The sequence below is a fragment of the Anomaloglossus baeobatrachus genome, chromosome 10, assembly GCF_048569485.1.
Source record: "Anomaloglossus baeobatrachus isolate aAnoBae1 chromosome 10, aAnoBae1.hap1, whole genome shotgun sequence".
Lineage (NCBI taxonomy): Eukaryota > Metazoa > Chordata > Amphibia > Anura > Aromobatidae > Anomaloglossus > Anomaloglossus baeobatrachus.
The window spans coordinates 41,968,747-42,105,354 of NC_134362.1; the positions used below are offsets into that span (position 1 = coordinate 41,968,747).

The 136,608-nt window shown below is 50.6% G+C and overlaps 1 protein-coding gene across 1 annotated transcript; it reads left to right on the forward strand.

The window, feature by feature from the left end:
* Positions 1-5,256: 5,256 nt before the first annotated feature.
* Positions 5,257-76,659, forward strand: KMT5B (lysine methyltransferase 5B). The gene is made up of 9 exons (XM_075326382.1): positions 5,257-5,316; positions 5,425-5,571; positions 19,360-19,525; positions 20,533-20,642; positions 48,727-48,893; positions 49,142-49,161; positions 49,245-49,381; positions 51,986-52,176; positions 74,763-76,659. Exons 2-9 carry the CDS (start codon positions 5,477-5,479, stop codon positions 76,211-76,213), a joined length of 2,337 nt encoding a protein of 778 aa, XP_075182497.1. The 5' UTR covers positions 5,257-5,316; positions 5,425-5,476; the 3' UTR covers positions 76,214-76,659.
* The last annotated feature ends 59,949 nt before the right edge of the window (positions 76,660-136,608 follow it).

Below are 136,608 nucleotides of genomic sequence, written 5' to 3' on the forward strand. Positions count from 1 at the left end.
ACCAGCAACCTCCTAGCAACTTACCAGCGATCCCTATCGTTGTTGGGATCGCTGGTAAGTTGCTTAGTGTGACTGGACCTTTACCTCAGCACCCCTGGTATTATATCAGAATATCCACTAGAATCACATCTTCCTACTGCACATGCTCAATGGCACAGTTTGTCTGTGTAACAAGACGGCGAACATTTTAACACTATAGTGATTACCTCTTTAGAAAAAAAGTGAAAACGATTTAAGTAAAAGTATTTGGTTATTCATTTTATTCTATACCTAGAGAAATAATTTAAAGAAGCAGTCCAGCATTTTTTTTCTCCATCCCGTCACCTTCCCCTCATAATGTCTGTCATACTCTGCACTTATACTGTACATGATATGCTTAAAGTCATTCAGTTTATCCTCCTCCTCTGTTCTATTCATCCTCTAGCTTGATCCACAGATTTCACCATACACTTTATTCCTCCATGCTTTGCGCCATCTCACGATGCATCAGTACAGCATCACCCGGGCAGTAGAGCTGGGACTGTCTATGTCTGATGTAAAGACAGTGTCCTTATCCTCTACTCTCTATATTTTGCAAAAATAAGCTAATATAGGTATACAGTCAGGGAGGCTGAACTGTGATCATCATTGCAGGAACTGTCCAATCATCATTAGTAAATGTGATAGCAGTTTCTTCTTTTCCACACCCCACTCCACCCAATGGAGAACTTCAGTAGGCGCTGTCCAGGAAATTCTATGGTTACACTGGCGGATTTCGTAACTGAAATGGTTCAGAGAACAGAAAACCATTTAATGGGTGTCACTATGAGATCACACAACCTTATCAAGTAGTATACCAAGAGCTGTCCGATAAGAACAAGGGAATATTGCCACAAATATATATAATTTTTTTTTTATTTTATACTCCAAGGTAGAGGGAGGTGTGTGTGTGTGTGTTTGTGCGTGTATATATAGGTATGTGTATGTATATATATATATATATATATATATATATATATATATATATATATATATATATATATATATATATATATATATATATATATATATATATATATATATATATATATATATATATATATATATATATATATATATGTGTATATATATATATGTGTATATATATATATATATATATATATATATATATATGTGTATATATATATATATATATATATATATATATATATATATATATATATATATATATAATATATATATATATACACACCATGTTTTTTCCAAAAATAAGACCCTGTCTCATATTTTTTTTTTGCCCCCCAAAAAAGCACTGGGGCTTATTTTTGGAGGAGGTCTTATTCTTGGAGAAACACAGTTGGGGGTAAGTTTAAAGTTTACCCCCCTGAAAAAGCAGAACCCCCACTTCCCAGGAGACTCATACTCACCAGACCAGGACTTCTGCGTGGCTCCCAGGTCCTCCCTGTGATCTCCGGTCGGTGCTGCACGCCGTCCTACCCTGCTGCTAGCTGACATACTGACACACACACACACACACACACACACACAGCAGATCGCACGCACACACAGCCGATCTCACACACACACACAGCAGATCGCAGGCACACACAGCCGATCACAGATACACACATCAGAACGCAGACTTACACAGCCGATCGCAGAACACACAGCCGATCGCAGACACACACATAGCCGATGCAGACACACACAGCAGATCACACACACACACACACACAGAGCCGATCGCCGCGCACACATCACATCCAGCGCTTACAGCCGCAGGGAATTAAGCAAGTCACGTGTCCCGAGGGAGTGTTTATGGGAACACTAAAAAATATTGGTATTGTTGTTGTGGTTTTACATGAGTACCAGTATACGAGGGGCTGCTGATAAGTCTTTGGCTTTACCTAGAAAGAAACGAGATAGGATGATGAAACTTTACATTTATTCCACTTACATCAACACACTTCTTACATCAATATTCCAAATTCTGTAAGCCTAGCAAAAAGAAGGATTTTGGTTGTGCCTCAAACCAGGCATCCGTAACATGAGGTGTTTCTTGAGGTTTGGAAACAGTCGGCAAGAGCTAGATCTAGTGAATAAAGTGGGTGGTCAACCAGCTTTAAGCCCAGCTTTGCCAGTTTTGCCTGGGTCGCTTGTGCAGTGTGAGCGGAGGCGTTGTCTTGCAGGAACATGATTCCTTTGGACAGCTTGCCGCACCTTTTGGTCTTCAGAGCTGCCTTCAATTGGTCCAAAAGTTCAATGTAATACCTTGCATTGATGGTGGAACCCTTTTGAAGGTAGTCCACTAGCAGCACACCCTCCTTATCCAGAACACAGACGCCATCACCTTAGTGGCTGATTTTTGCACCCTGAACCTCTTTGGACGAGGAGGACCACTGTGCCTCCACTCTTCTGACTGCTCTTTGTTTTCAGGGTCATACAAATAAATCCATAGAAACAAAAAAAGATCACAAAGCCAAAGACTTCAGCAGCCCCTCGTATAATCACCTCCGACAAAGGGACAGTTTAATTATTGCAGTTCTCTGGTTTCAATGGTCATTGTCCTCTCTCTATACACAGAAACTCCTCTCATGGTCATTGCCTTCACGAACAAAATTGCTGAGTGTTTAATGTATCCAAAATGTTATACTCTGTTTTCTTCCTTCAGTCTAACATACTGACCACTTCCTGATGTCACCCGTGACCCAAGGCCGATTTACAAGAAATGGAAACCGGCCTTTACAGTAACTGGAACACCCGCTCTCCTGTCTGTTAAAGGGGACCTGTCACCAGATTTGGCCCTTATAAGCTGCGGCCACCACCAGTGAGCCCTTATATAAAGCATTCTAGAATACTGTCTATTAGAGCCCAGGCCGCTGTTTATATCAGAAAAACACCTTTATAATACTCACCTAGGGGGCGGTTGGGTCTGATGGGCGTCACTACTCGCGATCCTGCGCCTCCTCTATTTTGTGCAGTCGCTGTCCTCCTCCTCAGCTCAGTGTGGATGGCACGTCCTACGTCAGCCACACAGAGGCCGCTATTGCTCTCCTTCGCATGCGCGGTTTGATTTGACCTGCTGATGTCAGAGCACAGTACTGTAATGCGCAGGCGCGAGGAAAGATCAAAGACCGCATGCACAGTACAATACTGTGATCTGCCCTCAGCCGGGCAGATCAAAGTGTGCAGAAATGCAATTGGGGCCTCTGTGTGGATGATGCAGGGCGCGTCATCCACACAGGACTGGGATGGAGTACCGCGATTGCACAAGGGGGAGGCGGCGCTGGACCAGAGAGCAGTGACTCCCATTGGACCTGACCGCCCCCTAGGTGAGTATAATAAAGGTCTTTTTTTTATGTTCTACGTTATCTGTATATAAGGGCTCACTGGTGGTGGTCGCAGCTTATATTAAAAATCTTGGTGACAGGTTCCCATTTAATCGGTACACCGGCATGACCGAGGCGGGCTTTCAGTCCAGGGCAGGCAAGCCATTGGACACTGTCAGGTGCAGTGAATGCTATGAAGTCAGGGGAAAGGTAGTTCCAGTACCTAAAGCGCAGGAAGAATGTTATTAAAAAGTAGCCACTCATGGGATAAAAATAGCAAGTTACAGAGCCTATAGACATAAACTGGTACATGTATTAAAAAAAAAGCAGTTTTAGCAACTTACTGGGGATGAAGGCAGAAGTTCATGCATCTCGTCTGCTCTTGGGTGAAATGGTTCAAGACCACAGTTTGATCTGCTTCCCCAAAGTTTGCAACACTTTTACTTAAAGGGGTGTTCCATTTCTGCTCGCTTCAGCACCAGGAGGAGAACGAATTATTGTATTCTGTGTAGTGTTCACTTTCTTTAAAGTCTATAATTTTCCTTTATAACAGTGTTCTCTTTTTAATTTCAGGCGTCCATATTTGACACCGTTCAAGGCCCGATAAGAGAGGGACTAAATGCAACTAGGCCAGGTTCAATGTTGGCATGAAGTGGTTGGGAGAATCCAAGAACATGGTAGTGAATGGCAGGAGACATGGAAGCAGGCTGTCCAGTGAGCACCATCGGAGCCGGAGCAGGACACGCAGCTCAGTGAGGGAAAACTTGAGAGCCAGCAAAAATGTCCCTGAGCAAAGACCTAGCAGATGTAAGTCACTTGTGTCCGTATATTTCCAACAGTTTTTTTTTTGTTTTTTTGTTTTTTTTAAATCTGTCTTCTGCCGTCATTGTGCAAAAAAAGATGGTTACTAGGGATGATCGAATACCACAAATATTCGGCTTTGCGAATATCCAACGAATAGGTCGCTCTATGCGAATATTCGATGCGCAATATAAGTCAATGGGAAGCCCGAATGGTTGCTATTCGGGTTTCCCATAGACTTACATTGCGTATCGAATATTCGCGAATAGTTGAATAGCTTCGACCTATTCGGTGAATATTTGTGGTATTCGATCATCCCTAATGGTTACGGCTACAGATGAGTGAACCTCAGGCTCAGGGTTCGGGCTCGGAAAAAAACTTAAAAATCCCCATGGTGCATGTCGCTCTGTGCTTGTGTCTGAGTGATTACCTGCATTGTCCGCACTGCTGGATGTGTTTGTTCATCGCAAATTAGGCTTTAATTCAGCGTACTGGGCTGTTTTGTTCACAGAGAATTAAAACAAAAAAAACACACCGCACACTTTGCTCTGGAAATGTTTTGCTATGAGCCTAAAGCAAAACATTTATGTGTTTTGGGTTTTTTTTGTTGTATTTTTTTCTAAATTATACATAAAACAGCTCAGTACGCTGAAGAAAAGCCTAATTTGCTACGACCAATCACTTCCAGCAACGTGGACAATTCAGCGTACTGAGCTGTTTTGTTCACGGAGAATTAAAAAAAAAAAACAAACACAAAACACACTGCACACTTTGCTCTGGAAATGTTTTGCTATGGGTCTACAGCAAAACATTTCCATGGTTGTTTTTTTTTTGGTTTTTTCTAAATTCTCCATAAACAAAACAGCTCAGTACGCTGAAGAAAAGCCTAATTTGCGACGAACAATCATTTCCAGCAACGTGGACTATGAAGGTAATCATTCAGACACAAGCACAACGCAATACCACATGGATTCTTACGTCATTTTCCAAATCTCGAGCCTGAGTTTCGCTCATCTCTAGTTACGGCTGCGAAAAGCTTTGCCGACGGAGATCTCTAGATGTTCAACAATAACATAGATGGGGCCCATCGCCTTATGGTAATAGTCCTTCATGATCTGGTATCTTCAAAAATGTGTTTGTTTCGCAGTCATGCGCTCCTCTAGTGTCCATGCACGCCAGGATCATCTTCGAGGGGATGACTTGTCAGGTGAGCACAGCAGTAAATTGTCATCACTTTCGTATAACCCTCAATGTTATATGCCAGAACATTTTATGGAAGTAATTCTACCTTTTATTTGTGTCTATTTCATTGCAGGGAGCAGTGGATCCACGTTTGAAACTCAGAGTCGCTATGTACCATCATCGGAATGTCTGCAAAAGAGCTGTGTGAGAACGATGACCTTGCAACCAGCCTGGTCCTGGATCCTTACTTGGGGTTTCAGACACATAAAATGAATACCAGGTAAAAAAAATGCAAGTCAGTCACTCAATTACGTGTTTATTTCTAGGGATGATTAGCATGCCTCACACAACATGTTCTTACAATAGAACCCTACAGTTTAATATTGCACAGAAATTAATAAACGTGAATTTGTTTAACGGAGCTTTGCACAACTTTGATATTGATTGAATGTTCTAAAGATGGGTGATGAATCAGATTGCTGGCAGTTTGACATCAATTAATCGTAGGGCTGCAGCAAAACCTTTTGTGGTTTACCAGATGTGGTTTAGTAGGGTTATTGCTTTCAGGAGGCGGCGACTACATCTTGTGTTATTTCTTGGTCACTTGATTGGGGGACACAGGAACCATGGCTTAATTTGCTGCCATCTGGAGGCTGACATTAATGCTAGGGCTAAACGAGGGTATGGCATCCAATGCGAGATGCTAATGACCCTTGGCTCACGCTCTGCTGTGAGTGTGAGCTGAGTGTCATGCAACTGTGATCTGATCCTGCGATCGGATCACAACTGCGGAACAGACGGAGAGATTGATCCCTCCATCTCCTCCGTTGTCAGCTGATGCGTATATCACACTGCACTCGGATTTTTCACTCGCACCCATAGATTTGTATGGGTGCGAGTGAATACGGCTCTTGCATACACCCGGAGCATGCTGCGATTGCTTGCTTCCTGATGTCATTCTGCCTGAGAAAAAAATTGCAGATGGGAACTGCCTGATAGAGTTAAGGGGGCTTTACACGCTGCGACATCGCTAACGATATATCGTCTGCGTCACGTCTTTAGTGACACACATCCGGCGCCGGTAGCGACTTTGCATCATGTGACACCGAGGAGCGACTATCAACGATCGCAAAAAACGGCAAAAATTGTTGACACGTCGCTCCTAATCATAATGTCGTTGGAGGTGCATGCCGCTGGTTGTTCGTCGTTCCTGCAGCATCACACATCGCTGTGTGTGACACCGCAGGAACAACGAACATGTCCTTACCTGCGTCCACCGGCAATGAGGAGGAAGGAAGTGGGCGGCCTGTTCCAGCCGCTCATCTCCGCCCCTCCTCTGCTATTGGACGGCTGCCGTGTGACGTCGCTGTGACGCCCAACTCACCTTTCCCTTGAAGGAGGGATTGTTCGGCGGTCACAGTGATTTCGCTAAACAGGTATGTGCGTGTGACGCTGCCGTAGCGATAATGTTCTCTATGGCAGCGATCAACACATATCGCACGAACGACAGGGGCTGGTGCTATCGCGCACGACATCGCTAGCGATGTCGCAGCGTGTAAAGCACCCTTTACATTGGTCCAAGCGGAATGCGATTTTTATTTTATTACACTCGATTTTACTCGCCGTGTGTCCTAGACCTAAGAATACATTTGGGTGTCGCCGCTCTGCAGTCCAGCACCTCCTCTGCTGCGATTTCGTCGCAGAGAAGAGGCGCCGGATCAGCAAGCAGCTCCACCCATCGGACCGACAGCCCCCTAGGTGAGTATTTTAATTTGTTTTTCTTTGTCGCTCCATTGGGAGACCCAGACAATTGGGTGTATAGCTTCTGCCTCCGGAGGCCACACAAAGTATTACACTTAAAAGTGTAAAGCCCCTCCCCTTCTGCCTATACACCCCCCGTGCCTCACGGGCTCCTCAGTTTTCATGCTTTGTGCGAAGGAGGCTGACATCCACGCATAGCTCCACATCTTGGTCAGCAGCAGCTGCTGACTAAGTCGGATGGAAGAAAAGAGGGCCCATAACAGGGCCCCCAGCATGCTCCCTTCTCACCCCACTCTGGTCGGCGGTGCTGTTAAGGTTGAGGTACCCATTGCGGGTACACAGGCAGGAGCCACATGCTGTTTTCCTTCCCCATCCCTTAATGGGCTCTGGGTGAAGTGGGATCCTAATCTGTCTCCAGGCACATGGGACCGTGCTCCCTCCGCAGCCCCTGGGGAATCTGCTGGACAGGAGCCGGGTATCGTCAGGGACAAGGCCCTGCTACTGTGAGGTACTCTGTGTCCCCCTGGGGGACCGCGCATGGAGCGCTTGTGCCATACACACTGCAGCACTGCTGGGTGTGTTAGTGCGCCGGGGACTACCGCGCCGGCCGCGCTTATTTGCCGGCAGCGCTTATAACTTTAGTCCCCGGCTTTTGCGGCCTAGTATCGCATATTCCCGCCCCCGGGCCTGCCAGTCGGGGGAAGGGCGGGACGCTGCACAGGACGTCAGCGCTGAGGGCTGGAGCATACTCTGTATCCTCCTCCCCCCTCACTCAGCTCAGTGGGGCATCAGATTCCCGCACTTTCTAGGGCACGCCCACGGCCCCCTCCTCCCCACAGAACGCCGGCAGCCATTCCTGTCAGCACTTCTGACGCTGGAGAGGAGAGACAAACGGCTCTGGGAGGCCCAGGCAAGGGAATCTGGTGATCACACAACCGCTTTAAGCGGTCGGTAAGCAGCACCTGGGTGCTGGCCCCACTGAGTGCCGAAGTGTACATATATATATATGCTTATATGCTGTACATTTACACTGTACGGTCGCACTGTTGATTTTTGGCTATATACCCTCCTGGATTGTACTCAGAGGAGACAACAGCATGTCGTCCGCAAAAAGCAAGGGTGCCAAAGCACAGGCTTATTTTGCAACCTGTACCTCATGTGTGGCTATACTACCGGCAGGTTCCACCGATCCTCATTGTGTGCAATGCTCGGCCCCTGTGGCACTTACTCAGCCGGAGCCTCTGCTACTGGTGGCCCAGGTGGAACCACCTGCTACCACTGTCCAGGTGACAGGGACGGAGTTTGCAGTATTTGCTGACAAACTGTCTGAGAGTATGGATAAATGGTCTGCTAAGATACTAGAAGCCTTACAGTCCAGACCGGTGACTCAGGCCACGGGCACTGTTCAATCTTTGACCCCAGGCCCCCCTCAGTTGGAGCAGCAAAGTGCTCATGGGGTGACACATAGGTCCCAGGGTGAGGTCTCTGACACGGACCGCAGTCCCAGACCGGCTAAGCGGGCTCGCTGGGAAATTCCCTCGACCTCATCACACTGTTCGGAGTCTCAGCAGGAGGACTCTCTGGATGATGAAGCGGAGGTAGCAGATCAGGATTCTGATCCTGATGCCGCTCTCAACCTAGATACACCTGAAGGTGACGCCATAGTGAATGACCTTATAGCGACCATCAATCAGGTGTTGGATATTTCTCCACCAGCTCCTCCAATTGAGGAGTCAGCTTCTCAGCATGAGAAATTCCGTTTCAGGTTTCCCAAGCGTACATTGAGTACGTTTCTGGATCACTCTGACTTCAGAGAGGCAGTCCAGAAACACCGAGCTTGTCCACATAAGCGTTTTTCCAAGCGCCTTAAGGATACACGTTATCCCTTCCCCCCTGACGTTGTCAAGGGCTGGGCTCAGTGTCCCAAGGTGGATCCTCCAGTCTCCAGACTGGCGGCTAGATCCATAGTGGCAGTGGAAGATGGGGCTTCACTCAAAGATGCCACTGACAGACAGATGGAGCTCTGGTTGAAATCCATCTATGAAGCTATCGGCGCGTCTTTTGCTCCAGCATTCGCAGCCGTATGGGCACTCCAAGCTATCTCAACTTGTCATGCGCAGATTAATGCAGTCACACGTACGGCTGCTCCGCAAGCGGTGTCCTTAACCTCTCAGGCGTCGGCGTTTGCGTCCTACGCCATTAATGCTGTCCTGGACTCTGCGAGCCGTACGGCGGTAGCATCCGCCAATTCGGTGGCAGTCCGCAGAGCCATGTGGCTACGTGAATGGAAGGCAGACTCTGCTTCCAAAAAGTTCTTAACCGGTTTGCCATTTTCTGGCGACCGTCTGTTTGGTGAGCGATTGGATGAAATCATTAAACAATCCAAGGGAAAGGACTCATCCTTACCCCAGTCCAAACCAAACAGACCTCAACCACGGAAGGTACAATCGAGGTTTCGGTCCTTTCGGTCCGCGGGCAGGTCTCAATTCTCCTCGTCCAAAAGGCCTCAGAAGGATCAGAGGAACTCCGATTCATGGCGGTCTAAGTCACGTCCTAAAAAGACCGCCGGGGGAACCGCTCCCAAAGCGGCCTCCTCATGACTTTCGGCCTCCCCAAACCGCATCCTCGGTCGGTGGCAGGCTTTCCCGCTTTTACGACGCCTGGCTGCCACAGGTAAAAGACCGTTGGGTGAGAGACATTCTGTCTCACGGTTACAGGATAGAGTTCAACTCTCGTCCTCCGACTCGATTCTTCAGAACATCGCCGCCCCCCGAGCGAGCCGATGCTCTTCTTCAGGCGGTGTGCACTCTGAAGGCAGAAGGAGTGGTGATCCCTGTTCCTTTTCAGCAACAGGGTCACGGTTTTTACTCCAACTTGTTCGTGGTGCCGAAAAAGGACGGATCCTTCCGTCCTGTTCTGGACCTAAAACTGCTCAACAAACATGTAAAAACCAGGCGGTTCCGGATGGAATCGCTCCGCTCCGTCATCGCCTCAATGTCCCAAGGAGATTTTCTAGCATCAATCGACATCAAAGATGCTTATCTCCACGTACCGATAGCTCCAGAGCATCAGCGCTTCCTGCGTTTCGCCATAGGGGACGAACACCTTCAGTTCGTGGCACTGCCTTTCGGCTTGGCGACAGCCCCACGGGTCTTCACCAAGGTCATGGCAACAGTAGTAGCAGTTCTGCACTCTCAGGGACACTCGGTGATCCCTTACTTAGACGATCTGCTTGTCAAGGCACCCTCTCAAGTGGCATGCCAACACAGCCTGAGCATTGCTCTAGAGACTCTCCAGAGTTTCGGATGGATCATCAATTTTCAAAAGTCAAATCTGACACCGGCCCAATCACTGACATATCTTGCGGCACCATACTCTCTCAGCGATAGTGAAGCTTCCGCTGGACAAACAGCGTTCACTACAGACAGGGGTGCAATCTCTCCTTCAAGGCCAGTCACACCCCTTGCGGCGCCTCATGCACTTCCTAGGGAAGATGGTAGCAGCAATGGAGGCAGTTCCTTTTGCGCAGTTTCATCTGCGTCCACTTCAATGGGACATTCTCCGCAAATGGGACAGGAATTCGACGTCCCTCGACAGGAACGTCTCCCTGTCTCGGGCAGCCAAGGCTTCCCTTCAGTGGTGGCTTCTTCCCACTTCTCTGTCGAAGGGGAAATCCTTCCTGCCCCCATCCTGGGCTGTGGTCACGACGGATACAAGCCTGTCAGGGTGGGGAGCGGTCTTTCTCCACCACAGGGCTCAGGGTATTTGGACTCAGCCAGAGTCCTCCCTTCAGATCAATGTTCTGGAGATAAGGGCAGTGTATCTTGCCCTAAAGGCGTTCCAGCCGTGGCTGGAAGGCAAGCAGATCCGAATTTAGTCGGACAACTCCACAGCGGTGGCTTACATCAACCACCAAGGCGGAACACGCAGTCGGCAAGCCTTCCAGGAAGTCCGGCGGATTCTGCTATGGGTGGAAGCCACAGCATCTCACCATATCCGCAGTTCACATCCCGGGCGTAGAAAACTGGGAAGCAGACTTTCTCAGTCGCCAGGGCATGGACGCAGGGGAATGGTCCCTTCACCCCGGACGTGTTTCAGGAGATCTGTTGCCGCTGGGGGATGCCGGACGTCGACCTAATGGCGTCCCGGCACAACAACAAGGTCCCGACATTCATGGCACGGTCTCAAGATCACAGAGCTCTGGCGGCAGAGGCTTTAGTTCAGGATTGGTCGCAGTTTCAACTCCCTTATGTGTTTCCTCCTCTGGCACTGTTGCCCAGAGTGTTACGCAAGATCAGGTCCGACTGCCGCCGCGCCATCCTCGTCGCTCCAGACTGGCCGAGGAGGTCGTGGTACCCGGATCTGTGGCATCTCACGTGGGCCAACCGTGGGCACTACCAGACCGACCAGACTTGCTGTGTCAAGGACCGTTTTTTCCATCTGAATTCTGCGGCCCTCAACCTGACTGTGTGGCCATTGAGTCCTGGATCCTAGCGTCTTCAGGGTTTTCTCAAGAGGTCATTGCCACTATGAGACAGGCTAGGAAACCAACGTCCGCCAAGATCTACCACAGGACGTGGAGGATATTCTTATCTTGGTGCTCTGATCAGGGTTTTTCTCCCTGGCCATTTGCCTTGCCCACTTTTCTTTCCTTCCTGCAATCCGGATTGGAAAAAGGTTTGTCGCTCGGCTCCCTTAAGGGACAAGTCTCAGCGCTCTCTGTGTTCTTTCAGAAGCGCCTAGCCAGACTTCCACAGGTACGCACGTTCCTGCAGGGGGTTTGTCACATAGTCCCTCCTTACAAGCGGCCGTTAGAACCCTGGGATCTGAACAGGGTGCTGATGGCTCTTCAGAAACCACCTTTCGAGCCAATGAGGGATATTCCTCTCTCACGCCTTTCGCAGAAAGTGGCCTTCCTAGTAGCAGTCACATCACTCCGGAGAGTGTCTGAGCTAGCAGCGCTGTCATGCAAAGCCCCTTTCCTGGTGTTTCACCAGGACAAGGTGGTTCTGCGTCCGGTTCCGGAATTTCTCCCTAAGGTGGTATCCCCCTTTCATCTCAATCAGGATATCTCCTTACCCTCTTTTTGTCCTCATCCAGTTCACCAATGTGAAAGGGATTTGCACTTGTTAGATCTGGTGAGAGCACTCAGACTCTACATTTCTCGTACGGCGCCCCTGCGCCGCTCGGATGCACTCTTTGTCCTTGTCGCTGGCCAGCGTAAAGGGTCACAGGCTTCCAAATCAACCCTGGCTCGGTGGATCAAGGAACCTATTCTCGAAGCCTACCGATCTTCTGGGCTTCCGGTTCCCTCAGGGCTAAGGGCCCATTCTACCAGAGCCGTGGGTGCATCCTGGGCCTTGCGGCACCAGGCTACGGCGCAGCAGGTGTGTCAGGCAGCTACCTGGTCGAGCCTGCACACTTTCACGAAACACTATCAGGTGCATACCTATGCTTCGGCAGATGCCAGCCTAGGTAGGCAGGTCCTTCAGGCGGCGGTTGCCCACCTGTAGGAAGGGGCCGTTTTACGGCTCTATTTCGAGGTTTTACTTTACCACCCAGGGACTGCTTTTGGACGTCCCAATTGTCTGGGTCTCCCAATGGAGCGACAAAGAAGAAGGGAATTTTGTTTACTTACCGTAAATTCCTTTTCTTCTAGCTCCTATTGGGAGACCCAGCACCCGCCCCTGTTCCCTTCGGGCTGTTGTTCTTTGTGTACACATGTTGTTCATGTTCAATGGTTTCAGTTCTCCGAAATTTCTTCGGATTGAATTTACTTTAAACCAATTTATAACTTTTCCTCCTTCTTGCTTTTGCACCAAAACTGAGGAGCCCGTGAGGCACGGGGGGTGTATAGGCAGAAGGGGAGGGGCTTTACACTTTTAAGTGTAATACTTTGTGTGGCCTCCGGAGGCAGAAGCTATACACCCAATTGTCTGGGTCTCCCAATTGGAGCTAGAAGAAAAGGAATTTACGGTAAGTAAACAAAATTCCCTTCTTTACGTTGTACACAGCGGCCTGGGTTCTTATATACAGTATTGTGAAATGCACTGGTGGTGGCCGCAGCTTATAGGGGGCCAAATCTGGTGACAGGTTCCCTTTAAATCTTAGCAAAAGGGTCCTACAAGCAGCAGTTATTCAGGTAGTAGTCGGAGCGATTACTATTCTTTCCTTCTGCACTATGGGTATTAGTTTTCGTAGACAGCTTTAGGATGTCCCATGGTTCTTGTTTCCCCCAATGAAGCGACCGAGAAATGAAGATTTCTTTATCGTTCCTATGGGAGACCCAGACATTGGGTGTATAGCTTCTGCCTCCGGAGGACACACAAAGTACTACACTAAAAAGTGTAGCTCCTCCCTCTGAGCATATACACCCCCTGGATAACCAAATATAGCCAGTTCAATGCTTTGTGTTCAGGAGGCATGCATCCACACATGCATTCTCATCTGATTTTTGATTTTTGGGAAGAGTTTGAAGAAAAGCGGGTCCAAGCCTGGACTCCCGGCATGTCCCTTCTCACCCCACTGTGTCGGCGGTGTTGTTAAGGTTGATTTCAGGGCTGGAGCCTTACATGCCGCGCTCCTTCACCATCCCTCGGGCTCTGGCTTGAAGTGGGAGCCAGCACGGTTCTCCCTGCCTTGCAGGAGACCGGTCTCCATCCGCAGCCCTTCAGGATCCTGCCGGACGGAGCACTCATCCCCAGGGACTTGAAACCCTGCGCCTCACAAGATAAGTATCTGAGACGTTATTTTCGGGGGGTCCCTTGTACTTTATTGTTGGGGAGAGTGGGCTGTGTATCTGTTCTGACATTTCCGGCCGGTTCTCTGGTTTTCACCTGAGAACCGCGCCGATGGTGCCTGCGCGCCGGCCGCATCGCTTAAATTTAGGCCCCGGTTTCGTCTGAGGCCTAGTTTCGATTTCACTGCCCCTGCATGTCAATCATGCAGAGGGACAGTGCGGCTCCGCCCAGCGGCCGTTCGGCACAGGGGAGGGACACTCCTCTCTGAGTAAATGTCCCCTCCCCTGTAAATCCCCTTGGCCCTCCAGATCCCGCTCTCAGAGTAGGCCCCGCCCCCTCTCCTCGCTCCGGCGCCATTTTATCAGCGTTCTCACAGCGATCGGCACTGGCTGCAGCATCTCTGCTAATCTGTCTGGGGGTCCGGGCTGTGGGATCTGGAGGGCACACAAACCGCTCCAGCGGTCTGGTAAGCCACAACCTCCGGTTGTGGACCTTCTTATATACTCTCTGGGGGTCATTCTGGCTCAGAGCCCCCACTTCAGCAGCATGTCTCACACGAGGAGCAAGGCTGCAAGGCTGTACGCAATATGCACTGCATGTAAGCTTGTGCTGCCTGAACCGAGCACATATCCACATTGTGATGCCTGCTCTAACCTGGCAATGCCTCAGCCTGGTATCGCACCCACAGTGGTCCCTCCGGCTGCTCAGGCTCCGGTGGCTGAACCCCCGGCTTGGGTAGAATCCTTCTCTAGGTCAATCTCCCAGTCTTTTGCCGACTCCATGGGACAGCTGTCCCGGACTTTGCTGACCATGCATCAGCCCCCTTCTCAGGGCGCCTCTGCTGCTAGGGCTCTCTCAGCGGAGCTCACAGAGGATTCTTCATCTGGTCCCAGACCCCGTCCTCCTAAAAGGAGACGCAGGGCTCCCTCTCCTTCCTCGTCCCGTGGCTCTGATTCACGAGCTGACTCGCAGGACGAGGAGGATGCCTTTACTGGGGGCTCGGACGCTACCTCCATGTGCCCCATTGATCTGTCCGAAAGTGACGCAGATGTTAGTGATTTGATTGCGTCCATTAATTCTGTACTGGACCTCAATCCGCCAGTATCAGAGGAGCAACCCTCTCTGGCAGAAAAGCACCAGTTTACCTTGCCTAAGAGGACAAAGAGTGTGTTCTGAAAACTGGAGTGGTTAAAGGCCACTGTGACCAAGCCTAGGGCCTGTCCTGACAAACGCTTCCCAAAGCGCGGTTCTGATGACCGTTTTCCCTTTCCACCTGAGGTGGTCAAGGAGTGGGCTCATTCACCAAAGGTAGACACTCCGGTGTCTAGACTCTCAGCCCGGACCGTTGTATCAGTGGCTGATGGCACTTCTCTTAAGGATGCCACTGACCGCCAGGTTGACCTTCTGGCCAAATCTGTATATGAGGCGGCTGGGGCCTCGTTCTCCCCATCTTTTGCAGCAGTGTGGGCTCTCAAGGCCATCTCTGCTTCTCTGGAGGAGATGCATTCCCTCTCCAGGGAATTTATGCCCGAAATGGTTGCCTTAACGTCCCAAGCTTCAGCTTTTTCATCCTATGCCATGTCTGCCATGCTGGAGGCTTCTCACCGCACTGCGGTGGCTTCGGCTAATTCCCTCGCTATCCGCAGGATCTTGTGGCTTCGAGAGTGGAAGGCAGATGCTTCTTCAAAGAAGTACCTTGCTGGGCTCCCTTTTGCTGGATCCAGGCTATTCGGCGAACAACTGGATGAAATTATTAAGGAAGCTACTGGCGGGAAGAGTACTTCCATGCCACAAACTAAAACCAGGAAACCTGCCCAGGGTAGGAACCAGTCGAGGTTTCGTTCCTTTCGTTCCTCCAACTGGTCATCCTCTAAGCCCTCGGCCTCGTCCACTAACTCAGCCAAGGACCAAAGGCCCAACTGGCGCACGAAGCCGCGTCCTCAGAAGACCACAGGAGCTGCTGCCACTAAGGCAGCCTCCTCTTGACTATCTGGCCGCGCCAGCAACGTCCTTGGTCGGTGGCAGGCTCTCCCACTTTGGCGACGTGTGGTTTCAACACGTCTCCGATCAGTGGGTGCGGGATATCATCTCCAACGGCTACAGGATCGAATTCTCTTCCAGCCCGCCAAACAGATTTTTTCTGTCAACTCCCCCCTGCTCCAAGGCCGCCGCCTTCTCTCAGGCCGTGGCATCCTTGCAGGCCAACGGAGTAATTGTACCGGTTCCCGCTCGGGAACGGTTCAGAGGTTTCTACTCAAATCTCTTCCTAGTCCCCAAAAAGGACGGTTCCTTCCGGCCCATCCTGGATCTCAAGCTTCTCAACAAGCATGTTCAGGTGCGGCATTTTCGCATGGAGTCTCTGCGATCAGTCATTGCCTCAATGACCCAAGGAGATTTCCTGGCATCCATCGACATCAGAGACGCCTATCTACATGTGCCAATTGCAGTTTCACACCAGCGTTGGCTACGTTTTGCAATCTGAGAGGAACATTTCCAATTCGTGGCTCTCCCCTTCGGGTTAGCCACGGCCCCTCGAGTATTTACCAAGGTCATGGCAGCAGTGGTTGCGGTTCTGCACCTCCAGGGGTTGGCAGTGATTCCTTACCTGAACGACCTTCTAGTCAAGGCTTCATCCAGCGCAGACTGTCAGCGGAGTGTCTCGCTCACTCTCGCCACTCTAGTCCAATTCGGGTGGCTTGTCAATCTGCCCAAATCCACTCTGACTCCGACCCAGAAGCTCACGTACCTAGGGATGCAATTCGAGACTCTGCCGGCACTTGTGAAGCTGCCCTTAGTCAAACAGCAGTCCCTCCATCTGGCGGTGCGCTCTTTGCTGAGGCCCCGCCGTGATTGCATCAGACACCTAATGCAGGTGCTGGGTCAGATGGTGGCGTCAATGGAGGCTGTTCCCTTTGCCCAGTTCCATCTGCGTCCTCTGCAGCTGGACATTCTCCGCTGTTGGGACAGGCGGACTTCCTCCTTGCACAGGTTAGTGGCTTTGTCGCCACAGACCAGGGGCTCCCTTCAGTGGTGGCTTCGGCCTCTCTCTGTCTCAGGGACGCTCCTTCCTGGCCCCGTGCTGGGTGATCCTCACCACGGATGCCAGTCTATCCGGCTGGGGAGCGGTATATCTCCACCACAGAGCGCAGGGCACTTGGACTCCGTCCGAATCAGCCCTCTCGATCAATGTGCTGGAAACCAGAGCTGTGCTTCTAGCACTCTTAGCCTTTCACCACCTGTTGGCGGGCAAGCACATCCGAGTCCAGTCAGACAACGCGACAGCGGTTGCCTACATCAATCACCAGGGCGGGACACGCAGCCGCCTGGCAATGTTGGAGGTTCAACGCATCCTTCAGTGGACGGAGGACTCCAAGTCCACCATATCCGCAGTCCACATCCCAGGCGTGGAAAACTGGAAAGCAGATTATCTCAGCCGTCAAACCGTGGACAACGGCGAGTGGTCCCTGCATCCGGCAGTGTTTCGGTCAATCTGCCGCAAGTGGGGCACTCCGGAAGTGGATCTAATGGCATCCCGGCACAACAACAAGGTTCCGGTTTACGTGGCTCGCTCCCACGATCCTCAGGCCTTGGCAGCGGACGCTCTGGTTCAAGATTGGTCCCAGTTTCGTCTGTCCTACGTGTTTCCCCCTCTAGCTCTCTTGCCCAGAGTCCTGCGCAAGATCAGAATGGAGGGCCGTCGGGTCATCCTCATTGCTCCAGACTGGCCCAGGCGAGCTTGGTATCCAGACCTGCTCCATCTGTCCGTAGAGGTGCCGTGGCATCTCCCGGACCGTCCAGACCTTCTCTCACAAGGTCCGTTTTTCCGCCAGAATTCTGCGGCTCTCAGATTGACGGCGTGGCTCTTGAGTCCTGGATCTTGACGACTTCTGGTATCCCTCCTGAAGTCATCTCCACTATGACTCGGGCTCGGAAGTCTTCCTCGGCCAAAATCTATCACAGGACCTGGAGAATTTTCCTGTCCTGGTGTCGCTCTTCCGGCCATGCTCCTTGGCCTTTTTCCTTGCCGACCCTCCTGTCCTTTCTACAGTCCGGTCTGCAGCTAGGACTATCCCTCAATTCCCTCAAGGGACAGGTCTCGGCTCTGTCAGTGTTGTTCCAGCGGCGTATTGCCAGGCTGGCTCAGGTGCGCACCTTCATGCAGGGCGCATCTCACATCATTCCGCCTTACCGGCGGCCTTTGGATCCCTGGGACCTTAATCTGGTCCTCACGGCTTTGCAGAAACCCCCCTTTGAGCCTCTTAGGGAGGTTTCTTTGTCTCGTCTTTCACAGAAAGTGGTCTTTCTAGTGGCCATAACTTCCCTCAGGAGAGTCTCTGATTTGGCTGCGCTCTCTTCGGAGTCACCTTTTTTGGTTTTTCATCAAGACAAGGTGGTTCTCCGTCCGACTCCGGACTTTCTCCCTAAGGTGGTTTCTCCTTTCCACCTTAACCAGGACATTTCTCTGCCTTCCTTTTGTCCGGCTCCTGTTCATCGCTTTGAAAAAGCATTGCATACTCTGGATCTGGTGCGGGCGCTCCGGATCTATGTGTCTCGCACCGCTGCTCTTAGGCGGTGCACCTCTCTTTTTGTGCTGACTACAGGTCGGCGTAAGGGCCTCTCGGCTTCTAAGCCGACCTTTAGCTCGTTGGATTAGGTCGGCCATTTCCGATGCCTACCAGTGTACTCAGGTGCCTCCCCCGCCGGGGATCAAGGCACACTCGACCAGAGCTGTCGGTGCCTCTTGGGCTTTCAGGCACCAGGCTACGGCTCAGCAGGTCTGTCAGGCTGCCACTTGGACTAGTATGCATACCTTTTCGAAGCACTACCAAGTGCATGCTCATGCTTCGGCAGATGCGAGCTTGGGCAGACGCATCCTTCAGGCGGCTGTCGCCCATTTGTGAAGTTAGGTTTCGCCTACTTCTCAGTTTTCTGTTTATTCCCACCCATGGACTGCTTTGAGACGTCCCAATGTCTGGGTCTCCCATAGGAACGATAAAGAAAAAGAGAATTTTGTTTACTTACCGTAAATTCTTTTTCTTATAGTTCCGTATTGGGAGACCCAGCTCCCTCCCTGTTGCCTGTTGGCAGTTTCTTGTTCCGCGTGTTATCACCGGCTGTTGTTGTAGACAGAGGCTCCGGTTGTTCCGGTTCTTGCTCTATCTCTACTTGTGGGTGGCTATTCTCCTTCAGCTTTTGCACTAAACTGGCTATATTTGGTTATCCAGGGGGTGTATATGCTCAGAGGGAGGAGCTACACTTTTTTAGTGTAGTACTTTGTGTGTCCTCCGGAGGCAGAAGCTATACACCCAATGTCTGGGTCTCCCAATACGGAACTATAAGAAAAAGAATTTACGGTAAGTAAACAAAATTCTCTTTTTTTGGTACTCTCCATAAAATGTCTCTCGTAGCTTTCATTGGGGAATGCAGAATTACGGTATTATGGCATGTAGGATGAAAGTTTAGGGTGCAAGACCATCCACCATTTTTCTTCTGGTAGATGGTTATATGGGTCTGTTCTGGTGACAGTTATTTTCTGAAATAAAGACACATAGCATTTTCTTTCTCAGGTTTCGCCCTATTAAAGGGAGACAGGAAGAGCTGAAAGAAGTCATTGAGCATTTCAAGAAAAGCGAACACTTGGATAAAACCTTCAAAAACCTGGTATCCGGAGACTGGGCACGGCATTATTTTCTTAACAAGAATAAAATGCAAGAGAAGCACTTCAAGGAACACGTAGGTTCTCCTCCCCCTAGAAAATCAAAAAGTTACTCGATTTACTTTTGTATCTGTGGGTTTTTTGGTTTTTTTTCTTGATCTTCTAGCATGTGCATTAATTAATCTAACAGCAAGAGTTGGGCAGATTGATTCACAGGACTCCGGTGTGTCAGCCAAGACCTTAGGGGTACTTTGCACGCTGCAACATCGCTAGCCGATTGTAGCGATGCCGAGCGCGATAGTCCCCGCCCCCGTCGCACATGCAATATCTTGTGATAGCTGCCGTAACGAACATTATGGCTACAGCAGCTTCACACGCACTTACCTGCCCTGCGACGTCGCTCTGGCCGGCGACCCGCCCCCTACCTAAGGGGGCGGGTCGTGCGACGTCACACGGCAGCCGGCCAATAGAAGCGGAGGGGCAGAGATGAGCGGGATGTAAACATCCCGCCCACCTCCTTCCTTCCACATAGCCGGTGGAGGCAGGTAAGGAGAGGTTCCTCGCTCCTGCGGTGTCACACACAGCGATGTGTGCTGCCGCAGGAACGAGGAACAACATCGTATCTCCTATTGGTGCGACATTATGAAAATGTCCGACACTACACAGATCACCGATTTACGACGCTTTTGCGATCGTTTATCGGTGCATCTAGGCTTTACACGTTGCGACATCGTTACCGGCGCCGGATGTGCGTCACTTTCGATTTGACCCCGACGATATCGCAGTAGCGATGTCGCAACTTGCAAAGTACCCCTAAGTCTCTGGACCGCTGGATTTTAGGCTTGTGAATCTCCTGCCTTCCAGGATCCAGAGCGGCTTTTGATTAGCCGGGTCTAATGATGATTGCAGCATGACGCACAAATGAGGTTTCGCCAGCCCTTGCTAATCGAAAGCTGATGCATCGGAGTCCCGCAACTCCATCAGCTCATGTCTACTAAGAGCAGTTACTGTAACATATAATTAAGCTATATTTAGGTATGGGATATATATTATGTAATTTTCTCTGTTTTTCTCAATGCCGCAGGTGTTCATCTACTTGCGAATGTTTGCAACTAGCAGCGGGTTCGAGATCTTGCCTTGCAACAGATATTCTTCTGAGCATAATGGAGCAAAAATCGTTGCAACTAAAGAATGGTATTATTATTATTATTATTATTATTATTATTATTATTATTATTATTATTACGCCATTTATTCCATGGCGCTTTTCATGTGAAAAGGGTTATACATAGTATGGACAAGTACAATAATATGGTATGAGATTTCCCCCTAATTTTTCTTAGATGTATACATTTATTTATAATATGCATTTTAGGTGTGTGTGTGTGTGTGTGTGTGTGTGTGTGTGTGTGTATACCATGTTTCCCCGAAAATAAGACCTCCCCCGAAAATAAGACCTCTCTGGAGTTTTCAGGGAGACTTTAAATATTAGATATCCCCTAAAAATAAGACCTAGCCGCGGTCAATAATGAAGTGTCATGCAGCGGTAAAAAAGTTAGACACTGCAGGACACTTCATTATAGAAAGCTGACACCCGCAGAAGAGAGAAGACCTCCCCCTCCTCCCCCCTTCATACTTTCCAGCTTTCCAGATGCAGACAGAGAGCAGGTGAGCGCATCAAGGTCCTGCGGCGGAACACACACACACACACACACACACACACACACACACACACACACACACACACACACACACACACACACACACACACACACACACAGTGTTGAATTGTAAAGCGCTGCGGAATATGTTAGCGCTATAGAAATAAAGATTATTATTATTATTAGATCAGATCACCAAGTCTAGCGATATCTCTTGCTTCTCGGCGCGTGTAAGAACTTGTGACGCTGTGCAGTGGATCTTCCAGGACCTGCCGGAAGATCACATGGCCGGAAGCACGTGGTATCTCCGGATGTTGTGAGTGTGTGCGCTTGATTGTACCGGTATGTGCGATATCGTGAGTGTGTGTGTGAGTGTATGCAATCGGATGTGTGAGTGTCGGCAGGTAACAGAGGAGGTCGGTGTGCAGCACAGCTGCTGGGAGCGCCCACCGGAGAGCACAGGGAGGAATGATGTGGTGTGTGTGTGTGTGTGTGTGTGTGTGTGTGTGTGTGTGATCTAATGTATGCGAGTGTCAGTAGGATGTAGGGGTGCATACCTGCTGGAAGATCACAGGGAGATCTGGGAGCCACACAGACGCCCGGGGCTGGGTAAGTATGATGGTCCTGGGAAGGGGGGGTTTGCTTTTTGTGGGGGGTAACTTTTCCCCCAACCATGTCTCCTCGAGAATAAGACACCCCCTGAAAATAAGACCTAGTGCTTTTTTCAGGGCAAAAAAAAAAATTCTAAGTCAGTGTCTTATTTTTGGGGAAACAGGGCATATATATATATATATATATATAATATATATAATATATATTTCTTTGTCGCTCCGTTGGGAGACAATTGGGTGTATAGCTTCTGCCTCTGGAGGCCACACAAAGTATTACACTTTAAAAAGTGTAACCCCTCCCCTCTGCCTATACACCCTCCCATGGACCAAGGGCTCCTCAGTTAGTTTTATGCTTTGTGTGGAAGGAGGCACACATCCACTCATAGAAAAAAAAAAAAAAAAAGATTTCTCATACATAGTATGACGGATGGAAGAAAAGAGGTCCCCTATGGGGTCCCCGGCATGCTCCCTTCTCACCCCACTATGTCGGCGGTGTTGTTAAGGTTAAGGTACCCATTGCGGGTACAAAGGCTGGAGCCACATGCTGTCTCCTTCGCCATCCCTTATGCGGCTCTGGGAGAAGTGGGAGCCTCACCGGTCATTCACCTGCTGAGACCGTGCTCCATCCGTAGCCCCTGGTGGAACCTACTGGACCGGAGCGTTTTCATCCCCAGGGACCGGGCCCTGCACCTTGAAGGTACTCTGTGTCCCCATGTGGGGACGGTACGGGGAGAGAGGTCGCCTTTCTCCCCAGTAGCGCCGTCCGTTGTTTTTTCATCGGACTTCCGCGCCGACCGTGCCTGCTTGTCGGGCACGGCCTTAAATTTAGTCCCCGGCTTCATCACGGCCTAGTCGCGAAAAATCCCGCCCCCGGGCCTGCCTGTCAGGGGTAAGGGCGGGATTACCGACAGAGGGCTGGAGCATCTTTGCATGTCTCCCCTCCCCTCTAATGGACCACTATGGGGCCTCCAGATTCCCGCCTTTGGCCGGCGCCGCCCATGGCTCCACTCCCCCCTTGAGAGCTCCGGCGGCCATGTTTGGCATTCTGCCGGTGTATGCTGCAGCTGCACAGCTCTACAGCTCCAGGGGACCCACGACAGGGAATCTGGAGGACACCAGGAACGGCTGTATAACCCTTTCCCATATACCCTCAGTGGTCGCTCTCCTAAGGGACACTTATTGCTTACAGCATGTCGTCCACAAGGAGCAAAGCCCCTAAGGCATAGGTTTTTTTCGCAGCCTGTACCTCTTGTGGGGCTATGTTGCCTGCGGGATCCATGCAGGGACAGAGTCACCGTCATTGGTCTCTTTCGCTGAGAAACTCTCTGTCACTTTCTCAATCCATTGCACAGTCTATGGACAAATGGTCATCTAAGCTCCTTGAGGCATTGCAGTCCAGACCGGGCTCTTCACAGGCACCGGCCCCTGTTAGTTTGTCTCCTCCAGGGCCTTCTCGGTCCGCGCCGCAGCGCGCTCCCAGGATAGCCCCTAGGTCCCAGGCGGAGGACTCCTGCCCGGATCGCAGTCCCAGACCGGCTAAGCGGCCTCGCTGGGACTCTTCCCCGGCCTCCTCACGCTGCTCTGGATCTCAGCTTGAGGACTCTCAGGATGACGAGGCGGACGTGGGAGCTCAGGGCTCTGACCCTGACTTCGCCCTCAACCTTGATACCCCTGAGGGGGACGCCTTAGTAAATGATCTTATTTCGTCCATCAACCAGGTGTTGGATCTCTCTCCCCCGCCTCCCCCTGTGGAGGAGTCGGCTTCTCAGCAGGAGAAACACCAATTTCGATTCCCCAAACGTACGCGCAATATGTTTTTTGATCACTTTAACTTCAGTGGCGCTGTCCAGAAGCCCAGAGCGGTCCCGGACAAGCGTTTTGCTAAAAGGCACTCTGACACGCGTTATCCCTTTCCACCTGAAGTCGTTAAGGGCTGGGCACACTCTCCCAAGGTGGATCCTCCAGTCTCTAGATTGGCTGCTAGGTCCGTTGTGTCTGTTGCCGATGGCTCATCCCTGAAGGATGCCACTGACAGACAGATAGAGCTCTTGGTGAAGTCTATTTATGAGGCCACGGGCGCGTCTTTCGCCCCGGCCTTTGAGGCTGTGTGGGCTCTCCAAGCAATCTCGGCTTGTCTGACTGAGATTAATGCTGTCACACGGAATTCTGCTCCGCATGTTTCTTCCTTGACCTCTCAGGCATCAGCTTTTTCTTCCTACGCCATGAACGCCATCCTGGACTCCACTAGCCTTACGGCTGTAGCATCTGCTAACTCCGTGGCAGTCCGCAGGGCCATGTGGCTGCGCGAATGGAAAGCAGACTCTGCTTCCAAAAGGTTCTTAACTGGTTTGCCTTTTTCTGGCGAACGTTTATTTGGCGAACGATTGGATGAGATTATTAAGGAATCCTCGGGAAAGGACTCCTCCTTACCCCAGTCCAAACCTAAGAGACCTCAGCAGAGAAAAATCCAATCGAGGTTTCGGTCCTTTCGTCCCTCCGGCAAGCCCCAATCGTCTTCGTCCAACCGGCCGGAGAAAGGCCAGAGGAACTCCTATGCGTGGCGGTCCAAGTCACGCCCCCAAAAGGCCGCAGGAGGCACTGCCTCCAAGACGGCCTCCTCATGACTCTCGGCCTCACCTAGCCACATCCTCTGTCGGTGGCAGGCTCTCTCGCTTTGGCGACGCCTGGTGGCCACATGTTCAAGACCGGTGGGTGAGAGACATTCTGTCTCATGGTTACAGGATAGAGTTCAGCTCCCGACCTACGGCTCGTTTCTTCAGAACCTCTCCACCCCCCGCACAGGCCGAAGCACTTTTTCAGGCAGTGGACACTCTAAAGATCGAAGGAGTTGTGATTCCCGTTCCCCTTCAAGAACGTGGTCGCGGATTTTACTCCAACTTGTTCGTGGTGCCAAAAAAGGACGGGTCATTCCGTCCCGTTCTGGACCTCAAGCTACTCAACAGACATGTGAGAACCAGACTGTTTCGAATGGAATCTCTCCGCTCGGTCATCGCCTCGATGTCACAAGGAGACTTCCTAGCATCGATCGACATCAAGGATGCTTATCTCCATGTGCCGATCGCACCCGAACATCAACGTTTCCTGCGTTTCGCCATCGGGGACGAACACCTCCAGTTCGTGGCATTGCCTTTCGGCCTGGCGACAGCCCCACGGGTTTTCACCAAAGTCATGGCATCCGTCGTGGCGGTCCTGCACTCTCAGGGCCACTCGGTGATCCCCTACTTAGACGATCTCCTAGTCAGGGCCCCTTCTCGGGTGGCGTGTCAACAAAGCCTTACCGTCGCTCTGGCGACTCTCCAGCAGTTCGGGTGGATCATCAATTTCCCGAAATCCAAGTTGACACCGACCCAATCACTGACTTACCTCGGGATGGAGTTTCATACCCAGCCAGCGTTAGTCAAGCTACCGTGGGACAAACAGCTTTCTCTGCAGGCGGGGGTGCAATCACTTCTTCGGAGTCAGTCACACCCCTTAAGGCGCCTCATGCACTTCCTGGGGAAGATGGTTGCAGCTATGGAGGCAGTGCCGTTCGCGCAATTCCATCTACGGCCACTCCAATGGGACATTCTTCGCAAATGGGACAAGAGTTCGGCTTCCCTCGACAAGAATATCTCTCTTTCCCTTGCAACCAAAACATCACTTCAGTGGTGGCTCCTACCCACATCTCTGTCTCGGGGAAAATCATTCCTACCCCCAACCTGGGCCGTGGTCACCACGGACGCGAGCCTGTCAGGTTGGGGAGCGGTTTTTCTCCACCACAGGGCTCAAGGAACCTGGACTCCGATAGAATCGTCCCTTCAGATCAATATCCTGGAGATAAGGGCAGTATATCTAGCCCTATTGGCTTTCCATCGGTGGCTGGAGGGCAGACAGATCCGAATCCAGTCGGACAACGCCACTGCCGTCGCCTACATCAACCACCAAGGCGGCACTCGCAGTCGTCAAGCCTTCCAGGAAGTCCGGCGGATTCTGCAGTGGGTGGAAGCCACAGGCTCCACCATCTCCGCAGTTCACATCCCGGGCGTAGAAAACTGGGAAGCAGATTTTCTCAGTCGTCAGGGCATGGACGCGGGGGAATGGTCTCTGCATCCAGACGTGTTTCGAGAGATCTGTCGCTGCTGGGGAACGCCGGACGTCGATCTCATGGCGTCACGACACAACAACAAGGTCCCGGCCTTCATGGCACGGTCTCAGGATCACAGAGCTCTGGCAGCGGACGCTTTAGTCCAGGATTGGTCGCAGTTTCGACTGCCTTATGTGTTTCCCCCTCTGGCGATGCTGCCCAGGGTACTACGCAAGATCAGGTCCAACTGCCGTCGCGCCATTCTCGTCGCTCCAGACTGGCCGAGGCGGTCGTGGTATCCGGATCTGTGGCATCTCACGGTGGGTCAACCGTGGGCACTTCCAGACCGCCCAGACTTGCTGTCACAAGGCCCGTTTTTCCATCTGAATTCTGTGGCCCTCAACCTGACTGTGTGGCCATTGAGTCCTGGCTCCTAGCGTCTTCAGGGTTATCTCAGGATGTCATTGCCACCATGAGACAGGCCAGGAAGCCAACGTCCGCCAAGATCTATTACAGGTCTTGGCAAATCTTCTTATCCTTGTGCTCTGATAACGGCTTTCCGCCATGGCCGTTTGCCTTACCCACATTCCTTTCATTCCTACAATCTGGAATGGACAAGGGTTTGTCCCTCGGCTCTCTCAAGGGCCAAGTATCGGCGCTATCCGTGTTTTTTCAAAAGCGTCTAGCCAGGCTTCCGCAGGTCCGCACGTTCCTGCAGGGGGTCTGCCACATGGTCCCACCTTACAAACGTCCGTTGGAACCTTGGGATCTTAACAGGGTCCTGACGGCTCTTCAAAAGCCGCCTTTTGAGCCGCTGCGGGATGTCTCTCTCTCCTGTCTTTCGCAGAAGGTGGCCTTCCTGGTGGCAGTCACATCACTTCGGAGAGTGTCTGAGCTTGCAGCGCTGTCATGCAAAGCCCCCTTCCTGGTTTTTCACCAGGATAAGGTGGTTCTGCGTCCTGTCCCGGAATTTCTCCCTAAGGTGGTATTCCCTTTTCATCTAAATCAGGATATCTCCTTGCCTTCCTTTTGCCCTAATCCAATTCACCAGTGTGAAAAGGATTTGCACTCTTTGGATCTAGTGAGAGCACTCCGGTTCTACGTGTCTCGCACGGCGCCCTTGCGCCGTTCAGATGCGCTCTTTGTCCTTGTCGCTGGCCAGCGTAAGGGCTCTCAGGCCTCCAAGTCAACCTTGGCTCGGTGGATCAAGGAACCGATTCTCGAGGCCTACCGTTCTTCTGGGCTTCCGCTCCCTTCAGGGCTGAAACCCCATTCTACCAGAGCCGTAGGTGCGTCCTGGGCATTGCGGCGTCGGGCGACGGCTCAGCAGGTGTGTCAGGCAGCTACGTGGTCTAGTCTGCACACTTTCACGAAACACTATCAAGTGCATACCTATGCTTCAGCAGACGCCAGTCTATGTAGGCGAGTCCTCCAGGCGGCGGTTGCCCACCTGTAAGAGGGGGCCGTTTTCGGCTCTTTTGATTGAGGTATTCTTTTACCCACCCAGGGACTGCTCTTGGACGTCCCAATTGTCTGGGTCTCCCAATGGAGCGACAAAGAAAAAGGGAATTTTGTTTACTTACCGTAAATTCCTTTTCTTTGTCGCTCCATTGGGAGACCTAGACAATTGGGTGTATAGCTTCTGCCTCCGGAGGCCACACACAGTATTACACTTTAAAAAGTGTAACCCCTCCCCTCTGCCTATACACCCTCCCGTGCATCACGGGCTCCTCAGTTTTATGCTTTGTGTGGAAGGAGGCACACATCCACTCATGCATTCTCATTTTAGTTATATCGGTTGGAAGAAAAGTGGGCCCCCACGGGGCCCCCGGCATGTTCCCTTCTCACCCCACTAAGTCGGCGGTGCTGTTAAGGTTGAGGTACCCATTGTGGGTACATAGGCCGGAGCCTCATGCCGTCTCCTTCACCATCCCTTAGCGGCTCTGGGAGAAGTGGGATCCTGAGCGGTCATCCATTCACTGGGACCGTGCTCCCTCCGCAGCCCCTGTGGGAATCTGTCGGACAGGAGTTGATTTATCCTCAGGGACCGGGCCCTGCATCACTAAGGTACTCTGTATCCCCATCGGGGATGTGCATGGAGCGCCTTCACCCGGACGCTGCAGCAGCTGCTTATTTGTGACGGCCGGCAGACTTCCGCGCCGACCGCGCCTGTTTGTCGGCCGCGGTCTTAAATTTAGTCCCCGGCTTCAATTGCGGCCTAGTAGCAAAACTCCCGCCCCCGGGCCTGTCTATCAGGGGTAAAGGCAGTACTGCTGACCTGACGTCGGTTGTGAGGGCCGGAGCATCCTGTATGTTTCCTCCCCCCTCACTGATCACTGTGGGGACTCCAGATTCCCGCACTTTTCTAGCGCCGCCCACGGCCCCACTCCTCCCCAGAGAGCTCCGGCAGCCATTTTTTTGGCATTCTGCCTGTGGAGAATTTCCAGGAAAGAGCTCTGCAACGCTGGGAGACCTAAGGCAGGGAATCTTGAGGACACACACTCCGCTTTTTAGCGGTCGGTAAGCCACACCGGTCACCCGGTGCTGGTCCCCTTAGGGTGCCGGAATAGATACTATATATATATTTATATATTTCTGTTTGGTCGGGCTGTATACCCTTTCCCATATACCCTCAGTGATCACTCTCCTAGGAGACAACAGCATGTCGTCCACAAGGAGCAAGGGTGCCAAGGCACAGGGTTATTTTGCGACCTGTACCTCTTGTGCGGCTAAGTTACCTGCGGGTTCCACCTACCCTCACTGTGAGCAATGCTCAACCCCTGTTTTGCTTGCTCAGCCGGAGCCTCGGTCACTAGTGGGCCCCTCGGCTCAGGTAGAACCCCTTGCTCCCCCTGTCCAGGCGGCAGGGACAGAGTTTGCAGTTTTTGTTGAAAAACTCTCTGAGTCACTTTCACAATCCATGGCTCAGTCTATGGACAAATAGTCTGCCAAGCTGCTTGAGGCTTTGCAGTCCAGACCGGTCCTTCCACAGGCCCCGGGCCCTGTTGGATCTTCGCCTCCAGGCCCCCCTCTGTCCGCGCCGCAGCACGTTCCCAGGGGGGGCCCTAGGTCTCATGTGGAGGACTCCGGCCCGGACCACAGTCCCAGACCGGCTAAGCGGGCCCGCTGGGAATCTTCCCCGACTTCTTCACGCTGCTCGGGTTCCCAGCTTGAGGACTCTCTGGAGGACGAGGCGGACGTCGCAGCTCAGGGCTCTGACCCTGACGTTGCTCTCAATCTTGATACACCTGAAGGGGACGCTATAGTAAATGACCTTATCTCGTCCATCAACCAGGTGTTAGATATATCTCCACCGCCGCCACCTGTAGAGGAGTCGACTTCTCAGCAGGAGAAACACCAGTTTCGGTTCCCTAAACGTACACGGAGTGCGTTTTTCGATCACTCTAACTTCAGAGATGCTGTCCAGAAGCCCAGAGCGGTTCCGGACAAGCGCTTTACTAAGCGCCTTACTGACACACGTTACCCCTTCCCCTCTGACGTTGTTAAGGGTTGGGCTCAATGTCCCAAGGTGGATCCCCCAGTCTCTAGATTGGCGGCTAGATCTGTGGTATCGGTTGCAGATGGCTCATCGCTAAAGGATGCCACTGATAGGCAGATAGAGCTCCTGGTGAAATCCATCTATGAAGCCACGGTCGCGTCTTTTTCCCCGGCTTTTGCAGCCGTGTGGGCACTCCAAGCTATCTCAGCTTGTCTGGCTGAGATTACTGCTGTCACACGTAATTCTGCTCCGCAGGTTGCGTCTTTGACTTCTCAGGCGTCAGCTTTTTCTTCCTACGCCATGAACGCAGTTCTAGACTCTGCTAGCCGTACAGCGGTGGCATCCGCTAACTCTGTGGCAGTCCGCAGGGCCATGTGGCTGCGCGAATGGAAGGCAGACTCGGCTTCCAAGAGGTTCTTAACCGGTTTGCCGTTTTCTGGCGACCGCTTGTTTGGCGAACGATTGGATGAGATTATTAAGGAATCCAAGGGAAAGGACTCCTCCTTACCCCAGTCCAAACCGAAGAGACCTCAGCAACGGAAAATACAATCGAGGTTTCGGTCCTTTCGTCCCTCCGCCAAGCCCCAATCCTCTTCGTCCAGCAGGCCGGAGAAAGGCCAGAGGAACTCCTATGCGTGGCGGTCCAAGTCACGCCCCCAAAAGGCCGCAGGAGGCACTGCTTTCAAGGCGGCCTCCTCATGACTCTCGGCATCCCCGAACCGCATCCTCGGTCGGTGGCAGGCTCTCCCGCTTTTGCGACGCCTGGTGGCCACATGTGCAAGACCGATGGGTGAGAGACATTCTGTCTCACGGTTACAGGATAGAGTTCAGCTCTCGTCCTGCTGCTCGTTTCTTCAGAACCTCTCCGCCCCCCGAGCGAGCCGATGCACTTTTTCAGGCGGTGAACGCTCTGAAGACAGAAGGAGTTGTGATCCCTGTTCCCCCCCAGGAACATGGTCGCGGCTTTTACTCCAACTTGTTTGTGGTGCCAAAGAAGGACGGCTCGTTCCGTCCCGTTCTGGACCTCAAACTGCTCAACAGACATGTGAGCACCAGACGGTTTCGGATGGAATCTCTCCGCTCGGTCATCGCTTCGATGTCACAAGGAGACTTCCTAGCATCGATCGACATCAAGGATGCTTATCTCCATGTGCCGATCACACCCGAACATCAACGCTTTTTGCGTTTCGCCATCGGGGACGAACACCTTCAGTTCGTGGCTTTGCCTTTCGGCCTGGCGACAGCCCCAAGGGTGTTCACCAAGGTCATGGCATCTGTTGTGGCGGTCCTACACTCTCAGGGCCACTCGGTGATTCCCTACTTAGACGATCTTCTGGTCAGGGCACCCTCTCAGATGGCGTGTCAAAACAGCCTTTCCGTCGCTCTGGCGACTCTCCAGCAGTTCGGGTGGATCATCAACTTCCCAAAATCCAAGTTGACACCGACCCAATCACTGACGTACCTTGGGATGGAGTTTCATACTCAGTCAGCAGTAGTCATGCTACCGCTGGACAAACAGCTTTCGCTGCAGGCAGGGGTGCAATCTCTTCTTCGGGGTCAGTCACACCCCTTGAGGCGCCTCATGCACTTCCTGGGGAAGATGGTGGCAGCGATGGAGGCAGTGCCCTTCGCGCAATTCCACCTGCGGCCACTCCAGTGGGACATTCTCCGCAAATGGGACAGGAGGTCGACTTCCCTCGACAGGAACGTCTCTCTTTCCCTTGCAACCAAGATGTCACTTCAGTGGTGGCTCCTTCTCAACTCTCTGTCGCAGGGAAAATCCTTCCTACCCCCCACCTGGGCTGTGGTCACCACGGACGCGAGCCTGTCAGGGTGGGGGGCGGTTTTTCTCCATCACAGGGCTCAGGGAACCTGGACTCCGATAGTCATCCCTTCAGATCAATATTCTGGAGATAAGGGCAGTGTATCTAGCCCTATTGGCCTTTCATCGGTGGCTGGAGGGCAGGCAGATCCGGATCCAGTCGGACAACGCCACTGCCGTCGCATACATCAACCACCAAGGCGGCACTCGCAGTCGTCAAGCCTTCCAGGAAGTCCGACGGATTCTGCAGTGGGTGGAAGCCACAGCTTCCACCATCTCCGCAGTTCACATCCCGGGCGTAGAAAACTGGGAAGCAGATTTTCTCAGTCGACAAGGCATGGACGCGGGGGAATGGTCTCTTCACCCAGACGTGTTTCGAAAGATCTGTCGCCGCTGGGGAACGCCGGACGTCGATCTCATGGCGTCACGGCACAACAACAAAGTCCCGGCATTCATGGCCCGGTCTCAAGATCACAGAGCTCTGGCGGCGGACGCATTAGTTCAGGATTGGTCGCAGTTTCGACTGCCCTATGTATTTCCTCCTCTGGCGATGCTGCCCAGAGTGCTGCGCAAAATCAGGTCCGACTGTCGTCGCGCCATTCTCGTCGCACCAGATTGGCCGAGGCGGTCGTGGTACCCGGATCTGTGGCATCTCACGGTGGGTCAACCGTGGGCGCTCCCAGACCGCCCAGACTTGCTGTCACAAGGGCCGTTTTTCCATCTGAATTCTGCGGCCCTCAACCTGACTGTGTGGCCATTGAGTCCTGGCTCCTAGCGTCCTCAGGGTTATCTCAAGATGTCATTGCCACTATGAGACAGGCCAGGAAACCAACGTCCGCCAAGATCTATCACAGGTCTTGGAGGATCTTCTTATCCTGGTGCTCTGATAATGGTTTTACTCCCTGGCCCTTTGCCTTACCCACTTTTCTTTCATTCCTTCAATCCGGAATGGACAAGGGTTTGTCTCTCGGCTCTCTCAAGGGACAAGTATCGGCGCTATCCGTATTTTTTCAAAGGCGTCTAGCCAGGCTTCCGCAGGTCCGCACGTTCCTGCAGGGAGTTTGCCACATAGTCCCACCTTACAAGCGTCCGCTGGAACCCTGGGACCTTAACAGGGTGCTAACGGCTCTTCAGAAACCACCTTTCGAGCCGCTGCGGGATGTCTCTTTATCACGTCTTTCGCAGAAGGTGGCATTTCTAGTGGCAGTTACATCGCTCCGTAGAGTGTCGGAGCTGGCAGCGCTGTCATGCAAAGCCCCCTTCCTGGTTTTTCACCAGGATAAGGTGGTTCTGCGTCCGGTCCCGGAATTTCTCCCTAAGGTGGTATCCCCTTTTCATCTCAATCAGGATATCTCCTTACCTTCATTTTGCCCTCATCCAATTCACCAATGTGAAAAGGATTTGCACTCATTAGATCTGGTGAGAGCACTCCGGCTCTACGTGTCTCGCACGGCGCCCCTGCGCCGTTCAGATGCCCTCTTTGTCCTTGTTGCTGGCCAGCGTAAGGGTTCGCAGGCTTCCAAGTCAACCTTGGCTCGGTGGATCAAGGAACCGATTCTTGAAGCCTACCGTTCTTCTGAGCTTCCGCTTCCTTTGGGGCTAAAAGCCCATTCTACCAGAGCCGTGGGTGCGTCCTGGGCATTGCGGCACCGGGCTACGGCTCAGCAGGTGTGTCAGGCAGCTACCTGGTCTAGTCTGCACACTTTCACGAAACACTATCAGGTGCATACCTATGCTTCGGCAGACGCCAGTCTAGGTAGGCGAGTCCTTCAGGCGGCGGTTGCCCACCTGTAAGAGGGGGTCGTTTTCGGCTCTCTTTTATCGAGGTATTCTTTTACCCACCCAGGGACTGCTTTTGGACGTCCCAATTGTCTGGGTCTCCCAATGGTGCGACAAAGAAGGGAATTTTGTTTACTTACCGTAAATTCCTTTTCTTCTAGCTCCTATTGGGAGACCCAGCACCCGCCCCTGTTCCCTTCGGGCTGTTGTTCTTTTGTGTACACATGTTGTTGAATTGTTCTTTTGGTTCATGGTTTCAGTTCTCCGAACATCCTTCGGATTGAATTTACCTTAGACCAATTTATAAGTTTTCTCCTTCCTGCTTTTGCACCAAAACTGAGGAGCCCGTGATGCACGGGAGGGTGTATAGGCAGAGGGAAGGGGTTACACTTTTTAAAGTGTAATACTTTGTGTGGCCTCCGGAGGCAGAAGCTATACACTCAATTGTCTGGGTCTCCCAATAGGAGCTAGAAGAAAAGGAATTTACGGTAAGTAAACAAAATTCCCTTCTTCTTCTAGCTCCTATTGGGAGACCCAGCACCCACCCCTGTGCCCTTCGGGCTGGTTGTTCTTTTGTGTACACATGTTATTGATGTTGATTTGTTCTTTGGGTTCATGGTCTTCAGTTCTCCGAACATCCTTCGGATTGAATTTACCTTAGACCAATTTATAAGTTTTCTCCTTCCTGCTTTTGCACCAAAACTGAGGAGCCCGTGGTCCATGGGAGGGTGTATAGGCAAAGGGGAGGGGTTACACTTTTTAAAGTGTTAGGCCTTGTGCGCACTAGGCGTTTTTGCCGCGTTTTTTACCGCGTTTTTGTGCTGAAAACACAGTGACATTGCTTCCCCAGCAATGTCTATGGGTTTTCAGAAGTGCTGTCCTCACACAGCGTTTTTTTTTGTAGCTGCGTTTTTGTGGTGACCACAAAAATGCAGCATGTCAATTATTTCTGCGTTTTTCACTGCATTTTTCTTTGTCGCTCCATTGGGAGACCCAGACAATTGGGTGTATAGCTTCTGCCTCCGGAGGCCACACAAAGTATTACACTTAAAAGTGTAAAGCCCCTCCCCTTCTGCCTATACACCCCCCGTGCCTCACGGTCTCCTCAGTTTTTATGCTTTGTGCGAAGGAGGCACACATGCACGCATAGCTCCACATCTTAGTCAGCAGCAGCTGCTGACTAGGTCGGATGGAAGAAAAGAGGGCCCATAACAGGGCCCCCAGCATGCTCCCTTCTCACCCCACTCTGAGTCGGCGGTGCGGTTAAGGTTGAGGTACCCATTGCGGGTACACAGGCAGGAGCCACATGCTGTTTTCCTTCCCCATTCCTGAATGGGCTCTGGGTGAAGTGGGATCCTAGTCGGCCTCCAGGCACTGAGGCCGTGCTCCCTCCGCAGCCCCTGGGGAATCTGCTGGACCGGAGCCGGGTATCGTCAGGGACAAGGCCCTGCGACTGGAAGGTACTCTGTGTCCCCCTTGGGGACCGTGCATGGAGCGCTTGTGCCATACACACCGCAGCGCTGCTGGGTGTGTTAGTGCGCCGGGGACTACCGCGCCGGCCGCGCTTATTTGCCGGCCGCGCTTATAACTTTAGTCCCCGGCTTTTGCGGCCTAGTATCGCATACTCCCGCCCCCAGGCCTGCCAGTCAGGGGAAGGGCGGGACGCTGCACAGGACGTCAGCGCTGAGGGCTGGAGCATACTGTGTATCCTCCTCCCCCCCTCATTCAGCTCAGTGGGGCATCAGATTCCCGCACTTTCTGGGGCACGCCCACGGCCCCCTCCTCCCCACAGAACGCCGACAGCCATTCCTGTCAGCACCTCTGACGCTGGAGAGGAGAGACAAACGGCTCTGGGAGGCCCAGGCAAGGGAATCTGGTGATCACACAACCGCTTTGAGCGGTCGGTAAGCAGCACCTGGGTGCTGGCCCCACTGAGTGCCGAAGTGTACATATATATATATATATGCTTATATGCTGTACATTTACACTGTACGGTCGCACTGTTTATTTTTGGCTATATACCCTCCTGCATTGTACTCAGACGAGACAACAGCATGTCGTCCGCAAAAAGCAAGGGTGCCAAAGCACAGGCTTACTTTGCAACCTGTACTTCATGTGCGGCTATACTGCCGGCAGGTTCCACCGATCCTCATTGTGTGCAATGCTCGGCCCCTGTGGCACTTACTCAGCCGGAGCCTCTGCCACTGGTGGCCCAAGGGGAACCACCTGTTACCACTGTCCAGGTGACAGGGACGGAGTTTGCAGTATTTGCTGACAAACTGTCTGAGAGTATGGATAAATGGTCTGCTAAGATACTAGAAGCCTTGCAGTCCAGGCCGGTAACTCAGGCCCCGGGTACTGTTGTTTCATTGACCCCAGGCCCCCCTCAGTTAGAGCAGCAAAATGCTCCTGGGGTGACTTATAGGTCCCAAAATGAGATCTCTGACATGGACCGCAGTCCCAGACCGCCTAAGCGGGCTCGCTGGGAAATCCCCTCGACTTCCTCACACTGCTCAGGGTCTCAGCAGGAGGACTCTCTAGAGGATGAAGCGGAGGTGGCAGATCAGGATTCTGATCCTGAAGCCGCTCTCAACCTAGATACGCCAGAGGGAGACGCCATAGTGAATGACCTTATAGCGTCCATCAATCAGGTGTTGGAGCTTTCTCCCCCAGCGCCTCCAATTGAGGAGTCAGCTTCTCAGCAGGAGAAATTCCGTTTTAGGGGTCCTAAGCGTACAATGAGTACGTTTCTGGATCACTCCGACTTCAGAGAGTCAGTCCAGAAACACCGAGCTTGTCCAGATAAACGCTTTTCTAAGCGCCTTAAGGACACACGTTATCCCTTTCCCCCTGACGTTGTCAAGGTGTGGGCTCAGTGTCCCAAGGTGGATCCTCCAGTCTCCAGGCTGGCGGCTAGATCCATAGTTGCAGTGGAAGATGGGGCTTCCCTCAAAGATGCCACTGACAGGCAGATGGAGCTCTGGTTGAAATCCATCTATGAGGCTATCGGCGCGTCCTTTGCTCCGGCATTCGCAGCCGTATGGGCCCTCCAAGCTATCTCAGCTTGTCACTCGCAGATTAATGCAGTCACACGTGCCTCTGCTCCGCAGGTGGTGTCATTAACCACTCAGGCGTCGGCGTTTGCGTCCTACGCCATTAATGCTGTCCTGGACTCTACGAGCCGTACGGCGGTAGCATCCGCCAATTCGGTGGCGGTCCGCAGAGCCATGTGGCTACGTGAATGGAAGGCAGACTCTGCTTCCAAAAAGTTCTTAACCGGGTTACCATTTTCTGGTGACCGCCTGTTTGGTGAGCGATTGGATGAAATCATTAAACAATCCAAGGGAAAGGATTCATCCTTACCCCAGCCCAAACCGAAGAGGCCTCAACAACGGAAGGGACAATCGAGGTTTCGGTCCTTTCGGCCCGCGGGCAGGTCTCAATTCCCATCGTCCAACAGGCCACAGAAGAGTCGGTCGAACTCCGATTCATGGCGGTCTAAGTCACGTCCTAAAAAGACCGCCGGAGGAACCGCTTCTAAAGCGGCCTCCTCATGACTTTCGGCCTCTTCACGCCGCATCCTCGGTCGGTGGCAGGCTCTCCCGCTTTTGCGACGCCTGGCTGCCACAGGTACAAGACCGTTGGGTGAGAGACATTCTGTCTCACGGTTACAGGATAGAGTTCAGCTCTCGTCCTCCGACTCGTTTTTTCAAAGCATCCCCGCCCCCCGAGCGAGCCGATGCTCTTCTTCAGGCGGTGGGCACTTTGAAGGCAGAAGGAGTGGTGATCCCGGTTCCTCTTCAGCAACAGGGTCACGGTTTTTACTCCAACCTGTTTGTGGTGCCAAAAAGGACGGATCTTTCCGTCCTGTTCTGGACCTAAAACTGCTCAACAAACACGTGAAAATCAGGCGGTTCCGGATGGAATCGCTCCGCTCCGTCATCGCCTCAATGTCCCAAGGAGACTTCCTGGCATCAATCGACATCAAAGATGCTTATCTCCACGTACCGATTGCACCAGAGCATCAGTGCTTCCTGCGTTTCGCCATAGGGAACGAACACCTTCAGTTCGTGGCACTGCCTTTCGGCCTGGCGACAGCACCACGGGTCTTCACCAAGGTCATGGCTACAGTGGTAGCAGTCCTACACTCTCAGGGACACTCGGTGATCCCTTACTTAGACGATCTGCTTGTCAAGGCACCCTCTCGAGTGGCATGCCAACGCAGCCTGAACATTGCTCTGGAGACTCTCCAGAGATTCGGGTGGATCATCAATTTCCCAAAGTCAAATCTGACACCGGCCCAATCACTGACATATCTCGGCATGGAGTTTCATACGCTCTCAGCAATAGTGAAGCTTCCGCTGGACAAACAGCGTTCACTACAGACAGGGGTGCAATCTCTCCTTCAAGGCCAGTCACACCCCTTGAGGCGCCTCATGCACTTCCTAGGGAAGATGGTGGCAGCAATGGAGGCAGTTCCTTTTGCGCAGTTTCATCTGCGTCCACTTCAATGGGACATTCTCCGCAAGTGGGACAGGAAGTCGACGTCCCTCGACAGGAACGTCTCCCTTTCTCAGGCAGCCAAAGCCTCCCTTCGGTGGTGGCTTCTTCCCACTTCATTGTCGAAGGGAAAATCCTTCCTACCCCCATCCTGGGCGGTGGTCACGACGGACGCGAGTCTGTCAGGATGGGGAGCGGTCTTTCTCCACCACAGAGCTCAGGGTACCTGGACTCAGCCAGAGTCCTCCCTGCAGATCAATGTTCTGGAGATAAGGGCAGTATATCTTGCCCTAAAGGCGTTCCAGCCGAGGCTAAAAGGCAAACAGATCCGAATTCAGTCGGACAACTCCACAGCGGTGGCATACATCAACCACCAAGGCGGAACACGCAGTCGGCAAGCCTTCCAGGAGGTCCGACGGATTCTGCTGTGGGTGGAAGCCACAGCATCCACCATCTCCGCAGTTCACATCCCGGGCGTAGAAAACTGGGAAGCAGACTTTCTCAGTCGCCAGGGCATGGACGCAGGGGAATGGTCCCTTCACCCGGACGTGTTTCAAGAGATCTGTTGCCGCTGGGGGATGCCGGACGTCGACCTAATGGCGTCCCGGCACAACAACAAGGTCCCGGCATTCATGGCACGGTCTCAAGATCACAGAGCTCTGGCGGCAGACGCATTAGTGCAGGATTGGTCGCAGTTTCAACTCCCTTATGTGTTTCCTCCTCTGGCACTGTTGCCCAGAGTGTTACGCAAGATCAGGTCCGACTGCCGCCGCGCCATCCTCATCGCTCCAGACTGGCCGAGGAGGTCGTGGTACCCAGATCTGTGGCACCTCACGGTGGGTCAACCGTGGGCACTACCAGACCGACCAGACTTGCTGTCTCAAGGGCCGTTTTTCCATCTGAATTCTGCGGCCCTCAACCTGACTGTGTGGCCATTGAGTCCTGGGTCCTAGCGTATTCAGGGTTGTCTCAAGAGGTCATTGCCACCATGAGACAGGCCAGGAAACCAACGTCCGCCAAGATATACCACAGGACGTGGAGAATATTCTTATCCTGGTGCTCTGATCAGGGTTGTACTCCCTGGCCATTTGCCTTACCTACTTTTCTTTCCTTCCTTCAATCCGGATTGGAAAAAGGTTTGTCGCTTGGCTCCCTTAAGGAACAAGTCTCAGCGCTCTCTGTGTTTTTTCAGAAGCGCCTAGCCAGACTTCCAAAGGTACGCACGTTCCTGCAGGGGGTTTGTCACATAGTCCCTCCTTACAAGCGTCCGTTAGAGCCCTGGGATCTGAACAGGGTTCTGATGGCTCTTCAGAAACCACCCTTCGAGCCAATGAAGGATATTTCGCTTTCACGCCTTTCGCAGAAAGTTGTCTTCCTAGTAGCAGTCACATCGCTTCGGAGAGTGTCTGAGCTAGCAGCGCTGTCATGCAAAGCTCCTTTCCTGGTGTTTCACCAGGACAAGGTGGTTCTGCGGCCGGTTCCGGAATTTCTTCCTAAGGTGGTGTCACCCTTTCATCTCAATCAGGATATCTCCTTACCTTCTCTTTGTCCACATCCAGTTCACCAATGTGAAAAGGATTTGCACTTGTTGGATCTGGTGAGAGCACTCAGATTCTACATTTCTCGTACGGCGCCCCTGCGCCGCTCGGATGCACTCTTTGTCCTTGTCGCTGGCCAGCGTAAAGGGTCACAGGCTTCCAAATCAACCCTGGCTCGGTGGATTAAGGAACCAATTCTCGAAGCCTACCGTTCTTCTGGGCTTCCGGTTCCATCAGGGCTGAAGGCCCATTCTACCAGAGCCGTGGGTGCGTCCTGGTCTTTGCGGCACCAGGCTACGGCTCAGCAGGTGTGTCAGGCGTCTACCTGGTCGAGCCTGCACACTTTCACGAAACACTATCAGGTGCATACCTATGCTTCGGCGGATGCCAGCCTAGGTAGGCGAGTCCTTCAGGCGGCGGTTGCCCACCTGTAGGGAAGGGCCGTTTTACGGCTCTATTACGAGGTATTATTTTACCCACCCAGGGACTGCTTTTGGACGTCCCAATTGTCTGGGTCTCCCAATGGAGCGACAAAGAAGAAGGGAATTTTGTTTACTTACCGTAAATTCCTTTTCTTCTAGCTCCAATTGGGAGACCCAGCACCCGCCCCTGTTCCCTTCGGGCTGTTGTTCTTTGTGTACACATGTTGTTCATGTTTAATGGTTTGAGTTCTCCGAAATTTCTTCGGACTGAATTTACTTTTAACCAATTTATAACTTTCCTCCTTCTTGCTTTTGCACCAAAACTGAGGAGCCCGTGAGGCACGGGGGGTGTATAGGCAGAAGGGGAGGGGCTTTACACTTTTAAGTGTAATACTTTGTGTGGCCTCCGGAGGCAGAAGCTATACACCCAATTGTCTGGGTCTCCCAATTGGAGCTAGAAGAAAAGGAATTTACGGTAAGTAAACAAAATTCCCTTCTTCACCCATTGAGTTCAATGAGATGTTCAACAACGCAATGAAAAACACATATAGCCGCGTTTCTATTACTAAAAACGCAGCTATAAACGCAATGGGTGGGCAGTAAAGTGACGTGTACAGGAAGAGGATTCCTTCTGTTGGTAAACACAGAAGCATGAATCCTCCCGGTACCGTCACCGCTGCGTCCACCTCCCGTCCTGTGCATGTCAGCTCCGTGCGGCGCCATGTCTGGGCGGGAGGTGGAGGCAGCGGCGAAAACAAAAGTGAACAGTAGAAAAAAAAAAAAATGTCATATATACTCACCTGTCTGCAGGGTCCCGGTGCCATGCCCGCTCCCAGCCCCTGTCCCGGTCCCGCCGCTCTGGCTGTGTGCAGTCTCCCCGGGGCAGGACCTTGCTTGCAGGACCTGGCGGTGGATCACCTGATGCAGTCACCTGACGCATCAGCTGATCGTAGTCTCGCCGGCTTTTTCGCGCCCGGCCGGCTATCAGCTGATCCTGCCGTCAGGGGACTTCATCAGCTGATTACCGGCAGCTCCGGCAGCGATCGGACAGGATCAGACTCCTGTCCAATCGATCGCTCCAGGAGCTGCCGGTAATCAGCACAGCACATAAGTGAGTATTATTTTTTTTTTTCTACTGATGCATCAGCTGATTGTATAATCGGCTTTTATACAATCAGCTGATGTGTGATGGGATTCAGGCACTTGATCCTGACACATCATCTGATCGCTCTGCCTTCCAGCAAACCGATCAGATGATATTGGTTCCGGATTGGACGGCGCGGGACCCTAACCCAGGATTACTGCGGAGGGGGGTTTATTTCAATAAAGATGGAGTCACTAATTGTGTTTGTGTTTTTATTTCTAATAAAAATATTTTTCTGTGCGTTGTGTTTTTTTTTTTTTATCATTACTAGAAATTCATGGTGGCCATGTCTAATATTGGCGTGACACCATGAATTTCGGGCTTAGGGCTAGCTGATAATATACAGCTAGCCCTAACTCCATTATTACCTAGCTAGCCACCCGGCATCAGGGCAGCTAGAAGAGTTGGATACAGCGCCAGAAGATGGCGCTTCTATGAAAGCGCCATTTTCTGGGGTGGCTGCGGGACTGCAATTCGCAGTGGGGGTGCCCAGAAAGCTTGGGCACCCTGCACTGTGGATTCCAATCCCCAGCTGCCTAGTTGTACCCGGCTGGACTCAAAAATTAGGCGAAGCTCACGTCATATTTTTTTTTAATTATTTCATGAAATTCATGAAATAATTAAAAAAAAAGGGCTTCTCTATATTTTTGGTTCCCAGCCGGGTACAAATAGGCAGCTGGGGGTTGGGGGCAGCCCGTACCTGCCTGCTGTACCCGGCTAGCATACAAAAATATGGCGAAGCCCATGTCATTTTTTTTTCTTTTTGGGCAAAAAACTGCATACAGTCCTGGATGGAGGATGCTGAGCCTTGTAGTTCTGCAGCTGCTGTCTGCTCTCCTGCATACACTAGTGAATGGAGGATGCTGAGCCTTGTAGTTCTCCAGCTGCTGTCTGCTCTCCTGCATACACTAGTTCTGCAGCTGTCTGTCTGCTCTCCTGCATACAATGAACATTTTGAAGAAGGAAATGACATTAGACCTTTTTTTTTTCATCAACAATCTTTAATGGCATTGTGCACTGATTAAAAACGCAGTGAGCAAAAACGCAGCAAAAAACGCACCAAATCGCGGCAAAAACGCATGCGTTTTTGCCGCGTTTTTTTAGCCGCGGGTGCGTTTTTTGAGACAAAAACGCACATAAAAACGCAGCGTTAAAAAAAACGCCTAGTGCGCACATACCCTAATACTTTGTGTGGCCTCCAGAGGCAGAAGCTATACACCCAATTGTCTGGGTCTCCCAATAGGAGCTAGAAGAAAAGGAATTTACGGTAAGTAAACAAAATTCCCTTTATCTCTATCTATCTATCTAGCGATCTATATATAATATATATATTTTATTAATAATATTTATTTCTATAGCGCCAACATATTAGCGCTTTACAATTCAGAGGTTCATATACAAACAAGTAACAGTTATAGAAAATACAATATTTAAAGGGAAAAAAAGACAACCCTGCTCGTGAGAGCTTACAATTTACAATGAGATGGGGGGGTCAAGGTACAAGTGCTTATTTACAATGACAATCCAGCCATCTCAAGAAAATGGGAGATAGATAATGGCTTCCTGGACCAGTTGGCCAGAGCCTTGAGGGGTGTGTGTGTGTGTGTGTGTGTGTGTGTGTGTATATAAATAATATATATTTTCTCTGACGCCTCATTGGGGGACACAGGACCATGGGTGTTATGCTGCTTATCCATAGGAGGACACTAAGTAGATGCAAAGATGTTAGCTCCTCCTCTGCAGTATACACCCCCTGGCCCAGCCAGGCTACTCCAGTTTTAGCTTAGTGTCTATAGGAGGCACATCTCTGCAGACTACTGCAGCAAGAATTTTTTGTTTTTAGAGGGCGACAGTTTCCTTCGGGGACCGATTTCCCAAAACCATCAACAGGCGGGAACGCGGAGTGTTGCCTCCCCGTACCCCTCCTGCGACGTTGGATCCTGGGCTGTTACTCACTGGACGACCGGTCTCATGGCACTGATTTTCCAGAGCCCAGAGCAGATGAAAACTTCCTCAGCCCCTCTTGCAGGCTCTGAGTTGATACACGTTCTGCACCAAGTGTGACCAGGCAGCAGACTGCCATCTCCACAGGAGCTGAGGTGAGATCATTCTGATTTTTCCAGAGCCCAGAGCAGATGAAAAACTTCCTCAGCCCCTCTTGCAGGCTCTGAGTTGATAAATGCTTTTCACCAGTGTGACCAGGCAGCAGGCATCAGACTGCCATCCCCACAGGAGCTGAGGTGAGATCCTTCCGATTTTTTTTTCTAGAGAACAGAGCAGATGAAAATTTCCTCAGTCCCTCTGGCAGGCTCTGAGTTGATACAAGTTCTGCCAGCAGGCGTCAGACTGTCCACACTGAATTGGAGCAAAGGTCACACTGACTGGATGCACATGAGCTGTGATTGCAGACTCCTGCATAGCATTCCACCTGTGGTGGGGGGAGGGGGGAGAGCCCCCAGGACTCAGTGCACTCGCAGCTGCGGTACACTTATAGAGTTTTTTTCTGTCCACCATTGTTGTGCAGGGCTGGAGGGGGGAAGGGGAGTCCCTTCCCACCATTTTTTTTTTTGTTTATTATATTTTCTCATGCCTTCTTGTCAGAGCTAAGCCCCGTCCCCTCCAACACTCGATAAGAAAGCGCGCGTAACCCTCCTCACACAGGATCTGCAGAGCATTGCTCCCTCTTGTTGTGATCAGAGCCTGTGGGCGTCTCTCAGAGCTAGCTTCCTCCTTCCCAGAACTGGGACGCAGGAGGAGGGAGGAGGGGTCATCAGGGTTCTGGGTTAGTTATAGCCTCACTTGCATATTAGCTCTGCAGAGCATTGCTCCCTCATTACAATCAGAGTTTGTGGCTCATCAGCCAGGGGCTGCAGTCACATGTTTTATGCCCTGCACAACTACAGCAACAACTATAAGACGCTGAGCTACTAGGGGATGATAGCACCTCTTCCTTCTGTGAGTCCGGTGCCCCTGTAGCTTACCCCCCCGCCACCACCGCAACAACCGCTGCCAGCCCAGAGCCTACGGCTCCCAGTCCCCCGGAATGGGCACAGTTCCCAGAACCTGGTTCTGGCTATGCAACATCGTCCTCACACCCCTCGGGGTCCCTGGACAGAACACAGCCTGATGACACCTCTATAGAGGGTCCTTCTGATAAGAATCAGCCCTCTGCTTCACCGGTTGCAGATCAGAAAAAGGGCATGACCCCCAGGGTTCTCCCTCTGGGGTACCCATATGGGGTTCTCCCACATGTTCCGCGGTCTCTGACGAGTCGGAGGAATGGGAATGATGTTTGTAACGGGATGATTCCTTGGTTTCAACCTCCCCGAGCGATCAAGCTGCGATGGACTCCCTTATTGCAGCAATCAACCAAAACTCTGCATGTGGAAGATCTCCCATCCACTACTACTGACCCTGCGGTGTCCTTTAAAAGGGTGAAGAAACCTCAAAAAAAAAAAAAAAAAGTTTTTTGACGCCGCTTTGGTATCCGTAAACTCATGGAGTCCCGATACCCCTTTGGCTTAGCTGTCTTTAAGGGCTGGGCTGATCCGGCCTCGATGGACCCTCACCCGGCTTCCGCCTGCCTGAAGGATCACTCCTGTCTTACTTGATGGATCCTCCTTCAAGGACCCAACAGACAAGTGGAGCAGCTCGATCGCTCTGCCTCGAGGCCGCGGGTCCCTCTCCCCTTCCGTGTGGGTCGCACAGGCGCCAGGACTACCAGTTTTCCTCAGACCCTCACAGATGTAACTGTTCACATTGCTGCGGCGGCAGAGTACCTCATGCAGGCCTACCTCGGCGCTGCTACCTGCGCAGTTATTGCCGCCTCAAATACCATAGCCATCCGTAAGGCCCTCTGGTTCCGATAATGGAGAGCGGACTCTATCTCTAAGAAGCCTCTCACAGTACTCGTTTCCAGACCGATGGTTTGCCGATCGTCTGGACAGGCTCTCTTTTTTTCTGACACCACGGGAGGAAAAGAGTACCTCCCTCCCCCAACTCTAGCCCAGGATGTTTTTTACTAGACACGCAAGGCCCGACCTTCTCAGCCCTCCCCGAGTCCACCTTGTCCTGGCAGTCTAGACAAAGACCGAGGAGTCTCGTCACCCTCCATCTGGGCCACCGCCTCAGACCACAAAAGGGTGTGATACCTTGTGTCTTCCGGTTACCACATTGAATTCTGGACCCGATCCCCTAGTCAGTCATTTCTCTCAAACACCCCCCTCCCCCCCAAAGGCTCTAAAACACCACGAGGCCTTCTCCTCAGCGATCCACTCCCTCCAAACGGCGGGGGTGATGGTACCTGTTCCGGACGGCGAGAGGTTCAAGGCCTTCTATTCTAAAATTCTCGTGGTCCCCAAAAAAGGACGGGTCAGTTCGTCCCATCCTGGACCTCTAACACCTGAGCAAACATGTGCACGTAAGGAGATTCAGAATGGACTTCCTAGGGTCCATTATTACCTTTATGGTCGAAGGAGAATTCCTTGCCTCCCTAGCTATCAGGGACGCGTACCTGCACATACCCATCGCTCCAGCTCACCAGCTTCGCGGTTCTGGACTTCTTTTTTTTTTTTTTTTCCATTTGTGGCCCTACCCTCGGCTCTGCCACAGCACCAAGGGTCTTAACTAAGGTCATGGCGGCCGCCATGAGTGCCCTTCACGCCAGGGGAGTGGCTGTTCTGCCTTGCTTGGATGGCTTCCTCATCAAGGGCTCAACCAGCGTGCAGATCTCTGTGGGCACCCTATCCCGCTGAGGGCGGCTTCTGACTCCAGTCAAATCATCCCGGTCCGGTCAAAATCCGTCACCTCCCTGGGCATGTCCCTGGACACTCTTCGGGGCTTGATATTTTCCCCTCAAGACAAGGTGACCGCTCTACAACAAGCGGTACACTGCCCTCTACGTACTCCTCTCGCTCCATACGATTCAGTATGAGAGTGCTAGGTAGGATAGCGGCGGCTATAGAGGCAGTGCTGCTCTCTTAGCCACACCACCGCCCACTGCAGCTTGCGCTTCTAGCTGCCTGGGACAAGACCCCCTTTTCCTTGGACGAAATTTTCACCTGACACCTTCAGTAAGGTATGCGCTTTGCTGGTGGCTTCAGTCCTCTTCCATATCGAGGAGTTTTTCTCCCCCAAATGGACTGGCTACTCCTGACCACGGACGCCAGCCTCTTAGTCTGGGGAGCAGCGTACTGGCTCCACACTGCTTCGGGACGTTGGACACCCCAGGAGTCTTCCCTTCCCAGAAATCATCGCGATCTTCTCGCGCTCAGGTCATTCCCCCCCTTCTGCTAGCAGGTCGTTTGATTCGGGTCCAATTGGACAATGCAACAGCTGTGGCCTAGGTCAATCGGCAGGGAGGTACCAGCAGCAAGACAGCTTATCTCGAGGTCCTCAGGATCCTCACCTGGGACTAATCGACGGGGGTCCGTGTTTTTCAGCGTTGCACATACCGGGAGTAGAGAACTGGGTGGCGGACCTTCTAAGTCGCCAAGGCCTGGCCGCCGGAGAGTGGTTTCTCCACCCAGAAGTGTTCCCACACATCTGCACTCACTGGAGTACACCAGACGTGGAATGGCCTCAAGGATGAACGCAAAGGTAACCACGTTCTTAGACAGGCCACGTGATCCACAGTCCATTGGCGCGGATGCTCTAGTCTCCTGAAGTCGTTTCCGTCTTCCTTAAATGTTTTTCGCCTCTGCTCCTGCTGCCGCGAGTAATCAGGAAGATCAAGGCAGAAGGAGTCCCGGTGATACTAATCGCACCGGACTAGCCCAGGTGCGCCTGGTATGCTGAATTAGTACAATTGCTCATGGCGCCTTGTAAGCATCCCAGACCTGCTGACCCAAGGGCCCATTTCCCATCAGAACTCCAGAGCCCTGAAGCTGACGGCCTGGCCATTGAGACCTGGACTTTAACAAGAGCAAGATTCTCTCCTGCGGTCATCTCCACCATGTACAGTGCCCGAAAGCCGGCCTTCATCCCGTATTTACCACCGTACGTGGAAAACTTTCCTTTCCCAGTGCAGGGAATCTAATGTCCAACCTATGCCTCTGGCGATCCCCAGAATTCTTGATTTTTATTTATTTATTTATTTATTTATTTATTTATTTATTTATTTTTGCAGTCAGGTTGCAAAAGGGGTTGGCCCTCAGCTCCCTTAAGGGGCAGGTTTCATCTCTCTCAATATTCTATCAATACCGCCTAGCTTGCAATCCGCAAGTCAAGACTTTCCTCAAGGGTGTTTCCCATCTAGTTTCCCTGTATAAACGGTTGCTGGACCCATGGGACCTCAATCTTGTTTTGGACGGTATCCAGAGGTCCCCTTTTGAACCTCTTAAGGAATCTTCTCTTGCTCTTCTCTCCTGGAAGGTAACATTCTTAGTGGCGATTACGTCCATCAGACAAGTTTCGGAACTGGCAGCACTCTCTTGCCGCGAACCCTTTCTGATCTTTCATTAGGACAAGGTGGTTCTGCGCCCCCTTCCGGATTTTCTTCTGAAGGTTACTTCCCCGTTTCATATGAACGAGGACATTGTTCTGCCTTCCTTTTGTCCACACCCAGTCCTTAGGGTGGAAAGGGTTCTATATTCGCTAGACCTTGTGAGGGCTCTCAGATATTACGTACCCAGGACAGCCCCTTTAGGAACATAGACTCCTTGTTCGTCATTCTTGAAAGGCCTAAGAAAGGAGAGGCAGCTTCATAGGCAACGCTGGCTCGCTGGATTCGCTCTGCGATCCAGGAGGTCTACCGCTTGCAACTCAAGCCCATTCCTAGTGGGCTGCGGACTCATTCCACGCGAGCTGTTGGCACCTCTTGGACCATTAGGCATCAGGCTTCAGTGGAACAGAGGTGTAAGGCTTCCACCTGGTCTTGCCTCCATACTGTTTCAAAGCATTACTGAGTCCATACCCAGGCTTCGGCTGAGGCGAACCTAGGTAGGAAAATTCTGCAAACGATAGTGGAGTACCTATCTCAGTAGGCGCTCCTGGCTATCTGGGACTGGTTCCTAGTCCTTGGGTTGCTTTGTTTATTGTTTACCCACCCATGGATTGCTTTAGGACGTCCCATGGTCCTGTGTCGCCCAATGAGGCATCAAAGAAAAACGGATTTTTGTGTACTCACCGTAAAATCGTTTTCTCTTAGCCATCATTGGGGGACACAGCACCCTCCCTTTTGCCCTGTTGGGCCTTAGCTTTTTTCTGTCTCAGTACTTTTTTGTTATGAGTATTCACTCGCGTTTTTTTGTTACTTCTCCTACTGCTTGTGTACTAAAACTGAAGTAGCCTGGCTGGGCCAGGGGGTGTATACTGCAGAGGAGGAGCTAACATCTTTGCATCTACTTAAGGCCCCGTCACACTAAGCAACATCGCTGGTAACGAACAACTTTTGTGACGTTGCTAGCGATGTTGCTGTGTGTGACATCCAGCAACAACCTGGCCCCTGCTGTGAGGTCGTTGGTTGTTGCTGAATGTCCTGGGCCATTTTTTAGTTGTTGCTGTCCTGCTGTGAAGCACAGATCGCTGTGTGTGACAGCGAGACAGCAACAACTAATGTGCAGTGAGCAGGGAGCCAGCTTCTGCTGAGGCTGGTAACTAATGTAAACATCGGGTAACCAAGAAGCCCTGTCCTTGGTTACCCGATATTTACCTTTGATACCAGCCTCCTCCGCTCTCACTGCCTGTGCTGCCGGCTCCTGCTCTGTGCACATGTAGCTGCAGCACACATCAGGCAATTAACCCGATGTGTGCTGTAACTAGGAGAGCAAGGAGCCAGCGCTCAGTATGCGCTGCTCCCTGCTCTGTGCACATTTAGCTGCAGCACACATCGGGTTAATTAACCTGATGTGTGCTGTAACTAGGAGACTGGGGGCTGGTCACTGGTTGCTGGTGAGCTCACCAGCAACTCGTGTAGCCACGCTCCAGCGATCCCTGCCAGGTCAGGTTGCTGGTGGGATCGCTGGAGCGTCGCAGTGTGACATCTCACCAGCAACCTCCTAGCAACTTACCAGCGATCCCTATCGTTGTTGGGATCGCTGGTAAGTTGCTTAGTGTGACTGGACCTTTAGTGTCCTCCTATGGATAAGCAGCATGACACCCATGGTCCTGTGTCCCCCAATGATGGCTAAGAAAAAACGATTTTACGGTGAGTACACAAAAATCTGTTTTTTTTCTTTAATTTTTTTTTTACATTTTTTTTTACATTTTTGTCTCTTAGGAAACGTAACGACAAAATAGAGCTTCTTGTAGGCTGTATAGCCGAGCTGTCTGAAGCTGAAGAGAATATGCTGTTGCGTCACGGGGAGAATGACTTTAGTGTCATGTACTCTACCAGGAAAAACTGTGCTCAGTTGTGGCTTGGTCCGGCTGCGTTCATTAACCACGGTATGTTTAGGCAAACCATACATGTCCAAACCTCATTCTAGCTACATTTACAAAATTGCAAATGTGTGAGTATGATTTTGGTTTCCAATTCAATCTTGGCGCGGAGAGACGCAGGTAGCATGCTGAGTATTTCAATGTCAGGACGATCGTAAGATTCCTGCATCTCCATAAATAAATATGTTCTATAATAAAAAGGGTTATTTCAGCCTTAATAATACTGTTCATTCTTTCTCCCTCCACTCCGACAGATTGCCGGCCTAACTGTAAGGTAAGTAGTTCAACGTGTAGATAATCGACTTTCCATAACTCCCGGGAAGGGGAAAAACTAACAAATGTCTTTTAATATTGCAGTTCGTATCAACTGGCCGCGACACTGCTTGTGTAAAAGCCCTGCGGGATATTGAGCCTGGGGAAGAGATCTCCTGTTATTATGGGGATGGCTTTTTTGGAGAGAACAATGAATTCTGTGAATGCTACACATGTGAAAGGTGTGTTTTTTAAAGTTTTAAAATTTTGCAACTACAATTTACAATAATTTAGGGGAAATTACATGTTCGGAGCTGTGACAGTCTTCCTGAAATAGATTTTCTAAATGATTACACCGGCCTCATCAGGTCTAAAAGAGCTATTTAATGATTAAAGGGGGTTGCTTAACTAGTCGGACAACCCTTCCTCAATCAGTTTTTGGCTCTGTGAAAATAACACTTCTACTCACTGCTGGAACCATTCCAGAGGTGTCATCTTTAATAATGACCAACCACCAGGATTTTCATATATAAACTAAAGCCAGTGCTATACTGGTGCTATCATGCAGATTCTATACATACCTTTAGTTGTGAGATCGGATGTATACTTTCTAAAATATAGGCAAGTAAAGTGTGTGAAATGCACTGTTATTTGATAGCAGCTACATTATATCTAATAGGTGGTAGGGTTTTGCTAGTTATTCCCGCCCCTGTCTGCTGCCTGTCCTTCCTCCTCCTGTCTGTAATTACATGGGAAGGAAGCACAAGCAGGAATAACTAGCAAAACCCGACCAACCTATTAGATATTCTGCAGCACCTGTCAATCAAGTAACAGTGTATGTCACAAACTTTACTTGCCTGTATTTCAGAAAGTATACATCCGATCTGACCACCTAAAGGCATGTATAGAATCCGCATGATAGCGTCAGTACAGCACTGGCTTTAGTTTATATAGAAAAATCCTGATTGTTGGTCCTCTTCAAGGCAGGACCGTGGGAGGATTACAATGACAGGTCACACCTTTATAGCACACAAAAACCACCAATTACAATAAATGATGCCACGGCTGAACCCGCTCACCCCTCTTTTCAAAATGACTTTTTATTTGCTCATTAGATACATAAATACAAAGGATATGATCGGGGACCGACCATTTTGTCTATGTACATGTGTTGTTTCCGAAAACAGAGTCTAAAAAGGCCCAGTGACTGGTTTGTGAAAACGTCAAGATTTCTTTATTTTCAGTATAGATTGTGATATAAAAAGAAAAATGGCAATTGTCAACAAAATGGTGCGCCCCTGAAAATTAACAGTTCAAACCAGCAGCCTGACTGTGCTGTCTGAACTGTGCACTCTCCTGTGCTGCAAGCAGAGGCCTGAGCCCCATATTGTAATATATAAATAAATATATATATATATATATATATATATATATATATATATATATATATATATATATATATATATATATATATATATATATATATATATATATATATATATATATATATAATTATTATTTTTTTTTTAATATTTTGTTTCTCCCACTACACAAGGCATAGTGGGGGAATCTTCTGCTGCAGTCAGTTGTCTAACAACCACATACAGAACAGTGAGGAGGAAGAGGCGGGCATGTTGTCCCAATAATAAAAATTAATGTCACCCAAACAAATAAAAGCAGTCTTTCATACAATGCAGTATTCTTTCAAATGGATGGAAAATAGAGACCAAAGATCCTAGTGGTGCTATGGGAAACATTGAAATCTATTTGATGAAAGACCGTATTGTCTGAAACAAAGCCGGTACTATGCTACAGTGGAACGTTGGTTTATTATGAGAACAATCCGTCCTGGGACTGTGCTTGTAAACCAAGTTACTCGTCTAGCAAAGCAAGATTTCCAATAGGAAATAATGCAAGATCAGATAATTCGTTCCACAACTTGTTCAATGTCCCATCCTGGTCCCCTATTGTGCCATTACACACACACACACACACACACACACACACACACACACACACACACACACACACACACACACACACACACACACACACATTATGCTCACCTTACCTTCCGTTCCCTCGCCGGCCTCCCGTTTCTTGTAGTTCGCTGCTACAGGATGTGTATCGGGTAACCATGGCGACAATGGAGGAACTTCCGCTGCCAGAGCGCTGACGTCAAAGGCATGAGCCGCTTTCCTCTGATTGGTCAGCGCGCTGCCTTTGAGAAGCGGCTGACAGCGGAAGTTCCTCCCTCGTCGCGATGGTTACCGATACACATCCTGTGCCGGCGAACTACAAGAACCAGGAGGCCGGCGATGGAACGGAAGGTAAAGTGAGCATAATGTGTGTGTGTGTGTGTGTGTGTGTGTGTGTGTGTGTGTGTGTGTGTGCGGACTACAAGAGCGGGTTAGAGCGCGGTTGAAGTACGGAACCGGAAGTGTGTGCGGTGAGTATTTGCTCACACAGCAAAGCTTGCTCAGAAAGGAAGTTACAAATTTACAGCAAGCTTTGCTTGTATAGCGAAATACTCGCACACCGGGTTACTTGTAAACCGAGGTTTCACTGTATTTGTAAATCTCCACAAGTGGGAACAATCTATATTTGTGGTGTTGGTGTAAAATCGATTTGCAGGACTCGATCCATCGGACACATCAGTTAATGAGCCAGACAGAAGCCCTGAGAACATCCATTCTCCCTGTCTGCATCCGCCACTCTTCTTTTGATTAATTACCAGCCAAAAGTCCAGTTATCAGTATTTATTTTTGTCCATGTATGTCTTTCTTAATCACATTATACATATGTGCGGTGAAATCTTACCTTGTAATTATCATTTATTTTACCAGGAGAGCAACAGGTGCTTTTAAATCGCGTGTTGGACTTAATGAGCCGGCCCCTGTAATCAACAGCAAGTATGGACTAAGGGAAACGGACAAACGTTTAAACAGACTCAAAAAGCTCGGCGACAATGGCAAAAACTCAGACAGCCAGTCAGTGAGCTCCAACACGGACGCAGACACATCTCAGGAAAAATCACGTAAGGCTTTCTTATAACTTAGTAATATCATTAAATGCTTTAATGGTTCTGGTGCTTACAAAATGTCCTGATCTTGGTTGCATATAAAGGGAACCTGTCAGTACAGTTTTGTAAAGTAACTACTATGGTGTAATACTGATTGAATTGATACCTTTTGGTGCAGAAATCTGCTTTGTGGTTCTTCTGTAATCGTCATTTGAAATTTTCTTCTGATTAGATTTCTTTGTCGCTCCATTGGGAGACCCAGACAATTGGGTGTATAGCTTCTGCCTCCGGAGGCCACACAAAGTATTACACTTTAAAAAGTGTAACCCCTCCCCTCTGCCTATACACCCTCCCGTGGATCACGGGCTCCTCAGTTTTATGCTTTGTGTGGAAGGAGGCACACATCCACTCATGCATTCTCATATTAGTTATGTCGGTTGGAAGAAAAGAGGGCCCCCACGGGGCCCCCGGCATGTTCCCTTCTCACCCCACTACGTCGGCGGTGTTGTTAAGGTTGAGGTACCCATTGCGGGTACAAAGGCCGGAGCCTCATGCCGTCTCCTTCACCATCCCTTAGCGGCTCTGGGAGAAGTGGGATCCTGAGCGGTCATCCATTTACTGGGACCGTGCTCCCTCCGCAGCCCCTGTGGGAATCTGCCGGACCGGAGTCTATTCAACCTCAGGGACCGGGCCCTGCAACTCAAAGGTACTCTGTGTCCCCATTGGGGACTGTGCAGGGAGCGCACCTTCTTCCCGGACGCTGCGGCAGCTGCTGAATTGAGAAGGCCGGCGGACTACCGCGCCGACCGTGCCTGCTTGTCGGGCGTGGTCTCAAATTTAGTCCCCGGCTTCATCGCGGCCTAGTCGCAAAAATCCCGCCCCCGGGCCTGCCTGTCAGGGGTAAGGGCGGGACTGCCGACCTGACGTCGGATGTGAGGACTGGAGCATCCTGCATGTTTCCTCCCCCCTCACTGATCACTGTGGGGACCCCAGATTCCCGCACTTTCCTGGCGCCGCCCACGGCTCCACTCCTCCCCTGAGAGCTCCGGCAGCCATTTTTTGGCATTCTGCCGGTGGAGGATTCTCAGTGAACAGCTCTGCAGCTCCAGGGGACCTAAGGCAGGGAATCTGGAGGACACACACTCCGCTTGTTAGCGGTCGGTAAGCCACACCGGTCACCCGGTGCTGGTCCCCCTAGGGTGCCGGAATAGATACGTATTCATATATATATATTTCTTCAGCGCTCTATTGGGAGACCCAGACGATTGGGGTATAGCTACTGCCCTCTGGAGGCCACACAAAGCACTACATTAAAAGTGCAAGGCCCCTCCCCCTCTGGCTATACCCCCCCGTGGTATCACGGGTTCTCCAGTTTTAGCTTTGTGTGCGAAGGAGGTCAGACATTCCATGCATAGCTCCACAGATTTTAGTCAGCAGTAGCTGCTGACTGTTTCGGATGGAAGAAAAGAGGACACATATAGTGTCCCCAGCATGCTCCCTTCTCACCCCTGGATGGTGTTGTAAGGTTGAGGTACCTATTGCTGGTACAGGGCTGGAGCCTGACATGCTGTTTTCCTTCCACATCCCCTTGTAGGGCTCTGTGGAAGTGGGATCCTGCCGGCCTCTCAGCTCTGATGCCGGGCTCCATCCACAGACCCATTAGAACCTGATGGATTCGGAGCAGGAGTACGATCAGGGACAGGGCCCTGCATCTTACAGGTACTCTGTGTCCCCGGCAGGCACAGACACACTCCGGGCTGGCTGGGTGTTATAGTGCGCCGGGGACCGCAACGTGGAGTTGGTGTCCCTACAGATTACTGGGGGATTGTTTGTGTTTGGGAACGCAGCGCCGACCCCCTCTGGACCGGGCGGCGCTGCTGTGACTTGTGGTGCGCCGGGAATCCGCCGTCCGCGCTTTTACGGCGGCGGCGGTTATAACTTTAGTCCCCGGCTTTTTGGGCCTAGGACGCCGGCAGCTCCGTTTCGTTCCCGCCCCCACCCTGTCATTCAGGGTAGGGGAGAGACGCTGTTCGCAAGCAGCGACGAGGGCTGGAGCCTGATTTACATGCTCCAGCCCTCACACTATGCACAGAGGGAAGCAGGCTTCCCGCTCTTGGCCAGGAACGCCCAGGGCCCGCCCCCCTTCCTCTCTCGAGACGCCGGCAGCCATTACATGCATGCCTGGCTGGAGGAAGGACGCAAGGCTCTGGGAGACCTGGACTAGGGGCTATCTGGCGACCACACACCCGCTTTTTAAGCGGGCGGTAAGCGATTTTTCTGTGCTGGTCCCTCTAGTGCCTCACTGTGTATCAGTGTACTGGATACAGTTATATAGATATTGTATTTCTTGCACTGTGAGGTGCGCTTCTGGCTGCATATCCCAGATCGCTCTGTGGAAGCAGCAACATGTCATCCTCAAAACGCAAGGCGGCCAAGGCAAAAAGGGCTGTGTATACTGCGTGTGCTGCATGTGGGGCTAATCTACCAGCAGGCTCTGATGACCCCCATTGTGTGCAATGCTCCGACCCGGTGCTGCTTCGCCAGCTGGAGTCAGGAGAGGTGGCGACCCAGGCTGAGACGCTTGTAAGTTCTGCCCCGGTGACAGGGACGGACTTTGCAGTTTTTGCAGATAATATGTCTGTATCTATGGCAAAAATCCTTGAGACCTTGCAATCTATGCATGGGGCTCAGTCTCTGGGCACGGTGAGGCCTCTGTCCTCAGGTCCCCCTTACTTGGAATGTATCCAGCCCACAGGGGGGTCCCCGGCTTCACAGGCCGAGGATTATGACTCAGATGATGGCCCCAGCCACCCTAAGCGAGCTCGCTGGGAAAGACCCTCGACGTCTTCACACTGCTCAGGGTCTCAGCGCAATCAGTCTCCCTGTGATGTGTCTGATGAGAGTGATCAGGAATCCACTCCTGGAACCCCTCTCAACCTGGATACCCCGGATGGGGATGCCATGGTAGACGACCTTATCTCAGCCATCAATAGGCTGTTGGATATTTCTCCCCCAGCCCCTTCAGCAGAAGAGGCGGCTGCGGAGCAGGAAAAGTTTCGTTTCCTTTATCCCAAGCGTAAATTGAGTGCTTTGTTAGATCACTCTGACTTCAGAGAATCAATCCAGAAGCACGACGCTCACCCAGAAAGGCGTTTCTCTAAACGATCTAAAGATACGCGTTTCCCTTTCCCCCCTGAGGTGGTCAAGCGCTGGACACAGTGTCCAAAGGTAGACCCCCCGATTTCCAAACTTGCAGCTAGATCCATAGTTGCAGTGGAGGATGGCGCTTCACTTAAAGATGCCAATGACAGACAGATGGACCTTTGGTTAAAATCTGTCTATGAAGCTATAGGCGCGTCGTTTGCTCCGGCATTCGCAGCCGTATGGGCACTCCAGGCTATTTCAGCTGGCTTAGCAAAAGTGGATGCTATCATGCATCCAGCAGTGCCGCAAGTGGCGCACCTTACCACGCAGATGTCGGCGTTTGCGTCTTACGCTATCAATGCGGTCCTAGAATCTACCAGTCGCACCTCAATGGCGTCCGCCAATTCGGTAGTTTTGCGCAGAGCCTTGTGGTTAAAGGACTGGAAAGCAGATGCTGGTTCCAAAAAATGTTTAACCAGTTTGCCTTTGTCTAGAGAGAGACTGTTTGGCGAGCCATTGGCTGACATCATTAAACAGTCCAAGGGTAAAGACTCCTCTTTACCACAACCCAGAACACCCAAACCTCAGCAGAAAAAGTGGCAGCAGAGGTTTCAGTCCTTTCGAGGTTCGGGCAAGACACCATTTACCTCGTCCAAAGGGACTCAGAGGACGCAAAGAAACTCAGATTCGTGGCGGACTCACACACGCCCCAAGAAAGCAAATGGAGGTACCGCTTCCAAAGCGGCTACCTCATGACTTCCAGCCCCCTCCCTCCGCATCGCCGGTCGGGGGCAGGCTCTCCCGCTTTTCCGGCATTTGGATGTCACAGGTCAAAGACCGGTGGGTGACGGACATTTTGTCTCGCGGGTACAGAATCGAGTTCAATTCTCGTCCTCCAGCTCGGTTCTTCAGAACCTCCCCACGGCCAGACCGAGCAGATGCTCTGCTGCAGGCGGTGGATTCCCTAAAAGCGGAAGGAGTGGTTATCCCAGTCCCTCCTCAGGAACAAGGGCAAGGGTTTTACTCCAATCTCTTTGTGGTTCCAAAAAAGGACGGCTCGTTCCGTCCTGTTCTGGACCTAAAACGGCTCAACAAACATGTGCACACCAGGAGGTTCCGGATGGAAACCCTCCGCTCTGTCATTGCCTCAATGTCCAGAGGAGACTTCCTTGCCTCAATAGACATCAAGGATGCTTATCTCCACGTGCCAATTGCTACAGAACATCAACGTTTTCTACGTTTTGTGATAGGAGACGACCATTTTCAGTTCGTAGCTCTTCCATTTGGTCTGGCGACAGCCCCACGGGTCTTCACCAAGGTCATGGCGGCGGTGGTAGCAGTCTTGCACTCTCAGGGTCACTCGGTGATTCCTTACCTAGACGACTTATTGGTCAAAGCTCCCTCTCAGGAGGCATGCCAACTCAGTCTGAATGCTACGCTGGAGACTCTACAGTCTTTCGGATGGATCATCAACTTTCCAAAGTCGATCCTATCACCGACTCAGTCACTAACGTATCTTGGCATGGAGTTTCATACTCTAGCAGCGATAGTGAAGCTTCCGCTGGACAAGCAGCGGTCACTACAGACAGGGGTGCAATCTCTCCTGCAGGGCCAGTTGCATCCCTTGCGGCGCCTCATGCATTTCCTAGGGAAGATGGTGGCAGCCATGGAAGCAGTTCCCTTTGCGCAGTTTCATCTGCGCCCACTTCAATGGGACATTCTCCGCCAATGGGACGGGAAGTCAACGTCCCTGGACAGGAAAGTCTCGCTTTCCCAGACGGCCAAAGACTCTCTACAATGGTGGCTCCTTCCCACATCATTGTCTCAGGGAAGATCCTTCCTGCCCCCATCCTGGGCAGTAGTCACGACAGATGCGAGTCTGTCAGGGTGGGGAGCAGTATTTCTCCACCACAGGGCTCAGGGGACGTGGACTCCGCAGGAGTCCACCCTTCAGATCAATGTTCTGGAGATCAGAGCAGTGTATCTTGCTCTACTGGCCTTCCAACAGTGGCTGGAAGGAAAGCAGATCCGAATCCAATCGGACAACTCCACAGCGGTGGCATACATCAACCACCAAGGAGGGACGCGCAGTCGGCAAGCCTTCCAAGAAGTCCGGCGCATTCTAATGTGGGTGGAGGACAGAGCATCCACCATATCCGCGGTTCACATCCCAGGCGTAGAAAACTGGGAAGCAGACTTCCTCAGTCGCCAGGGCATGGACGCAGGGGAATGGTCCCTTCACCCGGACGTGTTTCAGGAAATCTGTCGCCGCTGGGGAGTGCCGGACGTCGACCTAATGGCATCCCGGCACAACAACAAGGTCCCGGCATTCATGGCGAGGTCGCGCGATCAAAGAGCTCTGGCGGCAGACGCCTTGGTTCAAGATTGGTCGCAGTTTCAGCTCCCATACGTGTTTCCGCCTCTGGCGCTCTTGCCCAGAGTGCTACGCAAGATCAGATCCGAGTGCAGCCGCGTCATACTCGTCGCTCCAGACTGGCCGAGGAGGTCGTGGTATCCGGATCTGTGGCATCTCACGATCGGTCGACCGTGGTCACTGCCAGACCGACCAGACTTACTGTCCCAAGGGCCGTTTTTCCATCAGAATTCTGCGGCCCTGAACCTGACTGTGTGGCCATTGAGTCCTGGATCCTAGCATCTGCTGGATTATCTCAGGGAGTCATTGCCACAATGAGACAAGCTAGAAAGTCGAATTCGGCTAAGATCTACCACAGAACGTGGAAGATTTTCTTGTCCTGGTGCTCTGCTCAGGGAGTGTCTCCCTGGCCATTTGCATTGCCCAAGTTTCTTTCCTTCCTGCAATCGGGGTTAGAAAAGGGCTTGTCGCTCAGTTCCCTTAAAGGGCAAGTTTCGGCACTATCCGTGTTTTTTCAGAAGCGTCTAGCACGTCTTCCTAAGGTGCGCACGTTCTTGCAGGGGGTCTGTCATATTGTGCCCCCGTACAAGCGACCGTTAGATCCATGGGATCTGAACAGGGTACTAGTTGCTCTCCAGAAGCCGCCCTTCGAGCCTCTGAAGGAAGTTTCCTTTTCTCGGCTGTCGCAGAAAGTGGCGTTTCTTGTTGCAATCACATCGCTTCGGCGAGTGTCTGAGCTGGCAGCTCTGTCATCTAAGGCTCCCTTCCTGGTGTTCCACCAGGACAAGGTTGTGCTGCGCCCCATTCCGGAGTTTCTCCCTAAGGTCGTATCCTCTTTTCATCTTAATCAGGATATTTCCTTGCCTTCTTTTTGCCCTCATCCGGTTCACCGGTATGAGAAGGCCTTACGTTTGCTAGATCTGGTGAGAGCACTCAGAATCTACATTTCCCGCACGGCGCCCATACGCCGTGCCGATGCACTTTTCGTCCTTGTCGCTGGTCCGCGCAAGGGGTTGCAGGCTTCTAAAGCCACCCTGGCTCGATGGATCAAAGAACCAATTCTAGAGGCCTACCGTTCTGCGGGGCTTCCGGTTCCTTCGGGGCTAAAAGCCCACTCCACCAGAGCCGTGGGTGCGTCCTGGGCATTACGTCACCAGGCTTCGGCTCAACAGGTGTGCCAGGCAGCTACCTGGTCCAGTCTGCACACTTTCACCAAGCATTATCAGGTGCATACCTATGCTTCGGCGGATGCCAGCTTAGGTAGAAGAGTCCTGCAGGCGGCAGTGACACCCCCGTAGGGGAGGGCTGTTTTGCAGCTCTAACATGAGGTATTTATTTACCCACCCAGGGACAGCTTTTGGACGTCCCAATCGTCTGGGTCTCCCAATAGAGCGCTGAAGAAGAAGGGAATTTTGTTACTTACCGTAAATTCCTTTTCTTCTAGCTCTTATTGGGAGACCCAGCACCCGCCCTGTTGTCCTTCGGGATGTTTTTTTGTTGTTTGCGGGTACACATGTTGTTCATGTTGAACGGTTTTTCAGTTCTCCGATGTTATTCGGAGTTAATTTGTTTAAACAAGTTATTGGCTTCCTCCTTCTTGCTTTGGCACTAAAACTGGAGAACCCGTGATACCACGGGGGGTATAGCCAGAGGGGGAGGGGCCTTGCACTTTTAATGTAGTGCTTTGTGTGGCCTCCAGAGGGCAGTAGCTATACCCCAATCGTCTGGGTCTCCCAATAAGAGCTAGAAGAAAAGGAATTTACGGTAAGTAACAAAATTCCCTTCTTCTGTTCGGTTGGGCTGTATACCCTTTTTTGCCCATATACCCTCAGTGATCATTCTCCTAGGAGACAACAGCATGTCGTCCACAAGGAGCAAAGCTGTTAAGGCACAGGGGTTTTTTGCGGCCTGTACCTCTTGTGGGGCTATGTTACCTGCGGGTTCCACCTACCCTCACTGTGAGCAATGCTCGACCCCTGTTTAGCTTGCTCAGCCGGAGCCTCGGTCACTAGTGGGTCCCTCGGCTCATGTAGACCCCCCTGCTCCCCCTGTCCAGGCGGCAGGGACAGAGTTCGCCTCTTTTGCTGAGAAACTCTCTGAGTCTCTTTCACAATCCATGGCTCAGTCTATGGACAAATGGTCTGCCAAGCTGCTAGAAGCTTTGCAGTCCAGACCGGTCCTTACACAGGCCCCGGCCCCTGTTGGATCGTCGCCTCCAGGCCCCTCTCGGTCCGCGCCGCAGCGCGCTCCCAGGTTGGACCCTAGGTCTCACGTGGAGGACTCCTGCCCGGACCACAGTCCTAGACCGGCTAAGCGGGCTCGCTGGGAATCTTCCCCGACTTCTTCACGCTGCTCGGGTTCCCAGCTTGAGGACTCTCTGGAGGACGAGGCGGACGTCGCAGCTCAGGGCTCTGACCCTGACGTCGCCCTTAACCTTGATACACCTGAAGGGGACACTTTAGTGAATGATCTTATCTCGTCTATCAACCAGGTGTTAGATCTCTCTCCCCCTCCTCCTCCTGTAGAGGAGTCGGTGTCTCAGCAGGAGAAATACCAGTTTCGGTTCCCCAAACGTACACGTAGTGCGTTTTTCGATCGCTCTAACTTCCGAGACGCTGTCCAGAAGCCCAGAGCGGTTCCGGACAAGCGCTTTACTAAGCGCCTCACTGACACGCGTTACCCCTTCCCCTCTGAAGTCGTTAAGGGTTGGGCTCAATGTCCCAAGGTGGATCCTCCAGTCTCTAGATTGGCGGCTAGATCTGTGGTATCGGTTGCAGATGGCTCATCGCTAAAGGATGCCACTGACAGGCAGATAGAGCTCCTGGTGAAGTCCATCTATGAGGCCACGGGCGCGTCTTTTGCCCTGGCCTTTGCAGCCGTGTGGGCACTCCAAGCTATCTCAGCTTGTCTGGCTGAGATTAATGCTGTCACACGTAATTCTGCTCCGCAAGTTGCGTCTTCGACTTCTCAAGCGTCAGCTTTTTCTTCCTACGCCATGAACGCAGTCCTAGACTCTGCTAGCCGTACAGCTGTGGCATCCGCTAACTCTGTGGCAGTCCGCAGGGCCATGTGGCTGCGCGAATGGAAGGCAGACTCGGCCTCCAAGAGGTTCTTAACCGGTTTGCCGTTTTCTGGCGACCGCTTGTTTGGCGAACGATTGGATGAGATTATTAAGGAATCCAAGGGAAAGGACTCCTCCTTACCCCAGTCCAAACCTAAGAGACCTCAGCAACGGAAAATACAATCGAGGTTTCGGTCCTTTCGTCCCTCCGCCAAGCCCCAATCCTCTTCGTCCAGCAGGCCGGAGAAAGGCCAGAGGAACTCCTATGCGTGGCGGTCCAAGTCACGCCCCCAGAAGGCCGCAGGAGGCACTGCCTCCAAGGCGGCCTCCTCATGACTCTCGGCATCCCCTAGCCGCATCCTCGGTCGGTGGCAGGCTCTCCCGCTTTGGCGACGCCTGGTGGCCACATGTGCAAGACCGATGGGTGAGAGACATTCTGTCTCACGGTTACAGGATAGAGTTCAGCTCTCGTCCTGCTGCTCGTTTCTTCAGAACCTCTCCGCCCCCCGCTCAGGCCGACGCACTGTTTCAGGCAGTGGACGCTCTGAAGACAGAAGGAGTTGTGATCCCCGTTCCCCTTCAGGAACGTGGTCGCGGCTTTTACTCCAACTTGTTCGTGGTGCCAAAAAAGGACGGATCTTTCCGTCCCGTTCTGGACCTCAAGCTACTCAACAGACATGTCAGAACCAGACGGTTTCGGATGGAATCTCTCCGCTCGGTCATCGCCTCGATGTCACAAGGAGACTTCCTAGCATCGATCGACATCAAGGATGCCTATCTCCATGTGCCGATCGCACCCGAACATCAACGCTTCTTGCGTTTCGCCATCGGGGACGAACACCTTCAGTTCGTGGCATTGCCTTTCGGCCTGGCGACAGCCCCACGGGTTTTCACCAAAGTCATGGCATCCGTCGTGGCGGTCCTACACTCTCAGGGCCACTCGGTGATTCACTACTTAGACGATCTCCTAGTCAGGGCCCCTTCCCGGGTGGCGTGTCAACACAGCCTTACCGTCGCTCTGGCGACTCTCCAGCAGTTCGGGTGGATCATCAACTTCCCGAAATCCAAGTCGACACCGACCCAATCACTGACTTACCTCGGGATGGAGTTTCATACACAGTCAGTGGTAGTCAAGCTACCGCGGGACAAGCAGCTTTCTCTGCAGGCAGGGGTGCAATCACTTCTTCGGAGTCAGTCACACCCCTTAAGGCGCCTCATGCACTTCCTGGGGAAGATGGTGGCAGCGATGGAGGCAGTGCCGTTCGCGCAATTCCATCTACGGCCACTCCAATGGGACATTCTCCGCAAATGGGACAGGAGGTCTGCTTCCCTCGACAGGAACGTCTCTCTTTCCCTTGCAACCAAGACGTCACTTCAGTGGTGGCTCCTTCCCAATTCTCTATCGCAGGGAAAATCCTTCCTACCCCCAACCTGGGCTGTGGTCACCACGGACGCGAGCCTGTCAGGGTGGGGAGCGGTTTTTCTCCACCACAGGGCTCAGGGAACCTGGACTCCGATAGAGTCTTCCCTTCAGATCAATGTTCTGGAGATAAGGGCAGTATATCTAGCCCTATTGGCTTTCCATCGGTGGCTGGAGGGCAGGCAGATCCGTATCTAGTCGGACAACGCCACTGCCGTCGCATACATCAACCACCAAGGCGGCACTCGCAGTCGTCAAGCCTTCCAGGAAGTCCGGCGGATTCTGCAGTGGGTGGAAGCCACAGCCTCCACCATCTCCGCAGTTCACATCCCGGGCGTAGAAAACTGGGAGGCAGATTTTCTCAGTCGTCAGGGCATGGATGCGGGGGAATGGTCTCTGCACCCAGAAGTGTTTCGAGAGATCTGTCGCCGCTGGGGAACGCCGGACGTCGATCTCATGGCGTCACGGCACAACAACAAAGTCCCGGCATTCATGGCACGGTCTCAGGATCACAGAGCTCTGGCGGCGGCCGCGTTAGTTCAGGATTGGTCGCAGTTTCGACTGCCTTATGTGTTTCCTCCTCTGGCGATGCTGCCCAGAGTGTTACGCAAGATCAGGTCCGACTGCCGTCGCGCCATTCTCGTCGCTCCAGACTGGCCGAGGCGGTCGTGGTACCCGGATCTGTGGCATCTCACGGTGGGTCAACCGTGGGCGCTTCCAGACCGCCCAGACTTGCTGTCACAAGGCCCGTTTTTCCATCTGAATTCTGTGGCCCTCAACCTGACTGTGTGGCCATTGAGTCCTGGCTCCTAGCGTCTTCAGGGTTATCTCAGGATGTCATTGCCACCATGAGACAGGCCAGGAAGCCAACGTCCGCCAAGATCTATTACAGGTCTTGGCAAATCTTCTTATCCTGGTGCTCTGATAACGGTTTTACTCCATGGCCGTTTGCCTTACCCACTTTTCTTTCATTCCTTCAATCCGGAATGGACAAGGGTTTGTCACTCGGCTCTCTCACGGGCCAAGTATCTGCGCTCTCCGTATTTTTTCAAAAGCGCCTAGCCAGGCTTCCGCAGGTCCGCACGTTCCTGCAGGGAGTTTGCCACATAGTCCCACCTTACAAGCGTCCGCTGGAACCCTGGGATCTTAACAGGGTGCTAACGGCTCTTCAGAAACCACCTTTCGAGCCGCTGCGGGATGTCTCTTTATCACGTCTTTCGCAGAAGGTGGCCTTTCTAGTGGCAGTTACATCACTCCGGAGAGTGTCTGAGCTTGCAGCGCTGTCATGCAAAGCCCCCTTCCTGGTGTTTCACCAGGATAAGGTGGTTCTGCGTCCGGTCCCGGAATTTCTCCCTAAGGTGGTATCTCCTTTTCATCTCAATCAGGATATCTCCTTGCCTTCATTTTGCCCTAATCCAATTCACCAATGTGAAAAGGATTTGCACTCTTTGGATCTGGTGAGAGCACTCCGGCTCTACGTGTCTCGCACGGCGCCCCTGCGTCGTTCAGATGCGCTCTTTGTCCTTGTCGCTGGCCAGCGTAAGGGTTCGCAGGCTTCCAAGTCAACCTTGGCTCGGTGGATCAAGGAACCGATTCTCGAAGCCTACCGTTCCTCTGGGCTTCCGCTTCCTTCAGGGCTGAAAGCCCATTCTACCAGAGCCGTGGGTGCGTCCTGGGCATTGCGACACCAGGCAACGGCTCAGCAGGTGTGTCAGGCAGCTACGTGGTCTAGTCTGCACACTTTCATGAAACACTATCAGGTGCATACCTATGCTTCGGCAGACGCCAGTCTCGGTAGGCAAGTCCTTCAGGCGGCGGTTGCCCACCTGTAAGAGGGGGCCGTTTCGGCTCTTTTTATTGAGGTATTCTTTTACCCACCCAGGGACTGCTCTTGGACGTCCCGATTGTCTGGGTCTCCCAATGGAGCGACAAAGAAGAAGGGAATTTTGTTTACTTACCGTAAATTCCTTTTCTTCTAGCTCCTATTGGGAGACCCAGCACCCGCCCCTGTTCCCTTCGGGCTGGTTGTTCTTTTGTGTACACATGTTGTTCATGTTGAATTGTTCTTTTGGTTCATGGTTTGCAGTTCTCCGAACATCCTTTGGATTGCATTTACCCTAGACCAATTTATAACTTTCTTCGGCGCTCCATTGGGAGACCCAGACGATTGGGGTGTATAGCACTGCCTCCGGAGGCCACACAAAGCATTACACTAAAAAGTGTAAGGCCCCTCCCCTTCTGGCTATACACCCCCAGTGGGATCACTGGCTCACCAGTTTTTCTGCTTTGTGCGAAGGAGGTCAGACATCCACGCATAGCTCCACTGTTTAGTCAGCAGTAGCTGCTGACTATGTCGGATGGAAGAAAAGAGGGCCCATATAGGGCCCCCAGCATGCTCCCTTCTTACCCCACTTGTGGTTTGTAAGGTTGAGGTACCCATTGCGGGTACAGAGGCTGGAGCCCACATGCTGTTTTCCTTCCCCATCCCCCTGAGGGGCTCTGAGGAAGTGGGATCTTACCGGCCCCCAAGCCCTGAGGCCGGGCTCCATCCACAGACCCACTGAACCTGCTGGATACGAAGCTGGGTACCGTTCAGGGACAAGGCCCTGCAACTTTCAGGTACTCTGTGTCCCCGTACAGACAGGCACGCACACGCCAGACTTGCTGGGTGTGTTAGTGCGCCGGGGACAGTAGCGCTGCGCGCTGGGGTTTGAGTCACAGCAGCTTAGCTGTGTGACTTCATGTGCTGGGAACTACCGCGCCGGCCACTCTCGGAGCGGCGGCGCGGCTGGGACTTGTAGTGCGCCGGGGACTTAGCGCCGACCGCGCTTTTACGGCGGCGGCGCTTATAAATCTAGTCCCCGGCTTTTGCGGCCTAGCTCCGCTTCGTTCCCGCCCCCACCCTGTCAATCAGGGAATGGGACAGACGCTGTGCAATCGTCAGCGCCGAGGGCTGGAGCCTTATTTACATGCTCCAGCCCTCTCACTAGGCACAGTGGGACGCAGGTTTCCCGCTTTTGGTCTGAGCACGCCCAGGGCCCGCCCCCCCCCTCCACAGGACGCCGGCAGCCATTCCTGCATGCAGTCTGGCTGGAGGACGGACACAGGCTCTGGGAGACCCAGACTAGGGATTTCTGGCGACCACACACCCGCGTTTAGCGGGCGGTAAGCAGCACATTAGTGCTGGCCCCACTACTGCCACAGTGTTGTATTGGTGTACTTTTTCCTGTACCAGATATATATATATATATACTGCACTGTACGGTCGCTTCTTGGCTGTATACCCTATATTGCTCTGAGGAGACAACAACATGTCATCCACAAAACGCAAGGGTGCCAAGGCACGGGCTGTATACACTGCTTGTACAGCATGTGGGGCTAATCTACCAGCAGGCTCCAACGACTCTCATTGTGTGCAATGTTCAGTCCCAGTGGCACTTCGTCAGCCAGAGCCTATGGTGGTGGTAGCCCAGGCAGAGACGCCTGTGAACCCTGCCCCGGTGACGGGGACAGAATTTGCAGTCTTTGCTGATAAAATGTCTGTGACTATGACAAAAATCCTGGAAACCTTGCAGTCCAGGCCAGTTGCTCAGACCATGGACACTGCTGTGTCTATGTTCCCCGGTCCCCCTCAGTTGGAACTAATCCGTACTTCAAGGGGGTCCCAGGCATCACAGGCTGGGGGCTCTGACTCCGATGACAGTCCCAGGCCGCCTAAGCGAGCTCGCTGGGAGAGACCCTCCACGTCATCACGCGGGTCAGGGTCTCAGCGAGAGGGGTCTCTATATGATGAGACAGAGGTGGGTGATCAGGAGTCTAGTCCTGACACCGCACTCAATTTGGATACGCCAGATGGTGACGCCATGGTAAATGACCTTATAGCGGCCATCAATAGGCTGTTGGATATTTCTCCCCCAGCCCCTTCAGCAGAGGAGGCAGCTGCACAGCAGGAGAAGTTCCATTTCCGGTATCCCAAGCGTAAATTGAGTACTTTTCTGGACCACTCTGACTTCAGAGAATCAATCCAGAAACACCATGCTTATCCGGACAAGCGTTTTTCCAAACGTCTTAAGGATACACGTTATCCCTTTCCCCCTGACGTGGTCAAACGCTGGACCCAGTGTCCAAAAGTGGACCCTCCAATATCCAGGCTTGCAGCTAGATCCATAGTTGCAGTGGAGGATGGGGCTTCACTTAAAGATGCCAATGACAGACAGATGGACCTTTGGTTGAAATCTGTCTGAGGCTATTGGCGCGTCGTTTGCTCCAGCATTCGCGGCCGTGTGGGCGCTCCAAGCTATTTCCGCTGGTCTGGCACAGGTGGACTCTATCATACGTCCAGCAGTGCCGCAAGTGGCGTCCTTAACTACGCAAATGACTGCGTTTGCGACTTACGCTATCAATGCGGTACTGGACTCTACGAGCCGTACCTCAATGGCATCCGCCAACTCTGTAGTTTTGCGCAGAGCCTTGTGGTTAAAAGAATGGAAAGCAGATTCTGCTTCTAAAAAATGTTTAACCAGCTTGCCATTATCTGGAGACAGACTGTTTGGTGAGCAATTGGCGGAAATCATTAAACAGTCCAAAGGTAAGGACTCTTCCTTACCCCAGCCCAGATCAAGCAAACCTCAACAGAGGAAGTGGCAGTCAAAGTTTCGGTCCTTTCGAGGCTCGGGCAAGCCCCAATTCTCCTCGTCCAAAGGGACTCAGAAAGAGCAAAGGAGCTCTGATTCCTGGCGGGCTCACTCACGCCCCAAGAAAGCAACCGGAGGTACCGCTTCCAAGGCGGCTGCCTCATGACTTTCGGCCGCCTCCCTCCGCATCCTCGGTCGGTGGCAGGCTCTCCCGCTTTTGCGACATTTGGCTGCCACAGGTCAAAGACCGGTGGGTAACAGACATTTTGTCTCACGGGTACAGGATAGAGTTCAGTTCTCGTCCTCCGCCTCGGTTCTTCAGAACTTCCCCACATCCCGACCGAGCAGATGCCCTTCTGCAGGCGGTGAATTCTCTAAGAGCAGAAGGAGTGGTGGTCCCTGTTCCTCTTCGGGAACAAGGACAAGGTTTTTACTCCAATCTCTTTGTGGTGCCAAAAAAGGACGGCTCATTCCGTCCTGTTCTGGACCTAAAACTGCTCAACAAGCATGTGAACGCCAGGCGGTTCCGGATGGAATCCATCCGCTCAGTCATTGCCTCAATGTCTCAAGGAGATTTCCTAGCATCAATAGACATCAAAGATGCTTATCTCCACGTGCCGATTGCTACAGAGCACCAACGCTTTCTGCGCTTCGTGATAGGAGACGACCATCTTCAGTTCGTAGCTCTGCCATTTGGTCTGGCGACAGCCCCACGGGTGTTCACCAAGGTCATGGCGGCAGTGGTAGCAGTCTTGCACTCTCAGGGACACTCTGTGATCCCTTACTTGGACGATCTACTTGTCAAGGCACACTCTCAAGAGGCATGCCACCTCAGCCTGAATGTTGCGCTGGAGACTCTCCAGATGTTCGGGTGGATCATCAACTTCTCAAAGTCAAATCTGTCACCGACCCAATCACTAACGTATCTTGGCATGGAGTTTCATACTCTCTCAGCGATAGTGAAGCTTCCGCTGGACAAGCAGCGGTCACTACAGACTGGGGTGCAGGCTCTCCTTCAAAGTCAGTCGCACTCCTTAAGACGCCTCATGCACTTCCTCGGGAAGATGGTGGCGGCAATGGAGGCGGTTCCGTTTGCGCAGTTTCATCTGCGCCCACTTCAATGGGACATTCTCCGCCAATGGGACGGGAAGTCAACATCCCTGGACAGGAAAGTCTCCCTTTCCCAGACGGCCAAAGACTCTCTGCAGTGGTGGCTTCTCCCCAACTCATTATCACAGGGAAGATCCTTCCTACCACCGTCCTGGGCGGTGGTCACGACAGACGCGAGTCTGTCAGGGTGGGGAGCAGTTTTTCTCCACCACAGGGCTCAGGGTACGTGGACTCAGCAGGAGTCCACCCTTCAGATCAATGTTCTGGAAATCAGAGCAGTATATCTTGCCCTACTAGCCTTCCAGCAGTGGCTGGAAGGAAGGCAGATCCGAATTCAGTCGGACAACTCCACAGCGGTGGCATACATCAACCACCAAGGGGGGACACGCAGTCGGCAAGCCTTCCAGGAAGTCCGGCGGATTCTGATGTGGGTGGAAGCCACGGCCTCCACCATATCCGCAGTTCACATCCCCGGCGTAGAAAACTGGGAAGCAGACTTCCTCAGTCGCCAGGGCATGGACGCAGGGGAATGGTCCCTTCACCCGGACGTGTTTCAGGAAATCTGTCGCCGCTGGGGAAGGCCGGACGTCGACCTAATGGCGTCCCGGCACAACAACAAGGTCCCAACCTTCATGGCACGGTCTCGCGATCACAGAGCTCTGGCGGCAGACGCCTTAGTGCAAGATTGGTCGCAGTTCCGGCTCCCTTATGTGTTTCCACCTCTGGCACTCTTGCCCAGAGTGCTACGCAAGATCAGATCCGACTGCAGCCGCGTCATACTCGTCGCCCCAGACTGGCCAAGGAGGGCGTGGTATCCGGATCTGTGGCATCTCACGGTCGGCCAACCGTGGGCACTACCAGACCGACCAGACTTACTGTCCCAAGGGCCGTTTTTCCATCGGAATTCTGCGGCCCTGAACCTGACTGTGTGGCCATTGAGTCCTGGATCCTAGCGTATTCAGGATTATCCCAAGGGGTCGTTGCCACCATGAGACAGGCTAGGAAGCCCACGTCCGCTAAGATCTATCACAGAACGTGGAAGATATTCTTATCCTGGTGCTCTGCTCAGGGAGTGTCTCCCTGGCCATTTGCTTTGCCTACCTTTCTTTCTTTCCTGCAATCTGGGTTAGAAAAAGGTTTGTCGCTCGGTTCCCTTAAAGGGCAAGTCTCGGCGCTTTCCGTATTTTTTCAGAAGCGTCTAGCACGACTTCCTAAGGTGCGCACGTTCCTGCAGGGGGTTTGTCATATCGTACCCCCGTACAAGCGGCCGTTAGATCCATGGGATCTGAACAGGGTACTAGTTGCCCTCCAGAAGCCGCCCTTCGAGCCTCTGAGGGAGGTTTCACTTTCTAGACTATCACAGAAAGTGGCTTTTCTGGTAGCGATCACATCTCTTCGGAGAGTGTCTGAGCTAGCAGCGCTGTCATCCAAGGCTCCCTTCCTGGTCTTCCACCAGGACAAGGTAGTGCTGCGCCCCATTCAGGAGTTTCTCCCGAAGGTGGTATCCTCTTTTCATCTTAATCAGGATATCTCTTTGCCTTCTTTTTGTCCTCATGCAGTTCATCGGTATGAGAAGGATTTACATTTGTTAGATCTGGTGAGAGCACTCAGAATCTACATTTCCCGCACGGCGTCCCTGCGCCGTTCGGATGCACTCTTTGTCCTTGTCGCTGGTAAGCGCAAAGGGTCGCAGGCTTCTAAGGCCACCCTGGCTCGATGGATCAAGGAACCAATTCTTGAAGCCTACCGTTCTGCTGGGCTTCCGGTTCCATCAGGGCTGAAGGCCCATTCTACCAGAGCCGTGGGTGCGTCCTGGGCATTACGACACCAGGCTACGGCTCAACAGGTGTGCCAGGCAGCTACCTGGTCGAGTCTGCACACTTTCACCAAACATTATCAGGTGCATACCTATGCTTCGGCGGACGCCAGCCTAGGTAGAAGAGTCCTGCAGGCGGCAGTTGCCTCCCCGTAGGGGAGGGCTGTCTTCGCAACTCTTACATGAGGTATTCTTTACCCACCCAGGGACAGCTTTTGGACGTCCCAATCGTCTGGGTCTCCCAATGGAGCGCCGAAGAAGAAGGGAATTTTGTTACTTACCGTAAATTCCTTTTCTTCTAGCTCCTATTGGGAGACCCAGCACCCGCCCTGTTGTCCATCGGGATTTTTGGTTGTTTTTTCGGGTACACATGTTGTTCATGTTGAACGGTTTTCAGTTCTCCGACGTTACTTCGGAGTGAACTTGTTTAAACCAGTTCTTGGCTTTCCTCCTTCTTGCTTTTGCACTAAAACTGGTGAGCCAGTGATCCCACTGGGGGTGTATAGCCAGAAGGGGAGGGGCCTTACACTTTTTAGTGTAATGCTTTGTGTGGCCTCCGGAGGCAGTGCTATACACCCCAATCGTCTGGGTCTCCCAATAGGAGCTAGAAGAAAAGGAATTTACGGTAAGTAACAAAATTCCCTTCTTTCTCCTTCCTGCTTTTGCACCAAAACTGAGGAGCCCGTGATCCACGGGAGGGTGTATAGGCAGAGGGGAGGGGTTACACTTTTTAAAGTGTAATACTTTGTGTGGCCTCCGGAGGCAGAAGCTATACACCCAATTGTCTGGGTCTCCCAATAGGAGCTAGAAGAAAAGGAATTTACGGTAAGTAAACAAAATTCCCTTCTTTGGTGCACAGGGGCCGGACTGTGCACTGTGTCTTTTCCTCCCTGTTTGTGATTCCCCGGCCACAGTCTGTGACTTACTGGTCACTGCTGAGATGTCAAACTGCGAAGGAAGGTCATTCAAAGACTAGAGGCGCTGGGGAATCACAGAAAGGGAGGAGAAGACCCAGTGCACAGTCTGGCCCCTGTGCACCAAAAACGTCAAATGGTGATTAAAGAAGAACCACAAAGCAGATTTCTTCACCAAAGGTATCAATTTAATCTGTTACAGAGCCATTACAGCCATGTCCTGACATTACAAAATCTCGCTGACAGGTTCTCTGTAAACCAGGGAAAGAAATCATTAAAAATAATGTAAGCCGAACTCTGGAAACAAGGGATACTTTATATCTATAGTGGCTTTATGTAAATAAAGCTTATTCTTTCTGTGAATGAAAAGTTCTACAACTTTTAATTAACTAATAATTTCAACTTTTCTAATTAGTCAAAAACTCAAAATTTTCAGTAAAATGACGGTGACTGGAAAAGGCAGATGCCATTTTGTATCTGCTCCAAGAAAACCTTGCCGTTGTATCTGTAATATTGTATTAAAAATCGTCCAATAATGGAGTGTGCAATACTGTGAAATTGATTGTGTGTGTGTGTATATTTGGAAGGAAAATGAAGGGTGCGTCTTAAAATCCAAATGTAGCTTACCGGGAGGTGGAGACTGGGCACGGTGCAGATTGTAGTGGGGGCTGTCTGTGTGGAGCAGGGCAGTGCGGCAGGTGTCACAGTTGCCCTGGCTTCAAATAGCGCCCGGAGTCGGTGCGTGCCCAGATGGCGCTCTCGTCTCAAGATTTCATCTGCGCACGCTCCACCTCCGGCCCATTAGGCTATGTGCCCATGGGGGAAAGTGTCCTGCGGTTATATCCGCAGGATCTCCCAGAAAACCGCAGCACAGCTTTGTCTGTTTCCATGCTGCAGTTTATTTGCGGAATGTCCTGCGGATATGGTGCGGGCATTCTGCATTGAGGATACAGTACCATGGCTTCGGCACTGCATCCTCAATGCAGAACAAGTGCTGAGTGATCGGGGCGTTCATACCTCCATCACGCAGCACTTTTCTCCCGTCTCCGGCCGTGTTTACACTGTGAAGGAGAAGGTGAGCGGGCCTGAACTAGCTCTGGCTGTCACATGACCGGAGCTCGTGCAGGCCCCGCCCACCTCCTCCTTCCTGCTCCTGTGCACCGAGGGAAAATGACTGGGTGTCTGCTATCAAGGCAGGTAGGTATGGGCCAAAGCAGGGGATTTCCGCAGGTAATTCCGCAGGAATAATTGACATGCAGTTATGTGCGGCTGCGGGATATCCGCAGTATATTCCGCAGCCGCACATGCCGCAACGTGGACACAGCACTCCCCATGTCCCATAGGAGAACATGGGGAGTGTCTGTTCATGCTGAAACCTGCAGATTTATCTGGAAAATCCAGATAAATCCACAGGTTTTCCGCGGCAAAATCCACAGGACCAAGCTCCCGTGGGCACATGGCCTTAATCTCCTAGCATTGGACTTAAGGAAAGTGGCGCAGATGAGATATCGGCTTGTCATTGAGCTGAGAGCTCAATCAGTGCATGCGCCTACTACAGGTGCCATTTCTTTGAAGCCCATACTGCCGACCGAACATCTGGGACACTCGCTGCACAGTCCTGCACCACACAGCCATCACAGCCCCCACCGCTGCCAGCACAGCCTCCACCGCAGCGCTTACAGCATCGCCATACTCCAGCACTGTCCCTGCCTCCTGTGAACCCGCTCCCCCACTGCTGCCGGCCCCCTGCTCCGGTAAGACACCACCAGAGTATAAGATGGACCTCTTTTTTAAATCTCTAAATTTGGGGTGAGTCTTATAAAATGAAAAATACGATATATATAAATATATATTTTATATTTATAATCTTTTTATATATACATCCATGTATCAATATTTTTATTTTATATACGTGTGTGTGTGTGTGTGTGTGTATGTATAATGTGTATATATAATAATAAATATATATATATATATATATATATATATATAGAATATATTAACGCCCGGGATTGTAACTGTCTCTCTGTTTCTCTCCAATTCTCTGTCTGTCTCCCCCTCTGTATATATCTCTCTATCTCTCTATCTTTGTCTGTCTGTCTCTTTCTCCGTCTGTCTCAATCTCTTTCCCTGTCTGTCTATCTATCTCTGTCACTTTCCCTGTCTCTCTCTTTCCCTGTCTCTTTCCCTGTCAGTCTGTCTCTTTGTCTCTCTGTGTCTGTCTCTTAACCTGTCTTTCTTTTTCCCTCTCTTTCCCTGTCAGTCTGTCTCTTTGTCTGTATCTGTCTCTTTGTGTCTGTCTCTTACCCTGTCTGTGTCTGCCTCTTTCCCTGGCTGCATTGTGACACGCCAACATTCCATATAAGGGCGTGGCTGCGCATTCTTCTGAAGTTCTGGCTGCACTGTGGCTCCCAGCTCCATTCACTTTAATGGAGGCAGCTTTTTTGGCGAATAACTGTAAAGAGCGGGGTTAAAATTTCCCCTCGAAACATAACCTACGACGCTCTCAGGGTCCAGAAGATATAGATATAGATATATATATATATATAATATATATATATATATATATATATATATATATATATATATATATATATATATATATATATATATATATATATATATATATATATATATATATATGTGTATATATATATACTAGCTGTACTACCCGGCTTCGCCCGGGTTAATAACTGCTGTTAACAAAATAGAATGTATTAACAAAAATGTATTCTGCACACAAACACCACAAAACAAATAGATAGAAATGTAATTATTAAATTGTTGCCTATATTAACCAATCAGAGCTCAGATTAATTAACTGTAGCAAAATAGAAGCTAAGCTGTGATTGGTTGCTATTGGCAGCCTGATAAATCTCCAGGCAACAGAAAGCCCTCCCCCTGACAGTATATATTAGCTCACACATACACATAATAGACAGGTCATGTGACTGACAGCTGCCGTATTTCCTATGTGGTACATTTGTTGTTCTTGTAGTTTGGCTGCTTATTAATCAGATTTTTATTTTTGAAGGATAATACCAGACTTGTGTGTGTTTAGGGCGATTATGTGGCGAGGTTGGTGTATGTGTGATGAGATGTGTGCTGAGGGTGGTATATGTGTTCAAGCACGTGGTAGTGTGTGGTGAGATGTGTGCTGAGGGTGGTATACGGTATGTGTTCAAGCACGTGGTAGTGTGTGGCGCATTTTGTGTGTGTGTTCATATCCCCGAGTGTGGTGAGTATCCCATGTCGGGGCCCCACCTTAGCAACTGTACGGTATATACTCTTTGGCGCCATCGCTCTCATTTTTTAAGTCTCCCTTGTTCACATCTGGCAGCTGTCAATTTGCCCCCAACACTTTTCGTTTCACTTTTTCCCCATTATGTAGATGTGGGCAAAATTGATTGGTAAATTGGAACGCGCGGGGTTAAAATTTCGCCTCACAACATAGCACCCGGCGCTGCCCGGGATAGTAACTGTCTCTCTGTTTCTCTCCCATTCTCTGTCTGTCTCACCCTCTGTATATATCTATCTGTCTCTCTCTCTCTTTCCCTGATGGTCTCTTTCCCTCTCTTTCCCTGTCAGTCTGTCTCTTTATCTGTGTCTGTCTCTTTGTCTGTGTCTGCCTCTTTCCCTGTCTGTCTCTTTCCCTGGCTGCATTGTGACACGCCAACATTCCATATAAGGGCGTGGCTGCGCATTCTTCTGAAGTTCTGGCTGCACTGTGGCTCCCAGCTCCATTCGCTTTAATGGAGGCAGGTTTTTTGGTGAATAACTGTAAACAGCGGGGTTAAAATATCCCCTCAAAACATAGCCTATCCCGGACATACACACATACACACACACATTCAGCTTTATATATTAGATATATATATATATAGTTAGACACACATATATAAAATAAAAATATGTCTGTATGTATATGTGTATATATATATATATATATATATATATATATATATATATATATATATATATATATATATATATATATATATATATATATATAATATATATATATGTGTATATATATATATATATATATATATATATGTATGTGAAAAATATATATTGGGTATTTTTTTTGTATTTTAACATTTTGTATTTTTTTTTTTCTATTTTTAGCAAGAAATAGAAAATCCTCAGTTGTTGTGAAGAAGAATGGGAAAAGCAGAACATTAAGGCAGTCCTTGTCAAGAATTCCAGTTTCATCCTCTTCTACCTCATCCAAAGTCACTCATATAAATAATTCCAGGGTACCAAAGAGACTGAGAAAGCCTGTAAAGCCTTTACATACTAAAATAAAGATAAGAAATCACTGCAGAAGACCAGAGCAAAGAAACGCTTCAAAGAAGCTTGAAGTGGGTAACCTTGTTCTCCGAGAACCTAAAGTAGTGCTGTACAAGAACGAGGCCATCAAAAGGGATAAACAGCGAGACGGACCGGCAAAGTTAAGAGAAACTACTGGTTGTTTAACGAGACACGCAGCTAGAGAATATAAACTGAATTCAATGAAAGGTGCTCACGGTGAAACGTCATGTACATATATCACACGAAGTTCGATGAGAACCAGAAACTCTGTAGAAACTGATGCTACGCTCCCACCAAATACCTTGGACAGCTATAGAAATGGTAACAGTGGGAGCATAACTCAGCTGCACAGAACTGAGACTAAAAGTCAGTCTGTTCATAAGAATGAGCTTGATCGAGAGACCTCAAAAAGACGAGAGAGCAGACATCAGAGAAATGGTTTCTGTAAGTCCAGAAAAAGCAAGCACTCGAAACGCGTCACGGACACAGAAGTGTCAAACTCTGATTTTGAACCCTCCAAAACGGATAACTTGTGCGACTTGGTAAGCTCGCACTGCGACTCAGGTGTAGGCAACGTCGTCGCTGACAGTCCGCCTCATTATAAGGACACGAGAAGCTCCTCGGACGATTGCCCCGTGGTCTCGTCACAAACGAGGACAAAAGACCACATAAGGGTGGTCAAAAATAAAAAGAGCAGAAGAATCACCAGATACGACGCACAACTGATCCTCGAGAACAGCACTGGAATTCCGAAACTAACCCTCCGACGCCGTCACGACAGCAACAGCAGCAAGACCGAGAAGGAAAACGACAACATAGGTCCGTCAAAAATCAGCATTAAACTCAGCAAAGATCACGAGAAGGACAAGAACAGTCTGTATGTAGCAAAACTAAACAATGGGTTTAGCTCCGGATCGGGGAGCAGTTCCACAAAACTAAAGATCCAGTTAAAGCGAGAAGAAGAAGCTAGAATGTCTTTTCCAGAGGAACTCCATGAAAACGGGGTGTACTGCAACGACACGTTATCTCTCGTGGAAACGAGAATGGAAATGGACGATTACGATCGCTACGAGGAAGAGAGCTTGGAGGAATCCTCCGAAGAAGAGAGCGACGAAGACGACGACGAGTACGACGACGAATTTGAGGATGACTTCATCCCTCTGCCACCAGCAAAGCGTTTGAGACTTATTGTAGGAAAAGACTCAATAGACATCGATATATCTTCGCGACGGAGAGAAGATCAGTCATTAAGGCTTAATGCGTGAACAATATATATATTCATTTTTTTTTTTTTTTCCTTTTGACCAGAAAGTAATTTGTATTCATTGTTTTTTTTTTCCTTTATGAAAGATTCCATTGAATTATTCCCTGACTGTAAATTTTAGAGACCGCACTTCTTTCTGTATTGTTAGTCCACTCAAAATTGTAGAAAGTGTACAGCATATTGACTTGATTTTTTTTTGATTTTTTTTTTTTTTTACAGTGCTTTTTAACAGTCTTCTTACGTGCAATTTTGAGTTTAAACAAAAAAAAAAATAAGAAAAACTACAAAAAAAAGTGGGTACTGTTGTATATTATCGTGGGCAGAAAATGTATATAAGTAATAAACTTTCCACACGTGACAATAAAAAAAATAAAAAAATTAATGTGGCTACCCAATCATACTTGTTTCAACTCATAGGGTCTTTTTACACTATATATATATATATATATATATATATATATATATATATATATATATATATATATATATATATATATATATATATATATATATATATATATATATATATATATATATATATATATATAAAAATTTAAATTTCAGCACATTAAATGTCTGTTATGGTTTTATCACCAGCAATGTATTTGCAGCTTAGAAATTTAATTTGCCCTGTGTCTATAAAATATATATATATATATATATATATATTTTTTTTTTTTTTTTTCGTCAAAAGTCTAATACTGTAATACAATCCTTTTTAAAGTACTGTCTGTGGCCTTTGTTAGTAGCAAAATTAAAAAAAAATCTAAAAAAAAATTTGGAGAAAAATGACAAAATTCAGAATGGTGTTTGCTCATCCTTTTTGGCACATTTAATGTACAGGGGTTAGCCGTATGCAGAATATAAGTTTGGATATGGTGTATTTATTGCTTGATGTATAAATAAAAACACAACACTTGTATTTAACACTTTTCAACAATCTTTAGATAAAATTGTTCTTTGCAAGAATAATTGGTGCTTATTTTTTCATGGATAAAATGCTGTGAAATAAAAAAAAATCTGATAAGGAAGACTTGTACCGGTATAAATGCAACTGTCATTTTATTTCTATATATTTTTGTTTTATATATACATTTTTTTTTTTTTTTTTTATTTTTTTTTGTGTTTTGGACTTGTTTGGGCAGCTCCATCCCATCTTACTTTTTTTTTGGGAAATGTCATCTGGCCGTTAGGGAATTTAAAGGTATGTGTTATTCATACTTGTGTATAGTGTACATAATTCTGTAAATATGTGTGGTGTTAGAATTTACACTTCTGCCATTTTAAGTTGATTTACTAAAACCTAAGTTTCTAAGTTAACTACTCATGACAATAAAATAGGAAGATTAAAAAAATCAAAAAGTTCAATTAATGGTTTTGTTTTTCATGGCTGTTCTGTCGGAAAATGAAGATCATTTAGCTTCTGTTTAAAGAAATTGTTACAAAATTGTAAAAAAAATTAAATAAAATATAGATTTTTTTAATTTTTTTTTTACAATTTACAACCTTTTTTTTTTTTTACAATAAGTTTTCCCAGTTTATTGTGGTAAAATTAGGTACCTCGGCTTATATTTGAGTATGTATAAATTTTTATATACATACATACATACATACATACACACACACACACACACACACACACACACACACACACACACACACACACACACACACACACACACACACACACACCCCCACACACACTCTCTCACTCACTGGTCCTCTGTACCCGCGGTGTCCTCTTACCTGCTTCTTGCGGACCGCAGCCACATAGCTGTCTTGATGATTGCGGTGGGTAGACAGGGCCGTCGCTGTTGTCGTCAGCATTTTACTTCAGTTGAATGCTTTGCGGTGCTGCAAAGCATTCAACTGAAGTAAAGCGCTGACTGCGGCCCTGTGCACCGGCTGCGATCATCAAGGGGTCTATGTATGTGCGGTCTGCAAGAAGCAGGTAAGAGGATACGGCGGAAATGGAGGACAGGTGAGAATAATTTTTGTGGGACACTCCCTTGAGTATAAGCCGAGGGAGGCGTTTCCCCCCCCCATTAAAACGTGCTGAAAATCTCGGCTTATACGCGACAATTTACGGTATACATCCCCCCCCCCCACTTAAAGGGATTCTGTGAACAGGCTTTTGCCATTTACTCTGAGAGCAGCATAATGTAGGGACAGACACCCTGATTCCAGCAATGTGTTACTTACTGAACGGCTTAGTGAAGTTTTGATAACCTACTGCTGATTAAACTTTTATCATTACAGGACTACTTGGCGTGCTGCAGGTAGTCCAGCATATTCATGAGCTCTGTATAACTGCTAAATCTGCAGCAGAGAAAACATTGATTTCTTCAGCGCTCTATTGGGAGACCCAGACGATTGGGGTATAGCTACTGCCCTCCGGAGGCCACACAAAGCACTACACTAAAAAGTGCAAGGCCCCTCCCCTTCTGGCTATACCCCCCCGTGATATCACGGGTTCTCCAGTTTTAGCTTTGTGTGCGAAGGAGGTCAGACATCCATGCATAGCTCCACAGATTTTAGTCAGCAGCAGCTGCTGACTATGTCGGATGGAAGAAAAGAGGGCCCATGTAGGGCCCCCAGCATGCTCCCTTCTCACCCGTGGATGGTGTTGTAAGGTTGAGGTACTTATTGCTAGTACAGAGGCCGGAGCCCACATGCTGTTTTCCTTCCCCATCCCCATGAGGGGCTCTGGGTGAAGTGGGATCTTACCGGTCTCCAGGCACAGAGACCGAGCTCCATCCACAGACCCAAAAGAACCTGCTGGATATGGAGCTGAGTATCGTCAGGGACAGGGCCCTGCTACATCAAGGTACTCTGTGTTCCCATGCACATCGCGCCCACACACACCAGCATTGCTGGGAGTGTTAGTGCGCCGGGGACAACAGCGCGGAGCGCTGGTGCTATTATTCACTGCAGCTTTGCTGAGTGAATTTATGTATTGAAAACGGCCGCGCCGGCCGCTGCTGGTTGTTTTTTGCATTGTGGCGCGGCTGGGACTTGTGGTGCGCCGGGGGACTTCGGCGTCGGCCGTGCACATAGGACGGCCGCGCTTATTACTAGAGTCCCCGGCTTTGCGGCCTAGTTTTCGTTTCGTTCCCGCCCCAGCCCTGCCAGTCAGAGGAGGGGCGGGACGCTGTACAGTAGCTCAGCGCAGGGAGCTGGAGTCTGCTTTGCATTCTCCAGCCCCCTCTCACTGAACACAGTGAGACGCCGGGTTCCCGCTCTTGGCTGGGGCTCGCCCACGGCCCGCCCCTCTGCACAGGACGGGGAAGAGAAGCCGGCAGCCATTATGGTTTCCACTCTGGGAGAACGGAACCAGTCACAGGTTTTTGGGCGACCTCGCACCCGCTCTTGTGCGGGCGGTAAGCAACTGACACCACTAATGCTGAAGTGGGCTTTTGGGCTGTGTGCTGATATGCTATGCACTGTACTGTACTGTCGCTATTCTGGGCAACAGCAGCAAATAAGCAATGCTGCTGAGGCACAAGCTTTCAATGCTTCTTCGTTTGCATGTGCTGCAGTGTTTACTGTCAGATTGGGCAACAGCAGCAGTAGAGCAATTTGTGCTAAGGCACAAGCTTTCAATGCTGCTTCGCTTGCATGTGCTGCAAGGTTTATTGTTATGATATACATTCACTGTATGTCGCTATTCTTGGCTAATGCGCCCAGATAAACAGACAAAAGCAGCAGTAGAGCAATGGTGCTACGGCACAAGTTTTCAATGCTGCTTGACTTGCATTGGCTGCAGTGTTTACTGTCATGCTTGTATGCTATACATTCACTGTATGTCGCTATCCTTGGCTAATGTTCCTGGATAAATAGACAACAGCAGCAGAAAGGCTAGGGTGCTAACGCGCAAGCTTTCAATGCTGCTTGGATTGCATGGGCTGCAGTGTTTACTGTCATGCTGTATGCTATACATTCACTGTATGTCGCTATCCTTGTCTCATGCTCCTAGATAAATAGACAACAGCAGCAGAAGAGCAAATGTGCCAAGCCACAAGTTTTCAATGCTGCGTGTACTACATGTGCTGAAGTGTTTATTTGTACTTCATGCTTGTATGACTATTCACTGTACGGTCGCTATCCTCGGCTAGGCTCTTAGATAGCTAGACAACAACAGCAGAAAAAGACAAGTTGCCAATGCACGGGCTTTCTATGCTGCTTGTACTGCATGTCATACGGTTTCAGGACCCCCAGTGCGTGCAATTGCTCAACCGGGGTCTCTGCTATATGTGGCCAAAGGAACCACCTGTGATCTCTGTCCAGAGACAGGGACGAAGTTGCAGTTTTTCCGCTGATATATTGTCTGTGACTATGACTGACATCTTACAGACTTTGCACCCCAAGCAGACCGTGGGCAATATGGTTGCAATGACCCTGGCCGCCCTGATCTGGAGCATCTCAAGGCGCCAGAGTGATTCCAGGCATCCCAGAGAGCAGGCATCCGACACGGTCGACAGTCCCAGATGGCCTAAGCGGGCTCGCTGGCATTAGCCCTCGACTACATCACTGGGCAAGGTCCCAGCTGGAGTACTCTCTGTACGATGAGGCAGACGTAGCTGTTCAGGACTCTGTTCCTGAGACCGCTCTCAATCCGGATACACCGGATGGTGACGCTATAGTGAATAATCTTATTGCGTCCATCAACGAAAGGTTGGGTATTTCTCCCTCAACTCCTCCAGTGGAGGGGTCAGCTTCACAGCAAGAGAAATCTCTATATATTGAGTACTTGTTTAGCACTCTGACTCCAGAGACGCAGTCCAGAAACGACACGCTTATCACGATAAGCGTTTCTCCGACCGTATTAATGAGACACGTGTCGCTCCCCCTGACGTGGTCAAGCGCTAGACCCAGTATCCAAATGTGGATCCCCCAATCTCCATGCTTGCAGCTAGATCTATAGTTGTAGTGGTGGATAGGACTTCACTTCAAAATGCCATTGACAGGCAGATTGGCCTCTGGTTGCAATCTGTCTATGAAGCTATCGGCAGGTCGGCTGCTCCGGCAGTCGCAGCCGTGAAGGCGCTCCAAGCTATTTCAGCTAGTATTGCGCAGAGGGTCGCTGTCACAGGTACTCTCGGTCCCAGCAGCGTCTTTAACTCGCAATGTCGGCATGGCGAATCATGCTGTTATTGCTGTCCGAGACTCTACGAGCCGGACGTCAGTGGCATCCGCCAACTCCGTGTTTTTACGCAGAGGCTAGTAGTTGAGAGATTGGAACAGAGGCTGCTTCCAACGAAGTGCTTAACCAGGTTGCCTTTATCTAGTGATAGTCTGTTGGTAAGGGTTGAATGAAATCATTCAACTATCCAAGACGACTCAAAAAGCCCAGAAGGGCATAGATTCCTAGCGGGCTCAATTCACGCCCGGGGAAGGCAGCCGGAGGATCCGCTACCAAAGCGTTTTCCTCATAATTTTCAGCCCTCTCACTCCGCAACCGCGGGGGGGCAGACTCCCCCGCTTTAGCGGCATTTACCTACCGCAGGTTGAGGGCCTGTGAGTGAGAGTCAGTTTGTTTTCAAACTACCGCACCGACCGAGCCGAGGCTCTTCTGCAGGCGGAAAGAGCGGTAATCCCTGTTCCTCTTCAGGAACCAGATACGCATTTTGCCCCGACCTGGTCGTGGTGCCAAAATAGGACGGCTCCTTCCGTCCCGTTCTGGACTTTATACTGCTTAACGAGCACGTGAAAACCAGGCGGTTCCGGATGGCATCACTCCGCTCCGTCATTGCCTCTCTGTCTCAAGGAGTTTTCCTAGCTTCAATAGACATCAGGATGCTTATCTACACGTGCCGATTGCTCCGAGGCACCGGCGTTGGCTACGATTCGTTATTAAAGACGAGAATATTTCGTTTCGTAGCCATACCCTTTGGCTGGCGACAGCCCCACGGGTGTTCACCAAGTTCGTGGCAGCAGAGGGAGCAGTCCCGCGCTCTCACGGTCACTCTGTGATCCTTTACTTGGGCAATCTACTGGTCAAGGCACTCTCCTTTACAAGCATGCCAACACAACCTGAACATGGCGCTGGACCCTTCCCAGAGTTTCGGGTGGGTCTTCAACTTTTCAAGGTTGAACCCAATCGCTGGCATCTCCTGGAGAGTTTTCACACTCTCTCAGCGATAGTGAAGCTTCCGCTGGACAAACAGCGTTCACTACAGACGAGGGGACAGTCTCTCCTTCAAGGAGGCGCCTCATCCAGAGGCGAGTTTTAGCTTTTCCAGACGGTCAAAGACCATCTTCAGAGGAGTCCACTCTTCAACTCAGTGGTTTGGAGCTCTGGGCAGTGTATCTTGCACTGCAAGCCTTCCTGCAGTGGCTGGAATGCAAATAGATCCGAATTCAGTCGGACTATCTACAGCGGTGGCATACACCAACCACCAAGGCGGACTACGCAGTCGACAAGACTCCCAAGAGGTCCGGCGGATTCTGCTATGGGTAGAAGACAGAGCATACACCGTATCAGCTGTTCACATCCCGGGCGTACGACACTAGGAAGCAGACTTCCTCAGTCGCCAGGGCGTGGACGCAGGGGAATGGGCTCTGCACCCGTTTGTTTGCAAGAACTCTGTAGACGCAGGATGAAGACGGACGTCGACGTCATGGCTTCTCGGCAACAACAAGGTCCCGATTTTCATGACGCGGTCTTACGATCAAAGAGCTCTGGCGACAGGCGCCTTGGCTCAGGATTGGTCACAGTTCCAGCTACCGATTGCTGCCACACCATTCTCGTCGCCCCAGACTGGCCGGGGAGGTCGTGGTTCCGTGATCTGTGGCATCTCACCGTCGGTCGACCGTGAGCACGACGTCATTGCCACCATGAGACGGGCTAGCCAGCCGCGGTCTGCCAAGATCTACCACAACTCGTGGAGGATATTCTTATCTTAGTGTTCTGCTCAGGGAGGGTCTCCCTGGCCATCGGCATTGCCTACTTTGCCTTCCCTCCTGCAATCTGGTTGGGAAAGAGGTTGGTCGCTCGGCTCCCTTTAAGGGCAAGTCTCGGCACTATCCGTGTTCTTTTCAGAAGCGTCTAGCACGTCTTCCTAAGGTGCGCACGTTGCTACAGGGGGTTTGTCATATTGTGCCCCCGTACAGGCGGCCGTTAGATCCATGGGATCTGAACAGGGTACTAGTTGCTCTCCAGAAGCCGCATTTCGAGCCTCTGAGGGAAGTTTCCCTTTCGCGCCTGTCACAGAAAGTGGCCTTTCTGGTTGCGATCACGTCGCTTCGGCGAGTGTCTAAACTGGCGGCTCTGTCATTCAAGGCTCCCTTCCTAGTGTTCCACCAGGACAAGGTAGTGCTGCGCCCTATTCAGGAGTTTCTCCCTAAGGTTGTATCCGCGTTTCTTCTTAATCGGGATATCCCCTTTCCTTCCTTTTGTTCTCATCCGGTTCTCCGGTATGAAAAGGATTTACAGTTGTTAGTTCTGGTGAGAGCACTCAGAATCTACATTTCCCGCACGGCGCCCATGCGCCGCTCTGATGCATTTTTTGTCCTTGTCGCTGGTACGCGCAAGGGGTTGCAGGTTTCTAAAGCCACCATGGCTCGATGGATCAAAGAACCAATTCTTGAAAACTACCGTTCTGCGGGGCTTCCGGTTCCTTCAGGGCTGAAGGTCCATTCTACCAGAGCCGTAGGTGCGTTTTGGGCATTACGACACCAGGCTACGGCTCAACAGGTGTGCCAGGCAGCTACCTGGTCGAGCCTGCACATTTTTCACCAAACATTATCAGGTGCATACCTATGCTTCGGCGGACGCCAGCCTAGGTAGAAGAGCCCTGCAGGTGGCAGTGGCTTCCCCATAGGGGAGGGCTGTCTTGCAGCTCTATCATGAGGTATTTCTTTACCCACCCAGGGACAGCTTTTGGACGTCCTAATCGTCTGGGTCTCCCAATAGAGCGCTGAAGAAGAAGGGAATTTTGTTACTTACCGTAAATTCCTTTTCTTCTAGCTCTTATTGGGAGACCCAGCACCCGCCCTGTTGTCCTTCGGGATTTTTTTGTTGTTTGCGGGTACACATGTTGTTCATGTTGAACGGTTTTTCAGTTCTCCGATGTTACTCGGAGTTAATTGGTTTAAACCAGTTATTGGCTTTCCTCCTTCTTGCTTTGGCACTAAAACTGGAGAACTCGTGATATCACGGGGGGGTATAGCCAGAAGGGGAGGGGCCTTGCACTTTTTAGTGTAGTGCTTTGTGTGGCCTCCGGAGGGCAGTAGCTATACCCCAATCGTCTGGGTCTCCCAATAAGAGCTAGAAGAAAAGGAATTTACGGTAAGTAACAAAATTCCCTTCTTTTATCAAAATGACAAACCGTAGACAACAGCAGTCCTCGTTAGAGGGAAGCCACTTGCCAATAATAGTGTAAAAAGCAATTCAAGAGGCTAAAATATAACTTTCTTTATCGTTCCTATGGGAGACCCAGACCATGGGGTGTATAGCTACTGCCCCCGGAGGACACACAAAGTTACTACACTCAAAAACGTGTAGCTCCTCCCTCCTAGCATATACACCCCCTGCTAGCCAGATCTAGCCAGTTTCTTGCTTTGTGTCAGGAGGATCCACACACACACATGCATCCCTTTTTGATTTTTCATTTTTTACAAAGATTTGGAAGAAAAGCGGGTCCACTGGACTCCCGGCATGTCCCTTCACACTCCCCTGGCGGCGGTGCTGTTAAGGTTGACTTCAGGGCAGGAGCCCTTCATGCCGCACTCCTTCAACATCCCTTAGGGGCTCTGATTTGAAGTGGGAGCCAACACTGTTCTCACTGCCTTGCAGGAGACCGGCCTCCATCCGCAGCCCTTGTGCAGGACCCTGCTGGACGGAGCACTGACCCCCACCCCACAGGGACTGGACCCTGCGTCTCAAAGCTAAGTATAGAGACGTTTATTCAGAGGGTCTTTTCTGCAATGTGGGGCACTTTTATTGGGGGGGACAGTGATTGCTGAATAATGCTGCTTTGTTTACTGTGTTTCCGGCCGGTTCCACAGTTTTTACTGAGAACCGCGCCGATGAGGCCTGATTTTCGGCCGCATGCATAACTTTAGGCCCCGGCTTCAGCCGCGGCCTAGTTTCGTTTCGTTCCCCTGCATGTCAGGCATGCAGGGGGACGCTGCAGAGCCGCCCGCCGGCCGCTCTGCACAGGGGAGGACGCTCCTTTTTGAGGTGATGATTCCCTCCCCTGTACATCTCCTTCGCCCTCCGATTCCCGCTCCTGGGTTAACCCCCGCCTCCCCCCCTCACTCTGGCGCCATTTTCTCAGCGTCTTAGTACACTGGTCGGCGCTGGCTGCCCTGCAGCACAGGGAGGGAATACTGGCTGAGGGTCCAGGCTTGGAATCCGGAGGGCACTCATAATATGGCCTGATAAGTCACAACCTCTGGTTGTGCACTTTTTATACACTCTCAGGCATTCTGAAGGAGTTAATTCTTTATCATAGAATCTTCTCCTCAGCAGCATGTCTCACTCTAGCAGCAAAGCTACAAGGCTGTACTCTACATGTGCTGCATGTAACCTCATATTGCCTGAACCGGCACACTGTAATAGTTCTTAGGTGGGAGTCTCCCCAGGCTGAACCCCTGTCTTGGGTATTCTACGCATGCTAGACAGAGCCCCCACCCCTGCAGCATGTCTCACAGAGCGAGGCTGCAGGCTGTTTTTTTATTATCCACTGCAGGTAGTCTCGTACGGCTATACCGAGCTCCTAACCACTGTGGCCCCTCAGCATGGGGGCTCATTAATGGTCCCTCCAGCTGCTCCGGTTTCGGTGGCTGACCCCCATGGGATTCCTATTTCCAGGGGTCGGCTGTCCCGGCATCTGCTGAGCATGCAGTCCCCCTCTCAGGGCGTTTTCTGCTCGCTCGGCCAAGCTCACAAGGGACTCTCCTTCTGGGCTCAGACCCCGTTCTCCTGACAGGGAGACGCAGGGTCCCCTGTCCTCCCCGTCCCGCAGCTCCGATTCCGAGCTGATTCACCGGACGAGGAAGATGTCTCTACCGCGGACACGGACGCTACTTTATGTACATTGATCCGTCCGTAGGTGACGCAGATGCGAATGATTGGCTTGCGTCCATTATTCTTGTGTCCGCCTGATCAGGGGAGTATTCCCCGCTGGCAGAAAGGCACAGTTTACCTTTAGCAGGTCAAGGAGTGTGTTACTTAACCACTCCAGTTTTCAGCCCGCTGCGTCCAAGCCCACAGCCTATCCTGCAGACCCCACAGCGGGGTTCTGCTGCCTGTCTCCCCCTCCCTTCAGAGAGGGTAGCCACTCCGGTCTAGACTGCCCGGTTAGTTGTATCAGTGGCTGACGGCACCTCTATAGGATTCTACCGTACATTAATTTTATACTGGACCTCAATCCGCTCTGAGATGAAGCGTGTTTCTGAGGACTGTGTTTTCCCTGTCCACCAATGGTGGTCAAGAAGTGGGCTCATTCACTTCAGGTGGCTCAGCCCGGACCGTTATGTCAGTGGCTGATGGCTCCTCACTTAAGGTTCTGCGGTCCGCCCGGTTGTCCTTTGGGCCAAGTCGGTATGGGAACGGCAGGAGCTTGTTCTCCTCAGCTTACAGCAGTGCGGTTTTTTTGTAACTTCTCTGCTTCTCTGGAGGAGATGCATTCTCTCACAGGGACTCTATGCCCAAAACGGTTGCCTGAACTCAAGACTTCAGTCTTTTCATCCTCTGCCAGGTCTGCCATGCTAGACGCCGCACGGCGGTGGTCTGGGCTACCTTCCTCGCTATCCGCAGGCTCCTGTGGCTTCGAAATTGGAAGGCAGATGCCTCTATGGAGGTTCCTGGCTGGGCTCCCCCTTGGTGGGCCCAGTTTTCCCGGAACCAAGCTGGGTGAAATTAAGGAAGCTCTTGGCGGGGAGTGTGCTTCCTCGCCACAAACCCAAACCAGGGAACCTGTCCAGGGCAGGAATCAGTTGAGGTTTCGATGGTTCCGTTCCTCCATCTGATCGTCCTCTAGCTCAGCCTAGGTTCATGGAACCAAATGGCTCGAAGCTGCGTCTTCAGAAGACCGCAGGAGATGCTGTCACTGAGTCAGTTTCCTCCGAGCTATTTAGCCACGCCAACAACCTCCTTGGTCGGTGGCAGGCTCTCTCCACTTGGCGACGTAGGGTTCTAACACGTCTCCGTTAAATGGGGGCGACATTATATCTCCCTGGGCTACAGGATGGACTTCTGTCCACCCGCCAAACAGATTTTTTCTGTCAACTCCTCCCGGCTCCAAGGCCGCCGCCTCCTCACAGGCTGTGGCATTTCTTGCTGGCCAATGGAGTAATTGTACCGGTTCCCGACATTTTTGCTTAAATCTATTCCTAGTCCCCGAAGAGGGCGGTGCCTTCCGACCTGGATCTTTAGCTTTTCAAGCATAGCCAGGTGGGGCGTTTTCACATGGAGTCTCGGTTTTGTTCCATGTGTTTTTCTCACCGGATCAATCAAGAGCCCAAGGAGATTCCTTAGCAGCCATCGGCATCAGAGCTGCCTATCGGCAGGAGTCAATCGCAGTTTCTCACCAGCGTTGACTACGTTTTGACAATCGGAGTGGTCCAATTCGTGGCTCTTCCCTTGGGATTAGCCAAGGCCCCTCGAGTATTATCATTAAGGCAGCTGTGATTACGGTCCTTGCCCCCCTAGGGTTTGGCAGTGATCTTTTGCCCTGGTCAGCCTTCTTGTTGGGGCTTCATCCAGTGCTGACTCTTAGCAGAGTGCTTCGCTCACTCTCGCCACGCTGACCTATTCGGGTGGCTTGTCTTTCTGTCTAAGTCCACTCTGACTTCGAACCAGGGGCGTCAATGGAAGCGGTTCCTTGCCCAGTTTCCCCTGCGTCCTCTGAGACTGGATGTTTTCCGCTGTACAAGCGAACTCAATCCTCCCACGGGGTGGTGGCTTCGCCACTGACCAGAGGCTCGTTTTCAGTGGTGGCTTCGGCCACTCTGTCTCAGGGGCGCTCCTCTCTGGCCCGTCCCGGGTGATCCTCACCAGGATGCTAGCCTATCCGCCTGGGGAGCAGGATATCTCCACCGTGGAGCGCAGGGCGCTTGGACTCTGTCCGAATCAGCCCTCTGGATCAATGTGCTGGAAATCACTGCTGTATTTCTGGCTCTCCAAGCCTTCCCCATCTGTGAGCGGCTTGGCACATTCGAGTCCAGTCGGACAACGTGACAGCGTTTTCCTATTTCAGCTTCCAGGGCGGGACGCTCAGCCGCCTGGCAATCTTGGCGGCTCAACATTCCTCAGTGGACAAGGGACTCCTAGTCCACCGTATCCGCAGTCCACATCCTAGATGTGAAAACTACGAGGCAGGCTATTTCAGCTGTCCAACCGCGGTCCACAATCCTCAGGTTTTGCGGTAGACACACTGGTTCATGTTTGATCCCAGCTTGTCTCTTTTCGAATTTCACCCTCTACCTCTTGTCCAGAGTCCTGCGCAAGATCGGTAAAGGGGGCCGTCGGGTCATTCTTCCAGACTGACCCAAGCGGGCTTGGTCCTCTGACCTGCTCCTTCTGTCCGTTGGGTTGCCATGGCATCTTCCGGACCGTTCAGACCTTTTCTCAAAAGGTCCGTTTTTCCCGTCAGAGTTCTTGACGGCATAGCTCTTGAGTCCTGGATCTTAGCGACTTCTGATATCCTTCCCGAAGTCATCTCTGCCTTGACTCGAGCTCCAAAGTGTCCTTTGACCTTTTTGGCCTAGCCGACCCTCCTGTCCCTTCCACAGTCCGGTCTACAGCTAGGACTATCCCTCATTAAGGGACAGGTCTCGGCCCTGTCAGTATGTGCCAGCGGCGTATCGCCCGGCTGGCTCCGGTGCGCTCCTTTAAGGGCGCATCTCACATCATTCCGCTTTTCCGGCGGCCTATGGAGACCTGGGACCTTAATCCGGTCCTCCCGGTTCCCGGAAACCCCCCTTTGCGCCTCTTGGGGAGGATTTGTTGTTTCATCTTTCACAGAAAGGTACACCTTCTAGTGGCTATAATTTCCCGCCTGAGAGTTCTGGCTGCACTCTCTCGGAGTCACCCCCTTTTTTTGGTCTTTTGCATCAAGACAAGGTGGTCTTCGTCCGACTCCGGACTTTTTTCCCTAAGGTGGTTTCTGCCTCCACCTTATCCGGGGCAATTTTTCTGCCTTCCTTTTGTCCGGCTCCTGTTCATCGCTTGAGGAAGCGTTGCATATCCTGGATCTGGTGCGGGCGCTCCGGATCTATGTGTCTCGCACCGCCGTTATTAGGCGGTGCACCTCTCTAGTGCTGACTGGTCGTCAGCGTAACGGTCTCTCGGCATCTAAGCTGACCCTGATGTTGGACTAGGTCGGCCATTTCCGAGACCTATGAGTGTACTCAGGTGCCTTCCCCGCTGGGGATCGGGGCACATTTGGTCAGACCTGTCGGCGCCTTTATTTTTGGGCTTTCAGGCACCAGGTTGCGGCTCAATAGGTCTGTCAGACTGCAGCTCAATTAGTCTGCATGCTTTTTCGAAGCACTCCCAACGCATGCTCATGCTTTGGCAGACGTGGGCTTGGACAGACGCATTTTTCCGGCGTCTGTCGCCCATTTGTGAAGTTAGGTTTGCCTGCTTCTCAGTTGTCTGTTTATTCCCACCCATGGACGGCTTTTGAACGTCCCATGGTCTGGGTCTCCCATAGGAACGATAAAGAAAAAGAGAATTTTGTTTACTTACCGTAAATTCTTTTTCTTATAGTTCCGTCATGGGAGACCCAGCACCCTCCCTATGCCTGTTGGCAGGTTTCTTGTTCCGTGTGTCTTCACCGGCTGTTATTGTTGTAGACAGAGGTTCCGGTTCTTCCGGTTTTTACTCTGTCTCTTCTTGTGGGTGGATGTCCTCCTTCAGCTTTTGCACTAAACTGGCTAGATCTGGCTAGCAGGGGGTGTATATGCTAGGAGGGAGGAGCTACACGTTTTTGAGTGTAGTAACTTTGTGTGTCCTCCGGGGGCAGTAGCTATACACCCCATGGTCTGGGTCTCCCATGACGGAACTATAAGAAAAAGAATTTACGGTAAGTAAACAAAATTCTCTTTTCTTCGGCGCTCCATTGGGAGACCCAGACGATTGGGTGTATAGCACTGCCTCCGGAGGCCACACAAAGCATTACACTAAAAAGTGTAAGGCCCCTCCCCTTCTGGCTATACACCCCCAGTGGGATCACTGGCTCACCAGTTTTCTGCTTTGTGCGAAGGAGGTCAGACATCCACGCATAGCTCCACTGTTTAGTCAGCAGTAGCTGCTGACTATGTCTGATGGAAGAAAAGAGGGCCCATATGGGGCCCCCAGCATGCTCCCTTCTTACCCCACTTGTGGTTTGTAAGGTTGAGGTACCCATTGCGGGTACAGAGGCTGGAGCCCACATGCTGTTTTCCTTCCCCATCCCCCTGAGGGGCTCTGAGGAAGTGGGATCTTACCGGCCCCCAAGCCCTGAGGCCGGGCTCCATCCACAGACCCAGTGAACCTGCTGGATACGGAGCTGGGTACCGTTCAGGGACAAGGCCCTGCAACTTTCAGGTACTCTGTGTCCCCGTACAGACAGGCACGCACACGCCAGACTTGCTGGGTGTGTTAGTGCGCCGGGGACAGTAGCGCTGCACGCTGGGGTTTGAGTCACAGCAGCTTAGCTGTGTGACTTCATGTGCTGGGAACTACCGCGCCGGCCACTATCGGAGCGGCGGCGCGGCTGGGACTTGTAGTGCGCCGGGGACTTAGCGCCGACCGCGCTTTTACGGCGGCGGCGCTTATAAATTTAGTCCCCGGCTTTTGCGGCCTAGCTCCGCTTCGTTCCCGCCCCCTCCCTGTCAATCAGGGAATGGGACAGACGCTGTGCAATCGTCAGCGCCGAGGGCTGGAGCCTTATTTACATGCTCCAGCCCTCTCACTAGGCACAGTGGGACGCAGGTTTCCCGCTTTTGGTCTGAGCACGCCCAGGGCCCGCCCCCCCCTCCACAGGACGCCGGCAGCCATTCCTGCATGCAGTCTGGCTGGAGGACGGACACAGGCTCTGGGAGACCCAGACTAGGGATTTCTGGCGACCCCACACCCGCGTTTAGCGGGCGGTAAGCAGCACATTAGTGCTGGCCCCACTAGTGCCACAGTGTTGTATTGGTGTACTTTTTCCTGTACCAGATATATATATTTATATACTGCACTGTACGGTCGCTTCTTGGCTGTATACCCCTATATTGCTCTGAGGAGACAGCAACATGTCATCCACAAAACGCAAGGGTGCCAAGGCACGGGCTGTATACACTGCTTGTACAGCATGTGGGGCTAATCTACCAGCAGGCTCCAACGACTCTCATTGTGTGCAATGTTCAGTCCCAGTGGCACTTCGTCAGCCAGAGCCTATGGTGGTGGTAGCCCAGGCAGAGACGCCTGTGAACCCTGCCCCGGTGACGGGGACAGAATTTGCAGTCTTTGCTGATAAAATGTCTGTGACTATGACAAAAATCCTGGAGACCTTGCAGTCCAGGCCAGTTGCTCAGACCATGGACACTGCTGTGTCTATGTTCCCCGGTCCCCCTCAGTTGGAACTAATCCGTACTTCAAGGGGGTCCCAGGCATCACAGGCTGAGGGCTCTGACTCTGATGACAGTCCCAGGCCGCCTAAACGAGCTCGCTGGGAGAGACCCTCCACGTCCTCACGCGGGTCAGGGTCTCAGCGAGAAGGGTCTCTATATGATGAGACAGAGGTGGGTGATCAGGAGTCTGGTCCTGACACCGCACTCAATTTGGATACGCCAGATGGTGACGCCATGGTAAATGACCTTATAGCGGCCATCAATAGGCTGTTGGATATTTCTCCCCCAGCCCCTTCAGCAGAGGAGGCAGCTGCCCAGCAGGAGAAATTCCATTTCCTGTATCCCAAGCGTAAATTGAGTACTTTTCTGGACCACTCTGACTTCAGAGAATCAATCCAGAAACACCATGCTTATCCGGACAAGCGTTTTTCCAAACGGCTGAAGGATACACGTTATCCCTTTCCCCCTGACGTGGTCAAACGCTGGACCCAGTGTCCAAAAGTGGACCCTCCAATATCCAGGCTGGCAGCTAGATCCATAGTTGCAGTGGAGGATGGGGCTTCACTTAAAGATGCCAATGACAGACAGATGGACCTTTGGTTGAAATCTGTCTATGAAGCTATTGGCGCGTCGTTTGCTCCAGCATTCGCGGCCGTGTGGGCGCTCCAAGCTATTTCAGCTGGTCTGGCACAGGTGGACTCTTTCTTAAGTCCAGCAGTGCCGCAAGTGGCGTCCTTAACTACGCAAATGACTGCGTTTGCGACCTACGCTATCAATGCGGTACTAGACTCTACGAGCCGTACCTCCATGGCATCCGCCAACTTTGTAGTTTTGCGCAGAGCCTTGTGGTTAAAAGAATGGAAAGCAGATTCTGCTTCTAAAAAATGTTTAACCAGCTTGCCATTATCTGGAGACAGACTGTTTGGTGAGCAATTGGCGGAAATCATTAAACAGTCCAAAGGTAAGGACTCTTCCTTACCCCAGCCCAGATCAAGCAAACCTCAACAGAGGAAGTGGCAGTCAAAGTTTCGGTCCTTTCGAGGCTCGGGCAAGCCCCAATTCTCCTCGTCCAAAGGGACTCAGAAAGAGCAAAGGAGCTCTGATTCCTGGAGGACTCACTCACGCCCCAAGAAAGCAACCGGAGGTACCGCTTCCAAGGCGGCTGCCTCATGACTTTCGGCCGCCTCCCTCCGCATCCTCGGTCGGTGGCAGGCTCTCCCGCTTTTGCGACATTTGGCTGCCACAGGTCAAAGACCGGTGGGTAACAGACATTTTGTCTCACGGGTACAGGATAGAGTTCAGTTCTCGTCCTCCGCCTCGGTTCTTCAGAACTTCCCCACATCCCGACCGAGCAGATGCCCTTCTGCAGGCGGTGCATTCTCTGAGAGCAGAAGGAGTGGTGGTCCCTGTTCCTCTTCGGGAACAAGGACAAGGTTTTTACTCCAATCTCTTCGTGGTGCCAAAAAAGGACGGCTCATTCCGTCCTGTTCTGGACCTAAAACTGCTCAACAAGCATGTGAACGCCAGGCGGTTCCGGATGGAATCCCTCCGCTCAGTCATTGCCTCAATGTCTCAAGGAGATTTCCTGGCATCAATAGACATCAAAGATGCTTATCTCCACGTGCCGATTGCTACAGAGCACCAACGCTTTCTACGCTTCGTGATAGGAGACGACCATCTTCAGTTCGTAGCTCTGCCATTTGGCCTGGCGACAGCCCCACGGGTGTTCACCAAGGTCATGGCGGCGGTGGTAGCAGTCTTGCACTCTCAGGGACACTCTGTGATCCCTTACTTGGACGATCTACTTGTCAAGGCACCCTCTCAGGAGGCATGCCAACTCAGCCTGAATGTTGCACTGGAGACTCTCCAGACGTTCGGGTGGATCATCAACTTCTCAAAGTCAACTCTGTTACCGACCCAATCACTGACGTATCTTGGCATGGAGTTTCATACTCTTTCAGCGATAGTGAAGCTTCCGCTGGACAAGCAGCGGTCACTACAGACTGGGGTGCAGGCTCTCCTTCAAAGTCAGTCGCACTCATTAAGACGCCTCATGCACTTCCTCGGGAAGATGGTGGCGGCAATGGAGGCGGTTCCGTTTGCGCAGTTTCATCTGCGCCCACTTCAATGGGACATTCTCCGCCAATGGGACGGGAAGTCCACATCCCTGGACAGGAAAGTCTCCCTTTCCCAGACGGCCAAGGACTCTCTGCAGTGGTGGCTTCGTCCCACCTCATTATCACAGGGAAGATCCTTCCTACCACCGTCCTGGGCGGTGGTCACGACAGACGCGAGTCTGTCAGGGTGGGGAGCAGTTTTTCTCCACCACAGGGCTCAGGGTACGTGGACCCAGCAGGAGTCCACCCTTCAGATCAATGTTCTGGAAATCAGAGCAGTGTATCTTGCCCTACTAGCCTTCCAGCAGTGGCTGGAAGGAAGGCAGATCCGAATTCAGTCGGACAACTCCACAGCGGTGGCATACATCAACCACCAAGGGGGGACACGCAGTCGGCAAGCCTTCCAGGAAGTCCGGCGGATTCTGATGTGGGTGGAAGCCACGGCCTCCACCATATCCGCAGTTCACATCCCCGGCGTAGAAAACTGGGAAGCAGACTTCCTCAGTCGCCAGGGCATGGACGCAGGGGAATGGTCCCTTCACCCGGACGTGTTTCAGGAAATCTGTCGCCGCTGGGGAAGGCCGGACGTCGACCTAATGGCGTCCCGGCACAACAACAAGGTCCCAACCTTCATGGCACGGTCTCGCGATCACAGAGCTCTGGCGGCAGACGCCTTAGTGCAAGATTGGTCGCAGTTCCGGCTCCCTTATGTGTTTCCACCTCTGGCACTCTTGCCCAGAGTGCTACGCAAGATCAGATCCGACTGCAGCCGCGTCATACTCGTCGCCCCAGACTGGCCAAGGAGGGCGTGGTATCCGGATCTGTGGCATCTCACGGTCGGCCAACCGTGGGCACTACCAGACCGACCAGACTTGCTGTCCCAAGGGCCGTTTTTCCATCGGAATTCTGCGGCCCTGAACCTGACTGTGTGGCCATTGAGTCCTGGATCCTAGCGTCTTCAGGATTATCCCAAGGGGTCGTTGCCACCATGAGACAGGCTAGGAAGCCCACGTCCGCTAAGATCTACCACAGAACGTGGAGGATATTCTTATCCTGGTGCTCTGCTCAGGGAGTGTCTCCCTGGCCATTTGCATTGCCTACATTTCTTTCTTTCCTGCAATCTGGATTAGAAAATGGTTTGTCGCTCGGCTCCCTTAAAGGGCAAGTCTCGGCGCTATCCGTCTTTATTCAGAAGCGTCTAGCACGACTTTCTAAGGTACGCACGTTCCTGCAGGGGGTTTGTCATATCGTACCCCCGTACAAGCGGCCGTTAGATCCATGGGATCTGAACAGGGTACTAGTTGCCCTCCAGAAGCCGCCCTTCGAGCCTCTGAGGGAGGTTTCACTTTCTAGACTATCACAGAAAGTGGCTTTTCTGGCAGCGATCACATCTCTTCGGAGAGTGTCTGAGCTAGCAGCGCTGTCATCCAAGGCTCCCTTCCTGGTCTTCCACCAGGACAAGGTAGTGCTGCGACCCATTCAGGAGTTTCTCCCGAAGGTGGTATCCTCTTTTCATCTTAATCAGGATATCTCTTTGCCTTCTTTTTGTCCTCATGCAGTTCATCGGTATGAGAAGGATTTACATTTGTTGGATCTGGTGAGAGCACTCAGAATCTACATTTCCCGCACGGCGCCCCTGCGCCGTTCGGATGCACTCTTTGTCCTTGTCGCTGGTAAGCGCAAAGGGTCGCAGGCTTCTAAGGCCACCCTGGCTCGATGGATCAAAGAACCAATTCTTGAAGCCTACCGTTCTGCTGGGCTTCCGTTTCCATCAGGGCTGAAGGCCCATTCTACCAGAGCCGTGGGTGCGTCCTGGGCATTACGACACCAGGCTACGGCTCAACAGGTGTGCCAGGCAGCTACCTGGTCGAGTCTGCACACTTTCACCAAACATTATCAGGTGCATACCTATGCTTCGGCGGACGCCAGCCTAGGTAGAAGAGTCCTGCAGGCGGCAGTTGCCTCCCCGTAGGGGAGGGCTGTCTTCGCAGCTCTAACATGAGGTATTCTTTACCCACCCAGGGACAGCTTTTGGACGTCCCAATCGTCTGGGTCTCCCAATGGAGCGCCGAAGAAGAAGGGAATTTTGTTACTTACCGTAAATTCCTTTTCTTCTAGCTCCTATTGGGAGACCCAGCACCCGCCCTGTTGTCCTTCGGGATTTTTGGTTGTTTTTCGGGTACACATGTTGTTCATGTTGAACGGTTTTCAGTTCTCCGACGTTACTTCGGAGTGAATTTGTTTAAACCAGTTCTTGGCTTTCCTCCTTCTTGCTTTTGCACTAAAACTGGTGAGCCAGTGATCCCACTGGGGGTGTATAGCCAGAAGGGGAGGGGCCTTACACTTTTTAGTGTAATGCTTTGTGTGGCCTCCGGAGGCAGTGCTATACACCCAATCGTCTGGGTCTCCCAATAGGAGCTAGAAGAAAAGGAATTTACGGTAAGTAACAAAATTCCCTTCTTTTAATCCTAATATATTAAAAACATTATTAGGTAACAAGTAACCAAAAGCTCCTTAGTACACTGACAACTCAGATGGTACCATACACTAGGAATATGGTGACCAAGGAGTCTAAAGATAACAAACTAAACAAAAAAACACAAAGAACACTAATAATAATTGAGTAGATTACTTCACTCAAAAGGACAGTGGTCCATATAGTGAGTACAAAAAAATAATCATAAGAAACTCAATATAAATAAGGAATATTGTATACAGGTCCTCAAAGGAGAGACTGACAGTATAGTATTGTGTGGTATAGATGAGAATAAATTAAAACAATCTCACCCATATCAAGTAGCTTGGGGTGCATCAGGGTTTCCTCTGTGTGGGTCCTCCAATTTTCATGTCGTTACTGACCCTACACGTCTCTAGGGAAACTCACTTTACCTGGCACCCACGAGCTTCTGCCCTAACAAGGGCAGACCACAGCTAACCCTCACTTAATACCCCTACACCGTTCCTATGGGACAAGGCTAGGAAAGCTCTGTATCAAATTTGACATATTTCAAACAACAGAGGATGATTTAAAGAGAATCATGTCACTAGGTTTTTGCTATGTAATTTGAGAGCAGTATGATGATGAGGACTGAGACCCTGATTCCAGTGATGTCACTTATTGGGCTGCTTGCAGTCATGTTGCTAGTCAGTGTTCTCTGCTGTAGATCTAGCAGAGCTCAGAATACTCAGCTGTCTATAGTCCCGCCCACTGATGATAGCTGGTAATGTACAGTGTACACAGCTGCCAATCAGACATGAGGGCGGGGTTACAGAGTGTAGCAGGACTAGGAGCACGAGGTGGCTAGTCCTGGTAGTGATACTGTGCTGATAAAAAACATTTATTGAAGCAAAAACACAAAGCCCACTAAGTGACACATCGTTGGATTCGTGGTCTCTTCTATATTATACTGCTCTCAGATTGCATATCAAAAACCTACTGACAGATTGCCACAGACATGACGGGTCCTGCATATATATACCTCAATTCTAGTTGCGACTAAACTTGTATTGTTTGTCATCTTATTCTATTAGTATGAGAGATGGTGTAGGCAAACTGTAAACTCAAACTCATCTACAACAAATGTTACAGTTGCTCAAATTTCTGGCATTGGGGTAAGGACATATGATGAGTAAAAGGGGCTGATTGGAATGTGATTTAAAAAAAAAAAAAAAAATGCATTCCACTGACCCATTTTACTCTGGGGTTGCTACCATCTGTGATTTTTTTTTTTTTTTTCCCCTCAGCCCTAATCAGACCAAGAAAACAGTTGGTGTAATCCGATCCGTATTCACTTGCACCCATACAAGTCTATGGGTGCTAGTGGAACATTGCACTGCACTCGGATGACACCAGAGTGTAGAGATGATAATGGAGGAGATGAGGAGATTAATCTCTCCCTCTCCTCCACAGCTGTGATCCGATCGCAGTATACTGACGCTCACAGCAGAGCAGGAGCTGAAGGTCATTACATATCGCATCTGCTGCTCGCGCATTGCATGCTGTACGCTCGTGTGGCCCCAGTCTTAGGCCTCCTTCACACGTCCGTGTCTCCGGTACGTGTTTGGTCCGTTTCCTCCGCGGGCACACGTAGACCCATTAAAATCAATGGGTCTGCGCACATGTGCGTGTTTTGCCATGGACCGTGTGCTCCACATGTAGACATGTACGGTTTTCTCTGGCATCACGGGTTTTACACGGACCGCACGGATGTGATCCATGTGACATGCACCAGAGAAAACATAAGTGTCTGTGAAATAAAAAGAATTTCTATACTCCCCTTCTCCAGCCCTCCTGTCTCTGCCGCTGCTGTCACTTGCTTCCGACCCCGCTCATTATGCTCATTGCATATTCACTCCACTACGTGCCGGAAGCAGCAGCGGGCAGTCGGCCGTATCGGAGACTGAAAATCAGACCGCAACGCCAGGGACAGGTGAGCAGAAAGTTCCCGTTCTCCGTGTGTTATCACGGATAACACACGGGGAACACACGTGTGATATAAACACGGCACACGGAGGACAATACGCACCTTTGACACGTTTGTGAAAAACGTGTGTGAATTTCACGGATGTGTGAAAGAGGCCTTTATGTGTAGCTGGCTTAAATCGCCCATAAAATGAAACTGATAATTTCAAATACATCAGGCTCTCCAGGACTTTGCATCTGATAAACAATACACTGGTGAGCAAAAGGGTAACAATGTTTTGAACTTTTCACTTTCAGGCTCCATATCTTAAGGACAGCCATTAGAGCAAATACTTAATTAACCTCTTCACAGGGAATTGTGGGAAATATGTCAATTTGCCTTACATGAACCAGGTTTTCAGAGATAACAAAGGTGGCCACCAGATGACTACATAGACCCTCCCATCAGCATGGATCCGTCCAATGACGTCATAGACCTGCCTACGATGACGCCCACCAATCAGCTCATAGACTAACACATTGTTCAACCCACTGACCAATGGACACATCCAAGTATGCCCACTGTAGAGCCGGCCATGCCCCTTTTAATAGTTTTTATAAAGACATGATCTTGAATAAACCTCTCTGGTCTGGGCCAACTTTGGTCGAGGAAAAATGAATATCCGACTGTGTGTCTGATTTAATTTTTCAAGCATGCATTCGATTCACACCAATTAGAATCAATAAGGAATAAAGTTTGGAACACCATTCTAAGTCTGAACTGGGTGCAAAAACCTAAAAAAACATCACTATGGGGAGATAAGGTATGCACACCAGTGACTATGTAAGGGGAATACATGAAATAGCAGAAACTGCTGTGTGAATACTGACTTGAAAAATCCAATAGCTATATGTAAGAGTGAAAATGTGAAAAATGGAATCTGCATTGCTGCCATGAACATATGAATCAAGAGAAATTTAGCTGCTGAATTGATCAATGCAATAGAGCCCCAACACTACGCCAAAGTATTTCTCTACGTTGGGGTCCTTAGCTTGTGTGTGTCCTCTCATGCAGTTAAAAAACTTACCGTGTATGGGAAGCTGAGACCCAGGCTATATATGCGTATGATATGGATTGGCAATAGGTGTGGTTGGGGAGGGTTCACAAACGAAATAGGAATAACGTTTGTGAACCCTCCCCAACCACACCTATTGCCAATCCATATCATACCCATAAATAGCCTGGGTCTCAGCTTCCCATACACGGTAGGTTTTTTAACTGCATGAGAGGACACACACAAGCTAGGGACCCCAACGTAGAGAAATACTTTGGCATAGTGTTGGGGCTCTATTGCATTGATCAATTCAGTAGCTAAATTTCTCTTGATTCATATGTTCATGGCAGCAATGCAGATTCCATTTTTCACATTTTCACTCTTACATATAGCTAATGGATTTTTCAAGTCAGTATTCACACAGCAGTTTCTGCTATTTCATGTATTCCCCTTACATAGTCAATGGTGTGCATACCTTATCTCCCCATACCAATTAGAATCAGGCAGTAGGCAACTTGTGGAACTTTGTAAGAGTTCACATTCCAGTTGCCGGTTCATCAGGATTTCAGGTGTCTTCGTCTATTGGCCCCACGTTGGGCGCCATTTGTTAGGGTGAACTCTTACAAAGTTCCACAAGTTTCCTACTGCCTGATTCTAATTGGTGTGGATCGAGTGCATGCTTGAAAAATGAGATCGGACACACAGTCGGATATTCATCTTTCCTCGACCAAAGTCGGCCCAGACCAGAGAGGTTTATTCAAGATCATGCCTTTATAAAAACTAGGAAAGGCGGCATGGTCAGCCCTACAGTGGGCATACTTGGATGTGTCCATTGGTCAGTGGGTTAAACAATGTGTTAGTCCATGAGCTGATTGGTGGGCGTCATCGTAGGCAGGGTCTATGTCGTCATCTGGTGGATCCATGCTGATGGGAGGGTCTATGTCGTCATCTGGTGGATCCATGCTGATGGGAGGGTCTATGTCGTCATCTGGTGGATCCATGCTGATGGGAGGGTCTATGTCGTCATCTGGTGGATCCATGCTGATGGGAGGGTCTATGTCGTCATCTGGTGGCCATCTTTGTTATCTCTGAAAACCTGGTTCATGTAAGGCAAATTGACACATTTCCCACAATCCCCGTGAAGAGGTTAATTAAGTATTTGATCTAATGATTTATTCTCTTCAACAATCTCGCCATCCTCTACAGCGTTGAATGTGAGACTTCCTTCATTTTATAGACTATAATCATTGCTATCTCATACATAAATTTGACTTGCAACTATTTAGCATATGAGTGATGCAGATTCTTGGCATGACTACCATCATTTTATAGACAATCATCTTGCCTATCATACAGAAATTTGACTTGCAGCTATTTACCATATGATTAGTTATGCAGGTTCTTGCCAGGTCACTGCATTGTTACTGTTTTGTTCCTGGTGGTGGGACAATCTTTTTCTTTCTTTATACTACAAATTACAACCTCTTCTCACAGTCCCTAATAGCTCAGTGTGTTATTAGGTTAATTTCTAAGTGAAAGGTCACTGGTTCGAACTGAGGAGTAGCTTTGAAGATTTCCAAAAAAAGAGAAATGGCATCATCCAGCTTATTGATAGAGGTCTTTCGGCCAAGAAAATTGCCAAACTGCACCACATAAGGCAATGACAGTTGGAGAATATGAAATGAAGTCCGTCCATCCATTGAAAAGCGAAGAGGTGGACATCCAGGCAAAATATTGGAGTTAACAAGTCGGCTCATCACAAGGTCTATCAGGTCTGGAGCGACAAACATGGCAATGGAGGCGGCTCGTATATGTGATGCCCCTGGACTAGTCAGGGTGTCACAGGGAACTACATTCTTTTCCTTATAGTGCAGAACCCACCCTCCATGGTTCTGGGATCCTAACTATTGGTATTGCTTCCATCAGCATTCAAATCCTAGTCACACCTCACACCACACCCTGTCAGGCACACCAGTGGGTGGTCTAGCTGAAATAGGACCACCCACCTAGGTGTCAGGCAAACTGGTGGGAGGGACTTAGTTGAATGGTAGCCCTCAGAGAGTGAGGAGCTGAGGGAGTTGTAGCTCCCTGGGAGACTTTAGGTTAGGTCGCGGACGGTGGTCTGGGACCGGAGGAGTCGGAGACCTGGTCACAGGATATTGGAGAAAGGGGCCAGACTTAGTTTTGGAGAATCGTCGGCACCGGAATATCTAGTAACCAGACTGGTACCGAGTACGGCGGGGTACTGGACCCTAGATCATGGAGTAGCTTCACGCAACCTGATAATTCACCTGTGGAGGATAGTCTCTTTATGAACTGTCCACAAGAGCTCAGAGATCGAAGGTATTAACACAATGAGGGGTATAGGGCTTTCCAGCTTATGTGGCCCACTGAAATCCCAAGTGTCAGCAATCGAGAGCACAGCTCCACTATCAAAGTATAGGGTGTGGGACCCCGAAAGCTTCAAGCTGAGGGGTCACTCAAAAACGTTTAACATCACTGCATTGAGGCAGGACTGGACCAACAGCAATATCAACGGGAAACGGATTCCCGGACAAGCTCCCCCCAGAGAGGCAGCTGCACCCAGAGACTTGGTTTACTCCTGTGTCAGAGTCTCCTTAATGGTGGCACCAACATCCACACAGCCTGAGTGAGTATGCTGCTTACCCCCCTGTGTCCTGCCTGCTGCGTGGTCTGCACCACACTTTCCTGCTCATCCACCATCCAGGGTCATCCCCTACCCATGGAAGTTATGTCATCTGGCTGCCCCACTCCATCTCCCCCGGATACTCCCATCAGCAGCGGCGGTACTCCCCTTTACCGTGAACCACGGGTGTCATCACGAACCCGAATCCCCCGTAAATAGATTTTTCCCCCTTTTTATTTTCAAGTGTCCGCGAGCCCCCGGGTCCGGAGACCCTCGAGCCACGGCAAACCCCGGATCCCAGCAGTACGACTGCTGCAGGGGCGGTACATATGCTTCATAATAGTGAGATCACAGTCGTCCATGCAAGTACTGAGCAACACAAGTCTGGAATGGTGGCCCAAAAAAGGTGAAGAAGACGCCACCTCAACATCGCCATAAGAAGCTTCAGTTCGAGTTTGCAAAAAAGTGTGAAAAGTGCACAATAGAAGATTGGACACTGGTGATTTGGAGCGTTGAGACAAAACTAAATAGACTAGGCTTTACATTACTAACCCCTGGGCTTGATGGCACCTGTCAATTCCCAGCTGACATCAACCCCAAAAGTATTACCACAATTGCCAGTGTACCAGGGCAATGGGGAAGAGCCCAGTAAAGCACCAGAATTGGTGCATCTATTTATTTAAATAATTTTTTAAAAAATGGCATGGGATCCCCTCTATTTTTCATAACCAGCCAAGGGTAAAGCAGACAGCTGAGGGCTGCAACCCACAGTTTGTTTTACCTGCGTTAATTATCAAAAATAGTCAGAAGGCCACATCATTTTACATTTTTTAAATTATTGAAACAAAACTTTTGTAATGTACAAATAGTACCCGAACACCGAGCTCAGGGGTTGAAACGTAATGTTTTTGGTCATGGCTAGTTATATCTGTAGTGCTCATAATGAACCACTAGGTGTCAGGCACATACCTTTAATAATCATTAGCAGTTTACACTATTGGGATCATTTAATGTTATAGCAAAGAGAATCTTATGGTATACTCGCATTTTTGACGCTGCATATTTTCGCAGCATTTTCCAGTACAAGCAAAGGAGATGGGATTAATAAAAATCTCATGTCCACTGTCCTTTTTTACGCTGCATAATCTGATCTGCGATGCGTTTTACCAAGCCACAGCATGTCATTTCTCTTGCAGCAACACCAAGTCTTCTGTGCAAAATTTACCCATAGACTTGCATTTATATTAAGAATGAAGTATGCATAGGGTATATAAAAAAAAGTGAGTACACCCCTCACATTTTTGTAACTGTTTTATTATATCTTTCATGGGACAACACTGAAGATCTGACCCTGTGATGCAATGTACAGTGTCAGTGTTTAACAGTGTAAATTTGGTGCCCTCTACATAAGTCAATACACTGCTATTAATGTCTAAACTGCTGACAACAAAAGTGAGTACACCCCCAAGTGAAAATGGCTAAATTTTGCCCAATTAGCTATTTTCCCTCCGCGGTGTCATGTGACTCATTAGTGTTACAAGGTCTTAGTTGTGAATGGGGGCAGGTGTGTTATATTTGGTGTTATCGCTCACACACTCTCTCATACTGATCACTGGATGTTCAGCATGGCTCCTCATGGCAAAGAATTCTCTGAGGATGTGAATGAAAGAATTGTTGCTCTGCATAAAGATGGCCGAGGCTATAAGAAGATTGCCAACACCATGACACTGAGCTGCAGCATGGTGGCCAAGACCATACGACAGTATAACAAGACAGGAACCACTCAGAACAGGTTTTGCCATGGTTGACCACAGAAGCTGAGTGCACGAAATCAGCGTCATCCAGAGGTTGTCTTTTCAGAATAGATGTATGAATGCTGCCAGCATCACTGCAGAGGTTACTGGGGGGGCTGCCTGTCAGTGCTCACTCCATAAGCTGCTGTCACAGACGTCTTCCAACTAAATGTATTTTCCTTTTCTTTGGTGTATTAGGGGTTAGTGTCAGTTTTATTGCCAGCAGCTTTATAGCAGTCCCTGTCAGGTGTAGCTGCTTAGTGGCCACGCCCATCACCTTTAAGTAGTGGAAATTCCCAGCTGTTGATAGATTCCATTCTTTTCTGGCCACCTAGGTGGAAGGAGCTGTTGGGGTTCTGACCTGAACTGATCCTTCTGCTGCCTTGGAGTTTGGCTGCAGCTGTGGACTTTGCATTGTGTCCTTTTCAACATTGGGTGACTTCCTTTCCCTTGTTTCGTATAAGTGCAGCTGTTCCTTTCCCTTGTTTCGTATAAGTGCAGCTGTTGGACTAGTGATCCTCACCTGACAGCTAGGGTTACTGCAGGTTTTTTAGGGTTTCAGGTATTTGCTCAGCGACAGGTGCGAAACCTGTATAGCGCTGGCTCTGAGTGCAGGGTACAGCTGTAGGTGAGTACAGAAGGTATCCCATCTTCCCCTTCCCTAGCACCAGGGCCCAGCATTGCTAAAATGTTCCTGGTGTCTCCCCTTTTGTTGTGGTGTTTTGTAGTGCATTAGACACTTCTAGGTCTGAGCGCAACTGTCATGCCGTGTATTCGGACTTCTCCCACTCTGAGCGTGACATCTGCACACTGCATCAAATTAGTCTGCATGGCTGTTGTCCCAGAAGGAAGCCTCTTCATAAGATAATGCACAAGAAAGCCCGCAAGTAGTTTGGTGAAGACAAGCAGACTAAAGCCCTCGTCACACACAGCTAGATCGCTAGCAAGATCGCTGAAACGTCACAGGGTTTGTGACGTATCAGCGACCTCGCCAGCGATATCGCTGTGTGACAAGAAGCAGCCAGCGGGCCCCTGCTGCGAGGTCGCTGATCGTTACAAAACGATCGGGACCATTTTTTGCTCGTTGGTCTTCCGCTGTGCAGCACGCATCGGCGTGTTTGACGGCGGGAGACCAACGATCTGAATGTGCAGGGAGCCGGCATCTGGCAGCCTGAAAGTAGCGGTATGCTGGTAACCATCGTACACATCGGGTAACTATGCAAAGCGCTTTGCTTAGTTACCCGATGTGTACCATGGTTACCAGCGTACGCCCGTTACAGGCTGCCAGACGCCGGCTCCCTGCACACGTAGCCAGGGTACAAATCGGGTAACTATGGAAAGCAGTTTGCACAGTTACCCGATGTGTACCCTAGCTACCAAGCACAACATCGTTACACGGGTCGCTGGTGGCTAGTCTCTGATCGCTGTGGAGAGCTGCCTGATTGACAGCGCACCAGCGACCATGTAGCGACGCTCCAGCAATCCCTGCCAGGTCAGATCGCTGGAACGTCGCTACGTGTGACGGGACCTTAAGGACATGGATTATTGGAACCATCATGTGGTCTGATGAGACCAAGAAAAACTTATTTGGTTCAGATAGTGTCAAGTGTGTGTGGTGGCAACCAGGTGAGGAGCACAAAGACAAGTGTGTCCTGCCTACAGTCAGACATGGTGGTGGAGGGTCATGGTTTGGGACTGCATAAACGCTGCCGGCTGTAGGGAGCTACACTATTCAAGCAGGTCATACCTTGTTCTTTATTGTTAGTGCACAAAATAAATGCATCCAGGCACAAAACACATCTCAACCCTAACAACAGTCCTCAATTATGGAGTTGCTATCACAGCCCCTTCTGAGTCAGACAAATCCAGTCAATTGCTGCAATACCAGACAGACACGTTGTTGTTAAGATAAAGGCTCTACTGTAGTCTGTGGGGCAATGTCATCACTTCTTTTATCTTGTAATAGACCAAACTTCATGGTAGGACTGAACACAGCAAATAAAAAACAAAACCACACCAGGTAGTTATACAGCATCAGCAAGGTGTTTCCCAGGCAAACATTTGAAAGTAGACTGTGGTTTCAAGATGTGATGTTCAAGCTCTTTTTAAGAGAAATTAGCAAAATTGAAGACCACAGACGGAGAGGTCAGGCAAGGAAACGTAATGCAGAAGATGAATACACATTAACCTTACATGCCTTTTAAATTGGAAGATGTCCAGCAGTGCCATCAGCTCAGAACTGGCAGCAACAGAGGGACCAGCTATACTCATCTAATGTTCAGAGACGTCTGGCTAGAAGTGGCCTTCATGGATGAATTACAGCCACAATCCATACTATCCACATGAAATCAAGATGAGCGACTCAGCTTGGGGTGCCAAAAAAAAAATGGCAGCAGCTGCTCTGGACTGATGAGTCAAAATGTGAAATATTTGGCTGTAACATGAGATAGTTTGTTCTCCAAAGGGATTGTAAAGCAGAACAGTAATGATAAGGCCACAGTGAAGCATGGGGGGAAGGGTCTCTGCAAGTTTGTGGCTGCATTTCAGTAAATGGAGCCGGGGATTTGGTCAGGATTAAAGCTGCCCACACTGCTGAGAAATACGGGCAGATGTAATATAAAGGTGCAAATGGCCCTTGCGCTAATACACATAAAGTACAAACACCAATCAATAAATCCTAAAAAAAGAACAATAAAGCGCCTAAAAAAATTCTATAATCGTCCCCACAATAAGATAAGGATCAGAACGACCAATATAAGGATCAGAATCCAATATATAGCTGTGAGGTGGATGGATTATCTCAGGAAAGGAGAAGTGCTCACTTAAGGGGGCTTTACACGCTACGATATCGTTAATGTTTTGTCGTCGGGGTCACGTTGTTAGTGACGCACATCCGGCGTCATTAACGATATCGCAGCGTGTGACACTGACCAGCGACCTTAAGCGACCTCAAAAATGGTGAAAATCGTTCACCATGGAGGGGTCGTCCCAAAGTCAAAAATCGGTAAGGGTTGTTTATCCATGTTGTTCATCGCTCATGCGGCAGCACACATCGCTGTGTATGACACCGCAGGAGCGAGGAACATCTCCTTACCTGCCGCCGGCCACAATGAGGAAGGAAGGAGGTGGGCGGGATGTTACGTCCTGCTCATCTCCGCCCCTCCGCTTTGATTGGCCGGCCGCTTAGTGACATTGCGGTGACGTCGCTGTGATTCCGAACGTCCCTCCCCCTTGAAGGAGGGATTGTTCAGCAGTCACAGCGACGCCGCCGACCAGGTAAGTATGTGTGACGCTGCCGTAGTGATAATGTTCGCTACGGCAGCGATCACAAACAATCGAATGCACGACGGGGGCGGGTGCTTACACGCTCGCTATCGCTACAAATTGCTAGCGATATCGCTACCATGTAAAGCCCCCTTAAATCGGGCTTCACATCAGCGGTATTCTGCCGCAATGCCAGATCCGGCACAAATGCGTTTCACTTCAATGCATTTCCCATGGACTCGCGGCAAGTTCCGGTCACATGAGGTTGTGTATGACCACCAAATGCATTGAAGTGAAACACATTTCTGCCGGATCCGGCATCGCAGCAGAATACCGCTGATGTGAAGCCCGTTTAACACAGATCTAGTGTTAGGGTAAACTCTTAACCAGAGGTCACTTGTTGCCTGCTGCCTGATTCTAATTGGTGTGGATCGAGTGCATGCTTGAAAAATGAGATCAGACACAGTCGGATATTCATCTTTCCTCGACAAAAGTTGGCCCAGAACAGAGAGGTTTATTCAAGAGCATGCCTTTATAAAAACTAGGAAAAGGGGCGTGGTCAGCCCTACAGTGGGCATACTTTGATATGTCCATTGGTCAGTGGGTTGAACAATGTGTTAGTCCATGAGCTTATTGGTGGGAGTCATCGTAGGCAGGTCTATGACATCATTGGACAGATCCATGCTGATGGGAGGGTCTATGTCATCATCTGGTGGATCCATGCTGATGGGAGGATCTATGTCATCATCTGGTGGATTCATGCTGATGGGAGGGTCTATGTCGTCATCTGGTGGATTCATGTTGATGGGAGGGTCTGTGTCATCATCTGGTGGATCCATGCTGATGGGAGGGTCTATGTCATCATCTGGTGGATCCATGCTGATGGGAGGGTCTATGTCGTCATCTGGTGGATTCATGCTGATGGGAGGGTCTATGTCATCATCTGGTGGATCCATGCTGATGGGAGGGTCTATGTCGTCATCTGGTGGATTCATGCTGATGGGAGGGTCTATGTCATCATCTGGTGGATCCATGCTGATGGGAGGGTCTATGTCATCATCTGGTGGATTCATGCTGATGGGAGGGTCTATGTCATCATCTGGTGGATCCATGCTAATGGGAGGGTCTATGTCATCATCTGGTGGATCAATGCTGATGGGAGGGTCTATGTCATCATCTGGTGGATCCATGCTGATTGGAGGGTCTATGTCATCATCTGGTGGATCCATGCTGATGGGAGGGTCTGTTATCTCTGAATACCTGGTTCATGTAAGGCAAATTGACACATTTCCCACAATCCCCTGTGAAGAGGTTAACTAAATATTTGATCTAATGGCTCTCCTCAACACTAGGGGGAGATATATATATATATATATATATATTATTCATCCACTTGTATTTTGTCAATTGATAAAAATAGACTATGAACACTTCTATTCTGGGTCCAGCACCTGCCTAAAACTTTTGCCTAGTATTGTATACTTACTTTTTCCACTAAGATAGTTAATTGACTGATCTAAAATACTGATATGTGAAAGTTGCCAAACAATGCATCTCTCCTGTAGAGAGAGAGCCTGCAAATCTACCAAGGCTGGAACACCTCTCTCCATCGGTCGCTGTGCAGTCTGTCTCACTGCTTGGAGACTCGTGGTCAGTCCATGTCCAGACGAATATGTGGAATCAGCCTTACTGTCTTTCCTTTATTGTAGTAAGATATTTTTTAGCCCCTCAAAAAAATTCAATAACAAAAGAAAACAGTTCTTTCAGGATGAGTTAGTCACTGTGACAGTCGCCAAGGAGTGGACTTACTGGCCAGTATACCGGACTCCCCAGGAGGAGCTAACCTCGCGCTAACCCCTATACAAGGATTGTCAGGCGCAGCCCCAGGGGGTCCTAAATGCATGACTGCCAGGACCAGTGGTATCAACTCTTACGGACAGGAGAGACTCTGAAGTCCAGTATCAATATGGTGGCACAGACATGGCAGCTCATAGATGGTGGAAGCCCATTCGTCGCAGCACAGAGGTGATGGTAGCTCAGACGTGGCAGCATGGAGGTGATGGCAGCAGAGACTCTAGGACAGTGGTTCCCAAACTCCAGTCCTCACGACACCCAACAGGTCATGTTTTCAGGATTTCCTTAATATACCACAGGTGATGCCTTGATAATGATTCCATCATCTGTTCAATAGTAAGGAAATTTTGAAAACATGACTTGTTAGATGCCATGAGGACTGGAGTTTGGGAACCACTGCTCTAGGAAGAGACACAGATAGCAGGTACAGGTAACAGGTACTAGAACACTAGATGCAGGACTAGACGCAGTAACGGGTATGGGACTTCAGAACTAGCAACGTACTACGGATAGGCAACGTTGTTCAGGCACCTCCCTTAAGGAAGGAGAATCTTAAATACCTTTAAGGTCACTTCCGGATAATAGCACGGTGGCCCTTTAAGAAAGGGGGGAGTGGCCACACGCATACCCTTCAGGCACTCCCGGAAGGCCTGCATGTGGCCTGGAAATAGGAGGAGGCTGCGACAGGCCCAGGGGCTGAAACAGGTCTCACGGATCCGCCGGTCAGGTGAGAACGGCGTGTCGAGACATGAGAGTGAGGCGCCGCACCAGGACCATGTGCATTACGCTTCAGTCATGATCTCTTCACGATTCGCGCTCACACTCCAGCTCCACTACCTCAGACACACATGAGCCAATTTGTAGATGCTGCAAAGTCTGGACTGGAGGTATAGAAGTGACCATTTCCACCTAAGCTCTTCTGGTTGGTCCTAAAACTCGGACTTTAAAATCCAGTTCCATTAAAAACTTCTCAGCAACCTAGTTATTCCTGCAACATTCATTTCCAGGACTTATATTAATTGGGCTCGCCATCTCATTGATACATATCTCCCATAGGCACCTCAGTGATATATATCTCCCATAGGCATCTCAGTGATACATATCTCCCATAGACACCTCGGTGATACATATCTCCCATAGGTTTTTCAGTGATATATATCTCCGTCCAGGACTTTGGCCAAAGCTCACCTGGGATCTGATAGTCGTAGTAGCCAGTGCAAAGCCTGCCCATAGAAGTGGTCGCTGAGTGGCTGCAACCTCAAAGTTCTGTCATTGCACCGAGGGTGACGTATGGCACCATAAAGTATACTGAGGCACAGACGGTGATGGAAGCATGTTTGATGACTGGTGCTGGAGTGGCTGCCATAAAAAGTGAGTGGAGGATCGTCAGGGAACTGTATGTGAAGGGACAGATGTGGTGCCAAGCGAGTATGGTAATTTATTATTTTTCCCAGAAGCTACAAATTTTGGAAAATTCTAAATAAATTCAATTAATTTAGAATCAATTCATTTATCACAATATAAAACTTTTTTAGCATTGGTTGATATTATGCTGTCAGAAGTTGCACATTAATCACAAGCAGTATCAGACTGGGGCGGCAGGAGCCCACCAGTAACAGCGATTCTGGGGGTCCATTGGTCAACTACATGCAAATATTACATTCACAAATTTACCTATGCTTCTATATAATATGGTATATTGGGTAGTTTGTAAAATGAATGATGAGACGCTTCCTTTATTTCTACATAGTGAAAAAATTGTATTGTACCAACTACTAATTATATTAGGGGGGTAAGTGACATACTACCACAAAGGGGCCCACCAGAGAATTCTCCAGCTCTCCAGTGGGCTAGTCCGAACCTGATCACAATATATAAATGATTTGCCTAAAATGTTGTTTATTCTTTAAATTATTATTTCAAAGACGTGTGTTCCAGTCTTGGTGTCATGGGTATGTCACGTGTGACAGACAGTCATGTGGTTTCTAGCCATCGAAGGTCACAGTGTTTGGCTGCTCAGAATGCTCCCTGACTTTCCATTGTTCCTGCTGTCAGTATTCCTTGGTATAGGTAGCTTTCCTGCTGGATTCATCTCTCCCTTTTGGACCCAGCAGAAGCTCGCTTTCCACCCAGCTGTTGATCATCTGTATTCTCTTGGTGCTTAAATACCCCTTCCATCCGTGGACTGGTGCCGTTGTTATTTTCAGTCCCTTCAAGCCAAGGTTGCAATCAGATGGCTTGCACTCCTCTGTGGTATTGTTGCTGAAAACTTTGCTCCACTTCTTCCTGAGTAATCTAGTGAAACTAGTTCATGCTTTTCCCCCTGTGTGTGTCTCTTGTGTCATCTATAGTGTTTAGTGGCGTTGACAAAGAGCTCATCCCATCTGTTCCCTACTTAGGGCCCAGCACTAGGGATACCTAGGGTCAGGTATCCGCTCGGCGCATAAGTGCGATACCTATCTAGGGTGGTGAGGAACCCCAGGGACCAGCTGTAGGTTTGGTCAGGGTGCGGAACCTATCTAGGGTGGTGAGGAGCCCAGGGACCAGCTGTAGGTTTGGTCAGGGTGCGGAACCTATCTAGGGTGGTGAGGAGCCCCAGGGACCAGCTGTAGGTTTGGTCAGGCTGCAGAACCTATCTAGGGTGGTGAGGAGCCCAGGGACCAGCTCTAGGTTTGGTCAGGGTGCGGAACCTATCTAGGGTGGTGAGGAGCCCAGGGACCAGCTGTAGGTTTGGTCAGGGTGCGGAACCTATCTAGGGTGGTGAGGAGCTCCAGGGACCAGCTGTAGGTTTGGTCAGGCTGCAGAACCTATCTAGGGTTGTGAGGAACCCCAGGGACCAGCTGTAGGTTTGGTCAGGGTGCGGAACCTATCTAGGGTGGTGAGGAGCTCCAGGGACCAGCTGTAGGTTTGGTCAGGCTGCAGAACCTATCTAGGGTGGTGAGGAACCCCAGGGACCAGCTGTAGGTTTGGTCAGGGTGCGGAACCTATCTAGGGTGGTGAGGAGCCCCAGGGACCAGCTGTAGGTTTGGTCAGGCTGCAGAACCTATCTAGGGTGGTGAGGAGCCCAGGGACCAGCTGTAGGTTTGGTCAGGGTGCGGAACCTATCTAGGGTGGTGAGGAGCCCAGGGACCAGCTGTAGGTTTGGTCAGGGTGCGGAACCTATCTAGGGTGGTGAGGAGCCCAGGGACCAGCTGTAGGTTTGGTCAGGGTGCGGAACCTATCTAGGGTGGTGAGGAGCCCCAGGGACCAGCTGTAGGTTTGGTCAGGCTGCAGAACCTATCTAGGGTGGTGAGGAACCCAAGGGATCAACTGTAGGTTTGGTCAGGGTGCGGAACCTATCTAAGGTGGTGAGGAGCCCAGGGACCAGCTGTAGGTTTGGTCAGGCTGCAGAACCTATCTAGGGTGGTGAGGAACCCCAGGGACCAGCTGTAGGTTTAGTCAGGCTGCAGAACCTATATAGGGTGGTGAGGAACCCCAGGGACCAGCTGTAGGTTTGGTCAGGGTGAGGAACCTATCTAGGGTGGTGAGGAACCCCAGGGACCAGCTGTAGGTTTGGTCAGGCTGCAGAACCTATCTAGGGTGGTGAGGAACCCCAGGGACCAGCTGTAGGTTTGGTCAGGCTGCAGAACCTATCTAGGGTGGTGAGGAACCCCAGGGACCAGCTGTAGGTTTGGTCAGGCTGCAGAACCTATATAGGGTGGTGAGGAACCCCAGGGACCAGCTGTAGGTTTGGTCAGGGTGCGGAACCTTTCTAGGGTGGTGAGGAGCCCCAGGGACCAGCTGTAGGTTTGGTTAGGGGTCACCATCTACCCTCTTCCTAGACACAGCCTTTCCCTTCCATTTCGCTGTGTGCTTGGTACTTCCCCGTACCTAGCGTGGCATTTGTATATACGAGGACAGGAAGGTGTCCAAGTAAGAAGACAAACTTTGTAGAGCCAAATGTTTTCTCAAGGGTCAAGTGAGAGCTGTTGGACTTATAGACAATCTCTTAACCGAATGACACATTTTACTTTTTATACTTTTTTTCACTTGTTCTTATCTGTGATACATTGCCCTTTGTGTACAAATGTTGGAATCTGTGTTCTGTTCCTATTTATAAATAAATGATTCACTTTTTTAGACTTCCCCTATAAAGCACATAAGGTCCCTGGTCGCCTAAAGAATTTCATGTTTCGCAATAACAATATTGACTTTGCCACGTGAAAATCACTGATATGTGCAGAGCCGCGATAGAGAAGATGCCTTGCCCTAAATCAATATTTACAGTGAATAATGTTAAAACTGAATGTTAGAAATAAACCTGTTTATGTGTTTTTTTTTGCATTATATTGTATTTTTCTGCAGACTCGTTCTTACAGAGTTAATTTGTCATCTATATGTGGGCCTCGGCGTTATGCTGGCAGCTGATATTAGCAGCTGGCCGAGCTGTCATTCTATAAGGTTGCCACCCAGCTGCCCAAATACCACAAATGTTTTCTTGCTGTAAAAGTGTTTTATCTGTAGACAGTAAGAAGCTGATCCTGACGCCTTTCTGTCTTTGTGGAAAATAAAACAAAGTACCGTGTACTGGATTAAGGTCTGTGGTATTAGGGAGCGTTCACACAGGCAGGCAATGTGTGGCGCCCCTGAGGCTTCAGTCGCCACAGAGTATTGTGTAGTGCCCCTGAAGCCATCAGGGTGCTACAAGGTTCTGCATCCCCATGAGGATGCAGGGCCTACCCCCTAGGGCCCCGGAACACCAGTGCTGGTCACACACAAATGTGGCGCCCCTGAGACTTCCGTCGCCACAGAGATATTGCACCTCAGCCAGAGGTGTGATGTCCCATCCTAGGTAAGGACAAGGGTACTTAGCGTTTCACAGGCAAATCTGCACAAACACTCATTGTTAGGCACATACAGGGACCAGAGATAGTGGCAGCTACCCCCATGATGTAGTCAAGGGGGCCGTAAGACCCATCTCTCCTCCCATAGGGTGGGGCCTAGCAACAAGGGAAGTGGGAGGAGCCAACTAGAAGGTGAGAGTAGTGACAGGAATTTCGAGTTCAGTGAGTGTCGAGGGAGAAGGAGAGGGAGGTAGTCACCTCAAGAGAGTGAAGAGAAAGTGACAGAGAGAGAACTTTCCTGGTGGAGATCCTGGGGCCCAGCTAGGCCCAGGTGACACCACAGACAGAGAAGAGAGGATCCCAGGGCCACGGAAGGGCATATTTGCTCGTGGCCTGCTCCACAGGAAAATCGGGTGGGGGGATCTGGCTGCATTCGGGGACGGTCCCCAGACAGAGGGAAGAAAGACATTTCCTCATAAAGTAACACCGAGGCCCAGGGTGGCTGCAAGCGCCCAGGGCCACAACCTGCCGTAGATCCCCTGGGAAGAGGTCAAGATTCCTGTAAGGCAAGTTCTCTTGACCAGATTCTGGGCAGAGGCCGAGACAAGTTCATCTACCAAAGTCGAGGCTAAGAAGTCAGCCAAGGAAAGAGACATAAAAGTGGTGCACCGGTATTAACCCTAAGAATTACCTGGGATCGGCGGAGGCACCGGATAGTGAATTCCAGCACTCCAACGGCAACCAGTCTGCTGCAGCCCTGGCAACAGTGAGTAAAGACCTTGAAACTGCAACTCCTGGTGTCGCCTCCCTTTTGTTCTACACCGCACCACCATTGCATAGACTTTCATAAGCACCAACGGTTGCCCCGGGGTACCGCTCCACCTGTGGGGAGCAGAACCATCCCAGCTGCCATTACATCAGTCCCGGAGACCCTATCCAGCAGCGGCGGCTCCATAGCCGCAATCCACAGGTGGCGTCACGAATATTTCCACAAACTTTAATTATAATCACCACCCCCACAGCCGTTATATTAGTTGACCCCGCCAGGGTCACGGAGCCGGGCCCTGACACCGCTGACTACCCCCAGACTAGTCCGGCCCGGCACCGGGTGTCCCAGAGCCCTGGGGTGGGCGAGTCACAAACACTTCACAAAATCCCAGTTTTTTCCCCAACAATCCCCCATACAATGGTGCAAGGCTAGGGTCGGACCAATGGATGGCCGCCTAGAGGTAGAGCCAGTCCAGTCCACTAGTGGACCAGGTGGGAGGGGCAGACTGTGGACAGTCAGAGCAGAGGAGTCAAGCAGTGAAGGCGGACGTGAGGAGATGCACTGACGAGGAGTTGACAGTAACCTGGTGCCCAGGAGGGTAGTTGCCGATGGAGTACGGTGGAGTTCTCCCGTAACTACGCACCAACGGGGTACAGGACCCTATGTCAGGCATAAAGCTCCAGGCAGGCCTGATAACACCTGCACAGCGAGGGGACCATCACGGACCTCACTGACCCTAATATCCGAGACTCAGTAGCAAAGGGAGAAACGGGGACAGCACCAGAGACTCCAACCGCAGCATTTGACTCGGACTCTTATTACCGGCGCCTCCGCCCCCTCGCCTTGGCACCAAAGGCCTTCGCCATCACTACTCCCCTCATCATCCTTCCCGGGGCCCGCTCCGCCTGTGGGAAGCGACACCATCTTCTGCTGCTATTACCATCCAACCCGGAGGACAGCGATAGCAGTGGCGGATAATCTCTGGCCGTATACCACAGGTGGCGTCACGACAAGCTTCCTACTACAATCCCCATCATCCTCCCTCCTTATTGGTGTACACCTCGGGGCATGAAGCCGGGCAGGCCACCGTGACATCCCAGACCACCACACCGGCCCAGTGACGAGTAACGCAGGTACAAGACTTGTGCCTGATCCCCCCTGCCCCCTGGGTGCTACAAATGCAGTTATTTTCAGCAGCTACAGGTCTTTTCCTCTCTCCACAGCCTTTCTGAGAGAGCTCAGCTGCTTTAAATGAGACCTAGGTAGCCTGAAAACCAGGGCTACAGGTATTGGAGCGGTCAGTCCCGCCAACCCGTATCCATAATCCAAGCCCATTAAAAAACCCTCTCAGCACTATAGGTGCTGGAGCCTGCCTTCTGGGTTTCACATCACTGACGCTAGGCACCTCAGTGACACATACTGCTACATGGAGCTTTGCTCAAAACTTGTCGAGTGTTGTGGCGGCAATCAGAGGCTATTCACAGGTACTGACACTCCACACTATGGTTTTTCTGGGTTACACAGGCAGGCACGGGCGTCGACCAGCTGTGTGCTCATTAATGGTCAGGCTAGCTAGAGTTAATCTCTGCTAGCCTGCTTTTTACCTCTGGTATCGCCTATTTTTTGAGCTGTGTTTCCTCTTCCTCAGTTCTTGCACCTATAGTGCTGGCAGAATGCTATCTTTTACTTTCCAAGATGACCTCATCATAGCATACAATGGTCTGCAAGGCAGCAGAACACACATCTGTATCAGTTCCTGCTTCTTTCGGCAGGCAGCTCCGCATTCTCCACATCACGAGATGGTGACGGTTCTCATTTTGTGTCCTCTGGGACTTGTAGTCCCATCCATATCGGGAGACATAGAATTAACTTCTGTGTGGTTTGTGTGTGGCTGAAGTCTATTGACGATCCTCTTAACCTGCTGTCCACTGCTAGTTATAATCTGGTCTCCTTCTGTGTATCTTGTGCTTTGCTGTTCTCCCCGTGCACAGTAATGATTTTTGACCTCGTCTCACTTTTTGACTATTCTCATTCATTAGGATTTTGCCCCTACCAGACCTCCTGATTCTGATCCACTTTTCCGACTATTCTCCTGCCTCAAATAATATAAAAAATTCTATTTGGGGTATGTGACTTGCCATGAAAACTCTGTTCCGTAACCTAGCCTCTATGACACATACTGTACCTACTGGACTGACCTTATGGACTTTGAAAAACAAATTTTGGCCATCAATAGTTAGTGCTGTAGATGTTTTTATGAAACTTGGAAGAGGAAGAAAAATCAGCTGTCCCATGTGCTCTGCAATGTGGTTGTACAGAACAGCCACAACCTTGTTAGCAGAACAACAGTGCTGCCCAAACCACGAGCAGCATGAATCAGAGTCTGGCACGATTGCAGCCAGGAAAGTTTTTCTCTAAAATGCTCTGATGTTTCAGAAAATAAACATAGTGTGAATATTCGGCTTCTCCCTCCACCAGACTCGGGCATCGACCAGCAGATTGGTAGTTCATAGGCAGGTTAGTAAGAGTTAATCTCTGCTGGTCTGCTTGTTAGTCTCCTTTGATCACATGTTGTGGGGAAGCCAATCACATCTGCTTCCCTTCTATACATGCTGGATAGATCCTTCTTTCTATGGCAGTTATAGTTTATCTACGTTGGTCTGGTGATGGACTGGCGGACACAGACAAAAAAGAGCCCCTGTGTAAAAGCAGTATATGGGCCTTTTTCAATCCAATAACTCATCAAAATGCATAATCCCACCTGCTTTTGAGGTAGAAATGGGCCCCCTTAACTATTGGGCCCACATGCGGCTGCACAAGTGTCACCAATGATATGTCCGCTAGTGTGGTGAGGTGTTGTGATCCAGACTAACCTGTTGCTACCTTCCTGCTCTTGCTTTTCTCCTGAGTCTCTTATTGTTTGTTCCTGTCAGTTTGCAGTGTGTGAGAGTTTTGGTTTTCCCAGGTTTGTTTTTATCTGTGTTTCTATCTCACTCCTGCTCCTTCCTTGCCTGGTGGGAGGGGGGAATGAGATTAGGTCTGGTCAGAAGCATAGCCAGGCACGAAACGTAGGCATCTCCACCATTAGGGGTAACCCTGAGGTTAGAGATATTTAACTAAGTTGGTCTGGAGATGCACTGGCGGACACAGACAAAAAAAGGGCCACTGTGCAAAAGCATTGTATGGGCCCTTTTCAATTCAACAACTCATCAAAATGCACAATCCCACCTGCATTTGAGTTAGAAATGGCCCCCTTACCTGTTGGGCCCCTATGCGGCTGCACAAGTTGCACCAATGACATGTCCGCCAGTGTGGTGAGGTGTTGTGATCCAGACTAACTGGTGTTGCTACCTTCCTGCTCTTGCTTTTCTCCTGAACCTTCTATTGTTTGTTCCTGTGAGTTTGTAGTGTGTCAGAATTTTGGTTTTCCCAGGTCTGGTTTTATCTGTGTCTCCATCTCACTCCAGCACCTTCCTTGCCTGGTGGGAGGGGGGGAATCAGATTAGTTCAGGTCAGGAGCATAGCCAGGCACGAGACTTAGGCATCTCTATCATTAGGGGTAACCCTGTTGTTAGAGATAGCCCAGGGACAATAGGAGCCCCTGTCCTTCGCTATCCACAGTAACATTGTGACAAGGAATTAGCCAGTTGGGGACCATAGGAAGAGACAAGACTAGTCCGGCACCACCAATGGCCTGATCTTTCTACTATGATTTCTTCAACTGCAAACGCGTTTCAGAGAAAAACATGATTGGCTGCAATTTTGCAGACAGACTCTGAATGATGATGCTGCTGATGATTTGGGCAGCAAGTCATCTAATAGGTTCTCTTTAAACTTTGGTGCTACAGGAAGACATTGACAGTCAGGATTAAAAATTTATCATAACATGAAGAATAGAGGATTTAAGCAGAAATTAATTAATTAATTAATTAATTAATTAAAAGTGTTGCTGGACGCTTCTATCACAAGACTTACTGCTTGCCGGAGATTCATAGCTGAAGCTCATGAACATCGAGGAATATGTTGCAGCAGGATTACCAGTCCTCCTAGTGATAATCTTCTGCTGATAAAACACTTCAAAACTACAGCAAGCAGCCCAGTAAGCCCAGCAAGCAGCTCTGGAATCAGAGTCTCTTTCCACATTATGCTACTCTCAGGTGGGGGAGCAAAAATGCAAGTGACAGAATCTGCTTAACCTATGAATTGTGGCTTTATATGTAAAAAGGGAAGTTATATTTTCTGTTATTTCTGTACAAAAGGAGATCAGAATTCTTATGAGTATTAGGCTATGTGCCCACGGGACTCTGTATCTGCGGATTTTTCTGCATCAAAATCCGCAGCTTTCCCCCGGAATCCGCACCTTTTCATAGGTGCGGATTTGATGCGGATTTGACGCGGATTTGACGCAAATTTTGTTGCGGATTTTGCGATTTTTTTCTTAATTCAATCGAATAGGCAAAATCTGCACGAAAATCCGCAACGATAATTGACATGCTGCAGATTTTTCCGCACGAAAATCCGCACGATTTCCGCTGCGGAAAAATCCGCAGCATGGGCACAGCATTTCCCAAATGCCATAGAAATGGCTGGGGAGTAGCTGTGCTGCAGATTTCTGGAAAATCCACGGCTTTTCCGTGAGAAATCCGTGGCAAAATCCGCGCATTTTCCGCAGCGTGGGCACATAGCCATAGCGCTATGGCCATACATTTCTGCGACAGGTTTGTGCCTCCGTCGGGGCCTCACTCCATCTGTATGTTTCTGTGATGTTTGTGCGACCATTAGTGACTCAAGATTTACAAATTAATGAGAATGATGGAGTCACTGTGCTTCATCTGGCTTCTTTTCTAGGTGGGCACAAAGATGTGACAAAAGGATTGCAACCGCGCCCGGGGATGTAGGGGACCCATCAGCCCCAGCCCCTGCTTCAGCTGGATGTGCATCCGAGGCTGCACATCCAGCTGAAATACATCTCGATGCAGAGACCCGTTGGGGCACTGCACTGTGATACATGCTGCCGGCCAAAGAGACGCCATCAGCTTTCAGCGGCGTCCTCATGACTGAGGCGGCGCATGACAAAGACGTCATGCGTTGCCATAGCATGGACGCCAATGAAAGCCGCCATTTACTACAGGGCGGCTATAGAGGAGGATGCCACACAAAAAGGGAGCCGGAGTGGGTGAGTACAGAATATACCAGGAGGGGGCCCAGGAGGGGGACAGTATATACCAGGAGGAGCCCAGGAAAGAAACATATATACCAGGAGGGGGACAGTATATACCAGGAGGGGCCCAGGAGAGGAACATATATACCAGGAAGGGGGCAGTATATACCAGGAGAGGAACATATATACCAGGAGGGGGACAGTATATACCAGGAAGGGCCCAGGTGAGGAACATATATACCAGGAGGGGGACAGTATATACCAGGGGGGCCCATGAGGAGGACAGTATATACCATGAAGAGGACAGTATATAACAGGATGTGGAACATATATACCAGGATGGGGAACATATTTACCAGGAAATGGCTCAGGATGGGGGATATTTACCAGGAGCCCAGGATTGGGTACATTAGAACAGGATGAGGGACATTACTACATAATGGGTTAAGGGCAACTCGTATGTCTTTAAAGGATTTAGAATGCTAAATGTATACATACATATACATGCATCTGACCAATGGGTGCCCAGGTCCAAATTTTGCACCAGGGCCAATCAAACTCTTGTTACGCCACTGAGTGGTATACTGCACTTTTGTGCACACCTAAAAAAACAGTCACTGCTGGATGCGACACGCAACTACAGACGTTCCATTCCTACAGAGTAAGTTTCAAAGTGGTAAACTGTTGTATGGAGGTCACTGAGCCTCTGCTTGTTCCTGCAATGTCCATCCCATAGAACCCTCTACCCAATTTGTAGACTTTCCCCTACACACACAGGATCCCATTCTCACACCACTTCCTCATCTCGCCCCCTATCTGTCGGTGTCCCCCAAGGCTCAGTTCTTGGACCCCTGCTGTTCTCCATCTACACCTTCAGCCTGGGACAGCTCATAGAGTCCCACGGCTTTCAGTATCATCTCTATGCCGATGACACACAGATCTACCTCTCTGGACCTGACATTACCTCTCTACTAACCAAAATTCTATAATGTCTGTGTCACGGGCGGCGGGGGGCTGCGCTCACCACGCTCGGGTCCAGCGCTGCTGCTGCTCGGTGGCTTGAGCGGTGGGCCAGATCCGGGGACTCGAGCGGCACTCCTCGCCCGTGAGTGAAAGGAGTGGTTGGTTGGTGTTTGGGATGTCGGTTTGTGACGCCACCCACGGTGTGTGGTGAGGTTGGGGCACCACCGCTGCTCTGTACGGGGATCCTGGGAACGATGACAGGGAGCAGCTGGGATGTTTCTCTCCCCTCCGTGGGTAGGGGGATCTTGGTAGTCCCGGGGCCCGGAGTTGTTGTCTGTTTGGTGGGTTGCGGGGCTTAGCCAGGTGCAGGGTCGCGGGGCAGCGCAGTGCCAGACGGCACTGTGGTACTTACTCAGCCAGTAACGCACACGGAGTCTCTGGTAAAACAAACGGCTGGATGGACGAGTCCCACAGACGGCTGCGACGGTCACTCCCGGTAGGCTGGCGATAACTGTCTCTCCCTGCACCGGTATTATGTTCTCGGCCCCGATGGCTTCCCACCGGTAACCCGCTCCCCCCGCGGTATGTTGGCTAAGGGATCCCCTTTTGCCCGCAGGCTCTGGCCCTGGGAGCTCTAGCTCTGGCGGTAGCTTTATCTCCCTCATGGTTTGGACGGTTGCATTCAGTCGGGTCTTTACTGCTGGGAAACCCTGGAGGTTCCCGTCGCTGACGGATTTGACCGGTTTAACGGCGACTCCTAGCCTGGTCGGGGTCCGTAGGCCCTGCTGGATGGTGCTGGCTTCTCTTCGCTCCCTGATCCGGTACTGGTGGGCCACCGCCCATCCCCGGTCCTTACAGTTGTGCGTCAATCGGCCTCTCCTGCAGACGGTCACCACCATCTGCTAACCTTGCTGTTTCTGTGCCCGGGCCACGCACCCGGACACGGCCAGTCAGCTCCTCAACTACTACTTCCCTCACTCTCGCTCCACACTCAACTGCCTTCCTTTTCCCGCCTCCAGGACTGTGAACTCCTCGGTGGGAGGAGCCAACCGCCTGGCTTCGCCCCACCTGGTGTGGACATCAGCCCCTGGAGGGAGGCAACAAGGATTTGTGTCTGACTTAGATGTTCCTAACCGGGGTGTGGGGTGTGTTGTTGCAGTACCTGTGATGTCCTGGCTTGTCCAGGGCACCACATTCCCCCTTGGTTAAACGCAGACCGTCCGCGGGCTGCTCGTCCATCACCGGTTTTATTTTCATAACTGGAAAAAAGGTAGGAAAACGGTAAAACATGTAAAATCACAAACATTTTATAAACTTCCCATAACGGGAGGCACAGTGCTTTAACGTTACCAACATTTTGTTTACGGTACAGCTTCCGCTCTCCCCCCGCCTAAACAACCTGGCCCTGATGCTGCCCCTAAGAAGTGGGCAGCACCCCTTGCCCCAGTCCAGAACCAAATTGCCCGGGCGGGTACGGGACCCACGTCCATGGGGGACCCCTGACCCCCGGAGGATTGCCACCGGTTACGGTAGTGGCGGGCCTGGGCCATCCATTTCCTCCAGGCCCATCCTCCCAAATCAGCCTCTCCGGAGGTGGTCACGGTAACAAGCCAACATTTTTATTTACACACCACAAGTTTTTCTGGTTGCCCTGCAAGTTCTCGGGCTTGTCCGTAAGTAGTTCCTTACGCACGGTGCAAGGGGTCCCAACGGGGACTAGTTGCCGGCAACGGCCGGTTTAATCTCGGTGCTAATCTGGTCACAGTTCGGTTGATTATTTCTTCTTATCATTCGGTTATATTCAACAACATACAAGAACATCACAACGGTGCTTGTGGTCCCAACGGGGACTATTTGCGGTGGGGAACCGCTGTCATCACTCTAGATCCACTCCACCTGGCGGGGAAGGGGGCTGGGTTGGTGCTTGAGGCTCCTGGCCCCCTCTCAGCCTAGCGTCCAGGGCAAACCAGCCCCTCTCCCCGTAGTGCCGGGTATAGGTGACAAGGTCACCGGGAAGCAAGTTGCGGCTTGGGTGATCCTCCGGCAGGTGATCATTTACGTCCCTCCGGGCTAAAAAAACTTCGGCCTCCAGGCCCGGTTCGAAAATGAAGCCGTATCCCCTACGGACGTCGAACCTCCTCACTTGCCCTTCGTAGCTCGGGCCCTGCGCCCGGAAAGTGGCTTTGCGGAGGTTCTCCTTCTCCCTTATTGTGCGGGCTACCAACTCTGCCTTCCTCTTCTCTCTCTCCGCGATCTCTTGGCCCAGCGGTGTCGGCTCTCTGTCCCAGTAAGGGGCTATTGCGGGCCCCTGCGCACGGGTCGAGCCCCGCGAGACCTCCTTTACGCTGCCCAGGGCTGGCGTTCGGGGTGGGAGGTCCCGCGGTGTCATGGCCTGGGATGCTGCCGCACAGCAACAACCCGGCGCAGCCTCAGCCGAGGCGTGGGGGATGGGTACAGGGCGCTTCTCCCGCTTGACCTCCGTCTCCTTCTGCACGGGACAAGCTGACGGAGTCGGTTCGGGCCTAGGCACGGTCACTGGGTGTGCCTCCGGGGCATCTCCGCTAATGGGCTCGGCTTTTAGTATCTTCCAGGGAAGCGGTGCCGGACAGTCATGGGCCTCGGCTGCAGGTCGGTCCGCCTGGGCGGATTGGCAGGGTACCGCTGCCGGTTGCGGTGGTAGCGGGCCTAGTGGCGGGGCAGCAGCAGCCAACACGGGCAGCGGGGGAGGTAGCAGGGCGAGCAGGCGGAGACCGGGTTCCTCAGCCACGATGGCCGACCCTATAGGGCTACAGGGGTGTGAGTCGCTTACCCGCTCTTCGAATTCTTCCTCCACCTCGCGTCTCCGATTGGCCGCCACCATGTCCGCCATGTCGGCCTCCCACTCCTCCAAGAGGAGCTGCACTCGGATCTGCAGTCGGGTATGCAGCTGAGCGGTCCGGACCTCCACCCACGCCGCGGTGCCAGGCGCGGGGGTTACGGTGTTGCTTGTCGGACGATGTATCGCTGCTGCGGCCTCCTCCAGGAACCAAAAGATGGCCGCAGGGTCCTGGCGTCCCTGCTTTTATAGCCGCGGTCTACATGCGACCAGACGCCATCCTTCTCCCCTTGGTGTCTCTCTGGCACCTCCTCTTCTGGGGCGGAGCTTTGACTTTCGCGCCTCTACTGCTCGGGAAGACGCTCGAGCGGGGACTTCTCGCGCCCAATATGGCGGCTCTCGAAAATTTTCGACTACAACTCAAAAATATCTCCCGGATCCGTGCATTCCTTAACCAAGAATCAGCAAAAACATTAGTGCATGCCCTTATCATCTCCTGTCTCGACTACTGCAACCTGCTGCTCTCTCGCCTCCCTTCCAACACTCTTGCACACCTCCAATCTATCCTAAACTCTGCGGCCCGCTTAATCCACCTCTCCCCTCACTATTAGCTTCGCCACTCTGCCAATCCCTTCACTGGCTTCCCATTGCCCAACGACTCCAGTTTAAAACATTAACCATGACATACAAAGCCATCCACAACCTGTCTCCTCCTTACATCTGTGACCTAGTCTCCCGGTACTTACCTGCACGCAACCTCAGATCCTCACAAGATCTCCTTCTCTACTCCTCTCTTATCGCCTCTTCCCACAATCGCATCCAAGATTTCTCCCGTGCCTCCCCCATACTCTGGAACGCTCTACCTCAGCATATCAGACTCTCAGCTACCATGGAAAGCTTCAAGAGGAACCTCAAGACCCATCTCTTCCAACAAGCCTACAATCTACAATAGCCCTCAGTCCAGTACACCACTGCGCAACCAGCTCTGTCCTCACCTATTGTACCATCACCCATTCCCTGTAGACTGTGAGCCCTCGCGGGCAGGGTCCTCTCTCCTCCTATACCAGTCTGTTTTGTACTGTTAATGGTTGTTGTACGTATACCCTCTTTCACTTGTAAAGCGCCATGGAATAAATGGCGCTATAATAATAATATACAATAAAGCTAAAAATGACTTCTGATATGCCGGGATTTATGATCCAAAAGCATTTAATGCTGCAGCACACCACCATAATAAAACATTTCTTCCATTGCAAAGATACTTCTCCTTAATTTCATACTTCGCTCGTCAGCGTTAATATTAGAAACCAACACTTTATATTATGTTACATTTCCGAAAACGTATAATGAGATTGCTGACACAGAGCCTATAAGAGGAAGTGAGCTGAGATTTCCGGAACAGAACGGAGAGACTAAAGTAAGCGACTAACAATTAACTGTTGTGACTATCACTATATAAATATATGGATATCATCACTTAACGCAAAACGTGTTAATTTGTGAAAATCTTTAACCAGACTCATTAGACTACGTAACGCACGGTACACCATGTTATACTGCAACTACCTATTTGCCAAATGGTGAAAATTTGCTGAGAATGTCACAATTTTTTGGTAACGGTTCCAAAAAATGTGTGGTGTCCCACCTAGAAGGAGGTGTATCCAGTCGAGATTGAGGCAGGGACTAAAGTGTTCCTAAATTGCTAACACCAATATGTTAGCTATGGAACCAATTCACATACACCTGAAAAGGAACAATCACCAGGTCAAAAGTGGGCAGCCTTGGTGTCAAACAGTCCTGTGGTGTCCGGCTATAGAAGGTCACAGCATTTGGCTGCACAAACTGATTCCTGACCTTCTATTATTCCTGCTTGATGTATATGGTATCTTATGTATCTCCTCTGCTTGGTGTTCATCCATTTCCCTTTAGGACCCTGTGGAGTTCCTCACCCTCTCAGGTGTTTCCAGCAGCACTTCCGTTTGTGTCCTTAAATTCCCTCATTTCCTTCTGGTCAGTGGTGGTGATAGCTCTAACTACCTACAGATCCTGAGTGCAAGCAGTCGGCTTGCAATCATCTGGAGAAACTTTTTTGCATTTTGTAGGCCCTCTCCCTGTATCTTCTTGAAGATAAGTTGTTTGTTATTCCTGTGTCCTTTAGCTCCTAGTGGGGTTGACGAAGAGCTCATCCCAACCGCTCCCTACCTGGGGCTCAGATCAGGGTCAGCCTAGGGCCAGGTATGCAGCTCGGTGCATAGGTGTGTGACGCCCCAGACTATATCAGGGTGTTACAGGGGACTGCATCCTCTCTTTCTATGATGCAGAACCTCCCCCCATGGTTCCGGGTTCCTGAAAACCGGTATCACTCCCATCAGCACCACAAATCCCAACCACACCTTACATCATGGCCTGTCAGGCACACCAGTGGGTTGGTCTAGCTGGAAAAGTGCCACCCAACTAGGGGTCAGGCAGACTGGTGGGAGGAAAGGAAGTAAGTTTCAGTTGAGAGTCAGCTCTCAAAGTGAGAGGAGAGTAGTAGCTCCCAAAGAGTGAGGAGCTGGGAGTTGTAGCTCCCTGGAGTGACCAAGGTTGGGTCGGAGACGGTGGTCCAAGACCAGTGGAGTCAGAGACCCGGTCGCAGGGTATTGGAAAGGAGTGCCCTGACTCAGTTTTATGGAACGGTCGGCACCGGAAAGTCCAGTAACTGGACCGGTACCGAGCATGGCGGGGTACAGGACCCTAGATCAGGGAAAAGCTTCAAAGCGCCTTGATAATTAACCTGTGGAGGATAGTCTCCTTTTGAACTTCCCCAAGACCTCAGAGATTGAATGCTTTAGCACAACGAGGGGGATAGGGTTTTCCAGCTTATGCAGCCCACTGAGATCCCAAGTGCCAGCCATCGAGAGCATAGCTCCCCTACACATAGGGAGCGGGACCCCGACAGCTTCAGGCCAAAAGGTCACAAGAACAACTAAAATTGTGCACGGAGGAAGGCTCCGGACCATTAAAGTAATACCGGTGGGAGCGGACACCCGGACTGGCTCCCAGCAGTGGCAGTGGTACCCAGAGACTTTAGTTTACTACAGTGTGTGAGTCTGCTTCATTGGCTGCATCTAACATAACAACAACCTGAGTGAGTACACTGCCCTCCCTGCGTCCTACCTGCCCAGCAAGCCTGCACAGCACCATCCACCAACCCTGCAGAGTCCCGGGGCCTCCCTACCTGCGGAGGGGACTGTCACCTAGCTGCCCCCACGTCATCCGCCCCGGTACTCCCATTGGCAGCGGCAGCACTCCCTTCTTATCGCAACTCGCAGGTGGTGTCACAAACTAATCCCCTGTAAATATCCCCCCCTTTCAATCGAGTGGCCCCAGGTCCGGGGATCCTCGAGCCACATCAACCCCGGATCCGAGCAGCTCGTCTGCTTAGGGGCGGTACGGGTGCAGAACCTATCTAGGGAACCCAGTGAGAGGCTTGGTCAGGGTCACCATCTCCCCCTTCCATAGACACATCATCTCTCTTCCCTTTCACCATTCGATGGGTAGTTCCCCGTACCTAGCGTGTCACTTGGCTCTTATGTTATTCCCCCAGCTCCCCTGAGTATTAATTTTTCTTATTTTTCATAATCCACCAAACAATTTAAGAGAATTGGCCTTTTTATTTAATTCTATTTTTTATAGTCAAGGGGGTGTGGCTCATTATGTAAAGCAGTCTAAAGACACGTCCCCGAGGAGCCACACTCCTCTTGCTGAAGACCATGAAAATCCAAACTAAATTAAAAGGCTTATAACTCTGGAAAAATATGGCAGATTTGTAAAAAAAAAAAGACATAAAACACAATACTTGGGAGCAGTGGTGATAAAATAAGAGCAAAAACTGGACACTTTTGACGGGTAATATCATCTTTTTAAAAGGAAAACTGTCAGTAGGATGAATAGAAAGCTGAATATAATGATACCTTGAAGTGGTAGTTTGTTTTATTTCAGAGAAATCCACCTTTTTTATATGTAAACTAGCTGTACTACCCGGCTTCGCCTGGGTTAATAACTGTTGTTAACAAAATAGAATGTACTGTCTGTCTATCTATCTCTGTCACTTTCCCTGTCTGTCTCTTTCCCTGTCTGTCTCTTTCCCTCTTTCCCTCTGTCTCTTTCCCTGTGTCTGTCTCTTTGTCTGTCTCTTTACCTGTCATTTTCTGTCTCTTACCCTGTCTGTCTCTTTCCCTTTATTTCCCTGTCTGTCTGTTTCCCTGTGTTTGTCTCTGTGTCTGTCTCTTTCCCTGTCAGTCTGTCTCTTTGTCTGTGTCTGTCTCTTTGTGTCTGTCTCTTACCCTGTCTATGTCTGTTTCTTACCGTGTCTGTGTCTGCCTCTTTCCCTGTCTGTGTCTGTCTCTTTCCCTGGCTGCATTGTGACACGCCAATATTCCATATAAGGGCGTGGCTGCGCATTCTTCTGAAGTTCTGGCTGCACTGTGGCTCCCAGCTCCATTCGCTTTAATGGAGGCAGGTTTTTTGGCGAATAACTAAAGCACGGGGTTAAAATGTCCTCTCAAAACATTGCCTATGACGCTCTCGGGGTCCAGATGTGTGAGTGTGCAAAATTTTGTGGCTGTAGCTGCAACGGTACAAATGCCAATCCCGGACATACACACATACATACACACACACATACACACATTCAGCTTTATATATTAGATTTGCAATTATATGTCTATGTACTGTATATCTCTGTTCAAATTTGTGCTTTTATGTATCTGTGAAACTGAGAATTACACCCACTTTATAGGACAGAAGAAAAAGTGGTAATATGAAAGTGGTACTGTGCAGTGTATATATACAGAATAATACAGATACTGAGGATTACACCTAGTATACAGGACAGGAGAAATGGTACTGTGCAGTGTATATATACAGAATAATACAGATACTGAGAATTACACCCAGTATACAGGACAGGAGAAGTGGTACTGTGCAGTGTATATAAACAAAATAATACAGATACTGAGAATTACACCCAGTATACAGGACAGGAGAAGTGGTACTGTGCACTGTATATACAGAATAATACAGATACTGAGAATTATATCCAGTATACAGGACAGGAGAAGTGGTACTGTGCAGTGTATATATTGTGAGGTAGCGTCGTCGGCTGCGCTGCAGAAGACACGGGATCCAGGCACCAAGGTTCACAGCACACGGTTTATTCCAAAGAAAAAGTCCATAATATTACATATGTGCCTTTCCGGCAGAGAACTCAGGGAGATGTGATCACTCCCTCACACCCGGCACACCTGCCCTTGTTCCTGAATCTATTTATCCCTCCCTTCAGCCTGTAGGGAAAACAGCATTAACCCTATAGTGGATTATCATAGAGTGAGCACAACCGGGGCGAGACATACCGGCCGTCATAGATAACCCCGGTCACAGTCTCACATACCCCCCCCCTCAGTTCAAGCGTGCGGGGTTGAACTCTTGCCATCAAACACGGGCCGCGGGACAAGGCATCGGCGTTGCCCTGCAACCTACCGGCCCGGTGTTCAACCGTAAACCGGAAGTTCTGCAGAGAAAGGAACCACCGGGTAACCCGGGCATTCCGTTCCTTGGCGGACCTCATCCAGACCAGTGGAGAGTGATCCGTCACCAAGCGAAACTGACGTCCCAGCAGGTAATAGCGTAGGGACTCCAAGGCCCACTTGATCGCCAGGCACTCCTTCTCCACTACGCTATAATTCCGCTCGGGAGGGGTGAGCTTCCTACTTAAGAAGGTGACGGGGTGTTCCACCCCCTGAACCACCTGAGACAGCACTGCCCCCAGGCCGACCTCCGAGGCGTCAGTCTGTACTATGAATTCTTTCCGGAAATCAGGGTTTACAAGAACGGGCTGTCCGCACAGGACCCCCTTCAGGGCCCGGAAGGAGTCCTCGGCCTGCGGAGTCCAGTGCACCATGACGGACTTCTTGCCTTTGAGAAGGTCCGTCAAGGGGGCTGATAGTCCCGCAAAATCTTTTACAAACCTCCTGTAGTACCCCACGATACCCAGGAAGGCCCTAACCTGCTTCGTGGTCAGGGGTCTAGGCCACTTCTGGATCGCCTCAACTTTGTTAATTTGGGGCTTAATCACTCCTTGGCCTATCACGTAGCCCAAGTAGCGGGCTTCCGTGAGTCCCAACGCACATTTCTTGGGATTGGCTGTCAATCCGGCTGTTCGAAGCGCGTCCACCACCGCTTGTACCTGTTCCAAGTGGGTCTGCCAATCGGAGCTGTAAATAATGATGTCATCAAGGTACGCTGATGCATACGCCTGGTGGGGTTCCAGCACTAAGTCCATCAACCTCTGGAACGTGGCCGGAGCGCCATGTAACCCAAAAGGCAAGACCACATAGTGGAAGAGACCCTCCGGCGTAACAAAAGCGGTTTTCTCCTTGGCGGATTCCGTCAGTGGCACCTGCCAGTATCCCTTGGTCAGGTCGAGCGTGGTAAAATATCGCGCCTGTCCCAGCCTATCAATCAGCTCATCCACCCGGGGCATGGGGTAGAGATCAAACTTGGATATTTCGTTCAATCTCCTAAAGTCATTGCAGAACCTTAAGGAGCCATCGGGTTTTGGTATTAGGACAATCGGACTAGCCCATTCACTCCGGGATTTTTCGATGACCCCCAGGCGTAACATTGACTTTACTTCCTCTGATATGGCTTGTCGTCGAGCCTCCGGTACCCGGTATGACTTCAGGCGTACCTTCAGGTGGGGCTCGGTGACAATATCATGTCGTATCAGACTGGTCCTACCGGGCAGCTCGGAGAAGACATCGGGGTTCTGCTGAACCAACCGTCTGGCCTCTCGCCTCTGTGTCTTGGTGAGGGCTTCTCCAATCCTTACTTCCGGTTCGTCCTCTCCGGAGGTCGCTGGAGCCGGATGTGAACGACCCGAAGAGGAGGGAGGTGGGGAAAAAACAGCCATCAGGTTTTCCCGTTCCTGCCAAGGTTTTAATAGGTTGACATGGTATATTTGTTCAGGTTTCCGCCTACCGGGCTGCAACACTTTATAGTTAACCACCCCGACTCTTTCCTTTATCTCGTAGGGGCCTTGCCACTGAGCCAGGAATTTACTCTCTGCCGTGGGAATCAATACCAACACCCGATCCCCGGGATTAAAGGTCCGCACGGTGGCTTGTCTATTGTAGCGGCTGCTTTGCGCGGCCTGAGCCTCCTGTAAATGCTCCTTCACAATTGGCATGACCGCGCTTATGCGGTTCTGCATACCCAAAATGTGTTCAATCACACTTTTATGGGGGGTGGGCTCCTGCTCCCAGGTTTCTTTTGCCAGGTCCAACAATCCCCGGGGATGTCGCCCGTATAACAATTCAAAAGGCGAAAACCCCGTGGATGCCTGTGGCACCTCTCGTATGGCAAACATCAAATAGGGAAGCATCATATCCCAGTCTTTCCCGTCTTTGGAAATCACCCTTTTGAGCATGGTTTTCAGGGTTTTATTGAATCGTTCCACTAAACCATCCGTCTGAGGATGATACACAGATGTACGCAACTGCTTGATCTGGAGTAGCCGGCATAGCTCTTTGGTCACTTTATTTTTTTTTTTAAATTCTTTATTTTAAAGCCAAACTCGTATCCAACAATACATCTCCTGCTCCCAACTGCGACGCAGGTATTATTACAGAAATGACGGTAGAATATATACAAACAATAATCACACATATGCAATTCCCATCCCCGCTACTACTCAAGTCTGGCCCAGTTTACATATTTTATAAGCCGACCCAACCTAATGTAAGTAGGGAGAAGAGCGAAGAAAAAGAAATCAAGCCTGAAAAAAGATTGAAGGATTGTAGAGAAAGAAAGAAATAAAGAGAGGGGTAGGAGGAGAGAGCAGGAGAGAAGATCAGGGAGTAGTGTAGAGAGGAAGAAAGAGAGGGGGAGAAAGAATGCGAGAAAAAAAAAAAAAAAAAAAAAAAAAAAAAAAGGGGGGGGGTGGAGGAGGATAAATCAATCACGAATCCTGAGGTTCAGAGAACAAGTCCGCGTACTCCGCCGAGTAGGTGAACTCCATCCATGGGAACCATGTCCTATAAAAATCTTCCTGGCGATCATTAATAGAGGATGTCAAATCCTCCATATACATCAGATCGTTAATCCGCGAAACCCACTGTGTCACCGTGGGGGGGGTATTAGACTTCCAACCAAGCGGAATGCAAGACCTGGCAGACATGACCAGAAATCTAAGCAAAGATCTCCTATATTTAGAGACCGGGAGTTCGGATAGCTGTAGAATGAATAGCTCCGGACCCATTTTTTCAGTAGTACCGGTAACTCGTCTGATTACCTCCCCCACTTGTGACCAAAACCGCTGCAGAGAAGGGCAAGACCAAAAAATGTGCACAAAATCACCCTCCCCCTGACCGCATCTCCAACAAACCGGGTCAACTGAGGGAAACATTCTATGTAGTCTGGTCGGGACCCTGTACCACCTGGCCAACAATTTGTAATTAGCTTCCAACAGTCTGGAACTGATCGAAGTTCTATGTGCCAGCTGGAGGATGTTGTTTCTTTGTGAGTCGGATAGGCTAATCCCCAGGTCCTTCTCCCACTGCAAAAGGTAGGCCGGGGGGGGCAAATCCCCCGGATCTGATAACATGTTGTATACCAAGGATAGAGAGTGCCGCAAAACTCCCTCTCCCAGGCACAACTTTTCAAATCCCGTAGGAGGTCCGGCATATCGACTGAAGTGAGGGAGGGAGTGCATGTAGTGCCTCATCTGCATAGCCCTCCAATCCCCCAAGGGGCCCGGAGGCAAGAAGCCCCGAATATCCGCTAGTGAAAACCAATCCCCCTCTCTACCCAGATGACAAGCTCTGAATTTGCCCCCCTGAACCCACCCCCTGAAGACCGGGTCCAAGAGACCAGGACGGAATTCCGGGTCACCTAACACGGGTGTCATAGGGGAAGGCACTGGCAAAAGGAGTCGTCTGACCTCCCTTCTCGAACAACATTCAACAGTGGCGCCGATGGTAGGATGAGATCTCAGAGCAGGCAGGGAGAGGTTCAAAAGCCAGGGGATGGCCGGGAGATGTATTTCCGAGAAGCTCTGTTCTAGGGCCACCCACGGCTTTGTGCTGGAATGGCGGCACCAGTCCAATACCCTAACCATATGCGTGGCCAAATAGTACTTTTTAAGGTCTGGGATACCCAGGCCTCCCCTAATCTTAGGTCTGCACAAAAGAGACCGGGAGAGTCTCGCCGGTTTGTTGGCCCAGATAAATTTGATCTGTAAAGAGGCCAGTTCCTTGAAGAAAGAGCTAGGGATCCTAATCGGCAAGGATTGAAAGAGGTATAAGAGACGTGGCAGGATATTCATCTTCAGTATTGCACATCTCCCGAACCATGTGAAGTAGCCCTTCCCCCAGTTAGCGCAGTCTTTTCTAATTGATTGCAGGAGCGGGTGAAAATTCAACTTGTAAATTTGACTAGAGTCCGCAGCCAACTGGACGCCCAAATACTTCAAGGACTGGCTAGCCCACCTAAACTCGAACGCGGATTGTAGCGATGTGACTTGCTCAGGAGGAAGAGATATATTTAGGGCCTCCGATTTTGACATATTAATTCTAAAGTTAGAAAGAGAGGAGTATGTTTCCAACTCTCTCAGAAGATTAGGGAGGGAAACCCGAGGGTTGGTAATGAAAAAAAGCAAATCGTCCGCATAAGCCGCGATTTTATAAGTAGAACCTGAGACGTTAGGGCCCGAAATGTTAATGTTGCCTCTGATCCGACTGAGCAGGGGTTCCAGAGTCAATATGAAAATCAAGGGCGAGAGAGGACAACCCTGTCTTGTTCCATTGCGAATGGGAAACCTCTCCGAAAGGAGACCGTTCACTCTGACTGCTGCCGAAGGGATGCTGTACAGGGAACATATCCAAGCAAGCATCCTACTCCCCAACCCCACAGCCCGCAGGACCTCCTCCATAAAAATCCAGTTAACTCTGTCGAACGCTTTTTCTGCGTCGGTCGACAGAAGCATCAAAGGCAGCCCATCGGATTTAGCCTTGTGTATTATGTTCAACGCCTTAGTCGTGTTGTCCCTTGCTTCCCTACCCGTCATGAACCCGGCCTGGTCAGGGTGAACAATCTCCCCAAGCAAAGGGGTAAGTCTATCCGAAAGAATCCTAGTGAAGAGCTTCAGGTCTGTGTTGAGGAGGGAAATGGGTCGGTAACTAGAGCACAACGAAGGATCTTTGCCCTCTTTAGGGATGACCACTATATTAGCAGCTAGGGTATCCCTTGGCAAGGGAGCAGCTTCAGAATGTGGGCCATGGTTGAATGCTGAGAGAAATGGGGAAATCAAAATTGAATCCAACTTTTTGTAATAGAGCAGAGGGAAACCATCCGGGCCAGGAGCCTTGCCTGTGGGGGATTTTTTAAGTGCAGACCAGTATTCCTCCTCCGAGATGGGTCTTTCCAGATCGGCCGCAGCCTCCGGCTTGAGATGTCCCAAGCCGGAGTCCGCGATGTACATCCGTATACGGCTACGCAACTCCGTCCTGGCCCTCTCAGACCGCCCCTCATCAATTGCATAGAGGGCAGTAAAGAAATCTTTAAAAGCGGAGGCAATGTCTTTCGGCAAAGTAGCCCACCTATCTCCCGCGATGTGCACCTTAGAGACATATCCTCTCGCTCTCTGAGTCCTCAGAGCTCTAGCCAGGGTCCTGCCACTCTTATTGCCAAATTCATAGAAATGCCGTCTACACCTAGCCAATGTTCCCCTAGCTTTACAGCATAGTAGGGTCCTCAGTTCCTCCCTCTTCTTGACCAAAATGGCCCCCACATCCCCTCCCAGAGACCCCTTGTGAATTGCCTCCAGCTCTCTAATGTCTGCCAAAAGGGATGTAGCCCTAGCTTCTCTTTCTCTCTTCAAGCGTGCCCCATGTTTGATAAACAGACCCCTCACCACACATTTGTGTGCCTCCCAGACTATGCCCGGGGACACCTCCCCCCCCCCACTGCCACTGAAATATTCCCTCAAGGCATCCCTTATTTCCTGCATTGTCACCGGTTCATCGAGTAGCGAAGTGTTCAGGGTCCATTGACTCTGCCTCCCGATGGGGTAGCCGAGGGATAGAGTTATTGTGATCAAGGCGTGATCAGAGAATGATATGCACTCGATTGAGGAAGCCACCAGAGAGTGTAGATCCCCATGTTTAAGGAAAATGAGGTCTAACTTGGAGTAGCAATCATGCGCTGCCGAATAAAATGAAAAATCTTTGTCTGATGGGTGCATCAATCGCCAAGTGTCTATTAGTTGATGGTCATGTAAACCCCGTCGCAAACGACGTAGTGCCGAATGTGGCACACTGGACACCCCTTTGGAGCTATCCCTCGGCGGCTCCAACACAACATTAAAGTCACCCCCGAAGACCAGAGTACCCTCAGAGAATTCCTCTATCTGCTCAAGGTAACGCAGCAATGTAGGGCATTGACCCGAATTTGGCAAGTAGACCGCCACAAAAGTGAAAGTCTGTGTAGCAATGCGTCCCTTAAGCATCAGAAGCCTTCCCTGATCATCCGATCGAGAGTCCAACAGTTCCCATGGGAGCGTACTGGACATTAAGATGCTCGTGCCCCTGGATCTAGAGTCAGGGGAGGGTGAATTATGCACTACAGGATACCTTCTATCAGCAAGTTTGTATGGTTTTGCCTCACAGTAGTGTGTTTCTTGGAGGAAAGCGACCTGAATTCTGTTTTTCCATAGTAGGTTCAGGAGAATAGACCGTTTCTCCGGGCTGTGAAGACCCTTAACATTCAGTGAGCCCACCCGAAGCTCGGCTTGTTTCTGCTTCGTCATACTCCGTCACTGACCTCTGAAAAAACGAACAACAAATTACACCCCAGAAAAAAAAAAAAAAAAAAAACGGGGGGAAGGAAAGGAGGGGGGAAACGGATGAGTGGAAGAGGGAGAGTAGAGAGGATGTAGATAAGCGAAAGCAGAGACCCTTTAGCAGGGGAAAGAGAAAGAAGTAGAAGAGCAAAAAGTGGAAAGGCAGAGAGTGGAAAAGCGGCAGTTTTGCCGCACGCAGTACCAGGGACCAGCCCAGAAACTGCTTAGGGATAGTTAGGGACAAGAACTGACATGTGGCCAGAGCTCCAACCCGCGCCTCACATATGTATGCTTAGTGACCCGGACCCCGATCTAACGAGGAGGGTCTGTCAACTTAACCTCCCGCGGTCCCACCCACCCAAGACGGAAATGCAAACACCCCCCACCCGCCCCCCCCACAAACGACCCAACGTCAACAGATTAAAGTTACATTGAACGTAAGTCAGTACGCTGTGGTCTGTTGGGCCCATCGAACGGCCAGAACCCTTGCCAGCGGAGCAAGGAGGTCAGGGGACACCTCCAGGCAACCCCCAACCATACTCCTCTCCCGACCACCCAACCATCACTTTGGTCACTTCCCCGACCCATCAACAACCGAGAGATTTCATGACCCTCCAAGATCATCACAGTGGGAGGATTGGACGTCATCCCTCCTCCTTCGCCGACCAGTTGGGGCCTGAGGTTCCCACTCCATCCAGTCCGGGATAGAGCAGTCTGGTATTCCAAGAAAGTCATACAACTTTGAAAGCTCAGAGTGCCTCCTCAATGGGAACACGGTGTCCCCCTTGCGGACAATCAGATGAAAGGGGTGGCCCCATCTGTACGAGGCGCCTGCCTCTTTGATTTTGAGCAAAAGGGGATGAAGCAACCGTCTCATATATAGTGTGCGGCCAGAGACATCCGGGAATAGCTTCACCACAGCCCCATCTACTTCCACAGAGCCACGCGACCAGGCTCCCTGAAGAATCCTCTCTCTGTCCCCATAGTAATGCAAGCGACATAATACGTCTCTGGGGAAGGAAGCAGATCTGGGGCCGGGCCTTGCGACCCTATGAATTCTGTCAAAGAGATAGGCGGCCTCAGGTGGGCGATCAGTGACTTGATTGAATATAGATAAGACTTTGGTGCGCAGCATATCTTGGGGCCAGTCCTCCGGAATTCCCTTCAGCCTTATATTATTTCTTCTGCCCCTATTTTCTTGATCGTCCAATAGCAGAGCAAGCTCCCTAATGCGGGCATTAGAAGACTCACAGTCCCGTTCAATTCTTTCCATTCTAACCTCCAGGGACTCCTGTGCTTGCTC

What these genes read in the sequence shown, in the direction of transcription:
- KMT5B (XM_075326382.1), top strand. Translation starts at nt 5,477, where the DNA reads ATGTCTGCAAAAGAGCTGTGTGAGAACGATGACCTTGCAACCAGCCTG. An exon ending in ACACATAAAATGAATACCAG is followed by an intron (nt 5,572 to 19,359) that starts GTAAAAAAAATG and finishes TTTCTTTCTCAG; the next exon opens with GTTTCGCCCTATTAAAGGGA. An exon ending in GAATGCTACACATGTGAAAG is followed by an intron (nt 49,382 to 51,985) that starts GTGTGTTTTTTA and finishes TTATTTTACCAG; the next exon opens with GAGAGCAACAGGTGCTTTTA.